The sequence below is a fragment of the Aquila chrysaetos genome, chromosome 3 (genome assembly GCF_900496995.4).
Source record: "Aquila chrysaetos chrysaetos chromosome 3, bAquChr1.4, whole genome shotgun sequence".
NCBI lineage: Eukaryota > Metazoa > Chordata > Aves > Accipitriformes > Accipitridae > Aquila > Aquila chrysaetos.
In genome coordinates, this window is record NC_044006.1 from 61,954,674 (window position 1) to 62,086,048 (window position 131,375).

The 131,375-nt window shown below is 46.7% G+C and overlaps 1 protein-coding gene across 14 annotated transcripts; it reads left to right on the forward strand.

Moving 5' to 3' along the window:
* The first annotated feature begins 48,547 nt into the window (after positions 1 to 48,547).
* On the forward strand, positions 48,548 to 112,102 carry JCAD (junctional cadherin 5 associated). 14 transcript variants are annotated; one of them, XM_041122435.1, is made up of 6 exons: positions 48,548 to 48,683; positions 89,005 to 89,245; positions 95,010 to 95,049; positions 95,147 to 95,368; positions 102,061 to 105,713; positions 109,735 to 112,102. In XM_041122435.1, exons 2-6 carry the CDS (start codon positions 89,119 to 89,121, stop codon positions 109,767 to 109,769), a joined length of 4,077 nt encoding a protein of 1,358 aa, XP_040978369.1. In that variant the 5' UTR covers positions 48,548 to 48,683; positions 89,005 to 89,118; the 3' UTR covers positions 109,770 to 112,102. The 14 variants fall into 14 exon arrangements, with proteins under 14 accessions (XP_040978369.1, XP_040978374.1, XP_029865330.1 ...); XM_041122434.1 differs by lacking the exon at positions 48,548 to 48,683 and adding an exon at positions 82,194 to 82,273; XM_041122439.1 differs by lacking the exons at positions 48,548 to 48,683; positions 89,005 to 89,245 and adding exons at positions 89,909 to 89,972; positions 91,094 to 91,288.
* The last annotated feature ends 19,273 nt before the right edge of the window (positions 112,103 to 131,375 follow it).

Below are 131,375 nucleotides of genomic sequence, written 5' to 3' on the forward strand. Positions count from 1 at the left end.
AAGTTCTGGAGACACAGCGTCTCCAGGACTTTGTTGCTTCCACACCTGCACTAGTGTGGAACAGGTCTCTGCTGCCCAGCAGAGCCTGTCAGCTTGGATTTGGCACGTTGCTGGTGCACTGTTACTTCTGGGTCTAGAGCAGCTGGGCTCTCAACTGCAACGTAGCTGCACTCCATGCTCGTGCTGGGTCTGTGGTGATTGAGGAAACCTGTTCTTACAACAGCACGTCTTCGTTCTTGCAAATTTATTTCTAAGTTCAATTTCATTTATACTCTCTGGGGGGTACGGGCTATGTTTTTACTTGATGCAATTTTGTACCTTTGGAAAAAGGAAAGATAGACAAAGAACCTTTGTTTAAATAATTTTCCCAACAAACTAGTTAAAGGTCCATGCCAAGTTCAACTGAAGCAAGTTTAGGATTTCCAGCCTAGGCTGCTCTGGAGATCTGATGAATCAACAATTAGGAAGTTTTTCAAAGTGAAATCATCCTCTTCACTGGAAAGCTCTCTCTTCCAAATGCTTTGTCTTGCTTATCGCAAAATTACGACAAGGTTCTCTTCTAGTACAAAATTTTTCTAAACATCATGGGTAATTTGGGGTCAGTTTCTTTAAAACAAGGGTTAGAATTTATACAAGGCTAACCTGTGCCTGGAGATAAAATCTCTTCTTCCATAAATCCTCTTAGTTGAAAGTCTTGATCCACTGCTTTTGCAGACCTGTTTCTTGTACTTTCTTTAAGTAGAGGGTTGGTTTGCTTTCTTTTTCAGGACATTCTTGCTTCTTTTCCCCGTCACCATTGTCTTTTCATCATATCTCATCTAATCTGATCTGATCTGTAAAAAATAGTATTTCATTTGGTCCATAGTATTTTGTGGAGCAACAGTGAATACAGCTGCATTCAAGAAATGGGTAGTTTTTAAAACGTGGCTCTCACATTGCAATGTAACTTTTTTCGACTGCTTAATTTCTTGTGTAGATTGAGTCTCCATACTGCATTTTCTGTGGCTCATAGAGGGATCAATTAGCTGGACTTGACGGGCCTCACCTATACTGAGCATGTATTTTTAGGAGGTCTGTTCATTTAAGAGACTCGTTTAACACAGTCTGCAGTATTAGAAAGCAGAAGTTCTCTTCAAATTTTTTGAGAGACACTTTACCCTTCAGAATTATTTCTGATTTCCCCTGTTGTTAGGGGGAATGTTCAATTTGTTTCACAGGAAGACTTCAGAGATAGGTTTTTGTTCCCATGCTGAGCTCTCTTGGGCATACAGATTTGTAGTCAATGTAAACAGTGCAGCTCCATACAGGAATCTTGCATGGAACAACTCCCAGAATATGTCTTCTAAGTGTTATCCTCGCAGCCTGACGGGGGAGGTAAAAGCCCCACGAATTACTAAGGCATAGCCTCCCATTTGTGTTGCTGACTCCATGGGATGGAAGAATTCCCATAATTCTGTATTGCTTTTTCTCATGTTGGACACAGGCAAAACGCTGCTTTCCTGCAGAGGAAAGGTACATATGTTAGAAGGTAGATTGTTAGGTTGAAAAGCAGTATTATTTAAATTCTCTTTGAATATTTACATCTTACGTTTCATTTTCTAACGTCCTTCTCTAGGAGCTATTGCTAGAGATTTTCAGGATGGGAGAAGAACTGGGAGAATACATAAAGGCTTCATATTTCAAGTAATTAGATAAGTGTTAATTACTATTAGATTAATTATCAAAAATAATTATATAGTGGAAAGTAATACATGTAACAATCCTGCAATAACAAGGAACACTGCCTTGTCTCTTTGAACCAATTTTCCTCCCTTAATTTTCTGTAGTCCTCCCAGTGGTGCACTACTTTTATAAAGGATGGGATTTGGGAGAGAATACTGAATGGAAATTACGATATCCAATACATGAGAGGGTGAGTATTTAGCCACTGCAGTAAATAAAAAAGAAGCATTACTGACTCCATTGTGAAATGAGATTCAGAGATTTTATGACTCCAAAAATACAATATAGAGAATTGTTCTGTGGATCTTTAGGTGATTCATACTTCTTCCTTTTGAAAATTATCTTTGGACACCTTTCAAAAGAGGGTTTGCTATAATTGCTTGATATCTGAGCTTGCAAAGTAAGGTCTTCTTTGAAATGACCATGATCTGTCTTGCTGAGACACTAAAGACCTTAGCTATTACAGTTCTGCACTAAAATCCATGTTTAAAAGGGTTTGCATTGCAGTTGGCTTAGGAATGTGGAATATTATAATTTTCAGTTATCCTAAAAATGCTAATGCTTACAGATAGCAACAGACTTTCACACTTCTCCCACTTAGGCTGTATGATTTTAGTTCCCCTTTTTACTGTACACAATATTTTCAATCATTGAAATGTTTTGCAGCGATTAATTTTATATTTCTTCTAGGAGATAAAGTGAAAGATCTCTGTATTTGTTCGGTAAGTTGCTGTTCCATTGTGCTGTTGAAGTCTTTGATGAGATAAAGAATAAAATACCTGGCACTTTCCTTCCTCAGGTGCGGGCAGAGGTTTGTTGCATACTGAAATGAGGATGCGTTTCATTCAGCAATGGTTTTGAACTGTTGATCTCTGAACCCCTCAGTGTCCAGGGAACTATGTCTAAAGAGCTCACCAAAAAAAAGCAAGAAAACAAAACCCTGAGAAAGCCAACCTGATTGTCAGCCAGCTTCAACTCACCCAGCAGAGGTTTTTAACTTTGGGGATTTTCCAAACAAAACAAAGGTCAAACCAAGTGCCGTTGAGTCATGGTTGGAGATGTAGCATTTCTTGCATTCCAACATCACTTTATGATTAATAATTTGTTTAAGTAAATGGTGGTCTGTGAAGAGTATGTCTCTGTCGCTTACAAAATATGGCTTCTAATGAAGAGAGCAGAAATAATATTTTGGATGTCTGACAAACTCTGAAAGATATCTCTTAATGGGGAGAGAAGGAATTTTTTCTAGCAGGATATGTGAAGTTCCTGAACCCTGCCCTGGCAAAAAACTTGCCTTTTATCCTTATAAATTATAAAGGGAGAATATGGGTGTCTCAGTTTGTCTTAATTAAATTTTATCCCACATGTATAGGGTTACAAGTATGTGGCAGTTAGTTAGGCATAAGTGATAGGATTTTATGCTCCAAATGCTGGTGAGAGAGAAGCTTCAGATCACATAGGTTAATGTAGACTTGATTCAAAGACACCTAGTCCAAATTTCCTACACTTTTTTAGACCCCACCCACCATTGCAGGAGAAGACTATAAATATTAACTACCACCAGCTGCTCACTCCCAGTAGGGATGCCTTCCCTTGGAGTTAATCTTTCTGATTCAGTGGGGACCTTTCATTGCCAAGCCGACCCAGGGACTTGTGAAGCCTGAGAAACCAAAGAACGGTTTGTCATCCCCATGCCCCATTCCTGGCACGTTTTTTTTCTCCTGACTCCAATAACAACAGGACACAACACTAAAATTCTTCTCAGATACAGAAAGAGCGGACAATGATGTTATAGCATGGCCATTTCTATTCCTCAGATTTGTGCAATTTATGTTGTTGGCAGGGGATGACACATTTTTATCTAGCATCTTTATTCTGTTTTTTAAAAAAGATTGATGAATCGATTTTTTTTTCTTCCCTGGAGTTTAATAAGCTAGAGCTTTCAGAGTTGTGCTTCACTTGCTCCCATGTTTGTCCTGGCAAAGAGCAAAATTTAAAGCTAAGCCTTTTTCTGCTGGGTGTTTTTCTTTTCTGTGATAAACACAAAATATGCAGTTGGTGTCATGAGAGCAGTAGGTGCGGGATTCAACTGACACTTCCCAGCAGAAAACTCTCCATCTTGCCAGGCCATTGAGGAGATGCGACAATGATTCATTTCGGTGATAACGCAGCAGGAGCACAAGCCCAGTTGTTTGCTATGTAGGTCAGAATGGGGTATGTTGGCATCTCTGTTTGCAGACTTTACAAAGAAGTCTGGGAATGGGAAGCATGACAGGAAAAACCCTATTCTGATACTACTTAAATTGTTCCCCTGGCAGAGGTAAGCTATAAACAGTTTGCTGTCAAATACTTGCTGTCTAGCTGGCATAGCTGGACACTGTCTGTATATGAGGAGGTTTAATTTTTCAGATTAAACAGCTCATTTACTCTTTACCCAAGCTCTGTGATTAAAGTCTGGGTCTGAGTCAAGGAGAAAGCCCTTAGAAATACTTAGTCATGCTGTTCCAGCATGAGTTCCTGACAGCAGTTTATGTTCATGTAGACATTTCGTGTACTTAAGAGTCAGGGGAAATTGGCAGGTAACTTGGTTAGCTCAAGACTTTTCTTTCAGCCCTGTGCCTTGTAATGTCTGTAATAGTCCTGCAGAGACCTGTTCACCTGTCAGTTTGGGGTTTACCTTTTCAGTAAATACAGGCTTTGCAAATTGGCAGGAGATGAAGTTGTTTGGGACATAATTTTGTGTAATGCATTACAATGTTTTATTGGACACCCCATTGTACATCATGATGACATGTCTTCTTGTGGGAGTCTACCAGCTCTCCCCTGATGCCTCTTCTTTCAAGGAAAGCCTCTGGTTATTAAAGGTGAAGAACCAAGCTTTTATCTCTTTCCCTCTGCGAGTGTTCCAAAGGAGGGACCTGGGACTGCTTTTGTTTGGTAGGTTTGGATGGTATCATGCACCCTTTGGAGCATGGCGTGTCTCTGCATGTGCCCATGCAAGCACCTCAGGCTCTAGTTTCCAGGTTTGTCCCTCTGGTCCTCTGTCACCATTACCTACGCAAACAGCAGCAGTACAGCTAATACTGCTCTATAGCTAGGAGAAGCTGAGGCACATATTGTGCCTTCCTGCTTTGGGGAGAATAACTCTTTCCCAAACGATGCATCTCCTTGAAACTGTCAGCTTCTTCTCAAACCAGTCGGAGAAATGTGCAATGCCTTACAGCATCGATAGAATATCTGTTGTGGCAAACATTACAGCCAAACCCAGTGCTTTTTTAGGTTCCACACCACACACGTTCAAGGAAAAAAATTACTCTCTTTGTCCCATATCTTGAGAGCTGAATAGACTTTTGAAGCAGTTGGAGGCAGTGTTCCAAGACCAGATCGTCTACCCTTTTTGTTCCCTCTGGAAGGAAAGAAATAAATCCTGATGGCTGGACATGATGTTGTCTAATGATCATACTTTTTCTTGGCATGTTTATTAGCACAGTGTGGACTTTTATGAGACTGTTCTCCTCCTTCTATCAGTCCTAACCATTTATAGCGATTCTTTTCTCCAGCGTTCAGTTAACTAGCTTATGCAAATCTGTCTCATACAGGAAAGATACCAAGTCAGGTGATAATAAATTTGAAATAACAATATGTGCAATCAAAGATTTTAAGTTGCAACACAATTCAGAAGGGAAGTGGGTGGAAACTGATATTTTTATTTCAGCTTCATCATGAGAATTCAATTTAATCTACTTTTTTATTGCTGGTGAGGCTTAATTTAAAAAAAAGCCAGGGAAATTCTGTCTACCTGCCTAAAGGTCAGATTTCTCGTAGGGCTGAAGCCCTAGCCAGTGTTTGTGTAAGTATCTGTAGCTCAATGGCTTTCAACAGAGGTCACTAGCTGAGGATCTTGATTGTTCTTGATTATGAATAAAAGCATAAAGAATAATAACGGAAGGGCATTTCATTTACTGCGCTCTTACATGAAATGCATGCAAACACAGAGCAGGACACCATGTTCTGACACAGAGAAGCATGTAAACGCAACCTGGATTTTCAAAGGGCTCCAGTGTCGAGTCCCAAATCTTTTTGGCATCTTTGAAAAATCACTGAAAAATCAATTACACAGCAGTTTATGCTGGGAAGAAGAAACAGAGCATGTCTTCTGTTGAAGCATCACGCTGTGATGAATGGCCAGTATGTCTGGTGAGCCAGTCATCCATTCCAGTCTGGTCTTTGTTTCTGTAAATGAGCCAGTGTATATCTGGAAGGATGGGAAGTCATCTGGAAACCTGATCCAACAAGTAGTTCGGTGCTCTGATAAAAGCATGGCTGACTATGTCAAATGTTCAATAATGGTAATGTTTTTAATTAAACAAGATATTATAATCTTGTTTAACACTGCCACTACTGTTTGCTGCTGAAAGTAGAAAAAAAGGAGTATAGGTCATGAGCAACACTCTAATCTTCCCATTCAAATATCTGTAATACCAGAATAAAGAGTAGCATGATAGGATGAAGAAACATCTTTTGATAAGGCTTTACCACGTACACTTTGACTGTCAGGCTTAAAGATTGTATTTAGATTTGGATGGTGTAATAATTACTAACATATTAGGCTATTTTTATATGCATCTATTTAATGCACTAATTTAAATAAATCTACTTTTTAAAAGTGTTGGGTTTGGTCTGATTCCTATAAAAATTAAAAGAAATGAGGTCCCCCTTGATTTTCTCCATTGGCACTAAGGATGCAGCTGAGAAGATGCTCAAAACCCCCTGAAGTTCAAGGCTGGATTTCTCAGTTATTCATGAAAGTTTTCTTGTTCCTCTTTCACAGTTCTAAGGCATTTTACACACATCTATGTGAAAGATTCTTGTTGGGATATAACAGCCTATCCTACTGGTACCATTTCCAGAAACAAGCTCCTCTTTATAATGAGGAAAATGCATTGAGGTCTGCAAAACCACTCTGTTACAACTCAGGGGGACTGTAGTGTTTTCCTCCTTAGCGAGGTCAGATGTTGAATCGAGAGCAAGCTCAAGGCTGTTAAACTATTAATGTGGATCAGCTGTGACAATAGTTCTGTAAGTTGACCAAAAGCCTTTTTTTAGTGTGTTTACCTAGCTGATAGAAGGCAAATTCAATCTCACTTTTTGGGCATGGATAATCAATGGAGATAGAGTAGGGAAATTTACGCATAATCAGTGAAATTAAAAATATTTGTATTAAATTCTGCTGTAGCCTAACCCCATGCAATTCTAGCGATACCAGGGAGTTACTGTGGCTACACCACTTCATCCTTTAGTGAAAACTGTCAACAGCAAAATACGTATGTGCTCCAGTGGCTCAGCACAGGCTAAGACAAGAAAACATTGGAGACCGTTAGATTTCCCCATGCCTCTGGAAAGAAACTTGTGCAGCGCTTTGCTGAGCGAGTTCTGGCTGTAGCTGCTGGAAGGCCTCAGCTTTGCACACCCTTTCAGCTGCGATTTGCAGACCCTTTAGCTGAGTTCTGTACCCCCTTTTGCTGAGTTTTGCAGGCCCTTTCAGCTGAGCTTGGCACTGCCTTTCAGCCGCGGCTGCCAGGGAGGGAGCTGCCCCCCCTTGTTCCTGCTCCTGCATTGCCCTCTCGCGCAGGCACACGCATTTGGGCAGCCACGCAGTGATCACCCCTGGAAGAGGGACCATGAAAGTGACCCAGACAAAGCCCGCAGTTCCCCTGCGCCTCTGTCTGTTTAATGAGCCAGGAAGCTACAAGCTTGGTTTCTTCTGCTTTTATGAGCTCTTGCAGCCTGTCAGCAATAAATAACAGACCAGTTTCTAATAACTTATGTTTTCTTTATGTTTCAATCCGAAAAAGACTGACGTGGGCTTTATTCCCAAGGCAACCGCCCCCACCGTCGCTGTACCATGCCTCATGCCCACACAGCATCCCGTGACGCAGAGAGCTTCTCTCAGGGTTGGGCTAAGCAGGCTGCACTCCTCGTTGGGAAATCCCCCTGCGTAAGCGAGTCCTTCTTGTGCAATAGCATGGACCTTGCAGCTTTCACTCTTCTAGCTGTAGAAAAGGTAATGTGGAAAGCTCTGTCCTCATGCAACGTGACATCGGAGCTGGGAGCAATTATGCTTCAATGCTCGAACAAGCTGCAGCTCCGGTTGGGGAATTTTAAAATGTCTTTTGCTCTATCAGGAAGTTTTAGGGTACATGCCGTGTCTCACAGAGACCTTCCCAGCATCCTCCCCCGCTGCCTCTCCCCAGGGGACCCCCTGGGCAGAGGCATTCCCCAAATCATCCCAAGTCCCTAGGGATGGGAGAGCTGGCTGCTCTGCTTTCTGTTGGCAGAGAAAATCACCCCCAACTTTCCAGTAAGGGAGAGAGGAAACTCTGATTGCTGTGGCGCTCCTGGGTTTTGCTCCAATTCCAAAACCCTGGGCAAAGTGCTCCCTTTCTCCCTGGAAATGGAAATTCTGGCCCAGGGAAGTGAATAAATCTCTTAACATGGAAAGGGTCTGATTCCCTCCTTTGCCCATCTCCTCTGCAAAGTCCATGAGAGTGTTTCTGTGCTGCTCAACCCTGTTAGGGATACAACGCACAGCACGTTTTCTCTGGGTATAACACTGGAGGGAGAAGTCCCTTCATACACAGACAGCATGAAAAGTGTGCTAATTCTGTTTTCTTCCTTTTATGGCATTTATGCAGCCTGAAGAAATTTCACTTGTATTTCAAAACCAGTGAGCAAAGGCAGGCGGATGGTTGCTGTCAGCACGTGAGTGACTCCATACTGCACCAAGCCTAAGAGAGCCATATGTCTGAAAGCAGGCATGGCTGATGGACTCGGGTTGAGGAGCAACAGGCTATGAGCACATGGATTTCAAAACAGGTTGCAGTAATTTAACTTCCTCATCATCCACCTCAGTTCAAAACAAGAGAAATTTTTCCATCATGGAAGATGGTTGCTTCGTGAATGTGCCGTGGGACAGCCCACAATAGAAACCCCCTCTGCCTTTCAGACAGGCTCTTTTTTTGATCCGGTGAGACTTGAAGGGGCGGCTTGTGAGACTGCAGTCCGTAAATGCGAAGCTTAATCTTTGTAAGTAATTAGCTTCGCACTGGATAAACACAGGCCATTTATCCATCACCTATCTGAAACACCAGTGCTCTACAAGCTGGAGCCCCACTCCCCTCTGGGCTGAGGTCCTCAGGGTCCTCGGTGGTTCACCCCTTCTCCGTACCATTGCTGCTCTGCCCTGTGTGCACGTACTGGTGCTGTGCTCTTTCACGCAGTTGCCTCGCCTGTACCCTGTCCGTGGTGTGTGCCCGAGCGAGTGCCCCCGCTGGCGTGTCGGCTGCCCCCTCTGCCCCTCGCCATCCAGGCTCTGCTGGCAGCACCACCGCAAGCCCCCACCGCCCCGTACATACCCACCCACTCATTTTACAGGAGCCCGGCAGGGAGGTAGGGGTACGCCGAACCGACGGGTGCAGCCGTGGCTTCCTCTGCGGTCGCGGGCTCTGAGCTGCTCTGCACAAGGTGCCTCCCTGGAACGCGGGTGCCGGGCAGCAGCCCAGGGCAGGCACTGCCCTGCAAACCCCTCCATGCTTCTCTGCCTTTTGCATCACACTTTTCATGATGCTAAAAGCACACAAATGAGGGTCTGGGCTGTGTGCTGTCCCTGCCTCCTCTGGCCTGCTCACACCTACCTCTGAACCTTACTCTTCTCTCTCCCTTGTGCTGGGAAAAGCCCTGGGTATGTTCTTTATTGAGGCAAATAATTCCTGGGCTCTGTCTACTTTCTCACTCACCTGCCAGCTTATTCAGTGCTGGACTGCTGCTTCCCTTACACCTTTCTGGTGTTAAGTCCATGTGCTGCACAAATGTTGTCCCCCTTCTGCACGTTCAACAGCAGGGAGAAGGGCAGATACTGACAGTCAGAAGACAGCAAAACACCACCTCCTGTCTTGATTTTGAGTTTCTTCCCAGCATTAATAGAAAAAAACCTTTTATCTGCATGGAGTTTAGCCATACACAGTCCTTGATAATGGCAAAGGTAACGTGTTAGAATGCTCTCCGTCCCCTAGTGCGTAGGGACGACAGCCTGCGATACACTGAGATACAGATTGGGTGGTCTGCTCCCAGGAGTAGCAACTCAGTGGGTGCGGAGATGCTGTAGATCGTAATTTTGGATGACTTCAGAGCAGCACAGAAGACTAAACTTCACACTGCTGTTCCTTGTCAAAAAACATTTACTGCTTAGCTGAACCACAGCCGAGCCTGCTCATCGCTGCTCCATGAAGTTACACTTGGCACCACGGGATGCAGGTGGTCCTGCTGTCGGGGTACACAGCAGTGCACCAGCTGAGGTGCAAGCGAGTGATGAAGCCGAGCACATCTCCCTGCCAGGGCGTGCGCTCCCAGCCAAGCAACGACTGCGTTGATGGGTTTTACTGGAGGGTGTTTAGAAACGTTCCACCACAGTGGTTGGAAAACTTTGAAAAGCAAAGAAGGTGTCTGGCTCTGCCAGCAAAAACATCTCCTAAAAGGAGAAGATAAATTAGTTTTTCTGTGTGGTAGGCTCACTTTCCAGAAAGACAAATTCCACCAACAGTGGTGGGAGGGATAACAGAGGCAGCTCGTGTAAGGAGGTGATTTCTTTGAGCATGAAATTATGCATCTGTTCTGCCTGCCACAGACCTCGTGGCACCAGCCCTCCCTCCCTCAGCTCAGCTTCTTTCTCTCAGTGTGAGGCTGTGAGCTGCTGTGCAAAAAAATACATATTTTTAACATGGAATAGCTGCTTCTGCAGGAGCACACGTCAGAGGCACCAGAGCTCTGAAACAGCCTGCCTGGCCTTCTCTCCCAGGGCTGGAGCATGAGGCCATTGATTAGAAAGGGCTTTGCTGAAGTCCCAGGCGAGCTGGGAAACCTTTCCCATCCCTTCACAGATCTCTCTAAAACTGAATTTGAAAAAGAGTCTTCCCAGAAGGTTTGTTCTTACTTTTGTAAGCATGAACCAGAATAATGATATCATTTGTTCTGTGTCATTTTCCTACAAAATTCTCATTATTCCAGGGTAATTCCTTCAAGCCCTGTTAGGTACATGTAGTAGCTGCATTGTTTAATCCCTGTGAAGATCTATAGACTTTTCTGTTTTGACTGAGAGCTGATAAAGTCCGGTATTTCAGATGTTTCTTACCAACAAAAAGCTCATCTGTCATTCACTAAAAAAGTCCTTCTATCAACAGTCGAATGAAGAGATAAAAGTCTTAACAATTTGAAGCTGGGTGACATTGGAACCACAGACTGATAAGGCTGGATAAGGTTGGCAGGGACTTCTGGAGATCATCCAGTCCAACCTCCTGCTCAAAGCAGGGTCAACTAGAGCAGGTTGCCCAGGACCGTGTCCAGTTGATGTTGAATGTCTCCAAGGATGGAGACTTCACTACCTCTCTGGGCAACCGGCTCCAGTGTTTAACCATCCTCACAGTAAAGCAGTTTTTTCTTGTGTTTATACAGAATTTCTTGCATTTCAGCTTGTGCCCATTGCCTCTTGTCCTGTCACTGGGAACCACTGTAAAGAGCTTGGCTCCATCTTCCTTAAATCCTCCCATCAGATATTTATACATAATGGTGAGATCCTCCCTGAGCCTTCTCTTCTCCAGGCTGAATAGTCCCAGCTCTCTCAGCTTTCCCTTCTTTAAGAGATGCTCCAGTCCCTTAATCATCTTCATGGCCCTTCATTGTACTCTCTCCAGTATGTCCATGTCTCTTTTGCACTGGGGAGCCCAGAACTGGACACAGCACTCCAGGTCTGGCCTCACCAGTGCTGAGTAGAGGGGAAGGATCACCTCCCTCAACCTCCTGGCAATACTTTGTCTAATGCAGCCCAGGATACTGTTGGTCGTCTTTGCCAAAGTTCCCCAAATCTTTTTGCTGCCCTTCCTGAGGAAGGAGGAACATTTGCTTTCTTCCAGTCTTCAGGAATCTCTCCTGATTGCCATGACCTTTCAAAGAGTATAGAGAGTAGCCTCACAATGACATTGGCCAGCCCCTCAGCACTTGTGGGTGCATCCCATGAGGTCCCACAGGCCTGTGTATGTCCAATTTGTTTAAATGTTCCCTAACCTGACCACTTCCACTGAGGGTAAGTCTTTCTTGCTCCAGATTTTCTTCCTGGTCTCAGAGGAATCTATAGCATCCTATAGCAAGGATGCAATTTTCTGTTAATTCTCTGCAGTGCTTACAACATACTGTTTTTTTCCCCATCCAGTTCTACAGTATTCTCCAGAAAAAAATTACCTCAACAGCAATATTTCCATGTAATTATAACCTCTATATACCTACCTTCCTTCCCTCCCTTTTCCTCCCACTCACCTCCAGCACCTTATTTCTAAATCCTCCCCCTTCCTCAGCGCCTACAGGAGGAGATGGGCTTTGTGGCATGTCTGTGGACTCACATTTCCTGCTCTGAGGGGCACAAGGGTTGCACACTTAAACCCCTGTGGTGTATACTTGAAAATTTCAGCTTCATTTTGCAGAGGAAAAGAGGTCTGGTGAAGGTTTTCCATTAACGTCATCCTAGCCCCAGCGCTGACATCATCAAATCCCCAGCAAGGGGTACCATTGCTGCCTCTTCACAGTGAAAAGGTGAGATGATTCTGTTTAAACATACAAATTTAACTTGCTACCCAGGGTGTGCTTTAGAATACTGCAAATTTTTCCTAAAAGATTAATGATGTTAAAAAGTGCTAACAGCAGGCGAGAGCAGCTTTTAGCTGTAGGGCCGTCAGAGGTGGCACAGGCTGCCGAGCTGCTCCCCCGTGCTGCTCCTTGCTGGGGCTGGGGACCCTCGCCCCCGCTGCCCCATGCTTGGGGTGGCACAGCATGGCATCAGAGCCCACCTGCCCCTCCATGGCGAGCCCAGCATGAGTTGATCATGCTCCCAACAAGCCTTGGGCAGGCTCAGGGAAGAGTTCCCGTCAGTTGCTGTCAAGCGTGCCGGTCCTCACGCTTCCGCGGAGCAGGCGTACTCTGAAATGACAGGGTTTTTTTCCAAAGTGCTCGTCTGCCTTTTATGTTTGCCTCCTCAAGCAGAAGAACACTCTCTGCATTAATACACCACTGCAGCTTTTTCGCAAATATCGGCCTGTCCTTCGCCTGTCCATCTGCAGAGCCCCTCAGCCAGCTGGTGGAAAGGATGAGCCCCCCCTCCCTGTTTCTCTCTGCATGTGCCCACATCACCCCAGCAACCCGCCTCGGCCCCAGACCGCTCCCCATCTTCCCGTCTGGTGTGGGTGCCAAAAGCTGCCTTTCTGCCCCATGCTGACACTTTTTTCCTTCTCAGCTCTTTCATTGAGACCGGATCCTTCCATCGTTTCAGCCATGGTTTGACAGTTGGATTTTGGACACTGCTAGCTGGAAAGATTTTCTATCCAAGAAAACATTACCCACTGCTCCAGGACAAAAAAAAGGAGAAAAAATTTAGCAACTTATACCACCCTGGGAGATGTGTTGACAGCAAGCATGGAGAGCCAGACTTCATCTCTAGCTTGTTCCTACACACCCAGACCATGTTTGCGAGCTCAGAGCAGGTTGCATTTGGCATAAACCAGATGTCTAAAGCCAAGTACACAGTCAACACCATGGGCACACTGAATCCCCTAAACAGGCAGAAGTGCAGGTCTCTGATTTCAAGCCCATGCCCCTGCCAGTTTGAGATTCTTCTTAAAAGATTTCAATTAAATTCCATGTTTTGGAGCATATAGTTTTAACTTGCAGAGAGAGAAGGTCCTACCTATAGGTAGGCTAGACCTATAGGCTTGGCTAGAAAATGGAATGCATCCCATAAGGTATTTTTTTTTCTGCATGTAACAGAAAATTAATTACATGGTGTCAGTCTATTAATCTGCATATGACTAAAGAGTGATTTCTACAGAACCCAGTGGGTTAATCCCATTGCCAAGGCCTGCCCTACTATACGGACTGCCCAGTGGGGCACCAAAAACTGTTGTGGAGGACACTGGTAGGGCAGAAACCAAGCCGACTATGCAAGTGCCTGCTCCTGGAAGAGCTGTAGGCAGGAAAGCCCCACCATGGTGAGCCAGGCTGCTCGGCAGCGCTGCTTCCAGAGGAACTGGCCAGATCCACACACAGCCTCTGTTTTGCCTCTGATGTGATGAAGGAGAAGAATCACAGCAATCACTTGTGCTCTGAGGTTGATCACGTCTGACTTTCTGCAACCACACTCAATGGCTAGAGATGATTAGAGTAAATTCCAGTGCTCTTTGGCTCTCCCCGGTGCTGGGATGCTGATAAGCAGTGACAGTGGCACAACTGCTGTCCTTTTCCGTGGTGGATATTGGAGAGGTAAGGGCAGAGACGTGGCAGTACATGCCGCTTCTTGCAACCTGGTTCTGGGAGGCTTTTGGCCCTGAACATCCTCCCTGCCATATAAGAGAAATAAGAATCGCATTGAAAGGTGCCTGGAAAAGCAGAACATTTGTGTGGATCCATAGACACAGATATCAGTATTTTTATCTGTATTTCTCCAAGGAGATGTGACAGATTGGCTGTCTGCTTTGGGGAGGTGGAGGAAAGGTCAGAGTGGACACCTTACTTGGCTGCACTTGGATCTTTGATGCACTGTCTCTTCAGACCCATGTCACCCTCCAAACACCACCAGAGCCAAACCGCCCCATGGTAACTCACATCCCCCCAGCTCTGCCCTCCCAGATCTTCCATCCATGCAATCCCTTCACTTACCTAATGATACAGCACAAATCATGATCACACACCATTCTTCTGGAGCCCAGTGGGAAATAATCACAAACCATTCAGAAATGCAATGAAAGCATAGAAGCCTGCAAACAGTTGCAAAATCAAAGAGTCTGCACATGTTTGAACGGTTTGCGAAGGATGCTGTGGGCACGCTGGCGTGCCTGCGCCTGTGCCTGCTGTCAGAGTGCTGGCTGGAGACCTGGCACGTGCTGCTGCAAGGTGAATGAAGGTGTCCCAGCGGTGCTGTCAGCACAGTGGTATTCGGACTGAGGTAACCCACCGCAGGTGATGTACATGCTGGCAGCAGAAAGGCAGCTTCCTGACGTCTTTGGGTTTTGTTTACAAAGCCTTAGTCTCAGACCATGGCCAGCGGGAAGGTGGTTGTATTCCAGGCTTTAAAAAAAAAAAAGATGCCATTTTCCTGTCTTCAAAGACACTGAGCTGTACAGGCACTGTGTTTGCAGGAGATGCTCTCTCTGTTTAGGGGGAAAGAGAGCTTTCAGTGAAATGGCTTCTCATCTAGCATCAGTGCCATATGGGACACTGAGCAGCAAAAGGACAGTGGGAAACCAAAGTGAAGGACAGCACATTTTGCTTTGAAGCTTCAGTAGCTGGTTATGGAGAGAAAACAGTTCTAATATAAGGTCCAGCACACCCACATTTGGCAGTGGAAACTGCCCAGTAGAGTTTTAGCTGTTTTACATATTTAAGAACAGATGTGAAGCTGAAGTTCTGTTATTGCTGGGCATTTCTCAGCTATTCTTTGCCATGACACATTTCATATGTTTTATACCCCAATGCACTTCCCCTCCCATTGCTATAGTGCTGAAACATTTAAATTAAAGCTTCATTTTGTAAAAGTGGAATAAGAAAATGTATTATTTGTATCCCATCACCCTCTACTCTCTCTCCTATCTGCCTCTCACACACAAAGTTATTATCCCAAAGGCTGTTCTGGGCTCTCTCTTGGTCTGTCATGCATGAGATGGAAGTTTGGTGCCAAATTTTTTCTGACAGCAGAGACTGTGGTAATTTCTACTGTCTACTTCAGTTGTGCCAATGAAACTGCTTTTTTGGGCTGTAGCATAAACTATGTCAGTGAAATGATTTGGATTAAGAAATAGCAAGCAAAGGGGGAAAGCTGCATCTGCTTAATATATGTTCAAGCAGAGCAAATAGTTTACTTTTCTTACCCATTTTACCGAAGTGAAGTAACTGCCTGCTGGCAAGCGAGGCGAGACACTGGGCTAGCTGTGGCTGGCAGGTGTGCAGCCCCTGGGCATGGGGGCTTCATGCTGGAGGCCGCTGGGACCCCTGGGCAGGTCTTGGGACAGGAACTGGTTGTGCTGACATGGTAGGTTACCCCTTTGCTCCAAATGCATAATGAGCTGGTGTCCCGGGAGATGCTGGAACCCACGTGCCGGCTAACAAGGATGGGTTTCAAGGTCACCAGCACCAGGAAACCTACCAGCAACACAGTGTTGTGAAATGTGTCACCACCAGTGTGGCAAAATACAGAATGAAGTCATGAAAATAAATACTCCAAAGGAGCAGGGACATCATGGGGTTTCACAGTTCCTTCCAACATGCTCCATTTACAGCCTGGGACCCTGTGCTATATCCTCCACTCAGCTTCTTTCTCATGTGTCACCAAGGGGTGCTGTGCCTGACCATGCCATCAGCCACTGTCACAGCAGTGCCTTTATGTTGCCTCTTTCTTTCTCCTGCTCTAAGCTTCTCTTCCAACATTATCAGCTACATGATCCCACTGTCACGAAAAAACAAAAAATATTATAATTTCCAGCAGCCAGAAAGCTGGCATATTTCTAGTTATAAAAAAAAAGTGGCCGTAGCCTGATTTGTACAGATGACTTCCTTCAGTTAGGCCAAAAAATGTGACTATTTCAAAGCTGATTTATATTTCTAACTGAAGTCCAGAATCTTAATCTCTCCTATCATTTCCCCTCTCTGAACTATGCTTGGCTGTGTGCAGAGTGAGGAATTAGGGTCAGAGGTGGAAGTCAGAAGGAAGAAGGATCAATTGTTCCTATTGTAAAAGTAAACAGCAGTAAGTGCTTAATTGTTTCTGTATTTTTTAATCAAGTGGATTTTTCAGACTGCTCCAAAGAGCCATCAGTGTGTGTGAGCAGCACAGACTGAAACCAAATCAATCCATGTCCTCCTCCTCTCTTCAGGTGAGGACAAGTTGTTTCTCTTGTCATCGGTCCAAGGTGTGGACAAGCAAATCCAGTGCTCTGGGCCTCTGTGCAGGACAGGACTGCAAGATACCCGCTTCTCAGTGGATCAAAAGGGTGGTATCCAGCCCCAAACTGGGTCAGGTCTGGAGAAATGTCGCAAAGTCCTTCTGGGTCACCTTCTGAGTGCAGCAGGGCAATGCAACTGCATGATCAGCCCAGAAAGCCTAGTCCTGCCTTTGTGGCTGTTGGCAACTTCGAGGGACCACGGCACAGGGCTCTGACCCCCTGACAGCCCTTGGAGGCTGCAGGAGGAAAATAAACTCATGCAAAAACAAGCTCTTTGGTGAACACAGGAGCTACTGATGCCTCATTTCCAGTGAGTTTGTGTTTTGTGCTTGCCCTGGGGAGGTGTGGTCTCCTATGCTATACTTCCCAAAGCAGGTGGGCTTCACCCAAAGCAAAGAAAAAAGAGGGTTTCCCAAGAGCCTCGCTCCATTTTCAACATCAGCCATGCTCCATATGCCCTTGTCCTGATGCCCGCCAGGCTGCACAGGGGTGTCTGTATGGAGGAAAAGCACACAGTTTGCACCACAAACCAGTGCCTGTTGCTCTTGCCATCTGCAGCAGCTGAGCACCATGGAAAGCATCACCCATTTTGGAAAAAGCCCTCATCAGAAATAAAGCCACAGGTTGGGCTCCTGGCTGCCCACACATTTACATGTCTTCCTTGTCACCCCCAGGCTGCCCAGGAATTTCCCCTCCTGTGGGATTTTTAACTGCTCCCTGCTTGCGCTCCTGGAAATGTGCTGTTTATTTTAGCCCTAGCACATGTCCTTCAGGAACATGTCTTCAAGTAACTGAGGGCCAAACTGGGCTCTGCTTCAATTTGATTTCTAGCAGACTGGCTGCGTTCAGCAGGAAGGAATCCCTGCTGCCCCAGCCAGCCCTCTCCTTCAGCCCTTCCCAAAGACACTGAAAGGTGCGGTTCCCCACAAAGACAAGGACGTTTGATGCTCTGGGACTGAACTGGGCTGTCATGGTGATGAATGATATTCCTGTGCTTGAAATGGCCTTGTGGATCATGAGATTGGGAAGGACTGGATGAGTTTCCAGAGGCTGGCTGTCTTTTATATCCTACAGATGATTCCCCCCCCCCCCCTTCATATTTTTTCCCAAGGTTTCATGTGTTTTGACAAACAAATGTCACCAGGATGCTGAGGGATTAACCAGGATCAGAAAGACTTTCATGACTGTTGGTGATTTTGGCTGTTATATTTCTTTTGCATTTCCCAGAGTCACTGGAAGGCTGCAGTGTTCCTGGATGGGACATAATGGGTATTATATAAACCCAGACTGCTACACTGCAGGTTAACTGTGAGCAGAGATGAATAAAAGAGTTTAGCTTGGGCAAGAGGCACACCCTCTATTTTGGCAAGAAGCAGTTCAAATTCTTACTCTGATTTACGCTAGTTTATAGAAAAGGCTGTACCGAGCTCTTGAAGCATGTGGTAGTATTTAACTGTATAGAACTTGGATCCAGCTTCAAGTACTGCATGTGGGGAGATCAAAGCTAATAAACTATATATTTTATATAGGGAATATCTGTGACGAAGAAACAAATTCATCTCAGCAATAGCCAACAGGGACAACCTCATTCAAAAACAAAGGCTGGCACGGTGATGTTCCTCTGTTTGCTTGTTTTGCAGGGAGTGTTTATTAGAGCCACCATTTTAATATAAACTCTGCAAAGTCTTGTGTACTTTGCACGAAGGCGCTTGTGCTCTCGGGGCCGAGGCCGAGGCGCGTGGCAGCAGACGGAGCTGGGCTCTCCGGACGCATGGCGCCGGGAGCGGCAGCTCTGCTTCCCCCGCCAGGGAAAGGATGGGGGCTGCACCTTTCTTCCCAGGCAGCAACATGGAAAATACTTTTCTCCTGGTGTAGTCCTGCTGATATAACTGCCTCTGGCCATGTTTTTTCCAAAAGGGGAAGAGGGAGAAGAAAAACTTTGCTTGGCTGGTTTCTGGCACAGCTAATGACCAGTTGCCTCATCCCAGCTCAATAGGAAGCAAAGGTGACCTGCGATGCCTGTCCTAGGGAAGCCTGAGGAAGGCCACGGTCCTCCTGCACCCCTCAGCACTGCTGCTGACCTTCCAGCCATCGCCACGGAGGGTCCTTCACCGCAGAGGATGGCAGCCGTTCCCTCCACCACCCTCTTCTAAGACCTCCCCTCTCCCCCTCCCCGCTCACTCTCCGTCACCTTTTGCAGTTCAGCTTTCATGTCCTGGTTATTTATGTGAAGCCGGCTCTCCAGGGCTGCCCCGCGTGGCTATTTTAGTCATTTCCTCCAGCAAGTTCCTGCGATTGTTGGGCTGGCATTGTGTGAGTCACCCGCCACACTTCCTCCCACGCTCCCTCCCAGCTGGGAAAAGCCTCCTCTTGCTAATTTTCCTTTGTTAACCGAAGCATCCTGAAGTAATCCCACCTTTAACACCACAACGGCCACTTTGGTGATGGCAGCCCTGTGCTCTGCAGGTGCCTGCACCATTGACAGGGGCAGAGGGTGCCACTGAGCTGCGTGGCAAAGCACGCAGGAGAAACCAGCTGGGCTGACCTGCCCCTTCATCTTCTGCCTGCAGCTCCATGTGGTCGCCCTGTGCCTGGGGCTCTTGGCTGGCAGTAAAGCCAAATTTTAATCAGAGAGGGACCCAGAACCGCAGCCTTGCTTCTGCTCTTTGTGTGCAGCCCCAAGCCTGCTTGGGAACGCTTGCCCCCCTGCAGTGACCTTCCTCATGGCCTGTCCTGCCCGGAGGACACCTGCATGTTGCAGCCAGCATCTGCCAGCCCCGGCGCGGGCAGCGGTGTGTTTCTAAAACCAGCCAAGACTGTCTGCTTTAGTAGACACGAGGCACAACCAACTACGCCGCCCAAAGCCACAAGTCTCTGTGAGCAGAGCCCGTTTGGTGACAGGGATGCTCGGTGCTGGCTCTCACTGCTCTGTGATGGACAGCAGGGCTGGCAGGAGCCGCCTCAGCATGCCACGTGTGTGCAGGGTGGCGAGAGGCTTCACAGTGCATCTGGGCACCACACGGCCCTGGGAAACCACGGCACACACCTGGCCAGGCGCGCTGGCTTGGCTCCCCTGCAAATGAGCTGCTAGCGTGTGAGCACTGAAAGCATCCAAAATATACACAGGGCAGGTATCTAAACATATGTGATGGGCAAGTGTTAAAAATCTGAAAGAAACAGCCAAGCATGGTTCTTTACAGTCTATCATGTTTCTTTTCATCTGTTTGTTTTGCTTTGGGCTTTCTGATGTTGTCATCCAAAATAAAAATTCATTTCCCCCCCCCTAAGCACCAGACTGGTATGCAGCTAACATTTCTGCCCCCATAAGAGTGGAAAACGTCAGCAAGCTTGAGTCTAGCAACTCCATCCTTTTATTTGATGGAGACATTATGTTTTTTACCTTTGTGCTGTGCTGGATAGACTAATTCTCAGGGATGTTCCTTGCACACCAGCCTTGCCCCCATTCAAAGAAGTCTAGCAATGGGCTTGTAGGAACGTTACCTCTGGCCACTGGTCCCCACTGGAGGTTCCCAAGGGCACCTTCCACCCCAGTGTTGCTGCCTTGCACTGAGTGGGGGTGAGATGCAGCAACACGGACTCCTTTGGAGTATGCGTATGTACGTGTTCGATGGGTGGGTGCTGAACAGGCAGCCCCACAGCAGCCAGGCAGGGGAAGGCATGGACCATGAGCATGCTTTTTTTATGGTGGATGCTTTTGTGAAGCTGTCCTTGAAGGACTAGGGACCATACATGGGCTTTATACAGCTCCTCCTTTATACAGGAGGAAAACTGGCATTTCTCCCCCATTAACAGTCGAGGACACTGGCTTGTCTGATGTTATTTCTGATGCTTGTTAGGTTTGCTCTTCAGTAACCAGTGGCATGTTTCCCACTGGGAAGGTACTAAAATCATCACCCAGCTGCAGGGGATAATTATCATTTCTGCTGGAGCGCCCCTGATGTTTCTTATTAGCACCAGCGGTATGTGTAGAAACCTGTACGTCGGAGGGAGCAGATGGCAAAGGGGTCCCCTGAGAGTGCTGGGAAAGGAGGAAGACTGGACTGCCACCATTAGAAGCATCTGCCAGCTCTGTGCCTGGGTAACATCACCCCAGGCACCGCCAATCTGAGGCTTTTCTAGCACATGGAGATATGGCAAAAGGTGGGAAGAAAAGGAAAGGAAAGGAGTTGAGAAGGAAAGCTCAAAAAAAGGGGCCTCTGAACAAAATCTTATGACTTCTCTTCATGGCTTCACTCCAGATGCATTGATCCAGTAGCGATGCAGGAGGAAGGGCCAAGTCAGTGTCCACAGGTTGGGCTTGGTCTGTCCTTCAGCATCTCACAGGACAGGGACATGAAGAACAACTGGTTTAGGTCTGAGGGAAGGTGCATGGTCTAATCTTACTGGGTTCTTTTCAGTGCACATGCAAGTTTCATCTCCTAAACACTGTGTCCTTACCCCATAAGGAACACAGGGACACCCTGTACATAGAAAAGGCAGGTAGCACATCCAAATTATTTCATTTGTGTCTGGAGACATCAATTCTCCCTCCACCAGATGGCTGCAAGGAAGCTGTTGGCCCTGAGCTTGGTGCAACAGTGCAGCAACACAAAGGTAATATACCCAGACCTTTCCTTCCCTGTCATTTCTCAGATTATCTGGGATCTTATTTCCTAAAAAAACAAAACAAAATCTGAAAATCACCTGAAGCTCATCAAAATCAGGAGACTGGGAGAGCTGAAAGTGTCTCCTCACAGCTGTTTGGGGTTGTGCTACAGCTGGGGGCTCTCCTGCTTTTGAATTTTTTCTCTAAAGCCTGTTGGAATGGTCATTGTTGGAATAGGCTGCTGTGGGGTCTCAGAAACACCCTCCTGAATTTTGGTGCCACACAGGTCCAGCTGATCCTTGCTGAATTTCTATCTGCTGCCTTTCAGTAGGGCTACTAGGCTGTCACAACAGCAAGAGCATTAAGGAGTTTACTTCCTTCTGAATTTAATAGGCTTAGGAAACCCTGAAAACCCTGGGGTTTGAGGTGAAGTAGCTGGTGAGCTGGAAAATGTTTGTTTTACTGCTTCCTCCGACACTTGAAACAGCAGGAGAGACAGTGAAGGATTCATTCCCTTTGTATTCCCTATGCCCACAACCTCATATCCTTGTCTTCTCCAGGGCTACAGAGAACAGGATGCCTGAAGGTTTTTTTCCAAAGATGAGCTTTTCCAGTGCAGCCAATGGTTACCATGAGTTAAAGACCAAAAGATACAAGAATTTGAGAAGTCATATCCCAGGCCTGCCTCACACAAAGCTCTAGTTTTGTGGTGATCTGCATCTACTACCTAGGTCAGTAGAGGAGGTATCTTAACTACTCAGGTAGTTATATTAACTGTAAGACTGGAGCATCTCGCAATGCTGAAAGTGGTTCTCACGTGAGGTCCCTTCTACAGATAAGAGTGGAAAAATCATAAGGGGAAGTGACTTGCCAAGGTCAAACAAATGTTTGCAGCAAAATGGGGTCTCCTGAGTTCCTGATTGCCACCAAAGACACTGCAAGACCTCAGCAGAACTGCATGTTAGAACTGGGATGCTCAGGGGTGACTTAGAGCCCTTACAACCTCTGTGCATTTTGAAATGTGTATGCCTGCTCTGCTTTAAAGCCAGCCCTTTAAGCTTTAAGATTTTCTGGCACTGGCGCAGGGATGCTCCAACTGACCTAATTTTACTGATCTTTCTCATCTATAACCTCTGTGGTTCATTGACTACAGGGATTGCTGGGTTTCTCATTAGCGGCTAGAAAGTATTTTTATGCTCTTGTTCACTCAGCACAGAACATACATAGAGCAAAATCTTCCAGAAGGTTATCCTTCTGCGCAGGTCAGGGCTGCAGTCCGTGGAGGAGCAGGTTCCTGCTTCACCACTTTTCCCTAAGAAAGATGCAGCCAAGAAAACTGGAATCAGACCTACAATATTCACACAGAATATTCTCCCTGTGTTGACATCTTATTTTTTATGTAATCTGCTCAAACTCAGGATTTCTTTAGTAAGGCTGGTTCTCTAAGAGCATAGCCCTGAACTACTATTTCATCTCTCGTTGCACTTTTGCGCAGTGGAGCTGCCTCTCTCAGGTTATCAGTGGAGGTCTTACTGATGCATGTGATAGCACAGGGGCTCTGAGCTGTTTTTCTGTCACCCCACCCTCACTATCGATGGTGATGGTGGTGCTTTCCAGGCTCCTTCACACCAGCTCGGGTGAGGCTGTGCAGCTGTGGAGGGAGCGGGCAGCGTTTCCTCCAGCCGCCGTGCAGAGCCCTTCTCCCCAGCCATCCCAAACAAGCCATCTCAGTCTTTCCAGGCTTACGTGGGGAGGAGAAGCAGCGTGGGGATCCTGCTATCTCTCTGCAAGGGAGTGAACGCCCTAGCGTCAGCGAGATAAGAAATGAGGCTGAGGTTACCATGAAACTCCCTCTCCCAGCAGCTAGCAGGCAGTGGAGGTTGTATCCCGTCTCCGGGACAGCGCTATTCCCAGCACGTCTACATCTGTGCTCTTCTTTCCAGACTAAGACTGAACACTGTTGCTTCTTTTTAGTTGATTTTTCAGTTTCCTTGCTGCCCCTTTTGATGTCCCATGGCCACCCACAGGCAGGGGCTCTGCTGAGGACCCTCACCCACTGGGTGCCAGAGTTGCACCAGGCACCGGGTCGCAGAGCCCACAAGGGGATGGCAAACAGCAACACTGCAACACCTCATGTACGCTGAAGATACCCTGCAGGATATTTTCCATTCTTCATACGCCATGGTGCTTCCCTTTTCTTGTTTCCTCTTAAGCACCAACTTGCTGTTTCTTGGAGGGGGGCGGGAGGAGAAAGGGGGAAAAAAAAAGGGCAACCCTTAATTAAGCCTAGGATTTCACAAATACCTTCTCGGAGGCTTTTGGTGAAGATCAAGTGTAGTACAACATTAAATATTTAGTGTGTCCTCTCAAAAGGGATTTGATCTTTACATATGAAAAAGGAATGAGACTTAAAGATTAAACAGATCTTTTTAATATCCAGCTTCAGTGACTCAAAATAACAATGCAAGCAACAGTGACTGAAGAATTTGCATGTGGGGGATTAGGCACAGTGATTAGACATCAGGGACAGAGCACAGGTCTGGGGATGCTGTGTCATACTGAGGCTGTCACTGGGGGAGAAATGGAGATGCCTGGGAGGAGGTGACACAAGGCTGGACAAACACTGACAGCCAAAAGGTGAGGGACGGGAAAAAAGTGACCACACACATGAGGAAGGGTTGTGTAGCATTCTGGTGTGGTGGCCCAATACTTTCCCAGTTGGCCATCGAGCGAACAACCCATCCTATTACGCTACTGTAGTACCTCTCTGTACACAATGAAGCCTAGGAGTCTTCCCAAAGGACTCTGAGGAGTCCCTGCTGCTGGACACTGGATCAAAACCACAGCTCCTGCCCCAGGTAGTGTATCCAAACAGAAGACTTTATGCCATAGGTACATGTATTTGTGTACACACATGCATGCAACTTACTTAAAAAAGAGGCTTTGTGAAATGGGTTTCTCAAGCAGACCAAAAAAATATTTCAAAAGACAGAAGAAAGGGAAAATCACAACAAAAATCTTTCATGCATGGTTTGTTAAAATTAAGGGTTAAACAGAGGGATGCCTCTGCTGCCACAAACCCTTCTCTTTTTCTGCTTTTAAGCAAGAAAACTGTGAGATGAAGACAGCTCATGTTAGAGCTGGCAGTTTGTTTCTTTAAACCTCTCCAGGAGGGCTTAACTAACGTGATGTGGCAGCGGCACAAGGTACAACACAGAGCCCTGCCTTGGCAGAGACCAGCCAAACATGGCCCTGGCTCAAGCACCTTTTTCATTTCAGTCTTTCCTAACCAACGCACCTGTAGTGTTTGGCCTGGAAAAAAATGCTTGTCTGACCTTCTGTGAAGTTGATTTCAGCCTTTTTCCCAGTCCAGCTCTGTGCCATTCTTGTGTCTGAATGAGCAGTAACTACCTACATGGGAAAAAGGTGGTGGCAGCTCAGTCAAGAAAATAAGCATTCCCCAGCCCTTCCACAACATCCCAGTTTCAATTGTGTCCCGTTTTATTCTGTGGAGCAAAACCCTGAATGATTTCAGTCATTTCCCTTTCAAAATAAATGCTTTCCTGAAGCAGCCTTGGACAGCCCAGGCAAAGAAATATTTTTCTTTCTAGCAGCTCCAGTGAAGGAGTGGCAGATACTGCAAATGAAGCTGTGGTGAGCTCAGCATTACTAATGCCTATCAGATCTAGTTTTCATCACTGTAGTGTGGCAACTTGCAAACCTTAAAAAAAAAATGTACTAAAGCTGGTGAAACCTGTCCTCGGTTTGCCATTTAGATTTGCCAAATACAGAATCAGAAGATACTGTTATAAACATTTACTCTGACTTCCCAGGCAGCTCAGGCCAGAGCTTCCCTGAATTAGTTCGCCTTTGAACCAGAGTATTTCTGTTTAAAAATGCATTATAGGAAAATTTCTGGGTTTTGAAAATCCACCCCAGCCTATGCTAAACCATTCCCTTATTTGGTTAATGTCATTCCTAAAACACCTTCCTTTTGATCTAAAACCCCTGTGCTCTGACATCCAACTCCAGATTTTGCTGCATTTTGTGTTCCAGATTGATGAACTCCCTGATCACATTTTTATTCTCTTTAGCATTTCTTAGAGTGGGGTTCACCTTGCCTTCCTTTGGATAGCTGCAGTGGGGATGTCTCCAGCAGAGCAAGTCACCACAGGCTCTTTATACTCAGTTGAGGGAACAGGTACTTTGAGGATACAATCTTTGTCACCTGTTTTAGACCTCTCCTTCAGCAGAAGGAGAATTGCACCCCTAAAGTGCTTATTTCTCTGCATTGACTTCAAAGGGAGTCTAAAGAATAAGCTTAAATATATCTGTGCTTAGTCAGATGAGACCCACCCAAGCAAGCGGTGATCCCAGCCCTCTGAACTCATCTCCGACAAACTCCAAAACCACACTGAGAGTCTCAAACACTGTTTAACAAAGCAGAGTTATCACTCCTTCCAGTTACGCCCATTGTCCTTCCTCAAGCCTTTACAGTTTCCCAAATCCTTCCTGCAGTGGTTGCTACTATGATTCACAAGATCTCACCACATCCCACTAGCCCAGCAGCCCAAGCTAGGGAGTAAGCTCCCTACCCATGACAAGGGTGCGGCATCATCGTCATTCTTTTGGGGTTTATTTTTACTGCCTTGCCTGTGTCCGTGGAGAGCTCCAGGGTCCATTTAGCAGCTCCATGTTTGCAATGAGGCTGCCACCTAAATAAGCACGACCTGCTCCCAGGGCATGGCACGTCTCCTCTTCCTTTGCAAGACAGCTCTGCTATGCCACCCCAACCGCCTTGTCCAAAACACTGTGATGCACCAAAGACATGAAATAGAAAGGGAGACGTTGTTGACTCAAGGCTGGAATGGAGTTTCCTCAGCTCTCAGAGAGAATAGTCACTAAAGGAAAAGCTTCTCGGTTTGGCGGGGTGAGCCCTGAGCAGAGATTAACCGGTGTGAAAGACAGTTTCTGCAGGAAAACGTCATCTTCCTGCCGGCAGAGCCGGTGCACATCTGGCTTCCTCCGTGCTCCACGGCAGAGGCAGGTGGCTCCGCAGCTGCAGCAACACCAGCGCCAGCTCCGGCCGTGCTGCTCCTGCCCCGGGGACAGGCACTGGAGCTGCTGGGCAGCGGTGGTGCATCCCTCCCTCCCTGCTTCCCCTGGATTGCCATTTCCCCTCTCCGCTCTATTCCAGGTCTTCCTTTTGGAGAGGCTTTTTCCTGGACGCCCTTCATCTGCACCATTTATGTGTACTTTCAGCTCATACGAAAATGCCTGTTCTGTCCCAAGCGTTTCTCCAGGACACTGCGGACAAGAAGCAATCTAACAGACCGACTGAGGCCAAAACAAGAGGGTCCCATTTTCCTTCCCCTCATCAGCTCTTGGGACATTTTGCTGCTTCTGCAAATTCAGAGCAATCCTTGCTTGCTGTGGGGCTGTGTCTGGGTCTCTGCTTGGTCCCCAGAGCGCCTGGTGTTCCCCTGGCAGCCAAAGGGAAGAAGAGAAGTTTTCCTCTTCTTTCCCAAGCAGGACTACCTGCCTACACCTTAGCCCAGCCCGCATGCAAACATACAGTCCCTAAATGAGGGACTGGAATTGCCACCACTGCAAAGCAGCTGAGCAAGATGCAGAGCAGGAGGGAGCACAAGACAGACAATAAATGCTCTGTAAGTAGATGGTTTGCATACTTGGAAGATCACCTGAAGAGATTCCTGACACCCCAGCTCTCCAGTCGGCTTCAGGTGCTTCAGAGCAAACAGCACAGATCTAGCTGAGATAGCTACCTTCCTGGAAAGCCAGTCCTGTTGCTGCCAGTCCTGTCCCCTCCAGCCCTGTCCCTTCCAGACCTGTACCATCAGCCCTGTCCCCTCGAGCCCTGTCCCCTCCAGACCTAACCTCCACCACAGCCATTACCCTTGATATTCAGAAAACCCATCTCTGATGGCTGTTAGGTTTTCCCATTTAAATACACAAAATGTGATGTACATCCACAGGTTGTCAGCTGGGCTCGTTTTAGATACCTGAGCTGGAGGTAAAGCGAGCCTGCTGAAAGATGAGGGACAAACAGTTGGGAACCAAAGTCTCCCTTTCACCTGCACGATGGGGTGACGATGGGTTGGCATTGCCGGTTTCTGCGCTATTAACTGCTGGGACTTAGCATCCACCCCTGGGGAAAGGGGGCTTGGCTGAGCCTGACCCACACCCAGCTCACGCTCTGCAGCCCAGCAGAAGACAGGCTGAGGGCACCTGCTGTACCAGGGACCTTGACTGGGCTGGCCCACCCAGCCTCCAGACCCATAGCACTGCCATGGGGATGTGGCGTGCATAGCCCTGCTGTCTTCCCTCCCATGCCTACGTGGGTGGGGAGAAACTTTGATCTGCTTGCACATTTGTATTGCTTCAAAAGTAGTAGCTGATTATATGAATATTAATATAAAAGAATATTACTGTCATAGAACTGCTGATTTTTTTTTTTCTTCCTGGCCTCTTTTTGACCGAGATCCCTATGCTTCTGTTGAACTTCTTCCCCATTAGTTTTACCACCTTTTCATCCCATACTGACTTTCCCTCAGTTGTGTCTTAGCTTTTGCTTTTACACAGTTCATCAATAGCAAAGAATTCCCTTAAGAGGAAAACAAAACCTTCATTATCTGCAGTATTTGTTGCTATTTTTTTCTGTATATTCTTCATCACTGATCCATGGGAAGGTGGGTTGTTTTGTTTTAAAAACATGTCTATTAAGTTAAAGCTAAAAGGAAATCAAACAACCTACTGGACAAAACTCTTGACAGCAATGAAGGGTTCCCAACCAGTGATGCTCCTTCCCTTGCTAAAGAAAGCTCCACGAGTGCAACAGCTGTTGAACACAAGTCTGGGGAAATGCATTCCTCCAGTCATCTTCTCATAATACAGATCTTGTAGGTTTGAGCCTTTAGTCTTTCAATCATTTCCTTGTGTGTGTAATTAAAATTGATCCTGAAATATAAAGCAGTCCTTAAGAAGGATTATAACTGCTAAGTAAATTACATTGTTATATACAAGTCTATTATGCATGCCTTTCTCAAAGATAAACCTTAAGGCTTCATGTATGTTTGTATGAAGACATCATACCTCCTCAAATAACTGTGGAGAGTATTGGTAGTGAAGCTGTTACTGCAAGACAACCTATTTAAAAAAAAAATAAATCCATTTTTGCTCTGATACATGGAGTTAGCATAAACATGCTCATTGCAGGCACTGTGACCCTGAGACAAGGCAGATGGTTTTGGTGAGGGCTGTAAACAGTGGCACAGACAGAAAAGGGTGGGTCAGGTGAATTAAGAGCAAACCTCAAGTATCAGTATGGGTAATGTTCCTTTGCAAGAAGTGTCTCTGCCTGTCTCTAAGGCAGAGCCCACAGAAGTGAAGGAAATGCTCTTTCATTTTTCCATTGAACTGCATATATTGAAGGGCCATTCAAATCCATCCCAACTGTCAATGGCATTTTCTTCTCAGATAACCCAAGCTAATACAATGCAGCAGCCTTAGGCTGAATGCAAACCCGAGAGCACAGTCAGGTCAGTTATATTACTTCAGTTTATGATTGTCCTCATAAGTCCTTCATATAATAAGATGACTGTATCTATGGTAGCTTGTAGCTGACAATACATGCTGATTCGTGAGAAAGGATTTTCATGGCCGGCTACATGGATGATCTAGAAATCCCATCAGCAGGGAGAGTGCGAGAGCACATCGTTACTCTGTCCCTGCAACGGACACCCACCTAGTGGGGCAGGTAGAGCTCATTAGACACTGGCCCTTCATTAGGGCTTGTGGCTGTTCCCTGCACACCAGCCTTTATCTTCCTCTGTCCAGAGTGGCCAACAGTGGCACATTCCCCAGGAGACCCCATGCCTGACATGACCAGCTCAAGATGGTGGTTCCCAGCTCGCAGGCAGCAGGTCCATGAGCCCTGTGGCCACATTGACAAGGAAAGCAGGATTTCTGCAGCATTGCATATGTGCAACACTGGTGCCAGGTGGCTTAGGGAAAGTAAGTCAGTAACTTTGATTTAAGGCTCTCAAGATCTGGGCTGTTCTCTAATTAATTGCCTATTTAATAATGATAATAATTAATACTGAACTCTTATCCTTTTCATTAGTAGAACTGAAATCACAATACAGAAAAGGTGATTATTCCCATTTTACATATGGTGAAAGTGAAGCAGAGATGGGTGGATTGCCTTCCCCAATGTCAGACATCAGTTTACTGGCAGATCTGGGAATAAAAGCTCAGTTTTCCAAGCCTTGGTTCATACTAAAGCTGCCAGGTCCCCTAATGGGATTTCCTGAGTGTCCATGACTGCTTCAATGCCTTTCCCATTGCAGCACTTCCAGAAACTGGAGGAAACCACTTCTGGGCCAGGGTTCACACACTTCAGTTCAAGGTAACACTAAAAATCAGCTACTAGATAAGGTTTTCCTCCAGGGGAGCTGATGAACTGTCTCTTATTGCAGTACACTGAGCAAACCCAGCTCTCTGGATGGTTCAAAGGCCTTCCGAGGAATGTTTCCTATTTTGAAATGAACTTCACTTCTTTCTCTCTCTTCCCTTTTCTCTGTGTGTGCCTTGTACCACTACCCAAACACAAACCAACGCATATATTTTTTCTTTCATGGTCCCTTGTACTGTGGTAGCATTGGTAGGCCATCCTACCTCCCCCCCGCATTTTATTTCAAGATCCACTTTCTTTCTGCAACCTCTTCACTCTTTCCCTGGCTCTTTTGTATGAATTTGTTGTGTATCTTCAGGTACATGTCTTGCAACACCTCTCCAGTTATGTTTATATTCATCCTGAGCCACAAGCGGAGGGTGGCTTTATGAGAACCTCTTCGCTCCATCCACTTGTGCAGCGTAAGCAGAGACACTTGGCAAAGGGTTGTCTGACACCTTGTACACCATTTCTGTAGCACTCAATATCGCCCTCCCTCATGTAGGTATTATGGGTTTTGTTGAGTTTGTGTAATGACGGCAAGAACTCTAGGAAGCCTGTTACCCTGCAAGGATTCAAGGATGATTAACTGTAAAGGTATATTTGCGTTTTTTTTCCAACTGAGATTTCCTGTATTTCTCAGATTTGATTAGCTGAATTCTTATTTTATAGAGAAAAAAAGGACTTTAAATTTGCTCTCCAGTGAAATACTACTTGCATCCTCTCTATCAATGAGTGAGCTCCTGCATATCTGTTTGCCAGACCCAAAATTTTTGCAAAATCTCCTTCAGGCAAGGCTGTAGTGTCCTGAAATACAACAGGTTTAAGCAATCATTTTGTAGATGGATATTCCTCAACTCCCCCTGCATATCTAACTAGAAAGGAGAGATGAAGAACAGCTTTAAAAGCTGGGAGAAAGTGGAGCATTTCTGTATTAGCTATTAGCAGGTCAAAGGCTTTCCCTAAGGAAACCTGCCCATTTAAACAGAAAACTGAGAGCACACAGGTTTTTTTCTCCTTCTTCCCTGCAGAGAGTGAAGTGAAATCTAGGCATTAGTGCTAAATTGTTTTCAGTTTTTGTAACGGCTTTACGTAAGTAGCTTTTTCTCCTCCATGTCAGTACACTTGACAGCCATTAAATACCACCCTTGTCAAAACAGTCCCTTGTCCCTTCAGTCCTTATCCTGGTGAAACTCCCAGTTCCCAGTTGAAATCATGAATCCCATGCTGCAAGTGAGCCGTTGCACTGGTCTCTGCGGTCCCTTCTCACAGGCAGGCAGTGAAGCCCCTGCGGGGCTGCCAGGGATAGCCCACCATGGCCACCCTGCCCAGCCCAGCCAGGGGCACCCTGAGGTCCCTCCTGACACATGCCCCATCTTGCTCTTGTGCTCCAGAAAGTTTATTAAAAAAAAAACCCGCCAAACTATTTCAGACTCTTTGAGTGCCTGAAGACAATTACCAAAATAACTCTCTGCTCTGTTATAGCGTCCAGTGCCTCTGACAGTGTGGTGCTGCATGCCGCATGAGAACCAAACCTTCAGCAAGCCCAGCTCCTAACTGATAGGTTCAGAAAGACATATTGAAAGTGTAAGTGATTAACAAAGTTGCTTTTACTATCTGACATCTTCTAAACACTTCACAAATGAACTTTCAATCACTGTCTGAAAGACTTAAGGACCCCTTGCATGTTGGGTCCCTCCCAGGATCTGAAGGGTCCCCAGCACATGCCAGGGCAGAGTCCTATCCAGAGGTCAACATGGGCAATCTGGGGTCAGCCCCTAAACCTTAGGGTTACACTCCAGGTTCATCTACAGCAAGGACACAAGCATTGTGAGGAAAGGAGTGGAGGCAGGTGGGTGCTCACCTGCCATGGGGTTGGCAGTACATTTTGGCTGACTGAACGTCTGGCTGCTGGGCTGCCCTCCACCAAACCCACCTTCAACCCCACCAAGCTTTGGCAGGGTCTGATGTCCACCCAAACAAGGACATGCACCAGGAGGAGATGGCTCTTTGTCCCACAGGACTGGCTTTCTGACACTGAGATCAAGCACCTCCCACCTCTCATTGGCAGGGGTTAACCATGGTGACAACCAGCTGTACCAACCTCCTCATGCCCAGGCAAAGGGCACAAATGAGCTACGAGCAGCCAGGTTACCACCATCCCTCCAATTGCTGCCAGCAGGACTTAGACCCCAGCAGAGCTGTGGCATCTCTGGACAGAGGAGCACTAAGGGCACCTGCACTCCACTGCTGTCCTTCAGCTAATGAATAATGGCGAATTAAAGCACGTTACTTTTGGGGGCGTGTCTGCCAACACGCAGATGTAGAGCCTCCTTGTGGTGGGAAGGACCCCTGTAAAGCACAGGAGACAGCTCCTCTCTGGTGTCCTGCATTTCTGGGCTTGCTGCAGTCCCTTCCACATGCTGCAGAGGAGGAGGTGACCCTGCTCCCGTGGGGACGTCCCACCTTCGTGGCATCAGCCCTAATTCCAAAACTGCCTCTCCAGGGGGTGAGATTACCAGCCTGGCTGGACAGAGCTTTTCTATCTCCAAAAGCCCTATCAAGAGCATATGTGTGTAATTTGGCCATTTCACCAACAGCAGAAAGAAAATGTTGCTTGCTTTCTGCACCATTTTCCCCTGGTGTCCTTTCTCTGTTATTTTGTTCTTTTTCCTTACTGCAGTAATTTAAACAATTTCCAGTCTCACATTGAAGTGAAGTCATTTTAAGACGGCTTCCTCCTGTTTAAATTAGGAGGAGAAAAAAAGGGAAAAGAAAATCTTTCTTGCTTTGCTGTCAGCCCTCCAATATGAGCAAATAAAAACTGTGTTTGGTGGTGGTAAGTCCCTTTGCCATTCTGGCACAAGTACCTTGCCTATAAAGGTACTGTCACACTGCAAATCTGAGATACAGGCTTGCAAGGCAGTCCCATGAATCTAACTGCCAGGCCAAAAATATTTACCTGCTCCTCTTTCAGGAAAGTTATGGTGGTGGTTATAAGCTTTCAAACACAGTATTTCCATTATATTGATATTTTCCAATCATATGTTGAAATATATTGGTAGTTAAAAAAGCTGATATTGGTAAGAGGAATTTTTCAAAACTACTACTCTCTATTAAAGATCAATAAATAAAACACTCAAGTTCGTCAGTTCGTCAATGAGGGACAATAGCCATCAAAACAGAAACAGTCACCCCACAGTACGGCTGCAGCAGCAGAAACCAGCAAGGACCCACTCCCCGAAGGGCTGGGGACCCACAGGAGGGGATGCCCCAGGGGTGCCTAACACCCTTTTGTTCATCAGCTACAGATGTGACCAGTGGGACAACTTGTTATTCTGGACCCCCCTCTTCTGGCTGATCAGCCTTGCCATGTGTCCTGGTTTCAGCTGGGATAGAGTTAATTGTCTTCCTAGTAGCTGGTACAGTGTTATGTTTTAACACTATGCCTGTTTCTAAACTGGCAAAACTTCTTGGGTCAAATTTCTGGGTTTTTTTAAACATCACTGCTAATTGACTGCTTTAGGGGATGGGGCAGTTAAAGGATTTAAATCAGTAATGCTCCAAGTATGCAGGAGAGAGTAAGGACAGCTTTATGCCCAATGCACCGGTCATTTGCTCTCCTCTCATCAGCTCCTCACCTGCAAGATGGTGAGGCCATGTTCATCAGCGTTCGGGAATTGCTCAGAGGTTGGGGTAACAAACACCACTAATGAATGGAGGCTGAAAGGGGACATAGCACTTCCCAGTTCTGGCTTTAGGGGCACTGGCTCCAGCCTTTCCTCCCCCAGAGGGCTCTGGGGAGCTCCGTGAGCACTGGGAGATGCTGGGGAGCAGTGGTGCTGCGGCTGGGTTTGAGCTGCTCGGCCAGGGAGAGGTGGGTGCAGTGAAGGCGCAGCATCCCAGTGCAGTGGAGCAGCTGTCTCCATCCACAGCTTCAAGAACTCCCACAGCAACTAATTAGTGTTGTTTATTAGTGCTGCATTCCCTAGCTGGGCACGCTGCAGTTTGCCTCCGTTATGTCCCTCTCTACTGTCCCAGGAAAAGCCCTGGAAGCAAACATGCCTTGCAGCGTGCCCTGCGGGTCAGCTAATCCTGCCCCTGTGGGACCAGAGCAGAGGGCTAAGCTTTAGACAAGGAAACCTCATGCAAAAAAGCATCTCTGCAAGGAAATGATTAAGGGTTTTCATCTTCTCTGCAGTGAGGTACTTCTTGCTGGCTGACGAGACCAGCCTCGCTGGGGGATGCTGAAGCGGTAGAAGCTGAGAGTGACGCAGTGATGTCCCCCTGCCAGCACAGCCTGAGCGGGAGCTGGTGGTGTGAAACCTCCGTGCACCCTGGCTGAGCCCCTCCCTGCGCCCAGCACAGCCTCCCCAGTGTGGCCACTAGCTCACAAGGCAGATTTGCCATCATGCCATGTGGCTGGCAGCCCACCAGGCACCGTTCAACAGAGATACCCAGCAGGGAGCCTGATGAGAAACACAAGATGCCACCAGTGCACCATAAGCACCACGCTGCTCTGAAGATGAGCACCACATTAATGGCAATATCTGCTTACACCGCATCTACTGCTGGCCCTTCTCTACAGTAACCACTGGCTGAGCATGCAGAAGCAAATGCTCCAGGGGAAAATTAAAGAGCAATTTGGTTTTGTCTGACTGAAATGGGAAGGAGAGGATCCAGCATACCTGCTCCTGTATCAGAGACTCCTCTCAAAGGCGAGAGGATGGGACTTTGGCTGCGCCTAAGGCAGGACTGGTATTCAGGAGACATCTCCACAGGGTACTCAGGCGAGTGCAACCTCGCTATCTCTCCCGGGCAGCTTGTGCTTCAGCACACTCCTGTGCCATGCCCCCCACCCTCAACAAGTGGGCTCCTGCCAAGTTCGAAGCAGTGCTCCTGCTGCACGCCTTACCCCGCATACTTCGCTCCCGGTGCAGACATCTCCCCTCGGCTCAGCCTGTGCGTGCCCCTTCCAGCACAGCCGGTCCAGCGGCGGGGTGCCAGTCTAGCCTGATGCTTACTTATGATTAATATATTGTGTTAATTGTAGTTCATGGAAGAAGTGCACGTGGCCTGTGGTTCAGAGAGCTTCCCGACAGGCAGAGGAAGATCTCACAAGTGAGAGAGCATCTCATGAGCAAGGGCAAGAAGAGGGGTGAGCTAAAAGAAATCACCCAACAGCTTTTAAATTTGCCACCTGGATTTTCATCCCCTCAGTTTCATATTTTTGAGCTTTTCTCCTCAAACAAGAGAGCTATTAACATTTTCCTTAAATAAATTTAGGCATTTTCACATAATCAGATTATTCCAGGAACTGGAGCCTTAAAGAAAAGCCAGAGCCTGTTACATGAGGTGCGAACACAGAATCCCCCAGGCATCACAGTGCTGTCACTTGGATAAATGGGAGGCACAGTTTTGCAGGGGAAGGGTTATCCTTCATTTTTAAGATTTGCATTTTGATCCAGTTATCTTCTTGAAAATTTAGCAGCCCCTCCCAAATTTTCTCAGAGCCTCAAGGGACCAGTAGTAGGAGAGCAATGCAGGAGGAGGACAACACATCACGACAGCATGAGACTGCAGCAGATGGAGAAGGGAAGCTGTGAAAAGAGCAGGGTCACTGGAAGGACAGTGTTTGGATCCTGGCTGTGGCAGGGACTCTGTTTAGTTTGATGAAACCAAGTTTCTGTGAACTTGGTTTTTGCCAGTGATTTTGGCAGGCATTGGTAAGACCACCGACATCAGACAAATCACCTGAATTATTCTGCTGTGAACTTCTGGGGTAGCAGAGTCAGATGAATCAGGCACAGGTCAAGAGTTGCTCTCTGAGTCATCAATCTGACAATGACCCACAGCGTGTCTTAAAGCCAGCAATTTAACCTCCCATGTTTCTGTTTCTTTATGTGTAAAATGGAGCAAATTAAGTATTTCACTCAAAAAGCCTGAAACTCATGTTTGTGTGACATACTGAAAAGCAGTGTTACGATTAATCTCATATCTGCAGATGCATAGGAAATGAAGATAAACAAAATACTCTGGTCTTTGATTTCCTAAATTCAGAAATCATTTTTATCTTCAGATTGATGCATGCAACACTGTGTTGCCTTTCTTTAGGAGTCATGAAGGGGCAGTAAAAAAGTAGGTTGGGACTTTGAGTATCTAATTCATGCAATTTTTTCTCTGCTGTTTTGCTTAGCAGTTGAGTCTAAATGGGAGGAGAAGGAGCAGATTTGTTTTCAGGCAGCTTGGTTTCCATGGGACTTTGAGTTATCGATCAGTTAACATCATTACCACAACAGCTGATGTGGACTTGCCTAAGTCATATTCATGGCACTGCCTGGGTTTGCTAATCCACAGATTTTTGCTATCTTAATATACTGACGCTGGCTGCGGTTCGTTGTTAAGGCTTCTCTTGGATTCATTTCCTTGTGAAAGCTACGCCAACCTCCAGTGCGTAAATAGCATGTCAATGCAGCGCATCGTGAGGACTAGATCCGGTTGGATGTTTTCCAGCTGAGTGTTTTTTCCATTTGAAAATGCCAGTTGGTCAAAATGGGAATGTTCTGCAGGAATGTGTCGATTTTGACAGATTGCAGCAGCCAGGGGAGTTAAAACCCATTAGTTTTGCCATGGGGGCTCTCGGCACAAAACCCCTCCACACCCCAGGGCCCCAGATCTCCACAGCAGCTTGCGCAGTTGCAGGGCTGCGAACAGAAGCTGATTTTGCCTAAGGGGCCCCTCCCCGTTTTCCTCTGAGCAGCCCTCCCAGGGGAGCTGGGCTTGTGCAGGCAAACCAGGCAGGCACTTCTGCTTCCTCACGGCAGAGCTTTCCTCAACTTTTTCAAATCTCATGAGTTTTCCGAGAGTGGAAGATTGTTTTTCTGCACTGCCTCAAACAAGAACCCTTAAAAAAACCCTGTTTATAGACCTTCTGTCATTCTGGAATACCAACACGCACACATGCATTGGAATAATCGCTGGTTAACTGCTTTGCCTCTGAGTATTGATAACACGTGCAACCATATCTCCTTCAAATGAAGACATAAACAAAAAGGAAAAGAAAAATTCTAATGAGATCAAGGAGACAAACCTGACCAATAATGGAAAATGCTGCGTGGGCCTGAATTTCAGCAGCACACCACCTTTCTTTCCTCTCCCCTGCAGCCCTCGGGCCCCGGCTCGCTCACATCTGGGCAGGGGAGCCGCCAAGCAGCGGTGGGGCACAGCAGCCTGGCTTTGAGCCCAGAGAGCCAGTCGTGCTCTGAGAGGAAAACGCCTGTGATATCTTACTCATCTGCTTGTGTGGCTGTGGACAGGGCGTAGTGTTTCTTTTTGCCCCATCTGCAAGCAGGGATCAGGATGCTGGCTAGCGCTGCTGCCGACCCCGCTGTGACAACGTCACATCTTCTGGAGCCTAGCCTAATTCATTTAATTTGAGCTGCCAAGTAGTTCTCAGAGGGTAAGAGCTTCAAACTGCTCCTGTCTTAAATAGATTTGAAGAGATTAGCTAAAAGCGAAAGACTCCATATCCAGGCCACTGCCTGCGTACAGCCCAGCACCGTCTGACATTGCTTTCTCGTAGAGATCTGAAAAGCATTGTAAAGGGGGTGGTAAGGAAAGACACCCACCCATTTTGTTACTTGAAGTGTAACAAAACCAGCTTCAAACTCAGGAGCATCCATAACGCATGCAACTAAGATGTTTGCACTTTGCTTTTGCTCAGGTAAATGTTCCCACTCCTGTCTTCATAAACCCTTTTATTTGGTGGGAAATTTCACTGCATCACTGTCACTGTCCAGGACTCCTCCCTGACCATGTCTTGAACGGCAATTAAGCACTGAAAACTTGCATTGCAATGGCAGCAATGGAGCAAGCACAGGAGTGAGGCTCCGTGCTGTATGAAGACGTGTTATGTAGATGCACTTGCTAATCTTTTTGGGATGCTTTCTCCGTATCAAACTGACCAGTGCCCAGAATAAGACTTGTGGCCTCCTGTAAGTTTTCTGGCTTGCTGTGAGCGGGTGGGAACTGCAGGCCATGAGACAGGGCTGACCCTGACTCCATCAGCCGCTGCTTCGTTGTAAGCTCCCCGGCAGCTAGCGCAGGTACATCCACAGCACGGTCTGCAGGGCAGGCAGAGCTGCCCTCAGAGCAGGGTTTGGCCCACAAAGTGCCAAATGCCCTGGCTTTAGAAGGAGCCACTGGCACTTACAGCCTTCGACAAGGCACTCAAGATTTCAAAAATACCGCCCTGTCAGTCCTGCAAGTTGTGTCTGTTAAGGATGGAGCTGGGAGCTCATCTGCCAGCCTCTGCGTTAGTCTCCTTAATTTTACCATGCTTTCTTGCAATTTTTGGTGGGAAAGGTTGCTGTGAGCTCTTCAGTCTTAATGCAAATCTGAGTCTGATTATCAGAACTTTGCCAAAAATATGCTTGTTTTTCTCCATCGCCTCTAAACATTTGTGCACTGTTAATCAGTGAGTGACCCACATTGACAGTGAGAGGCTTGGTTTTCTGGAATATGAACAGGTAGGAATGAGTTTTTATCTGCTAGGGGCAGCGTATAATTTGAGTACAACTACCTTTGTATCTTTGCTTGTGAGTAAGTTTCCATAGCTCAAAGGAGCAGTTCCAGCATCTGAGAAATCCTATGCTAAACACCAGTTTCAGAAAAAAATCAAGAAGAATTACTGTGGCCATAAAATTGAGAAAAGTTCCATTTGCTCTGACCTTAAGCTCAGTTTCTTTACACTTCCTGGGAAATCCTGGTGTTTTCTCCTTCTGATGCTCACTCTAGACAGAGAATGCTCATCCTTATTCATCTTCATCATTAAAAACCCGAAGAGGATTTACAATGCCTTTCCCAGAGAATGTGCCTTCTAATCCTCCAAGTGTGCGAAGTAGAAATAGGTCCTGAACACCCAGCATCTTACAAGAGAAAACAGATTAAAGTGCATCAAAGAGAAATATAACATGATGTTTTTCTTCTGTTTTTAGTGTCCTTCCTCCTGGCAGTTTGCTGCTTTAAGTTTGATTCCTGTTACCAACGGTGTATATTTGTTTAACAGGGGCAGGTGGGTGTGTGTGTCAGAGGTTTGTGCCCTGCCGTGCCAGAGAGGTTGGAACGCCTCACATGAGAGAGGTCTTACCTCCAGGAACTCATGGTTGGAACAGAAAAGCCAGACAAAGGGCTCCAAGGAAAGATGGTTTCTTTCAACATACAGATGGGAACAGAGCCAGAGAGGTGTGGGGACAGTTTCTTAAGAACTCGGGGCTGCCAAGCATGGGCACGTTTTCAGAAGAGCTGAGCTCCCATTTTGTAAGTAAAATAATGGGCTAATTCTTCCAAGGAACTCCAGGCAAGGAGAAATGAGCTCTTCTGGGGTTCTTGCCTTATATAGTCACTGTAACGACTTGGCTTTAGTGCCAAATGTATGAAAATCCATTACAAAGTGACTTGCCAAAGTGATACAGGGAGTCTGCGATATATCTGGGGATCAAATCCTGATCTCTGAGACAAAGTTCATTATTCAGGCCTCTTAATTGTCTGGAAAGCACAAGATTTGGCCTTGGCTTAGCTGTCTTGCTTTCCACAAAAAAAAAAAAAAAAAAAAAAAAGACCTGAAAGCAGATCTTGCAAATCCTTAGGAGCCTTCTGCGCATTTCCCTGGGGAGCTCTGAAGAAGGACCTGACCTCTCTGCGAGGAAATGTCCTCAGGGCTGGTATGACTGTGATGAGGTAGAGACAGCCCCACCTCGTCCTGCCTGCCTTAAGCAGTGCAAAGGGCTTCGGGGCTCAGTAGCATTTTAGAACTTCCATGCATACTTCATAATTTTTGAACAAATTCCTCCAGGGCTGCTAGGTATGATGAAGGCTTGAAGAATGCCTGAGAGCAGGTTGGTGAAGCATCTTTCCCCGAGTCTCATAATATCATATGCAGGATAACTTTTCTTGCAAAAAACAAAGGCAAAACTTAAACGCTGCTCTGCAAGCAGTGCGAGGGGTAAGCATTGGTGTGGTACCACACTTTCTGCTTTTTATTCATGACCTACCTTTTTATTCAGTAGGATCTCTAGCTCAGCATTTCCTTCAGACAGTCTTTCACACCGCAGCCTGGACAGCCACTTGGCTAATTGTAACAGGAATAATTACAGGTAAGTAGCTGAAGGCAAGGCATGGGAACAGAGGCTTTCTTAGAGATGCAGGTTGCAGTTCTGGATGCATTAAAAAGAGACTTAATCCCCTCCCAGGTGCCTGGATGCCTCCTGCCTTGCTGAAATCATCAGGAACTGTCACATGAAAACAGCAATAGCCAAGGAGCCACAGAGGCCACAGGACAGAACTCCAATTCATGTCAGACCCACCCTTACTTTCATTAGCAGCAATTACTCCTTTTCCTGGAGGAGCAGCCATCAGGGCGGACCCACTCCCTTCCCAGTGGCTGGCTCTGCATTTTGCTTTCACGGCATAGAGCGACAAGCTGCAACCACCACCAGACATCAGCAGTGTGATGGCACCTTCCACTAACGTGACTCATTTCGTGGTCTGTGATACAGGGACCTGCTAGAGGTCCCTGGACTCCTGCGATCAGAGGTGTGAGAGAAAGGAGGAACCACTGTTATTACCTAACAAGAACCATCACACGCTTTGTCTGAATATCAACATTTTCTTAAGTTCAGCAAAGAGCTCTGCTAACCCTGTTTTCCTCATTAGCCTCTATTTTCAGGACCTCTGAGGTTCCTGCTCCAAAACCCCGGTTTCCTTTCCTCTCAGCCTCCTGTTTCTCCATTTTCTCCACAATGTGCCCTGACACCTCCAGCTGAACAAGGACCTCTGTTATTTGCTCCCATCTCATTGAATGCACCCTCTAAACCAGGGACCTTATCCTGCTACCTTGCAGCTGGACAAGTTTGTGGGAAAGAAGTCTGTGGGGAGCATTGTTGTGACCATACTTTTCTTTTGAGTCACCAGAAGTGCTGCACACCGGCCTCCTGCGGCTCTTGTGCTACTTCTGCTCACATTTTTGTTATTTGAAGGACAGCTTGGCAACATCTTGCTCCAAGTCTGGATTAACAATCAGCATCCTAAATATACATGCTATCACTGTGTGCACGACGGCGCAGTCTGTGCAGCTGTGGGAGCACATACAGCCCTCGCCTGTGTGGTGGGTTGACCCTGGCTGGTTGCCAGGTGCCCACCAAAGCTGCTCTATCACTTCCCTCCTCAGCTGGACAGGGGAGAGAAAATATAACAAAGAGCTTGTGGGTCGAGATAAGGACAGGGAGAGATCATTCACCAATTATCGTCATGGGCAAAACAGGCTTGACTTGGGGAAAATTAACTTAATTTATTGCCAATCAAACCAGAGTAGGGTAATGAGAAATAAAACCAAATCTTAAAACACCTTCCCCCCACCTCTCCCTTCTTCCCAGGCACAGCTTCACTCCCGAATTCTCTACCCAGCCCCTCCCAGCGGCGCAGGGGGATGGGGAATGGGGGTTACGGTCAGTTCATCACACGTTGTCTCTGCCACTCCTCTCTCTTCAGGGGCAGGACTCCTCACTCGTCCCCTGCTCCACCGTGGGGTCCCTCCCACGGGAAACAGTCCTCCATGAACTGCTCCAACGTGGGTCCTTCCCACAGGCTGCAGTTCTTCCTGAACTGCTCCAGCGTGGGTCCCCCATGGGGTCACAAGTCCTGCCAGAAAACCTGCTCCAGCGTGGACTCCTCTCTCCATGGGTCCACAGGTCCTGCCAGGAGCCTGCTCCAGGGTGGGCTTCCCACGGGGTCACAGCCTCCTTCGGGCATCCACCTGCTCCGGCGTGGGGTCCTCCCCAGGCTGCAGGTGGATATCTGCTCCACCGTGGACCTCCCTGGGTTGCAGGGGGACAGCCTGCCTCACCATGGTCTTCCACATGGGCTGCAGGGGAATCTCTGCTCCGGCGCCTGGAGCATCTCCTCCCCCTCCTTCTTCACTGACCTGGGGGTCTGCAGGGCTATTTCTCTTACATGTTCTCACTCCTCTCTCTGGCTGCAGTTTCTGTGCCCCAGCAACTTTTTTTTTCCCTTCTTAAATCTGTTATCACAGGGGTGCTACCACTGTTGCTGATGGGCTCAGCCTTGGCCAGCGGTGGGTCTGTCTTGGAGCCAGCTGGCATTGGCTCTGTTGGACACAGGGGAAGCTGTGAGCAGCTTCTCACAGAAGCCACCCCTGTAACCCCCCCGCTACCACAACCTTGCCACGCAAACCCAATACAGCCCATATTGTGAAGGAGTTCAGAAAGGTGCACAAGAGCGGGAGAGGCCTCCAGCTGCCCCGGTTTGGCTTGGTCCTTCCTGGTTCTGGATGAGCACTGCCATGGTGGCTTCTACTGCATGTGCAGAGCAGCTCATGCTACGGAGGGTACAAGATAAGACAGGGCAGTTCAAAGAGGCATTGCTCACAAAGTAAAGCAAGAGCTGCCACTCCTAAAACTACCTGCTGTACCTGAAAACTGTTTTGTTTTGGGTATCATAATGTAACACAGTTTTAAAGATACACATACCTGCCTGCAAGAACATAAATGCTTTGTTAACACAGACGTAACCCTTCATCTCATAGATCAGAACTCAGTTGCCTTCATTTCTGATCCTGAATGTCACAATAGGTAATCTTCCTTTCCACAATAAAGATGAGTATATAAACATTGCAGGAGATGCAAAGAGGTCCTCCTGCAACAGCAGAGCTTTTTAATAACACAAGTTCTCCAAGGCAGAATTTCCAGTTTATAGCAGTCACATATCTAGCGCAAATGTTTCCTGCTGACGGATGAGCCTGCCTGTTGGGATTTAATACGCTTGAGGACCTCAGAAGGCACCTCATAACAAAGGCATATTCAGTAGTAGCAATCGCATCTGCCCATCTGGTGGGACTGGGGGAGAAGATAACATCTTCTAGAGTGGAAGGTCTCACTGGGCACTGCTACTAGCACTTCTCTATTGCTGAGCAAACCCAGCTCTTCTCTAGGAGTATTTTCAATTTTTTCCTCAGTGAAATTTAGCTGTCTATACAGCCTGGTTTCCAGCTCTCTCATCCAAAAGCTCCCATCAGGAAATGCATGTTCTTCCTTCAGAGATCTACATGGATTTTTTTGTTCTGTCTCATACCCACAGCAAGCCAGAAAAGGCTGGGAGATGGGATGTAGAAGAGGTACAGATAGATAGACAGGGTAAGAAAGCTTAAATAAGACATAATCAGGTCATAATACCTCTTTCTAACATTATAATAAAATACTTCTAACTAGACAGGAATTTTCCAATCAGATCTATTAACTGAAATCCTCCCACCAGAAGGAAGCCCTTTCTGAAGCAAATCACCTTAAGGGCAATATAATAACATTTTCTATCCAGAAAATTAGGACAAAAATCTGCTCAATACAATTGGCAGTTTGATTATGTCTTCATCAGAGCGTTAATGCCAGTGATGGTCATTAAGGGCACTGCATCAAGGGCAGCACTCCTGGGCCAGTCTGGCTTCGATGTCAGCAGTCACCCCAGAAACTGTACTAACCTTACTGCGCTGTCATACTGCTGCTCTCACCTGTGTGGGTCCCCCAAAACCCATTGCCTTGCCAGAAGGTGAGCTATTCTATGGTACCTGCCTAGTAAGTAATTTAAAAACCATCCTTCTAGGCACGCTAGGGACAGCATGCTTCCCAGTGCCTTCTAGGCATGCAGGGAGAGATGGGAAGACTACCAGCAGCTGAATGATTTCGGCTTCATCATCTTTGCAAGCAGGGTGTTCCTTTGCAAAAGCAACCCCTGAACTCAAGTCTATACCTGCACTGGGCCAGTTAGCCCAGATTTGAAGCATCACCAAATGCAGGCATTCTGGTATGAATGGGAGGAGAGTTAGGGATACACCCAATAGAGAGGCCAGCTTAGCTACCGTCATGATACACTCTTAACTGTCCATGGAGAAGAGTTAATTATCCTTATTTTCTCTAAATTTGTTAATTTAACCAAAAGAACTTGCTAAGCAACACAAATTCCCACCCTACTCTGAGCGATTACAGATACAGGCCAGGCTTACAATTCTGTTATTGGCAATTCAAATAATTGAAAGTGAGCCTCATCCTGAGGCAGCCCTGGGCACTGCCACTGAACCTTTCCTGGAACAACTGTGAGGTACCCCAGGCTTGAAGGTGACCACAGCTTTCCTTATGCATGCTGAGCACAGCAGGTCACCTCTGCTGAAGTCCCAGTAGGTCCTTGGCTCACGCCTGGTCCCTGGTGATTCAGTCATTTAATCCTTTGCAGAGTCCTGCAGTTCCTCGAGATCCACCACTGCAGGGTAAGAAGAGCCTGCACCATTATAGTTATATTATACTTCAGGTTTTGCCCAGTACTCATGTACTAACATTCAACACAACTTCAGAGGTTTCCACCTTGTGAAACGAAGTTGACTTGGGGCAGTGGTGAGCTGTGAAACTTAAACAAGTACTCGTTCCAGAAGGAGATTGATTTAAATTTGTTCATCATGCCAGAGCCATGGCAAAGCCTGCAGGGCATGGCTACGGTGCTCAGCCCACCCCAGCACGTCGCTGCTCTTGCTCAGCAGACCTGGGTCTCCTGGGGCCAGGGTGGAGGGTACCCCCCCTCCATGTCCCCTGGACCTGCCACCTCCCCGTGGGTGCCTGGGCTGCCTGCATCGAGCAGTGTCCCACATAACCCTGAACGGGGGTCAGACTCCTAATGCCATTAACTGGGAGATGCTTCTTGCTGGGTCGGGTGCAACTTCCTCACGGTATGGGCAAGACCTACTGGGTTTGGAGAGGGGAAGCAATGCCCACGTAGGGTCAATGGCTGCCACCGCCCCTCCTGTGCCAGCCAACAGGGCCTGGTTCCCCCGAACTGGGCACGCACCTGTTTTATCTTGGGCTTGTAACTGAGAGTTGCACATGCTTCATTTAAGGGGAAACTCTTTGGTGGATTTCCCTGAGTTAACTTGCAATTAACTGTAAGCTCATTCGGTTTTAGCTTGTCATGTCATTTGGTGTTTTATGTTCACCGATGGTTGCGATCAACATAATTCTAGAAATAAATAGAACAGAAACAAGCACTGCAATCCAGAAAGAAGATAACTCAAAACACATCAGCTTAAATTCTCTTTTTTTCTTGTAATTTTTTTCATTTTTGACAACTATCACAATTTTGTGTCTTATGGTACGTGATAGTGGGAGGGGTTGGTTCAAGGCATCAGTTCCTGGAGTACTTTGATTAAAGAAAACATTTGCTTTCTTTTACAACAGAAGTAAGTACCAGATGTCAAAACTGCAGAGCAGAAGTGTGAAAATGTGGTCTGCTACCCTCCCCAATGGGCTTTTTTCCCCCAAAGTTTGTGTCTTCTAAACAGTTGTGGTTTTGTGTGGATCCTAACAGAAGATTTTTTAATGGTGGGGATTGGCAATATCACTTCTAGAAGCAGTTCCCTAATCAAAAGAAATAGAAACTTTTTATCTCTAATTCTCTGTCCACTTTATAAAAAAGGGAGAAAACATGCAAAATAGATGGACAACTATTCAGGTTCCTTTAGCATGTAATTTCCCATCAACAACATCTATTATGAATTCTTCATCCCATTATCTCAGAAGGGGAGGCCACTGTGGGAGTTCTTGCTGCTGCAAAATTTTACTTCATTGAACAGTTCATTGCGCTTCACGTTTCCCTTCATTTGTTGCTCGATTCATCTAAGCACTGACTGAAATGCAAAACTGAATCCCAAAATAGTTCTAGCATGGGCCGTGTTTTACTCTGCAGACTTTAATGGAAGGCAGGTGAGCACCGCAGCTTACAGACCTCAACCCGGCATGATTAGAGTGCAGAAATATCCAGCATCGCACAGAGGGTGCTGAAAGGGAATGTTCCTCTCACAGACGGGGAATAATTTGTTGCTGTTTACACTTGGGAAACAGCCATTCCAGCTAAGATCTGTAATGTTAGGGTTGGATGAAGAGGGAAAGAGCTCTAGGAAACTATGTGGAGCCGACTTTGTTTTGGAGGCAGCGGGCACGTTTGTGGTCTGCACTGCAGCAGGAGGACACATCAGGCAGGGAGCAGGTCTGAGCTGCCTCAAGGCACGAGAGAAAAATAACAACTTCATCAATAGGCAGGTGTTCGACTTCCAAATGCTGGCTGCTGTGTCAGAGCCTAAATCTGGCAAAGGTTTCAGACAGTATGATTTTCTTTTTTTTGGATTAAAAATATGAACTTGAAAGAACTGGTTTGTGAATTAGGGTCCAATTTGTTGACTTGTCTGGGAGGAGAAAGGAAACGAACACTAAACCCATCCCTCTGTTACTACTTTTCTCCACATCCCAAAGAAACAGGAGCAATATGGAACATTGAAATGTCTTGCCTCGACATTTTAGAAAAGAAACTCCTCATTTCCTTTATGTACGTTTTTAAAGTGCTGTTTCTTTGTAAATTGAGTACAGTCTGACCTAAGAGATAAACTGGAAAAACCAAACCATGTGTTAGGATCAAATGCTTTCACTTAATTCAAAACTATTTTTGCTTTCCCCCTCCCACTTTTTTTTTTTAGTATCTCTGGAAAAATGGACTCTTTTCAGGTCAACCTGCAGAGCAACTTCTGCTGGCCTCTCTTCCTCCTGCTGTTTCCTATCAAGCCAGCTAAGCAAAAATATACCCCCCTGCAGCACACAAACTTCCTCTGTGCATGCAAAGATCCTCCATCCAGGTGGAGCAGGGAGCACAAGAAAAGGAGACAGGTTGTTTTCTTCCTAAAGTCCTCTCTGGCAGCTTGCAATGTTGGTGCACAACTTTGGTGCCTGTCATACAAGTATCCCTGCAAACTGGGAGACCTGGGCTCTTCCAGCTGGAGCTCCCCCCAGGAGGCCTGTAGCAATACCTGCCCCAAGAGCATTTCTCATGCCTGCTTTCCTTGTGGGGTCCCATGCAAGGATGAGGTAGAACCTATAGCTGGGACACATCAGTGGAGTTGATCTTATGGCAATTACAGTAATGCCAAAGAAAGCCAGCTGAGGTGGAGTGAGCTGCTTGACCGGTGAAAGGAGAAGCTGGTTGATGGGCCAGAGGCATGTTGATGGGAGGTTTGTGGACATTTTGCTTCTAGCTCAGGTGCACATCCCTGCCTGTGGCACCGATGCTTGGGATCCCAGTTGCCTACCCTGCAAAAACCCAAGCTCAGGTGAGCCAGCCTGAGCCAAGCATCGGGGGGAGCTCGGAGAGCTCAGCCTGAGCTCTAGGAAACAGGCTGGCATCCCCGGAGGTACCCCAGGCCATTCTGGGAACCTGCAGGCTGAGCCGGGCGACAGGCTCTTAACCACTGCTGGTCGTTAAAGATACCAGACGTGTACATCAGAGCGAGCTCTCCTGCAGCCAGCGGTACCCGGGTGACCCAACAAGCTAATGCCCCGTGCTCCCGGCCAGCACCCCAAGAGCAGGGCACCGGCTGCGGTGCCCCAGCCAGCTGCCAGCTCCTGCCGACAGACGGGATGCGGCCAAGCTGCCGCTGGATGCTCCGCTGCCTCCCTCCTGCCCAGAGCACGCAGCACTGCCGGCCAGCGCTATCCTCCACGCCGAGGCGGGAGGTCCGCCCGCGGTTTTCGGACAGGATGATTACATCTGCAAAGCACTCGGGAATGCTTTGGGATGAAGAGCATTATGTAAGTGTAAGATAATGTTATTTATAGAGCCAGGTTTTATTAGAAACGGAATTAAACTTGTGTTCCTGAAGCCTGTGCTGTCAGACATGAATTTGAATTTGTCCCCTTTCCTCTAGTGTTTTGCATCCGAATCATTTTTCTCAGTTCAGCCCAAGGTTTAAGAACGTGTTTTGTTTATAAATCATACTTCTCAGAAAGTTAATAGATCTCTTTTCCATCATCTGTGAGGTGGCCCTGGAAGCCTGGACTGCAGCCATGCTTTGCAACCACAGCAGCTGCAGCACCAAAGTGTCATAAACCAGGAAATGAAAGCAGAGTCTGAGCTGGATTAAACAACAAAAACCCCAAACCAGTGTCCTGGGCACAATATTTTGCCTGCATTTAACAATCTCCGTAGCGATCCATAAGCTGCAGGGAGGGTATCAAGCTTACATCCCTGTTGGAGATGGCACTTGTTCAGCAGGCTAATGTCTGTGCTCCTGCAGAACTACAGACCTCGTGGCCTTTTAAAATCTTGCCTTATTACCTTAAAGAGCTTTATTTGCTCTTTTGAAATCTTAGATTCAAATCCCTCATATCTGTACTTTTTACAAGCCATGAAAACCCAAATTGCTGGGATGCCTGCTGAAATCCATGCTAACAGGTGTTAGGAATATTGTTTTATGAGGTACAGCACCTTACATAGGTTAGTTTGCACAGTTCATCTGCTGCCCCTCACTTGTCGTAGTATCTAGCATGAAATTCCACACATGCCTTTTATTTAGGAAAGAACACAAAAGTATGTTATCTTATTCCTCTGGAATTTTCCACAGTTATTTAGAATGTTAGTTTAAGCATAATTGGTTAGTGGGCTCTTGAAATTTATATCTTAGCAGTACTTATTTACATCAGGCTTAAAGGAGTTCATTTCAGTTGAGGTGAATGTGAAGCATTAGATTGCAAACGTACCTAATCCATCTCTCCTCCCCCATGACTAGAAATCCTGTGGTTAAAATAACACAGCCTCTATTCAGAGCACAAACTTAGAGCTGCTAGCGGGAGCTGGCTTGGGATTTAGACAACTCTCAGCAGATGAGTCTGTTCAAGGGTCTTTCTCGGGTTTGTTTTTCATCCTACTTCTGATCCATGAGAAGAAACCAGACTCTCTCCTCTGGGCACGCAAGGTAAAGATTTTCTGCATTCTGTATATGGTTGCATGTGCTTGCAAAGGAGTGTATAAATGTGATTGCAAAAATGCTGTTGCAAACGCAATTGTAAAAACGTTGCTTATAGAGCAAGAAATATTTGGCAAATGGCTTCACAACCTTTAACAGTTAATCTGGTCTTGTGGCTATTTCCATATGACAGTGAAATGATGAAATTATAATCTTGCATGGAGAAGCAAGCAGCAGCAATTCTCCATCACACGGTAGAGATGCTGAGCATGTAGGCAATGTAGGAAATAACAAACCCAGGTACTACTGCGATCCAGCCAGACTAAAGCAAAACTAGCATTTTGTTGACTGTCAGGTATAGTCCCTCCTGGGTTTGTCCAGCTGCTGTAATCCCCATGTGGGAGGCTGAGGCTGTGCCGGAGGATGGCACTGAGTCTGTTTACAGAGTATATGCTAATGCTGTTCCAGCGTGACTCTTACAGTAACAGCAGAGCGGTGCTTTCAGAAATGTTTGGATGTGGCGTGCCAGATAATTAACTGCCTCTATTTGCTCTTATTGCTTTCCAAGTCACAGGGGATGTAGGAAAGCATCATCTTTTCCTTGAATCCTTATTTTATTTGAAATCCAGGAAACGAGTGTGATGTCTGTGCTAATGCCCGTGGAACTGTACTCGCAGTGCTGGAGTCTGTTAACTCTCCCAGCCCCGACACCCTTGCTTCTCCCCATGCTGTGATTCACAGGGGAACCCAAGCACCAAATCTGTCCTCCTGCCCCACAGTGTTCAAACACAGTGGGTCACGCTGCTGGATAATAGAGAAACATGATTACTCAGATTACTGCTTAATTTAAAAAAAAGCTGCCCCTCCCTGCACCGAGGCATGGGGCAGTGTGTGTGTGTTGGGGGGCACTTATCCTCTCCCTCCATCGAGGCAGCACTGCACAAACGCTGCTCTAGGTGCTACCTTGCCAGTGCCGGAGAAAGCCTTGTCTCCCACCCAGAGATGCACCCTTTCCTCTTCCCGCTCTTTCCACTCCCCTTTCCCTTCCCTGAGCCAGACAGGATAGTTTCACAGTGTTCTGCCTGCAATAACTGGCCTCCCCTAGTCCCCGCTGTCCCACAGCCCTGTCACCCCGGCAGCATGCACTCCACTCCTCTGCTCCTCCGGAGAAAAGAGGAGGACCCTGCTTGGCACACCAGCTCCCTCGCAGTGCTGCGCTGCGGGGAAGCCTCTCGGCTGGCAAAGGTGCCCTCGTCCCTTGAGCCAACAATGCTGCTTTGTCCTGGAGGAAGAAATGCAGCTTCATCACTTGGGTGCCCGGCACAGGGAGAGGCAAGCAGGGCTATAAGGAATGCAAACACACACCTTTTCATGATGCTTATGTACGGTACATTGTGGCAGAGAGGCAGCTTGGAGGAGAGAGAATATGCACAGAACAAAGAAATGCGGTCAGGCAGCAACTATAAAATTTCAATATAGAAAGTGGAGCTGATGTCATTTTAACGTCCCAAGCAGTGCCAAGAATTCTAAGCTCCGTATCAAGATTCAGTGCAAATCCCCCACATACTCACAATTTGTTCTTGTGGAAAAATGAACTTTTATGGAAAATATGCATGGGAACCTGCCAGAGGAGTGTGTTGCTTTATTTCTTTTATTAATTTTGAATACATTAGTTCAGAGAGCAATCCTATTTTAGCATCAGCTGCCTCTATCCAAGAAGCCGAAGCTCAAATGCAAATACTGGAGGCGAGGGAACTGTGTTTTTTTGTACGACCAGTTGTCAGATGGGAAGAGCTGTTCGAGTAGGAAGGGGTGTGGGAAGGCTCAGTGGGATGACTGATGTAAAGCTCTTTTACTGGTGACATATCTGAATCGTGATAAAACGCACCTGAATGGAACAGCATCATCAGCTATTATAACTTCAAATGCGTCAAAGGTGGGATGGCATGCAGTTCCTATGATTAAGGTTACTCATATGCGTCCTGCTATAAGACCGCGTTCGCAGTTGCTTATAACTGCCAGACTTGAACTGTTTAGACTGAGTTCTTCCAACTTGATTGTCTGCCTTGGGCTAAGTTCTTTTCTGGAAAATTTCAGCCAAAACTGTCCAGCCATTTCCAAGAATGAGCATAGGGAAAAAAGTATTGTTGTCCAACTGGAAAAAAAACGAAAGGAAGAAACAGGAGGGGGGAACCTGGTGATCCTTTCCTTGGACAGTTCTTATCCCTCTGTGCATTGGAGTAGAGATCTGAAATTTGGCAGCTTTGTGTTAGGACTGTGATTTTTTTTTTTTTTTTTACCTTGTAAATCTCCTCCAATTTGGCTTAGTGACAGCCTTTGAAGGGAAAAAATAGAAACTTATTAGGAACGTGCTAGGGCTGAGTAGTCAAAATCTGCTGAGATTCTTTTCCATGTGAGCAAGCTCAGCCCATCATCCTGGCAGCTCCCAGTGCTGACCCCAATGCTCCTGTGCACCCAGTCAGTGCTACCAAGTTCCTGCTGCTTCCTCACAGCTCTGCACGGACCAGGCTACCCATGTCCCCTCGCTGCAGCTAAAGAGCCATCCCTAGATCTAGGAGCAGGATGAAGTTGGGCTCTCTCTGTAATGCTGCTCAGGGCAAAGGGGTTGGACAATGGAAAAGCAGGCAGGGAAAAACACTCTTCTTTTGACACCTTCCCCGCTCAGCCAGGAGGCAGCCGGGGCCCCTGAGGATGCTGGGCTAAGGGAAGGTCTGGTACTGGGATGCTGAAGCTGAAGGATGGCATGGGACGGGGATGGGGAGTACATGGTACAAGTGAGGAGTCAGGGGTTCAGGGGGCTCGGGAGCTGGGCAGGGAGGTGTGTGTCAAGGCGTGAGCCATAGGGAGAGTCTGGGCATGCCAGAGCCTGACATGAAACCTGAGCTGCCCCATCCATGGTTCCTTTTCAGGTAAATGAGTGCTGCCTTGCAGGACTTCAGTCCTGCTCTCCCTGCAGGGTCTTTTGTGCCGGGTCTCACTGAGGCTTTCCCCAGTCTGCAGTCAGTAGCTGTGAGGTCATGCCATAAGACCCTGGTACTGAATGTCTGCTCCTGGGATGGGAGTTGACGGGAGCTCTGCTTCAAGCCTTTCCAGTGCCGCCTGATGCTGAACACTCCTGCACAGCCCCAGCCTCAGCCCCAGCTATGTCTGTTGGTCAGCCCTTGGTCTCAGCTCATGACCTTGAAGCACTGGGCTGTGGGATCCGTGAAGCCTGCAAGGGTGGATGTGGGCATGGGTCTTGTTGCAGGGAAGGCCCACTACTGTCAGGGGGCAGCTGGGATTGGCAACCAAGCCAGACCCCTGATGAACTGGTGCCCGATGCGATCAAGCTGGTTGCTTGGATGCCCATCTCTTCCCTCAGTTTCCATTTTGTTCAAGTGGCTAATGTACCACCACCCTCTGACAGAGGTACCACAGTTCAGAGACACTTGTGAAGCACCCAGATACTATAGGGAAGTGTACCACTGAAATTTTCCCAGTCTGGCGAAAATCGGTAATTTTTATTCAGAGGAGGGCTTGGGTAGCAAATAAAGCCTAGGACCACACTGAACACTAAGGAAAAAACAAAATTCTATATAACACCTTCTATGGTGAAGACAGTCCATCCTGCACCATGGGATAAAGCTGTGACCTCTGGCAAAATACTGTGTGATCATCTAATTAACAAGTGTATCATAAAACATAGCACAAGGGAGGCCTAAATCTGGCATCTCTTGCCTCATGCATTTTTCAGTCTTAACAGTATTCTTATAGCCCATTTTTTTTATGCAATACATATGCAGCATTTGCAGACAGATGGTGAAATCTCAGTGTTTCCATTTTGCCTCTTGACGTGATTTCCACATTGAAAGGTAGGGAGCTGCAGTCTGCTTGTTTCCGTTCCTGCTGGAGTGGCAGGGAGAGGTTGTTTCCTTCACTTCTTTTATGACTATGGGTTACAGAGCATCATGTACAGCCTCTCCTTCCACAAAGCCAAGCAGTGAAGTTTCATCATCTTCATCAGTTCCTGGGAGCTCCACAGACACACCAGGACTCAGCTGTGTGAGACGGTGTAGAAACAAAGACCAAAAGAACAGGAGATGACAATGTGAGAAGAACAGGGCTGCCTACAGACAGCTACTGAGAGATGAAGGGGTTCTAAGAAGCTGTGAGACGGTGTTGGCCAGCATGGCAGGCAGTGCTTGCTGCAAACAGACAGCCTAACCTTTGTCAAGGATGTCACAAGAAGGAGTTTTAAGGAGGTATTTGCAGGAGAACTGAAACAGAAAAGGAAAAGGAGTAGTCGACGCTTACGGGCTTCTGATCCAAGTGTCATGGAAGAAAACAAGAAAGTGCTTGTCGGGACATTGTGGAAAACAGTGCCCTAAACTTTGATGCTGGATGAGAGCAGATGGGTGGAGTGGAGACTAGCAGTCAAAGGACCGGAGATGCTTATTGGGGATGTCCCTGTAGAAGTTGTCACAAAAGAAATAAATCTGGGAAGCTGTTGCTGTTACAACTTTGATGTGATGATTACAAGTGGGGAGCAACATCATGAATGAAGCAGACAGGTCTGTGCATAAGGTTTCTTGCACAGCTCTGGAAGAGCTGCCACCTCCTAATCTGCAACCTTGTCCGGTCCAGCCAGCTCCTTTCAGTGCACACCGCCCAGGGAAAGAGTGAGGTCACCTCATCGGTTCTAACCCAAAACCTTTCTTGATGAATTGCTTGACCTACTTGAGACAGACCCTGCTCCTATGCCACCTCTATTCCAAGCTAGCTACTGCCTATATCCCATCATGCTCTTCCTACAGTTTTGGTCTGAATTAAACCAGTATGTGTGACATGACTAGTTCAACAATCACAACACCGTGCCTTGGGACTTAGCCTTTGCTGGAAACTAAACTACATGCAATTAATTCTGCGGTTCCTCAATGAACAAAATGGGGCCTTTGTGTAATTCCTATTTCTCATTTGTTTCCAAATAGTCGTGAATCATGAACTATTTTGTCTCAGATATTAATGCTTTTTTTTTCCAAATGATCTGCTCTGACCTACTCTTCAGACCCCAGTGTCTCCACGTATTGTGTGGGCCAGGCCTTCTGTCCTGAGCCATGGCAGGGTCTTGGGTTTCTGAAGTGGCTGTACAGTAACATTGAGGTCCCTAGAACCCGTGGCTGGAGATAACCATATTGATCCCAGCCTTGAGAGAAGCCTGCTACCTTCCTGCAGTTGCATCCCAGACACAAATTTGTCTTCATGTTATTCTGCTGTCTAGTGACATGGGATAGGGTGAAACATCAAAGACGTTTGTTCGTGAATGGGTGCACAGATTTTGTCTGCTACCAAGATACAGCCCTGGCTGAGTACTCTTGTAGCAACCATCTTGATAATCCAAAGAGTGTTCTCCCATATAAAACATGTCCTACTTCATACAGGGGATCTGCCATGTCTTCACATGCATCCATGAAATATGTGTCAGCTGGGCTGCGTGACCTTTACAGAATTCTCCAATTTCAGGGACACTTTGGAAAAATGATTTATTTGGTGCTCTACTGGCTTGTGACTTAAATTCAGAAGGGGAGTGAATACACAGTTATATCAGAAAAGAAAAACTAATTTCTGATAAGGCAAAGGCCTTGCCTTTTTCAAAAGGAGACTAGCACAAGGTGAGGAAGATGAGCATTTTAGCATTATGCACTGGTGAAGACAATTTGGGAAACCCCTACCCAGACATAAATTCAGGTTTCCCACCCTGTGGCAAGTGTCATGGGTTCCCCTAAGTCCTTTTCTATCAATTCATTTATAACACCCTTGTGAATCCCATAGTCCAAATCTATGTATGAGACTTATGACATACACGGGTTCCTAATAACCCCAAACTCACTGAGGGTTTTTTAACTGCTTACAGCCTTGTAGCATATTTTCACTTTTATTTAGAGGTCCTGTCCCTCAACAGTGAATTTCTCTTGTTTTCTCTTCTTTTCTACTACTACCGGTTGATGTCTATGCCCTTGGCATTTTCTACCTGCAGGGCAGAAAGCACCTCCTTGTATCAAGCCTCTGACAGTGCACGGCGTTGAGCTTTGGCTGTGCCAAGCTCACCGCACAAGGTCACTCCAGCTCTGTAGCCACCGAGCACAAGAAACTCTCAGTCGAGTTGCCATCCCTGACCCCCAAACAAATCAAGCAGGATTTTAAAGTGAACCTGTGTTGCAATATGCAGCCCTCTAGTATCAAGGCTGTGACTGTGTGTCTGTCAAAGACCGGCCAACACACGTGATGGGTCGTGCATGATCAGCCATACCCACCTTTGCCCCCTTGTCCTCGGGCACACAGTCCTGCTGCTGCATGTTGGGTCTCTAGCCGCCAGGCAGGGTACCACCTGCGGAGCTAAACTCTGCACTTACTTCTGTCCCTAGCCATCTCAATGGACAAAATGCCAACAGGGCTTGCAGAATGGCTTTCCTGCACAGCGCATCCACTGCTGGGACTGCCAGGATTTGTACCCCTGCTGCACTTCAGCACTAGGCAGAAATAGTGTTGTCAATAACCTATCTCAGAGAAACAGAATCAAATGAATTTGCTGTCTCCTCCTCTGCCACCTTTGTTCATAATGGTTTGCTTTGGCCTTTTGCATATATGTAATCAAACGCTGCTGCTTTCCACATGCTACAGCTCACTGTGTTTAAATTAAGAGGAATCTTCCTTAAATATTTATTTAAACAATAACATCCCTTGAGCTCTTTATAAATTGCTGTACAAGATTGCCTTTCATAAAAGACCCCAAACTTTTTTTTTTAATATATTTGAACTGCTTTCCTTCTCCACCGCCATGCTGTGGGCCAGCACCTCCTTCTGCCAGGGTTGCAGACCCGCAGCTCAGAAAGATGGTGCCTGTTCCACAGGACTTACAAACCCAGCCCTCAAATCATGCCAGCAGCTCCCAGTGTCGCAGGGCAGAGTTTCAGCAGTCATATTGTTTCTGTCCCAGGAACTCAACAAGTCTGTAACTTCCAGGAATAGGCTCCTTTCAGATGCAGGAAAGCTGCTCCAAGAGCCATCTCTTCCTACTGGTACCCACACGGAATGGCTGAGGCTGGAAACACAAGGATGCCAACCCTCTGCGGCTCTCGACAGCCAGAGGGGGGAAGCTGAGGCTGCTGATGCCTTTCAACAGTATTTAAATTATAACCTCAGAACCTGCAGTTCCGGGCATTTTCTGAGCAAAAGACCTTCAAGACACATAAAACACACTCTGTACTATTCAGTTGGAGTCTGCAAATCTAAGAAGGACCCACCATCCAAAATAAAAAGATTTTTATATTGTACATAAAAGAGAGGATTCAAACTCTTCACTTAGCAGGCCATTTGTTTGTATTTAATTTTAGCTAAAGGTGGACTTTTGCCAAAGTATTGGTTGTACTAATGTTATCTGTTAAAAAGTTTACCCGAAATTATCAGTGTTTAAGTGGTGGAGAGCTACAGTCCTTCTTCTGCATTTCTAATTCCACATTCTTCCAGCATCTTGATGAATCAGATATTGGCAAAATCTCCATAGTCAACATGGGTTTGGGTAGAAATTGGATTACTCACCAGCTAAAGTGCATGCAAAGGAGGTAATTCATTATGCTGTTCCTTAGCTATAATTGAGACTCAACTCCCCGATCTAGGCCCTGTGTGGGTTTAATCACGGGAGCTAAACAGGGGAGAAGTACCATAGCTTCTCTGAATCATTTTTACTCTTGTCCCAGTTCTTTATCATTAATTACATCACGGCAAATTTCCATGGAGACCAAGAGTGGTGCCATCAGCCTGCTGTCCCTCAGGTCCCCCTGAAACCTTCACTTGCTTTGCTAAGTGCAGCGTATCTCCGGAGGGTCCCTTGGGAGGAAGAGGCAGGCTGTGTTTTGCTCAAGATCCTTCTTGTTCTGAGTGCAAACTTCAACGGACTAAATTAAAAGAGATATCCTTTCTAGAGCGAATGCTATTGGTGAAGCTGGGGGATCAATTAGCCTTTTCTGGTGGCTGAGGATGATTGCAGAAACAGTTTTGAACATCAGGAGGGCCTTGAGTATTACTTTCCTCCCATGGTGAATGCAATATGTGGAAAGTCTGCCTCAGACATCCTTTTCCTTTTTCCAGTCTGAACTAGAAAGGCCTCCTTGTACTTTTCTCTCCATCAGACAACGCCATCATCAGCAACATGGATGTAGTATCACAGTTCAATAACTTCAAATCAATACTTCATTACTTTGCTTTGTTCAGAGGAAGCACATTTTTCTCTGCATGGGTATGTGGAGCCTTTATCTAGCTCACATCCACCCAGCCACCTTGTGTCAGTGTTAGGGTCAATTCCCTCCTTTTAATTTCCTCCCGTTCTTTATTCACAGCATCTGGCGTAGACCTTTGACGGTGAATGTGTCTGAAAGAGTATTTCCAGAATGAAATTCTTAAATCTCTTGGTTTTTTTAATTTCTTGCCTGTACTAGTCAATCTGAACAGCTGCTTGGTAGCAAGAAAGGGCTTTTTCTTCCTCTCCTTCCAAGCTTTTTCCTTTCAGCAGTAGCTGTGGCATAGCTCCTGCACTGCACATGGCTGCAATGGGCCCAGCACTTCCATTTCATGGGAACTTCTGAGAGACATACCCTTGTCTTTGTGCACAATCAGGTCAGAAAGTCAAACTGAAGAAAATTTGAGGGAGCTGCATGGTCCTGGAAATGTTGTTTCAGACATGTCCAGGTCACGTAATTCCAGATACAAAACATTTTGACGGTTCAGAACTGAAACACCTTGTTTCCAGTTTGAACTGAACCAAAATCTCTGACTTCTTCTCAGTCTGACATTAGTCCATGCCCTCTCTTTTCTGCTCTGGTGTCTCATGGGGGCTTGTTCTTATCTACAGTAGCTACAGCTCACCAGCTGGTCTGCATGCACCCAAGACACACAGCAATGACACTCCTGTGTCACACCACTGGAGGTGGGAACACCTTTTCCACCAAGGAATAGCCTTTTCTTGTGATTCTGCACACCTGTGATGGAAGTTATTTTCCCAGAAAAAGGACTTTGCTGATGTGACCCAAAGCACTGCAGCAGAAATCCCATCTCCTCCTGGAAGCCCCTGGAGACCTGAGGTAAGGCACTGAAAAATGCAAGACTGAGGAAACCCACCCATGTACCATGACCTGAAGCTGTGCCAGAAGAAGCAAACCCATCCATGTACCATGACCTGAAGCTGTACCAGAAGAAGCAAACCCACTCATTTCACTGTACTCTTGCAGGGGCTGGAGCTGCCTCCTGGAAATGGTGAGACTCACTTCCCAACCTCCACCCTCCTAGATTTGGAGAAGGCACTTGAAGTGTGATGCCCCACATCTGCAATGGCTGTCCTACCCACAGCACCAGCTGTTTCCTTCTGCCCAGTAAGTGCTGGAGGACTGTGGACAGCATAGGCAAGAGCAGAGCTGGTCACTGTGACTGCTGTACTGGGCACCCCTGCAGAGGTCCCCGATGCTTGCGTGGCCAAGGTCTGCTGAAACATGGCCTTAATTTGCCCATGTTTGTGTGGCTTTATGAGGACAGAAACAGCAAGAGTCCAAATGATTAACTGTTGTTATTTATTAGGTATAATACTGCCCAGTCCTGGGGCTAAACTTTCCAAACTGAAGCCCAGTGTATACAATCAGTTTTGCCTCTCTCCAAACAGCACTCAGCATCCATCATGGCACTGTAAATTGTTTACACAAAACTGCAGACATCATAACTTATTAAATAACTCTCTTGTCAGTCAGATAAGTAAATATTTCGAAGGACTGTGGACACCATGGCAAGCTCCAACTGCCCAGACCAGCTCCAAATGGATCCAAGTTAACAGGGTACCAGATTTCCTTGCCTTTGATGTCCCTGCTCCAAATTGGGTTGAGACAGGATCTGAAAACAAGCATCTCTAAGGGAGGCTACTGCAGTTTTAAAAATTCTCAACTTTCTGTAGATAACAGGAGGAAGAAAACCGTGGAAAGTGTTTGCAGAGAAACTATCTTCCTGAAGCTGTAAATTTGAGCTTTTGGGAGTCAGACCCTCCCCCTCCTTCTCCACGTCCTCCTCGCTTAACCCAGACAAATGAGGTGGATGCCAGCAAACCTCTGCTGCAGAAAGGATGGAGCATTCACTCCTTGGGCCATAGCTAGAGACGGCAGTGGTGGGTCTCATGCTGTTGGAGAAATGGATGGTGATAGCACCTTTACACAACCACCTCGCAGTGCAGGCAGCAGTCCCACGGGCTTTGCATGTGAGGAAGGGAAAAGCGTTGGCATCGACTCCCACACCTCCATTGCCTGCCTGTGGTAAGTCACCGTGCTTTTGAAACACACCATTTCACAGCTAACTGCTTCTGAAACATTCAGCGCTCTGTTTGGTTTAGGATGTTGTTTTATGAGATATTTCTTTCCAATCATTTCCAACAATTATTTGGGAACTTTTTCCTTTTGAGTTCACTGAGTTGTACCAGTTCACCTCCTTTTTAAAAGGGATCGTGTTACAGGCAGGAATGCAGAGTTGAAAGGGCCTGAGCCTTCGCAGCAGGAATTTGTTTTGGAAGCAAGCGAGTCGGAAGGAGAGGAAATGGGCAGCCCACCAAGGGCTTCAGCAGGATTATCCCACCCTTTCAGCAAGCCATAGCTGGGGCAGCCCATGGGCTGGGGCTGAGCCCGCTTCCAGGGGAAGCAGGGACAGACAGACCACTCTTACCAGCAGTTTTGTACAGCACGGGCTCTGGTCCTGTTGTTTGAAACCTCATCTGAAAAATCACCTTGGGCACAGACCTCGCTACTGTGGTAGCCGCGATGAGTGTTGGAAACCTTTGCGTGGGTGCAGCTGGCTGCACGCTGCTGGCGTTGGGTCGCTGGGGTGCTGAGGAGGGCTGTCCTCCACGGAGAGCCCCGTTGAAGGCCATGCACAAAGTTCGTTATCAGCTGGAAACTCATTGACTTGAGGCTAACCTGATGCTGAGTCATTGGCTCAACTTCTTGTTTGGCATTTACACATTTGGTACTTGACTGGGACCTCCTCTAATGCAATTCCTTTAACAAGATTTAATTCTTTGTCTTTTGAGTTACTCTGATACTTCCTGTTGCTGGTGCATCTGGGTTGTTTTCTTAAAATATATGTTTCCATGCATGGTGTTTATTACTTATTTAATGTCAGAGGCATGTGTGAGGCTGTCCATGTTTGCAAGAAGGCAGGGTTTTCATCCCAGGACTAAATCAAATGCTGCCAAGGCAGCACAGCACAGACATAAATAAAACATAGGTTGTAGAGGCAAACTGTCAGTGGTTCTCATCTCCTTAAATACGTTTGTGTTTGTGCACAACCGTACTTACTGGCACTCCTGCCTCAATGTACTCAGTATAAACTGACGATTGATTAAGAAAACAAGTTTTTTAAAAAAAAAAGAGTAATTTCTTACTGTGGTTGCACAAGTGGGTAGATGCAGAGGGGAGATGGAAAAAGGGTGCAGAAGTAACATTGACCCAGTGGCACACACGCCAATGTGAAATGCAGTCAATACAGTCAATATGTTCATGTCCCACAGGTGCAGAGAGGTTTCACACATTGGAGTAAATGTTTCCTAATTCCTAGACACATGTGATAGACAAGCACAGCGCACAGAAGGAAACATATTCAGGGAACCTGCCGGAAAGAAGGGTGCTATTTTTTAAGAGAGCTTGGAAGGACTCCAGTTCTGGATCCAGATCCAGCTCTAGCCTCTGGCCACGGATACTAACCCACATGAATGCGGGCACTACCTAAGTGCCACCACTCTTATGGGCTACATACCTGTACTGCATTGCCTATGTGACTGTCAGTGAATGGGGTGTCCCAGTGTGCCCCAAAGCTCCGGGACTCCCATACTGCGCAGGACCCTGCAGCTCACTTATAGCCCATCACAGTCATGTCCCCTCTCCCATGCTGGGGGAAGGGTTGTTCCATCTTTTCCATCAACCACTGCCTGCCCCTGCATGCATACCCTGCTGGCTTCTTTCTGAGTAGGTGATATGTTAGTAACTATGCTACTTGAGGCTTTTTTGTAAGCTAAAGGTATTCTGCAGCCATCTCTGTGTTAGTGTTCCTATTGACTAGCACCTACAATGGGAAGTTTCCAGTGGGGGTAGATTTGCCCTTAACTAAGTGCATTTCTTTTCTTATCTTCATTGCAACATGTTACTGATTTTTCATCCATTAGTGATTTTTTTCCCCGTCTTAACATTGTCTCTGATTTCTGTGTTGTGAGGGGGAGTATTGTCAGATCGCATTCTCATGATGGGAGAGGCAGAAAATCCGTTCTCTATATCATGTGCCCTTGGCTCACAACACCACAAAGGATTTCTTCAAGCCCTGCTCATTATCTTGTTTTATACTTTAAAAGAAAAGCTAAAATGCTGGTGACAAATGGCCTCGTTTATCACATTTAATTGACTGACTGTTCTTTTAAGCCTCTGAAATGCACACTTTGGGCCAAAGCACTGGAAAAAGAACATGCCATTTACCCTGGTCTGCTGCCAGGTCACATTAAAAAATGTTCAGGAGGTGTTTGCTAGACCAGTACATGGAGCGTGCTTTCTCCAGCAGTGTGTCTCCAGCTGTATGATGTGTTGCTCTTTGAAAAGGAGATTGAGCAATTGCATCAGAGGTACTTTTTATCCTTTTCTAATTATGCTAAAACAACTTTACTAGAAAATTGTGCATGTGCAGCACAAGGCCTGCGTCCTCTGCGGAGGGTAGGACTTGGCAAAAGGTGCAAGGGTCCGTAAAGTAGAAACAGCCATTCTGGAGGTGGCCACCCATATGCACAGCTCTTACCACTGTGAGGTTGCAAATATTTATTACAGTAGCAGAACTGAGTTGCATGCATGGAAAGGGCAGCACCTTGCTCCTAACCCGTGCTTCCCAGCCCCTCACACATTTTGCCCTGCTGCCGCAGAGCCCCTGCCCCGTTTGACGCCCTGTCTGTGCCAGCCCGTGTGTGGCCTTGTGGGACCCCAAGATTGGGGTCTACAAAGCTTTCCCACAGCAGGGTCCATGCTCCAAGTGGCTTCTCCCCGCTGTGCCTGCTCGATGTGGTGCGGTGCAGCTCAGCCTGCAGCTCCCACGGCCCCCACCCTGCGGGTGCTACCTGCCGTGCCACCCCAGGCTTTGCCTGCAGTGTACGTGGGTGCATTCTCACCCCAGCACCCTTTCCTCCTGGTTTCTGCCAACCCTGACAGTGTCATCCCTTTTATGAGCAAGCAGCAGAAATGGGGTTGGAGTGAAACTGTTGCGGGAAGGGTGAAGCTGTTACAAAGCTGCGTGTGGAAGGTGTCAATACTTCCCTGTTGACTAGGGGAGTGCCTTGAATGGGACCCTGGCGGTCTCTCTTTGTCCCAGAATTGACCAACACTTTCACTGACAGCCTGGGCAATGCAAAAATAGAGCAATGCACTTGTTGCAGCTATGGCAGGTGTTGCACTGGCTGTAGGTTGCAAGAATGACAAACTGGAGAGAGGGATTGAATGCACACCTCTCCCCAGTGTCCCCGAGCCAGGCTGGGGCTGACTGCCTGGGCTGCTGGTCGACTCCGAGGACCTGCAGGTGGTGAAGGGTCACAGGCTGACTGAGTACCTATAATGTCATACTGTTGCAAAAAAACCCCCAAACTCCATCGTGAAGTACATAAATAGAAACACAGCATGCAAGACATCTCCCCTCCCTCTGTTCAGCAACCCCTGTTAGTGTGAGACTTCACCTAGACATTTTTTCATGGATTGGGATGCTGTTCCTCAAGAAAGGTGTATACAGGTATGTGCAGGAAGGTAGGCTATAGAAACTGGGTTTGACTAAAGAGCAGATATCTGAAGGGAGAAATAATGGCTTTCAGGCACATGAGGGGCTGAGCAAAAAGAAATTAAATAAACTGCTCTCTGTCCCTGCCACATGCTAAAATTTCAATGAGGGTGTGTGCTGGGTCTGGCTGGGAGTGAGTTAAGAAAGGTTTAAGACAGATTTAAGAAATGATCCTAATAGTAAGTGTAGTAAAACACTGAAATACTTTGTCTCAGGAGACTGTGGAGGTTCTGTTATTAGATGTTTTTAAGAACAGGTTATCCAGACATCTGTAAGGAATGACCTAGGCATGGGGTAAAGGGATGGACTAGAGCCAGCCCGATTCCCTGAAGACACTTCTGCATGACATTTTCAACATATTAATGTGAACTCATAAGACTCTTCTTATAAAGTACTAAAAAAATCACCCTGGTTTCTAAACAACCCCCAGAAAAGGTTTCAGTCTCGACTGAGCCCATTTCCCATTTGAAGATGGAAACCTTTTGACTCCTTTCCCCATCCCACCCTCGGACAAACCTGCTGCAAAGGGGCCACCGAACCCCAAAGTCACAGAAATCTTGTCCCCGCTCCTGTCCTCTGCTGTCCTGGGAGCCCCAAGCTGGAAAGGGCAGTGGCAGGACCCTTGCCCCGAGATGCACTGAGGTCCTGTGCCCTGGGAGAGCCGGTCCCACATTCCTGCTCCTCCCCACGGCAGCAGCCACAGGGCACCCTGGAGCAGATGCAGGGCACCCCAAAGCCCAGCACCACCCCCCACAGCTGCTCGCTCCCGGGGAGACCCGGTCCCTTCGCAGCCCCAGCCACCCCACACTGACCACAGGAGGACTCAGCAGCGCATCCTAACTAAAAGATTGACGCAAATCCCACTGTCCTGATTAGCAGCCTGTCTAATCCCCGTGATGTCAGCAGGGTTTTGCGTGGCAGGATTTGGCCCACTGCCTTTGTACGGGCACTCCCAAAGAGCTTTGGGTTTTATTCCTCTCCCTTCTGGCCGGTGGCAGGCAGGAGGAGGCTGCAGGTGTGAGACTGCACGAGGAGCCTGCACTGGGGTTTTAGCCACCCAGCAAAATTCACTACCAAGTTTTGTTTATCTTGGTGGGAAAATGGGACAGAAAGGTGTTTCCTGAAGAATGCAGAAAAATCCCACCATGCAGTTCCTCTTTAACTGCACAGTATATATATATATGCGTTTGCTTATATCTGTGTGTGTAAATATATATATTGCAATTATACTGTTTTCATGCTTCCTACAAGCACAATTTCTGGGGCTAAGACAATGTACACGTGCGGTGGGGGGAGGAAAGGGAGAGATGGAAGGAGAGGAAACTGCCGCCGGACACAGCAGCTCTCCTCTAACCCCCATTTTTTACACTGATGGAATGCACCCGGTGACTGTTTCTACTATTTAAGGAAAAAGGTTCCTATACAAAATCCTGTGGTTTTGAAGTGATCCTTTTATAGGCATAAAGAGATTTTTCCACATCCCTCTATTTGATTTCTTTTTTTACTCAGACCTGGCTACTCAAATAGATATTTGCAGAATATCATGCACTGGAATCAGACACTTCGTTCCTATTCTTGGTACTGGAGATCAAATATCCCACCAGTTTACCACATAAAGCCACAGGGATGCAAACTGAAGTCAGTGTAGCTGCAGGGCATTGCAAGACAGTTGAATTTGGTCCCGTACCCATCCCAAGGGATTTTGAGCTGGCAATGCCCCACCACAGAATTGAACATGCTGTATGTTCTGCGGCGGGTTCACCATGGTCACAGTCCTCTCTAATGAGTTGTTTACTCTCATGCTTCTCAACAGTGGTGAGTATTAATGGCATTCGTAACCTCAATTTGGAAAAAGATTAACTATATGTTAACCTTGAGTTAATAACACAGGTTTTTAGGGTGTGTATCCTAAACAACAGCTGGATGCAGTGCACAACCTGCACCTGGAGCAGGGACCTGAACACTCACGTCTCCTGTCCCAGAAGTGGGAGATGTGGCATTCACATCTGTTCGGGCCCAGAAAACAGTGAGCGCATCCCACATCCTGGACAGCGAGCTGCCTGCATCCTGGACAGCAGCGACGTGGGACAGGGAAGTGACGTGGGGTGCCTGGGCTGTGATTGTGGGTGCTTGTCTGGTAAGACTCAGCCAGGCAGCATGCGTCATGGGCGGGTTCTCAGGTGGGAGACATCCAGCCCGAGGGCAGATGCTGAGCTGCTTGGCCTGGCCAAAATGCTGGGATGTGAGGAAGCGAAGCAAACCTTAGGGATTTACAAGCAAGCCCACAGACACCTGAGAGCTCCCTGAGTCCCTCTTCAGGCACCAACGTCCTTGGGGGCATCCGGGCACAAGTGCTAAGCTGGGGACCCAAAAGCAGCGTTACGTAGCTCACTGCTTTGTAAGGACCAAGCTTATTACTCCAGACTATACAGTCATATACTGTGCTAGAGGTAGCATTTCTGCACAAAACTACAAAACAAGGGATTTACGGAGCCCCAGTAGCCGCTCAGTGCCAGATGTCTATTATCTCATCACATACATATGCTGCGCTATGATGCCGGCGCTAATACTTGCCTTCACTACCGCGGAGACATGCCTGGCACCACCAGTTTGCACAGACATAAATAACAACCTGTCCAAGCGTCTCCCCTACAAGTGCTGGGGGAAGGGGGAAGGCCATATGTTCCAGATGGAAATACAACTGGGGCTTTGAGTTATATAATTTTATCTCAATGTGACCTGAGTGTGAGTGATTCCTCCACACACTGCATTGTATTTGGCTGCTTATGCACTTACTTTTTTATGAAAGTAGGGGGGGCTGGTAATAATAGAAATAACAACAAAACTACTGCAAAGCAGCTGAGACACCCAGTATATCGTAAAAAACGTTAACCTGCTACCTGGCCCCCCTTGACAGATGAGGCATGTTTGCTTATTCCCGCTTTAAAGTGATGTAAATCTCTGACTTCAGAAGAATAAATCCTGATTTACTCCTACACTGAATGAGTGGAAAATGCTGAAGTTGGATTTTGGATCAGTGGTACAGGCCTCAACTCTCCAGGCTTTGAGGACTCTCAACTTGAAATCATCTTTTAACTGCATATGAAGCCACCACGGAAAATTATATGATCCAGATATACTCATCTAGAAGGAATGATTAAGGCCAGGCTGAAGATATATTGACACAATGGGGATGGAAAACTAAGTGATGCCTGCCCACAGAGGGACAAACCCATAGCGCTCTCCCAAATTGTGGGTGGTCTATTGTGCATTGCTCTAGTCAATGAGAACATTACATTCATACATGCAAACCTAATTTGAAAAACCATTATTTAAACTGAACAATGAACGTATTGTAACCTCATCATTCGCACACACTGAGCCTCAGCCCTCCGTTCTTCTCCAGTGCATAGTAGCCTCTTCAAAATTCTGCAATTTGATTTAAAAAAAAGAATGCTGTGGGCGTAAAGTTAGCACAGAAGTACACAGACCACTGATGACTCTGTTTTCATCTGCACAGAGCATAAGGCAACCAGATGATTTATTTTTATTGGCACTGCAGGCAAATAAGCTTCCACTATTATGAAGGAGAGAAGCGCGGGTTAGCCCGGGCTGTCAGTCAGAGCGCGCCCAGCAGAAAGACTACAAAACCCAATTCAGTAATTACATCCTCCTCAAGGACGTATTGCGGAGGAAGGCCAGGATCCCTGCTTCTCCCATTGCACTTGGAAATAACCAGGAGTGCTCCTAGTCAACAAAGGACTTGGACTGGTTTTGCTTTTTGTAAATGTTGTGGCATGTCATGGGACATCATGGCTACGCTGCAACTGAATCAAAAATGTCCAACTTTTATTATAAGAACTAAACACTGAGACTGAAAAACAGAAATCCTCTATAAAGGTACTGAGACCTGGTGCTGCAAACCCCCTTTCCAGCCTTCGGCGGGGTGAAGGCAAGGGCAAGGTGGAGCATCTCCCCTTGGAGAGCAGCAGCCTGGGGAGGCTCACCAGCTCCCGGGGAGGCTCTCCAGCTTCTCCCCCTCTCCCAGGGAGGCTCAGTTCCACATGGTCCCTCCCCACCCCAACCCCGTGTGCTTGTCAAACCTGTTAGCAATCCCCCACAACCTCCCTTGACTGCCTTATTGCTGTGCTTCACCTCCTGCCTGCCACGGGCAGGGAGGGCAGCCTGCGATTATTCTCAATTTTCCCCTGTGATCACTTGAGCAGGGCTTTCCAGTGTACAGATCTCACCATAACTCATCTTTCCCCTTTGGCTGTTGCTCTCCTGGCTTCTACAAAACAAACATTTTGTGATCACCTGGACTCTGGAATTAAGCAGACAAACTTTTGATGGATATTCCCACTCTTGCCGGGTTGTGGCTAATTTATCCAGATCCTACACTTTCCTTGAAGGAGACCTTGATTATCATGCAAATTACGTTTTTACCCTGTTCCTCTGAGATCTCAAGTGGGAAATGAATTTTTTTTGGATTAAAGACTGCTAGAGAATTCTAGCAAGTAAGAAGACCATGAATACAAATGGATGATTGGGGATGAACATCAAACAATATTAACAGCCCTGCAGAATTGCTCCATAGCTTTAAATTTCAGTGTAGCGGGTCTGTGTGCCTCCACAGTTGTACTAGCACTTCTTGGTGGTAGCATTATACTTCGTATCCCCTTCTGCTGAGGGGGAAACAAGGCAGCTCTCCTGCAGCTTAAAGGCCAACAACGAATACATCTCAAAGAAGAGCAAATCACAGCTCCATGTACACCTGCACATGCTTTGGGCATGTCTGACAGCATCCACAGCGGGAAGCAGAGCTACTCAGACTTCTGTGACTTTAAAATTTCTTCCCAAAATAAAGGGTTCTGTCATTGCTTTTTTAATTCACTTGTTGCAGGAAAATGTTGCTTTTGAACAAGTTTTTTCCAGTGGATTTAAAAATTTAAGTTTCCAATTTAAAAAAAAAAAAAAAAGCCTTGAGAAATTTGAATTTCATTTGTCCATCTCTGGTACCAGGTACCTAACAACTTGAAAAGTATCAAAGAGAGTTCTTTCTATTTGTTTTTTTCCCCTTATTTGTCCCTCTTTCTTTTACCCCCAAAGCCTCTGCAGCTGCTCAGGTGCCTCCTGCCTTTCCCACATTCCTTGCCAAATCTGTTCACCTGAGTGACACCAGGACCTCACCACCAATGGCCCTCTGGCACAGCCTGCATTTTGGAGAGGGGTGAGCATCCCCCCTGTGCGAGCCGTGCAGCGGAGGAGCTGCACCCTGGGTCACCCACGGGCACAGATGGGACACCCCAGGTCAGACCCCTGGTCAGGTGCTGTGTCCAGGGGCTGCTCCTGTGCTCCTTCTCCTCCCTGTTTTGCAGCCAGGGCTTAGCAAAGGTCTGAGTTTCCTTTAGCCAGCAGCTGGGCGTTCTCGGTGCTTTCTGCTGCTGGCATTGAAGTTCAGACCTCAGAGGGCAATGTGCTTTCCACAATGAAATCTGGTTGGAAACAGTAAAGATCTGAGGGCTCCCTCAGCTGGAAAATCAGATTCGGTTTACCCAAATGTCAGGTCATCTGGGCTGGAGTTAATAAACAGCTCAGGATGGACAGGGACAAACGGTGATGGAGTTGCTCGTAGGAGCCTCTGAGGTTGGTTTCCTGCAGGGTCTGGCTCTCCACTCTGCCTCGGCCGCTGCCTTACCCTCCCGCTGCCCTCCTCAGTGGCCAGCGCTTGCCTGGGCAGAGGGCAGCTGGTGCTGGGGACGGACCCAGCTCATCGCATGTCACAGATCCATGGGGACTTCACGGCCTTGAAACGCCTCCCCCATCAGGACTGGGTGAAAGTGGCTGGCAGAGCCACACGCTGCCAGGAGCAGAGGGACAGACAACACAACCTCACAGGCCTCCTCTTGGTGGGAAATGCAGCAAAAACATCTAACCAGTCATTTGTACCTGTCACCCAGCAGGCCAGGTCCTGCTGCTGCTGGGCTGCCAGGTACTGGGGACAGCAGAATGGACTGTCTTGTGTTCCCAGGGTCATCCTACCTGCATCCCTAACCACATAGCCAAAGTCCTTGTTCCCCCACTGCCGAAATGTATGTAGAGGTGGAAAAAGGTGGATTCTGCAAGGAAACCTTGGTATATGGTAGCTCTGAATATGCCGAACTGCTCAAAGAGAGAATTCCCCACTTGGGCTGTACGCCCACCTCCCCAGAGAATCCCACACATCCTCTTTCCCTGGGCATTTCCCTGGGCCCAGTACGGGGTCTGAGCACCTCGACGCTGAGCTCAGAGTTTCCTTCCAACATGGGAGAAGGCGGCAGACCCCTACACGCACCGTGGGTTGGTTGTGGGACTGCCTGCACAGGCAGGGCTGTGCCCATGCTGTCAGGAAGCAGCACGGTGAGATACCTCGCTTTGGAAGAGGGGACGGGGACAAAGGTGAAAAATGCAGAAAACGCGCTGAAAATGTGACTCCCGGTTGCCATGGCTGTAATCCTCCTCGTAACCCTGCACCGCCGCAGGAGAAAGAAAAAGAGAGGGTGGTTCAAGGCAGCCGGGGGCTCTGCCACGGAGGTGCCGTGGCCTTCAGAGGACACGGGGGACGGCAGGTGTTGTGAGGCGCTCCTCCTGGCAGGTACCAGTTACGGCAGTGCTCCTTCCCACAGATGTTCTGGGGCCCCAACGTGCCTGTATTTGGATCCCTTCTGCTGCCAAGGCATGAGTGCCCCCAAAGCAGGGACCCCACCACTGCACCCTCCACCCCTCTCCTTTTGGGCGTCACACCATGAAATGGGTGCAGTGGGAAGGGATCTCCGGAGGTTAGCTTGGAACTCAGGTCACCAGCCCTTACTCTGTTTGCCCATCTACTTCTGGTCAAAGATGAGATTATACCCTTCAGCTGCCAGCAGCTGAAAAAAATATGACTCAGATCTGCTTTTGTACCACTGCAGTTAGATTTTCTGTCCTATGCAGGGGAAACAATGAAAGGTGAAATCCCTGTAGGGAAGGATTTGCGAAATTCTGCGGGAAATTGGTATTACAGATAATTGTTTCCTGCTGAGGGGATCTAACAGAACTTTGCAGAAAATCTGCCCTTTCCAGCAATATCCACTGCAGTATACCTAGCCACAAAAGTCTGTCTCTAGCATAAATATGCTCCGTTGCACATTTTCCTGCTGCACCTGAAATCTAATATTGGTTAATTCCACCGGGATTTCCTTTAAAAGAGACACCATAGTGTAAATGATAAACCTGTTAAATTGCAAATGAGGTGAAATGGTGGGTGCTTTGGCCTCTGGAGCATGAAGACTTTGATTCTGAATAGTAGCTGTTGAGACTTACCTATTGAAAACATGTAGGGAAAATTTATTGACTATCAGAACAAAATCTCCCCTCCTAAGCAGGCTTATACTGCCAGAAGGCACCAACTTTGTTTCACAATGTTTAGCTGAGCATAAAAAAGACACTTATGAGCAGCTTCTTTTTTGTATCTGGTTCCCAGTATTTTGAAAATATGTCCTTTATTTCTCCAAGTTGAAGATACCCCATTAAAATAAGCCAGCATTAATAGAATAACAAATATGACAATTGATGTAATACTAGCTTTTACCTTTGTATACAGTCATGGATATGCTGGTATACATAAAAAAAAAATCCTTTTTTTTTTCTCTAAGCCAAGACGCCTTTGGTAAGGTACTCTGAACTGCAATAGTGTTAACAGTGGATACAATAGTGTTAACAGTGGATGGGAGAGTGGGTCCTCAGGCAAGCTCTCCTCTTCACTCTTCCACTGAACTTACCAAAGCAGACTGATGGCACTTGCTGGATCAGATACTGCTGTCCATTGAATGAAGCTGTCTTGCTCAGCTGCCTCTGACAGTTCTAAACTTGAAGCAACAGAGACTTTGACCTAGACAGAAGAACACTTCTGCTTATAATTATCACAATCAGAACAAAACCAAGAGCACTGTGACTGTTTTATTAATAGTGTGCTTTGCTGCTCCCAAACTTTTCAAAATTTCTGTATCTGGCTCTCCAAGAATATTACTACTTGGACCTATTTCATATGGATTGTGAAGGATAAAGACATTCCTGAATGCTCACTTGCCAGCTCTGCTGCTCTGCCAGCACCAGTAATTTGAGAAGGAATCATGGTCCCTTTGAAATACAGATCGCAGCATGGCTGGAGAACGGGGCCCAGCCAGATACACATGCATGGACAGATCTACAGAAGATTCATTTTCTGTCCCACAGTAGCCTTCATCCTCCCTCTTCTGCTGCTCTGCAGTTTTTCTGCTGAGGACACATGTAGGCAGAGAAGCCACCAAATCTCACCCTTGAAATCCTTTCAGAAACATGCCTCCACATCGGGCTCTGGTCCTGATTGTAGGAAGAGGAGCCAGTGGCAGAAGGCTGGAGCAGGAAGGAGCTCAGATTTCATGTTTTCCTTACATGTCTCAGTAATATCTTTATGAAGAATTAGAGCATTTTTGCAGGACTGAAGGGTGCTGATGGCATCTGGTTTAACATGATAAACCTTGCTTGTCATCCCAAATTTACTGGCTATCAGACCAGCTCATCTGTTAGATTGGTATAGCGGCTCCCTGACATCACCAGGAGTGAATGTGTTACATCAATTAAGCCTTTTACAGTCCAGCATGGATTTAGGTAAACTGCAGTAACTGAAGGGCTTAATGAGAAAAACAGCTTGCGCATGTAGAGCCCTACCTGAGACATATATTTGAAAAGTGCAAGTGTCTGTTACACGGACCCCTAACTGCTTTATCAGGCAAGAGGAGAAACCTGGCAAAGCTTAATGATCTCATGGCGAGACACGTGGAAGATGGCTGTCAGATCACCCAAACAGATGCTCAGGCTGTGGGAAGAAGTGCTGCCAACCCAACTAACGAGTTCCCAGCACGCATGCCTCAGCTCATCATCCACCCCAGGAGCTTCCTGGGAGGCAATTGGCTTTTTCAGGAGCAGGGTGAATAAGCTGTAATAGAAGAGCAACAACGGTCTCTCTTGCTCCCTGTAAGTCACTGGAGTTCAATAACCAGATTTCTGTAACTATTTTGAGCTCTATCTTGAGGAAAGAGGCACATGGACAGAAATATTCTGCAATGTCGTAGAAGAGTTGGTTAATGAAGGTATTTTATACTATGGTAGGAATGACTTTAAGCTGTTCTTGTACAGCTGTATTGACAGGTGGCAGTATGAGTGGCTTTGAGCCTGGTGTCCCATGACCCATCCAGCTTCCACCCCTGCAGCAGCTGCCAGGCTGCAGAGTCAACCTGGCTCCACGGTTCCCTGTCAGTCCATCAGTAGCAAGGGCAGCGGAAGAGGGAACATCTGTTTTCTGCAATGGGTATGTTCATCGCTTCTATCCTGGAGCCCTCTTAGGGAGTGGGAGAAAGGGAAAGCTACATGGGGGAAAATGCACTCAAGCCAGGCTAGTGGCAGCCTCTTCCCTCATCAGCATAAAGTCACCCTTGTGCCATGCTCATCATGACGGTCTGGCTGCAAAGAGCCAGCCAGCACCACCACCACCACCACCACCACCCCCCCGCCATGGTGGCTATGCCAATGGGGAAGAGCGGCACCGGCCACAGATTGAGCAAGAGCAGCTGTGGTTGCTGAATTCAGAGCTCAGGGCACAGCCACAGAACATCTGAGTGACCCAAACACGGCCACCTCGTCTGCGGGGCTGGATGGCAGAGAGGCAGGAGGCAGGGTCCAGTGGCCAAGCCCAGCTAAGATGGCAGCACCTAGAGTCACCCCATGGCAGAAGTCCAGGTTTTTAAAGAGGTTCTGGGAAGGGGCATACAAAAGGGGGAACCTAAGCCCTTAGGCAGCTGTGAATGGCTGTCTTGGATTTAGGCACCTAAGTGCTTTTTTGGACCTCATCCCAAACACCTCATTGAATGAGTGTTGCATTAACAACAGCCCAGTCAGAGGATAAGCAGCAACAGAAATGCTCCAAGCTGCTCTTTTAATGCATCCTAGGATGTGAACAAATGATCACTGCAGAGACAGCTGTACTGGGTTATGGTGTCATTGCCCCAGGCTGTTTCCTTCATCACTTCTACAAGGAAACACCCCTCAGCAGAGCTTTCCTCACTGGCTTCGCTGCAAAACCATCAGCCTACTGCACGCCAGAAACTTAGCCAGGCTACTACCACTGACTTGGCGTTGAAATGGATTTGCAGCTCCCACTATCCATGCATCTGACACTGTTAGAGAGGAAGGTGACTCCTGGCAGGTAGCGGAGGACAGCATCTTAAAGTAGCACTGTTATTTCTGTAGTGATTGTTTGCCTCTTCCCTTAAATATGGAGCGGCCACTTGTAAGGACCTGAGCTATGCACTGAGTTTCGCAACTCGCTCTTCAGCTTCCCTTCTGAGATGTGTCAAGTACCTACATGGTTTGTGGTGCTGCTCACGACCACGAGGTTCATGTTGAACAGAAGGAGAACGGAGGCTCTTCTAGAAATGATGGGAATTAAGAGGTAAGGCTGCATATGCCATTTTTCACTTTAAGCAAGTGTTCTCTGACTTTGGAGGATACACGGTCGCAGGTGCACACTGCCTGCAGGGCACAACAAAAGGCAGAGCTGAAGTAAGAAGACTCATTTCTATTTTAACTTTCTCCTTGGAGTCGATGCAGCTTGGCTTCTCTGATGTTGCCCGCCTGACTATAAGTTGCACGTGCAGGGGAGGGTTTAATCTCCTTTCAAACAGCAGTTCATTCGGAGGCTGGCTGGCTGCTTTTCTCACAGAGCCTTCCTGAGGACAGACAAAGCACTCCAAAACAGCTTGAAGGAAGGATCCCCTCCTAGGTTCAAGTCTTTGTGAGGTGAAGGGAGGTCTTGTGAGGTCCCACCCCATCTGGGCAGGGGGATGTGGGACCCCCAGAGTAGGGACTTGCCTGTGGGGATGACTGGATTTGGGCGGGGTGGTGATGCGATTTAAGAGTGTGCGTGGTATAAATGTTCCGTAGCACCCTGGTCTTTAAACAGCCTGCCTCCTAAGGACAGCCTGCATGACACTTCTGTATCCAGTACTGCAATAAGCCCAAATATCAGGGGTGAAGCTTGAGCCAGTGAAAGAAAGGATGTGATAAATTAAGGCTTCCATGTGGCTGTTTCTGATCCGAAGCACAGAAAATATGGTGAGGTAGAGGTGTGATTTCCACTGGTGAGTCTGGAAGCCCTCTAGTGAATTGGAGGCTGCATAAATTGTTCAGAAGGTGGCCTCAGAAAAGAATAACTTAGTAAAATGCACATGGATGCCTTCTGATTAATGTGGATGAGGCTTTGCCTAATAAAAGTCTTCTGTTATTTTGGTGCTTGGTTCCATTTTCCCTCTGGTCCTGGAGAGAAGGAGGGAAATGGAAGAATTCAGCTTGACAAGAAAAGCATTTTGGTATGAGAGCTTGGATTGCTCTACCTTCCAAGCAAGATTTCTTTGCAATATCAGCATCAACTTGTACAAGAAAATTAATAGATTTCAATGACTTTCAAGCCCAAATACAGTCCCTACAGACCTGCAAACCTTTATGGTGCAGGCTGACATTCTGGTGTTGGTACTGCAATCCTTTGCACAGTTGCTGTAACTTAAAAGGTTATTGAGCAAAACCATGTTTCCGTAATGCTGCTCAGATAAGTTCCTGGCAAAAGTACTTTTCCAAAAAAGTGTCTCCTCTGCAGTCCCTCCAAAAGCAATGCCAGTGGAGAGCCGGTAAGAAATGGGCATGACAGCAGTATCTGCAGAAGTGCGTACCCTGCTGTAAAATAATATGAGAGCAAATAAGAGTTAAATTCAAGACTAAAATATACACGCCTGAGGCAAGTTTATTAATGTGGGTCTAACGACACATCCCCACTCGCTCCTCTAAACCTGTCCACCAGCGGGTGTGAGGGGGAAGGAAAGCAGCTTGGCGAGCATGACTCTGTGCAACGGGGATGCTCCACACAGCTATATTTTTCTTTTTTCGGATTCCTGCTTGAAGCAGAGGTGGGTCTGTACCACCCCCACAGATACCAGCACACTCCCTGTGTGATTTCATAGCTTTAAGTCAGGCATTTGGAAAAGATTTTTCTATGAAGAATGGATTTGAGCCATAATCCTTTGACCCCCTGGCCCGTTTGAGACGGCCGTGACATGTCATTGCTCTCTGATAATGATTCTCCACACTGCCTCTGCCTGCTCCCGTGGCGGTGAGCTGCTCCGGGCGGATGCACGTCCCTGGCCTCACTCCAGAGCTCTGGGATCTGTGTAATCTCCAGTGTCAAGATGTGTTTGGATATGGAAAGCCGTGACACTCTGGTATATATCAGCTAGATAACAGGAGCATCCCCTCGCCCAAGGAGACAGATGCCTGGTGCTGGGTGTTGAGCCGCTGAGGGCCCGTCCCTCTGCAGGCTTTCTGCCTGCTCTTTAACCCTGGATGACAGTCACATCTTCAAGGGGCTGTTCTTTGGAAGATAAACATAGCTTTCCTGGTTTGAAACTTACAAGCCATTCTCACATTTTTTTCTCTTTAATGGAGAAGGACTGTAATTTCAGCTTTTTGGGTGAGGCTTTTTGTGGGAATGCACTGGCATGAAGGGGTCTTGCAAACTCTTGTTGAACTTTTCGAGTGCCCCCATTACAGAAAAGCCTTTCTTCATGCTCTGCCCTTGCTACTGTGCTCAACTTCTCTTAGGAAAAAAACCCAAACAACCTTCTATAGATAGTTTTCTCCCCTTGATCTCACAAAACCAGCTCATGTAGCTCTACAGGAGGGAGGCAGTATTTCAGAAAGGACAGTGCTGCCTTTCGAAACATAAGATTTAAAAATTAATGTCACCACAGCTAAAAGCTGAAATTGGTGAGTTAAATAGCTATTACTTAAGTCCTTATGGAACTAATAGGAACTATGCTACAGAGCATTTGTTAAAAGAGCCTTTTTATTGTGTGCTGTGGTTTTGTATTAAAGTGCGCCATTTCAGCGATGCTCCCCTCTCCTCAGTGTGAACCTGCGCTCCCCGGGGAAGGGCTTGCTGCAGAGGCTCCGAGCGAGCAGTACCCAAAGCCACGCTGCTCAAAGCACAGCAAGTGCTGTGGAAGGGTGGTCTCTCAGTTGTGAAGCTGCGTTTACCTCCTGCCTTTAAGAGGCAAGCAGGAAGACTATCATGCCAATAGCTGGCCCAGAGCCTAGAGCTGCCTGTCTGACTCGCCATCCCACTGCATGCCCCTGCCTGGCTGTGCACCGGTCCCTCAGCACCTCCATGCCTTTCTAAATGGCAATGACCGGGGCTGGGGGAAGGGGGTAACATGCTCCGGGGCAGGTTTCCTTTATTTTCCCTATAATTCCAGTCTGGCCAAAGCTTTGAAGAGTGTAACCCCTCCAGACTTTACTTCTTGATATTTACTGCTGTAGCTATAGGCTGTTTAGCCATCGGTATATATTTTTGTTGTTCCTTATAAACCTCAGGGCTTCAGCTGTATCTTACAGCAGTGATTTTCACAGCCTAGCTATGTCAGTGGAAATAAATAAGAATCCTTTTATCAGTACTGTATTTGCCATCTTCCAGCTAATTGTTTATACATATATGTTCAGGAAAGGGAGGAAGCATTCCCAAACCACGTTTCCTGTTTCTACATTACTTCACATGCTTTTATCACCCTGCCCCTTGTGCATCTCCTCCCACAGGTGCCCCGCTATTTCAGACTATTCTCCCAGATAAAGAGCTGCTCAGCACACACTATGTGTTTGCAAGTTAAATTATCTATATTGCTAAGAAGATGTTTGCAGCTCTTTTGAAGTTGTAGTTGCCTTTTTTTCTTTTTTCAAAGTAGATTTGCAATTAGTTTCATGAAAAAGGCAAAGAATTTTTAGCTCACGCCTGTGGACAACCTGAGTTTGCTCTCATCCTTCACTGTAACTCCAACAGGTCAGTATCTGAACTTGCCACAGTAAATCCGGAGTCACAGCTGGACAGTGCTGAGGTGTAGCTAGGAATTTGGTGGGAGGACAGGGTGGATCCTACTGTTTGACTAGACCTACGCTGGATATCAGGCACTACCCGATGGGCTGCTGAGTGTTGGCTGGGATCTGCTGAGCACTCACAAGTGATGGTAAAGTGGGCATTTCCCTGGAGATCATCAACATCTTGTAATAACACATGAGATCTGACCAGGGCCTGCTCTTCTTTTACCTTATCTGAAGCGTGTTTTCTACCAGCACCAGTCCACACAGCGATGTTCTTGTTGATTAGAGAAATCAAGCTAAAACCTTGCCTGTGCTTCAAAAAAAAACCACTTCCCGGCTGCACCCCTCTCAGCCATGACCTCACTTCCCAGTGTCCGTGAGATTTCACTCCTTAACAAGTGAAGCTCACATCACTACTAGGAATGACGATGTAGCAGTCACAGCTCAGCCTCCACACGTACCTTCATGGAGATCAATGGAGCTGCGATAACATCTGTATTGTACCGTTCGTGTACCCTCGTACATAATGTATCAAATCTATATTACTTTATTAAGCGAATGCATGGATTAGCCTTCTCTAAAGTAGTAAGCATCTAAATTAAAACTAGGAAAAATAGGATAGATCCAACACCAATATGCTTTGCTACTGCATAGCTATTCCCCTTTCATCTTCCCCTGCCTTTGGGGACCACTCTCTCCCTCCCCAATCTCGACACCTTGCTGGAGGCCAGCTGGAGCTCCTAACCCTTCTCGAGAGCTTTTCAGCTGAATGACTGTACAAATATTTTGGTCAGGAAACTCTCCTGAAAAATGAGGCCTAACTGTTCTGTTCCTCAGCTGGGCGACGGGGGTAATTACTGTGATAACTTCCCATCTCTCCTGGGTGTTACAATGAGAAACTCATTAATATTTGCTGAGTACCCTGAGCCAAGTCCTTGAATGAAAGAGCTGTAAGGATTATTTTAACAATATTTAGCACTTCAAAAGTTTTGGAAGCACTGCCTAATTTTCCCAAATGTAAACCAGCTAAATTCTGAAGGGTAATTTGTGTGCCACACCTCTTGGCCTTTTCGGCAGTCTTCACAATGTTCAGAAACACACACAGTATGGGTGTACATTTCCTCTGTGTTAACTAGTCTTTTTTTTTTTTTTAGCTTTTTTCCCCCCATTTTTTCCTCCCTCCAGCACATATTCCTGTGTCATACTTTAGGACTCTGAGGTATATCTAACAGACATGATAGCTGAGTCCTTACATCTATAGGAAAATATTCTCCATCAGTGCACTATTACTCCTCCCCAGCAGCCTGTGGCCCAACACCTTGCACAGACACCGACTGCTGTGTGTTAAACCGTCCTTGCAGAATGGTCACCACCCAGCATGGTGAACTATTTCACTCTATTCAACACACACCCATCTCATCTGCTTCTTTGGGATGCTTAGGAAGTGATAAAGTAGTTCAAGAACTGAATCCCCGAATACCAGGTCGAAATACAACTAAAGAAGCACCAGAGAACTGGCAAATAAAAACATCCCCTCTCCATGGCAATGCTTAGTGTTTCCCTTGATGTAGCAATAAAATATCTGAAGCTCCTCTGTTCCAAACTGAAAAGAGGTGCCAATTCTATAAACAGGTGATTACTGGCGGGACGGGTAATGTGACATGTTTTCTTGCAAAAGGGTAATAGCTGTTTTGTTTATGGCTAGCATCTGTTCTCAAAAAGTTTAATATATCATGGCTGTAATATGCCATATAGGACAGACAAGAGGAAAAAATAAGCACGGGTTTAAAAGCACATCTGTGGCTAGTTAGTTATGGTAAACTTCAGGTATGTGGTGATTTCAGAGTATGTTCCTAAACACATTCCCGGCAACTGGATCTAAGACAAAAACTGTAACAGTCTTTCAGGGAATAATTAATGCACCTAGTCACTTCAAACCACACCAAATTATAAAGAAATCTGCTTGATTTCAATGTAAAAACCACTAATGCAGGATCACCTCCAGAAATGAGGGTCCAAGCCTGCAACAAGCTCAGTAGGAATGGCAGGAAAGCTCTGGCCCTGAGCAGCAATGCTGATGATGGGACATAAAACATAAACAGAGGACTCCCGATCAGGGAGGTTTTGAGGCCAGAGAGAATTATAAAGGCATAAAGCAGCAATAACTTGCACCGAGCAGAGCAGGACTTCCCATTCACTCATCACAGCAATGGCACGCAGCAGTGCTGTTGCTGAAGAGCTGGCTGATGTGCAGCATGCCTGTGTGTTTTTCCTTTTCCCTTCGCTGTGCATTAATTCATCTGTATTTCCCCCATCTGGCCTGTCTCTCTCATGTTTGTGTGTTTCTGTTTTCTACGATTTCTGTCCATAATGGCCACTCACTCAGACTTGCAGGCGCTGCTCTTCGTCTCACGAGGAGCCAAGCCCTGGCGTTCCCTGCTTGCCCAGGCACGCGGACCTGCTCTACTGTGTCCCACGGGATGCTGAGCTGAACCCGACCGCTGCGACACAGGGGACGGCTTTACCACTTGCTGGGTTCGTGCAGCCCCTCCATGCTCCTGTCCAGACACCTGCCTTTGCTGCACACAGCCACCGTCAGCTTCTGATTCATGGTTGCTTTGCCCTTCTCCTTTCCCCCTGCAAGTCATGCAAAGCAGAGGGGCAATAACAGCTCTCTTCTCTGTTGACACACTGTGTCACCCTGCCTCATCACACTGATTTCCACCCGTTTCAGGAGTCCTCCATGGCAGGGCAGACGCTTTAGCCCTCTTTTCTCTTCTGCAAACCCCATTTGTACGCTTCTCTCGCAGGCATATTTAGTTCTTCCAGTCTTTTTGAGGCTGAAGCTCTAAACTGAAGAATGTCCAGTCGGTCCCCTTCTCCGGAAAAAGCCAGGAGAGGCACATCTCCCCAGGTGGCCACAGGACCGTGGGCTTTGCAGGGGAGCAGTGCTCCATCAGTTGTGCACATTTACTCTGACCATCAAAAAGCAGAATTGCTTTCCTGTCTCCTCTGCTTTTCTTCATCTTTGCCCTTCTCCTGGCAGTCACAGTCTGCATTGCAGCAGCCGCCTGAGACCACAACCCCATCGATCGGGGCACTGAGCTAAGGCAAAGCCAGAAGCAACATCTGCCCTAAGAGTTTGCTCTCTAAAAGGCACAGGGCAAGATGCAGCAGGAGCAAAGGGAGTCCCTGAAAGCTGTGCTGCCACTGAGGAGCACAGCACTCAGACTTCCCAAACCGCAGGCTAATTAATGGCTTCATGCGTTACACCAGCACTCTGGGCAATCCCGCTTGGACACGACTTGGGGCTGCCAGCCATCATCGATTGTTTGTTGTGAATCTAGCCTGAGAGATACCTCAGATGATTGTCTTAAAAATCATGCAGTGTGCTTTCTGGTGTCTGACCATGGAGCTATGTTCAGGTCAGGTTTTCAGGCTTTTCTCTGTAACAGGAGAGCTAGAAGCATGGGCGGCTGTTTTCTTTTTTTAGGAGGAAAGCTCTGTTTCTCAGCTCGAGGCCCTTTGACTTCACTCAGGGGAAATCTTCAGTGACTGCAGGACTCCAAACAAACCTGCAGAAGTGCCTCCTTCCAAGGGCTGTGCCTCCCTTTGCAGCCCATGAAGTGTTCTCAGAAGAGGTGTAACAAAATATACCCCCAGGTGCAGAGAGGCAGCTCTGAGGTGTGCTGTCCTCTGCGCTTTTACCATACTCTCTGCAGGGTGTGACCTCCTGAAGACGAAAAGATGTCCCTTTTCTTCACCTTGACATTGTTCAGTGAATGATCCAGATTTCCTTCACTGGAGTGGCAGCTCCAGCCTGTGCCCCCCCTCTTCCCACCCCCTAAAGCCAGTGCTGCAGCAGCTTTCCCAATGGAGAGCCGAGAGCTCCAGCAGCAAGGACCTGCCCTGTGCAGTGCATTGTAACTACCCAACAGGGAGCAAAAGCTTTTTGGCTCGGGAAAAGGGATGTAAACAGGACTGTCTCCTACAACCAAGGAGAGCAAACAGCTCAGAGCTGCAGCCATGCAGATGAGCAAATCATCCCAGAATTTTTGTCATACAAGACAGTAGAGACTGGTATTTAAAAAAACCCACAACTCCCAATTTGCCTGTCAGAGTCAAGATATTTAAATAATAAACCGTAACCTGTGCCAGCACGGCTTCCTTGATGGAAACCCATACTGTCGTCACACCCACAAGAAGCTGCTCCATGACAAAACCTAAACATCCCACTGATTGACTGTGTCAGCTACAAGGCTTTACCATGGGAAAATACAGGGGTTTCCCAACCAGCAAAGCCACGGAGAACTCCACAGGTACCCTGCAGGCACGGGATGTAAGGTGCCTGCGCAGGGTCCTGCTGGAGGTCCCCCTGCCACTGGTGGCATCACCCTTGGTGGATGCTTCATGTGTCAGGGGCTGCAGGCTCAGAGCCTCACTGCTGGAAGACAAAAGGAGATGTCTGCAGAAAAGCAGGTCAATGACAATTACTCCAAGCGCCCTACGAAACCAGGGCACCGGGAAACCTGTACTCAGTTCTGGGCTCTCCTGCAGAGTTCTCCCCTGACCTTGGACTCATCGTGTAACTTCACTGCCCTTGTTTTCTCGCTATTAACTAGAGCACATATTGAATAGGACTCAATTTATGAACATGTGTAAAGCACTTCGACAGCCTAGGGTAAAAGTCAATTAAGACATGGCAAGCAGTTGATGGGCCCAAGCAATTGCTGAGTAAATGATTCACAAACATAGCCTTTCAAGAGTGTCATTAAACCAAAACAGATTTGCAAATTATTCACCTGTTTCTAGAGGTTGAATAAATGATGGGGAGGGGAGAGGTGGGGAAGCAGGCGACCAGCAATGCTTCAAAAACGCTTGCGGATGTCACAGTGAAAACCGTGGTGAGGACAAGCCCTTTGGGTGCACGGCCGGCTGCCGGCAGGCACAGCTAGCTTTGAAAGGGGTCTCCTCTCCATCCTTGACAGACCCCGGTTTTCCCTTCTGCAGATTTTCCTTGGGCTGAGAAAGTTGATGTCTTTCTTCTCAGCTGAGCCATGGGCCGAGCTCAGCAGCAGAGGGGGCAGGAGGTGCCTGTTCAACTTTTCAGAGAAAACAACCTGCCCCATGTAAAAGCATGTTCCCGGCAGGGCTGCCGCTGCCGGGCAGGCTCCTGGGTCAGGTTTTCTCTCTGGAAGGACGCACCGCTGTTGGACACGTCCCCGACCCGGCTTCACAGCTAAGCGCCCACGGAGCAGGCCTGTGACAGAGACAGGCTTTGGTGCTTGAAGCTAACCAGACCCTCCAGGGCTCGGCTTTTTGTTTTTGTTTTTTTGTTTTTTTTTTTTTTTTAGCTTCCAAGCGCCTCACACGCGTTTCCCCACCGGTGCGGGACATCGGCTCCCCGATGCACAAGGCGACGCGTTTACAGGGATGGATTAAAGGGAGGATCGCTGGATCCCCAGCTGGAAAACCGGCGTGTAACGCTCGCAAGGGCCGGTGCCTGCTGCTTGCTGCGGGCAAAGCGATGTTCCCCCGGGCCCTAAGCGTGGCTCCGCAGATTGGGGGGGGGGGGGGGCGGGACGGGGCGGGGGGGGGGCGGGCGGGGCGGTACCGCCCCGCCCGCCCCCCCCCCCGCCCCGTCCCGCCCCCCCCCGTCCCGGGCTCGGCGCCTCCCGGCTGCCGCGGCCGCTGAACGCGGCGGCCCCAGCCGCCAGCCCGGGGTCTTGCGGCGGTCGCCCGGAGAGGTGAGTCCCGACAGGTCGTGGAGAGGGGGGAGCGGGGAGGGCGAAGGACCGGGGTGGGGTGGCGGGGGAGTTCGGAGGTGTCCCAGGGCGGGAGGCGATGCGCGGCGTCGGGGGGTGCATCCCCGGGTTCGCCCATCGCTGCTCCGGCCGCTTTGCACCTGCTCGTTCTTCTTTCCCCCCCCGCCATCGCCCCCCCGTCTCTCCAGGGGGGTCTCTGCCGACATCCCGAGCCCTGCATAGGGCCCGGCTCCCCCCCGGGAAGTTAGCCGGTGCCGCTGGCTGGAGCCGCTCACCTTTATTTAGCGCCTGTCGCTGCGGTCCCCTGCGCCCGGGACCTGGGCACCGGCTGGGACTCGGTGCCGGCTCCCATTGACACCGGCCAGGACGTGGCATCAGGGTCTGAAACATCAACTGCCGCCCCTCTTGGTGTTTATTCTTATTCCGATATTTACACGGCAGTCAAATGGTTCTTTTGGGTCACTTCCCTTTTGGTGGTCGTTTTAAACCGTGGACTGTTGCAAAGGAGACAAAAAAAAGCAGTTATGTCAGAAGGGGATCTGTGCTGTTATGTCATTTCATAATTGCCTCGGAATTACAAATTATGGCCTTAGTCTGCCGCTGGATCTGTGCCAAAGGACTCTTGCATCTATTAAGGCTTTTTTTTTTTTTTTTGGTCAAGAGTTGAGAATAATGGCTTTTTTGTGGCATGGACCCTACATGTTAAGTTACTCCAGCCCATGTCTTCAAGTGAAAATACGATGTAACTGTTTTGAGTAGTCAGTCTGATCCACACAGTCAAGACATTAAATCTTGGCTAGTGACAATGAGAATTGTGTCCTGCCGAAAAGTATTCAGCTATGCTGCTTTGCATGAGCTGAAGCGTTTGCTCTTTGTTACTTAAGAAGTTCCAATTCTGCCCAGAAACGCCGTTGCTGTCTGTGGGTAACAGACACGTGGAAAATAGCAACCTTCCAGCTTCAAACTAAAGAATATCAGGTTAATGACAGAGAAGGGCTCTGCAGTTCAGAGATGCAGCCACTGCAAGAGCCTCAATTTGTGCCAGCGCTTAGTTTGTAATCATAGAGGCTAGATCTGCCCTACCCTACTATGTTCTTGCAGTTCTACTACTCACCATGGTACCACTTGGAGGAAAAAAGTGTGGTCCTGCCAGCTATTCCCTTTGCCAAGGATGCTGAGGGCCGCAGGAGTCCGGAGGAAGTCAAGGAAGGTTGCTGCCGTAGGGTAGAGAAGCTGGGCAGGGCTGTCCCCCTCGAGGCGGGATGCTCTCCTAAGCTGTGCCACTGGGGCATGTTATAGTACCGACTAAAATACCAGTTCAGTCTGTTGTTTTGAAGGCTGGGCCCTCCCTTCCTATGGTGATGTTCAGGATTTCTCCATGCTGCAACATGTATTTGCCAGCTCTTGGAAAAAGCGGATCTTTCAGAGTCTGCCGGGCTGTGTGTGTCAAGTGGCATATTACAGTAGTATATTGTTCTTTAGATGCATAATTTCACTGGCCTCTTATGACCTAAAAAGCACACAGAAAATAAACAAGGGCATATTGTTCGGCGGGAAGGATGCAGAAAATTCTTCTGCCTTAGCCGTTAGTTAGGGAAAGATTACTTTTAAGTGTTTCTCCTGATTGTCAGAGAAATGACATGGCACATGTGAGCTTGTTTTTTGCCAAGCAGGCTTTATTTGGAAGGTGAGGCATTTCTGAACTTCTCGGCCACCTTGGAACTAGTTCCGAGTGCATAGCAAAGTCCTGCCTAAATCTTCTCTTCTAATTAATTTGGCCGGAGGCCATCCTAATTAACCTTGAGGGAGTTCAGGGGTGGGAGAGCTTGGTATGAAACAATTGTTCTCTTGTAATTTGCTGTTCACAATGTGTTGACCAAGCCACGAGCTGCATCTCTAAAATCCTCTGGGTCTCTTGCTGAAGCCATTACACCGGTTTATTTGTTTTTTAACAGATGTTGTTTTCCACTTCTTGAGTGGAAAGGGTTATCTCGCTTTCTGCAACCTTGTTATTGTGCTTTGTTTCAAGAGCCGGTGGATTTGGGCTTGCTGGGGAAGCTTACTCACCAGTTCCAGCTATGAAGGAAGGGGTTGGTCAGCCTTTCAGCAGTCTGAATGATGCTATCGTTAAGGACTCCATGTGAACTGATGGCATCTTTTCACATCTACCCAGAGATAACCCTCAGTTCTTCTGGTACTGGCAGTGCCCACAGAGAACAAAAATCAGCAGCAGCCTCTTCATCGCCCAAGTGTATTACAGTTAGGATATTAATAGAATTTGTCAGCCATAACTTGGACCATTTCAAATGGTGGGGCAAGGGAAGGGGTTTTGAAATCTGAGCTAGTAAAAAAAAAAAAAAAAAGTTAAAGGCTGAGTTCTGCTTTTTGGAAGTGCAGAGGGCACCCTGCAAGTCATCAAGTGCGTGACGAAGGGGGAAAAACAGCCATTTCTGAAATTTTAGGATGGTCCCTCTTCCCCCCTTGTGACATTGGATGCTCACCTTGTTGGTCCAGGGGGCTCATCCGTGCTCAGGAGTTGGGCCACCCTTCACCAGCCTGGGTTTACCTTACTGGTAGGCAGCCCTGCCCAGCACACGCAGTGCCTCAGCAGCACAGCGGCACTTGCATATAGGCTTCTCAAGCGCCTGTCTTATTTTTCTCTACACTAATGCATACAAATGCTACTTTGGCATTTATTTGCTGGTAGAGCAAGGGGTCGGGGGGAAATCCTGCTGAGACTACAAGGCAGGACACGCAGATGCAAAAAAGAAAGATCAAAGGCGTCTATAATACAGGAAGAAGCAGAGGGTCAATCCAGAAGAAAGGGCATTTGATTATACATACAAGGGTAATATAAAAGGGATAACAACACAGGAGAGGATGGTAATGTCTAAAAATGAGTAAACAAACAGATGTGTAAGACTATGCTGAGAATTTATTTACTCCAGCAGACACAATCCTTATCTCTTTGAAAGAGGAGAAGACCACACCAACCTTGGAACGCCTCTGCTCCCAGCCACGTTTGTGAGCGGGAGAAAATGTTTGTTTACGGATCTCTCCTCCGTGAGTCCTGGCCTGATGGGCCGGCCTGTCCTGCTGTGATTAGTAGGATGCTAATGTGTGTAATCCTTTTGATCACAGAGCCCAGGGTCTATAAGTCATGTCACTGTCACCTCAAAGAAGTTCAACTATGTGATAGATCCCTTATTAAAAATTTGTACTTTGAAAGTTTTAACACAGTTATTGAGATTCCCCCCTTTTTTTTTTTTTGGTTTGTATGGATGGACAGCTTTTCTGCTAAAAAAAAATACAAACAATAATAATGACCCATGTAGTCCTAGTGTGGGAGTAGCTTATTAGCACTTTGCCCATAGGTATTTTAGGTGGGGTGATTAGCCCTTAACATCTTGATTTTAAGATGTGAGCAACAAATGTGATTCCATGTGATTTGTTCCACCAGAGTGGATTGCTCTGTACAAAAGTGTCATAAACAGCATGGAAACATTTGTCCAAATCCTAAAAAATATCCTCTTCTGCAGTTCCTTTTTGGGAGGGAAAGAGTTGCCTAATTACACTTTGTTTAATAAATGTACTATTTTGTTCTCCTGTTGTGACAAACAAAAGCTGTCATTTGAGGAAATACACCATATGCTGCCAGTTGGTCTAAGGACTGGTTATATCTGGAGCACAGAGTAGCAGTGAGTGCTCTTTAACAATTGCTCCTTCTCTGAAAAAAATCTGGACCGGTTTCAGTGGACTAATGTGCTGCTCTGTCATCGGTGGAAGCAAGCTGTTGACATTTTGAAAACCAGCTAATATGAACAGCAGTATCTGTGCATGCTTGGATGTTTCCTCTCTCCCTTTTATGCGTCTACTTCTATTTGGATGCTTACAAGCCTCAGCGAATCAGTGCTCAGCTGGGGCTGGATTGGTCCATGGAAAATTTAAAAAACAACCTTATTTCAGATACAAACTCCCATCCATGCACCGTCAGACATGTATTTCAGCATTGTGTGAACCCAGTACTCAAACACCCACATTACTTAAAAAAAATAATCTAGCTCTCTACCATTTTTTATTGGCAAATCTGAAAAGGCAAACTTTGAAATATGACCTGAAACCTCCTAACAAATGGGGCTGGCAACCCCTGGAGAGCAGCTGTCACTCGTCAAGGTCTCCCCCAGGAGACGCTCTGTGCTCTCTCTCATGCCACAGTGGGTTTGCTGATGCATCTGCACCAGTGAGACACAAGACAGGAATAACTACCTTCTGAGAGTTAAATAAACTCTTTAAGACTCGCTCCTCTTCTCCTCACCACTTCCTAATTTTATTGGAGACACGTCGTATCATTAATTTATTCTCTGGCACAGTTCCTCGGTGATTTCAGTGAGGACTTTTTGCTCAAAGAATGCAAAGAGGATGTGAGCTGTAATTTTCACTGTCTGTGAATCTCTGTTAGAGAAAAAATGTGAACTCTCCTGCCCACAGGTAATGAGGGTTAAACACAAAAATTCACAGATTTCTTTTAAATTTCTGTGAGATGACTGGGAGAGACTTGCCTGGGAAGACATGCAGAGCCAACATAAAGTTGGCTTATCTTCCAGCAATGACTTTGGCACATCTTCTTCCCATGTAGTCAGCAGAGATGATTATGCATTTAGCACTAGCGGCTTTGAAGCCCTCAGTGTGGTGTTGGCTGCAATGGGAACTTTCTTGAAGCTTTGCCCGGTGCATGTCCGTGATCTGATATGAATCCTTTGGTCAGGACCCCATTCTTGTGCCTCCACTCAGCTCCTCTACTGCCTCTTCTCTGCTCAGGATCGTTCAACACGTAGTGTGTCTCTTGTGTCTCAGTCTCCCTATCTCTCCCACCCCTGGAGGAGAGGCAAAGTTTCTGTTCCTACTAAGTGGTGCTTGCAACCTTGCCAGGCCTGCCTGCCTCCTGGATGTCAGGAAAGGGGGGTGCAAGGTAGGTCATTGGTGGCATTTTGTGATAAAGTGGCCGTTCTACTTTTTGGACAGTTGTAGCAGGCGGGAAAGTCACATTGTAATTCAGGTGAGGTGGCTATTTATAAGACTGGGAGTCTTGTACAGAAGAGTATTGATTTTCTTGGTAATGTGTGGGGCATGCCAACAAAACAGTACCTTTTTTGGGGAGGAATGTCAAAATATTTAGTTGCCATCCCAAATCCCTTTGTTTTGAGGCAGGATCTGCTTCACCTCTTCCTCATAGATCTTCATTTAGTCTACTCTTGAAAACCTGTATCGATGGAGATTCACAACTTCCCAGCATAACCAGTGGTTAACTATCATCATGGCTAGACAGCTCCTCCTGATACCTAACCTAAATCTCCCTTGCTGCATGCTAAGCCAGTCCCTTCTGTTTTCCACATTCACAGGGAGCAGGACAAGATTATCACTGCCTTTTAGCAGTCTGACATATTTAAAAGTTGTTACCATCGCTTATTCTCTCACCTTCATTTCTCCTCCCTTTTCTTTCAACTAAACACGCCCATTTCTTGTACAGTCTTCTCCAGGGGTCACACTTCCTAAACTTTTTATCATTCTTATGAGCAAGTGGCAGGGAGCAGCATCTTGCTTGAGGTAGGGCTCAAAACTGGATGTAGGGCTGAGAGGAGTAAAGAGCCTAACGTGCGATGCTCCTCTTAGTATATCTCCAAGCATATTTGCCTGTGTGTACCAAGCCCTGAACTACTCTTGATGTCTTCTCTCTTTGTGGCTCTAGCCCCAGAGACTTTTTTGCCATACCGCTCCATTTTGCAATTTTGCATTGCGACCTTCTTCTTCAACAGGGTACTTTACACCTGCCTGTATTGAATCTCAGTCATTCATTTCAGACTGTGTCTCTAATTTATTAAGATTTTATTCTAATTGTAGTCCCTGAAAATGCTCACAGCACTCCCTACAGATTTGTAATTGTAATCTTTATTCTAATTTACAAGTCATTAATGGAAATATCGAATAGAGCAAGACCCCAGGCACAGCCTTTATGTGTCTCTTTCAGGTTGACATTGAATTTACTAACTATTCCTTGAGTACAGATTCGAAACATTTGTATACCCACCTAGAGTAAATTATACCTAAATTGTATTCATCTGGTTTGCATATAAGGCTATCACATGCATCCATCAAAAGCTTTCCTCGTTCCAATGTGCGACTTCTACTGTTTTCTCCTCCCTAGTCACTATGCTCCCAACTCCCTCAAAGAAGAAAATTAAATTGATTAGACTTAATTTGTCCTTGACAAGTCTGTGTTTTCTGTTTTCTCATGACTTTATCATGTGGGAGTGGATGCAGCTGCAGTGCAGGGTGGGAAGCAGGGAGCTGGAAATGCCGCTGCTCCTCCTGGATCGCATGCTCGCTCCCTCCCGCTCCGCGATAAATCAACACCTGTTATAAGTATTTACAAGTGGGTTGAATAATAATTTGTCTGAGTTGATATCAAAGCCAGGCTGTTTGGTCTATGATACCTCAGATCTGTCTCCTTCCCCCTTTTGTTTGAAGTTAGATAATATGTTGCCCTTCGCCCATCCTTTGAGAATTTCTAGGAGGTATTTACTCATGGCTTGGAGGCTGCCCTGGCTAGTTCCCTACTCCTTCCTTACTCCTAGCCTATGCTTAATTAAGCCCTGCTGAGTTGAATACATCCAACTTACATTAATATTCTCTAATCTCTTTTTCTTGTGTTCTAGATTATCTTTGCGTTAAATATCTAATATTTGATCATAGTGAACATTATTGTTGAAGGCTCTTCAAGCACATGAATTTTATCTTTCCTGATGGAGTGTGTGTCTGCAAGCCGGTGAATGTGGTGGTGGTTGTTTCTGCAGCAGAGGGCAGGGGCACAGCATGCCAGCGTGGCTGCACGCACAGCAGCCCGGCATTTACAGTCCTATCTGACTTCATTGTCCCAAAAAAGATTAAATGATCAAGGTAAAAGCCTCATTTAATGTGTTTATTTTTGATAAGCTGTCTCATATGCACACATGCAAAATCAGAGTGAGAAAACAGGAGCAATTACAATGGCCAAAGACTTAGATATTCTCCTGGGATGTAGCTCAGGGTTATATTTAGACTGAGCAAGTGGTACCATCTAGTATTAAAACTTCTACTACAAGAACCTGTTTTCCATTCCTGTAGTCTGTCAGGCTTTTATCACTTGATCTGAGACTTTCAGGTTGTGTCTCTGTCTCAGGCTAAATTTATTTTAATATTGTCAGCTAAACCAATTCAACCATTTCCAAGAAAAACTAGGGGGGAATAGGGAGGAGAGAAGGAATGTTGTTTTGCCCACATTAAAAAGGGGAAAGAAAAGAAATCCTCCAGCTGTTTGATTTGAGAGCTGTGGTGCCATCATGTTCAGGAACAGGATCTATGGTGACAAGGCTTGGAGACGTCTGCGCATGTTCTCAGCAGATTTGCCTCTGTTTCTAGCTGCTCCACTTTCCAAAGATTTTTCCCTCCCATCCATCAGCACCCCCCAGCCTCTGGTGCTGAGCAGCCCACTCGTGCCCCAGCCCTGGGCTCATGCCTGAACCGCTCCAACAGATGAGCGAGCAGAGCGTGCCCGCGCAGCCCCGGTGCGGTGCCCCTGCCCAGGGCTGCAGCGGTGGAGCTGGATTGTCCCCGTAATGACGGCTCGTGCTTTTTCTAGGTACAGGTGAGATGGGGTCTCGGACATGGGAGCGGAGAGCAGGCACAGAGGTGCTTTTGCTGGAAATGGAGATGGGACAGAAGCTGGTCATCAGGAGGGGAAGGAGGGGGTTGTGGTGGTGGACATGATCTGAGGACTGGTCAGGAGAAGCTGTAAGGGGTGCAGGAGGACAGGGTGGGCTGGCTAGCATGGTGGTGGGCTCTGTGGGAAGAGTGGCCGGACTGGTGGGACCAGGAGACAGGAAGGCAGGGAAGTGATGCTGGGGGGTGGCAAGAAGGACAGGTGGGTGTGGGAAGGGTGTACATGTGGTGAGGTGGGAGGGATATGTGGCTGCCTGGACAAAAGTGTTGGTGCTGGATTAGATGGGCAGAGGGATGGAGGAGAGCGTGGTAGTCAAATTACTGCAACCAATTTTGTGGCTCAGCCCATGTCTTCATTGTGTGGACAGCTGACTTGCCACACTTGGGTTGATACACAGAGGCACCAGGTTCTTGCAGCAGTTGCTTTGAACGTACGTAGTTCACTTTTAAGGCTACGTGCTTTAAAAAATCAGGCTGTAGGTGCTTCAGACTGGGCACCTGGAATGGAGAGGGTAGTTTTCACTTTAGTCTGTCTGCATAAATACTTCTGTCTGGCATACATCTGATATGAAATGGGAATAATGTCACCCAGATGTGAGTGAAGATAAGCTAGTTTAATGTGTGACCCATCTAGATAATACGCTTTGTAATTCAGATGCCTGTTAGTACTCTGTCTTCAGAACAGTATTTGGATAGCTGGTTTAGATAAAGCCCAGGAAGATTAGCATCACCTAGCCTGCACGTCAACCCAGGCAGGAGTCCTGCAGAATTCAGTAGCCTGAAGTCATGTAATTACAGGCTGCAATAACTCATGCGTCCATGCAGGGTGCCTTGATTTTGGCAATTCATGATGTTTATATGCTTCATTTTGCAATATGAATCATGTTCCTTCAATGTTTTCTTTTCTGTAAAGTTGTACAGAATTGCTTACAAAAATGTTATAAATGGTTCTCCAGAGGTGGGCAGGGTGAATCATGCACAAGAAGGGCTTCAGTGGTCGTATTCAAACAGTTAAAGGGTTGCAACCTTCCACTTTTTTTCAAGTAGCAGAGGGCGGCAGAGACATAACAGGGGGCAGCCAAGGCCAAATTCTCTGTCACTTCTGGTCTCCCACCCAATATGTGGGTGCTGTGCCAGGGTGCTCTCTGGAACCAGGGCTAAAGGAAGGAGCATGCTGATGGGCTGCTCGAAACACCGTGCAGGGAGGATTCAACGGCATGCAAGCCATTTCAGAGCATGGAGGTAAGAGCTGCTTCTGCCACTGCTGCAACTGTTGGCATTCATTGTCGCCGGTACTGGTCATCATACAGGTGGTGGTGGTACCCCCCTCAAAATAATAAGGCTTGGGAACCCCTGCCACTGAAAAAACCTGCAGATAAAGGCAGACCATCAACAGAAACCAGTGCATTTCCCCCACTGAGAATGGGCTCCAGAAGTAGCTCGGAGGAAACTCTAGCACCAGATTTCTTCAGGGCGTGTTTCAGGAGTGCTGTGGGCTTTTCTCAGGCCCAGCGATGAGATCCCCACTCTTGGACAGAGCACCCTGAGACGAGGTGCTCTGATGACATTTCCATCTGGTGGTCCCATTGTGTCCCCTCGCCGAGGTTGCGGGTCCCCATTGTGTCCATGTACACGGGGGCTGATGCCGATTTCCACCACTTAGCCAGCGCTTGTTTCTTTGCATCTGAGAATGCTGCTGAGAAGTTTCCAGAGAAAAGCTTGGCCCCTGTTTCCAGTGTAATGCAGAGTTGTACCGGCTGACGGGGACAAGTCGGAAACGCTGGCAAGATAGCAGGCATCCTCAGGAAGCAAAGCCTATCAGAAAGCACTGATGTCATCGGCAAACAAAACAAATGAGCACTGGAAAAACAAACTGTTTTCCAATGTTGTTGATCTTCCCTCAAATTAGAAGCTCTGCACAGCCTTTACTCTTTGGCCCAGTCTGACAGATTATTTACAAGACAGCGCTGCAGCAACAGTTTTGTTACTCCTTCCAATCCAATTCCTTTGATTTTATTTTTTGGATTTATTTATCTAAGGGAGGGTGGGAAGAGCATCCCAGCACCGCAGCTAGGTTTGGAAAGCTGGCCAGCGTCCTTGCGGACATTGGGTGCTGACACGGTTGATGTCCTGTGGGCTTTCCTGGGGCAGGACCTCCGGCTCCCCTGCCTCTGGCCAGGTCCGATGCTGGGGGACAGCACCTCCCCATGACTTCTGTGCAGCCCTTCGAGGCATGTGTCCTGACAGTGTCCAGGCTAGCGGCCACCCGCCACCACTGCTACCGGCTCCTGGGAGCTTGTGCCATGGGCATGGAGCATTTCTCCATGTGGTGGGTCTGCGGAGAGCTCGTCGGGGGGGTTGGTGCCGAGGGCACCACGGCAGGCAGAGGGGTGCAGGCTCCTCTGCCTTGTTTGTTCCCGTTGCAGAGCTGTGATGAGCACAGCGATAGCATCCCGCTCCTAGCTGGGCATTCCCACCACCCGTAGCACCACAGGGTTTTTCCCTTCCACACGTGGTAGGTTTGCAGAGCAGGAGGAGACAGTTGCACCGGTTCCTCATGGTGCAGTTCCAACCCATTGCTCCTCCCCACTGGTGCCACAAGGAGGATCAGAGTAAACCCCACGGGCTGGAGGTTTCTTGCCCACTTGCCTTTGCCTCTCTGATGGCACCATGGCTGCCGCGGGCGGCAGAGAGGGAGTTAAGCTGTGCTCCAAGCCAGCCTGACAATAATAGGAGGAAAAGCACACTTCTTCCTTGCACCTGCGAGCACTCCGATGGGCTTTCTGCTGTTTATGGTAGTCACATTGGATCTTTCTTTTGTGAGAAGCTGAACAGCTCTAGCAGCCAGCTGTTCCCCTTGCTCTGCTCGTACCTGGCTCCTTGCACAGTCCAGGGCAGCAGGTGGATGGAAAATCAGCCTTTTAGGTCAGCATTCAAAAATAACCCACAAAGCCTTCCCTTCCTTCCAAGAGGAGAGGGTCCCGCTCCTCCCTGCTTTCTGCCTGCTTGTACTTACTGCTGGCTCACTTACTCAGAGTACTTACTGGGAATTTGGAGTCCTGTTCTAGCAAGGGATACTCCTAAAATATCTTCAGCACAGAGCTTTATTTCGCTGTTTTTAAAGGGTGTGTAGCCTTACATGTGTGAAAAGGGAAGAGATTCATTAAGCTCTAGAGACAAACCGGTTTAAGCACTCAGCAGGCTCTCAGGCTGAAAAGCCACTTCTGCAGCATTCCAGGTTACTAGTTAAACTGTGGCTCTGCATAAAAATTGTGCATGTTTTTCCACACTGTGGGCTGTCCTCGGGCGAGCGCCGTGGCTGCTGTGGGCAGTGCACGGCAGAGGCGGCTGGAGGGTCCCTGTGTGCCCGGGAGCCGCAGACCAGGCTGGCCCGGAGCGGCCGGCCAGACCGGCTCCGCAGTCTGCAGAGCATCCAGGAGACGGGGCGGGAGCAGAAAACGGATGGGGTGCTGGGTGGGCAAAAAGTGGCCATAATAAATGGAGTGCTGCACCACAGAAACTAGTTTGTATTCTAAGCCAACCCATCAACTTCTGTGTATACCTAGCCTGAGAGATTTGGTACTAATAAACTCACAGCAGCCATCTCAGTAGTTGCTCCATCTTAAGTAAATTATTGTACACAGGAGTGAAGAGAGTTCTCCCTTTCTTCTTGCCCAAGAAGAGCATTAGAAACCAGTGTATAAAATGCACTTGCTTGTCATGATATTTGCAGAGACAATCTCCTTTTGAGTAGCTGCCAATGCTGGGCTCCTGTCCCTCAGATAGACCTGCTACTACTAAGGGGACACAGTACTCACCAGGCATGTTAAATGAACTCTTCATGCAGGGAAAATGGTCTTGAGTGTTTTATGTTTTACATAATGAATCTATTTCTGTGTGTTTCACTTCTTTATCCACCTTTTTTTAATTTCTTTCTTCTGGTAGCACAGTTCAAGCAAGGAGGAATGTATCGGAATGGGTCTGTTGTTGTGCACAACCTACAGAATAGACCATTACCTTCCACTCATTTTAAAACTCTGGAAGAATGGGTATTCTGTAATTGCCATAATAAGCTGTGAGAGTGGTATAGACAATAGAGATTGTTTCTGGCCAACTAATTCAGTTTGCTGGATCTTTGCTCTAGTCAGTGCAGAATTGAGGGCTGTCACTGGGAAGAAAAATCTTGACAGTCCCATGTCTTGGAAATCACTGAGACACAATAGACACGGGCATCTCAGGTTGTTTCCAGTCATTTTACGTGGTGGAAGTATACTGTAAAAATAAAGCGTACTTGAAATCTTAGGTTTTGTATTATTCTCATTGAGGATTACTGATTTCCAGCAGGCCAACGCAGGCCAAAAAGAAAGTAAGCTGTAAAAAGGACTGTTTAGCTGAGGTATTGCATGATATTACCTGGGTTTCTCATGTGGTTGCATAATTCATTTTGTTCTCATGCATATTTTGTCCTTGTTCATGTGAACAGTTTTTCTTAATTGGAATATGCAGAGCTGTGGGGAGAGGCATGTTGCCCTGTAATCCACCCCCTCTTCCTGCAGCAACTTAAAATGTAATACAGAGCACACCTCTCCATGACTGGAGAAAAGATGTTTTTTAAGGAAATGCCTGACTCAAATTGTGGGCTTACCTCTGGTGCAAAGATTTTTTTGAGATCACTTAGTGAAATCCAAAAGCTGCAATCACCGGTGAATTCTTCAGTGAAACGGACTGAGTCAGCAGCAGCGCGGCATCTGCTGCTTGGCTGAGTGCATGGAGGTGTATTGTCTGGGGAAGGTCAGCACGTGATTCATCAGCATCTGCATGCATGTTGCTTCATCTATTTTATTATAAGGGTAGGAGACTTAGGCCAGGGGATGAGACTTTATCTTCAGCAGCCTACCAGCTGATCAAAGATATCTTTCCTTGTTTAAGCAGCCTTCTGCTTGTTTTTGGTTTTGTTTTCCAGTGATGGGTCCTGCTGGAAAGAGCTTTCTGATGGCACAGCTGTGAGTGAAACCAGCACAACATGTTCAGTGTTGAGGACCTCCTGATTTCTCATGGATACAAATTGTCAAAAAATCCCCCTGTTTCATATGAGAACAGGTATGATGGATACCGGCATGAAATCACGGGGAACAGATCTGCTCAGAGAACGCTGAATGGGTTTGAGGCAGAATCGAGAGCTGGGGCTTACAGCAAGAAACCTCTGGTGAAAACCAACTCGAGCAGCACTGAGAGCAGCCATGGGAGCCAAGGGAGGCAAGCTGGTCCTGGTTATCACCATGACCTTCAGGGTTTGTCCACTTTTCATACTTCAGAAGGGGGGTAAGTTTCAGCATCATGCCATGGCTTTGCTTTCTCTTCCTTTTGGCCCTGACAGATAACTAAGCATGACCCTAACCCTTGACAGCATCTTCCTGTGATCCTTTCCTGCTCCCATATTAGTGACCATTTCCATGCACTGCAAGTGCACATGAAGCAGTGGCACGTCCGTTCACCTTCTGCTAGACTGAGGCCTTTGAGAACACTGGGGTGACGGGAAGTGTCCGAGTGTGGGAAAATTTCATTTACTACTGTGGTCTCTATCACAAAGGCCTTTCTGATGGGCTTAGAAAAGCTCAGTCCAAGTACAGTAAAAAAAGGGGGCAAAAGCTCTTCCTTTTCTTCATTTTAAAAAAACTGAACACAGCTTCATCTGCCACATACACATCCTGGTTTTTGCTGTAGATTCAGCCGTGTGCAGCTCTTGGTAGGTGTTCCTACATGCACCAAGGACTTTCTTGGTTTTTTAAGGCCGCTCTCATGGAGCAAACATGAGAAGGTGCCTGTGCGTTTCTTTTTAAAACATCTCCAAGCTCTTGTCGTCACTCCATAAAACGTGCTTGTACAACTGTGGCTTGCTTAAAACGGAGTACGTGCGCGCTGGGGCTGGGGCAGGCTGGGCAGGAAGAGCTGTGTGTACACGCTGCCGCTCGGCCATTGTTCTGCAGCTATTTGAGTGCTGCAGATGAACAAAGGAAAGGGGCTAGAGCAGGACTGGAAGCCAGCCCAAGTGTGACGATGGTTTACAAGGAAAAGCCCCTTCCTCCTGCCCAGTGGGCTTGAAACTGAAAGCAGGGCAAAACGCTGTCACCTTGGGAGCTTGTCCTCTTATGAAGACCTTCAGTAACACGTGGCAAAGGCACATGTCCCCTGACTGCTGGGCTCGTCTGCTCTTTCCCTTCGTATCTCTTCCCCTTGCAAGTCTGCCTGGAGCAGGAATGGCTCCTGGCTGCCAGCTAGGATAATGGAGATGTGAGCTCTGTAAAGCAATCCTAGGGCAGCAAGTCCCAGCTGTGGTGAAGGTGGAACCATCCCTTCTGGAGAAGGAAGGAGAGGACACAGGCTTAAAGGTAATAAGGAGGATCCTTCGTGGTGTGCTTTGGGTGAAGTAAACTGGGCGGCAATAAAGTGAGGAAAGATACTGAAAAAGAATGAAAGGGAAAAAGGTTTTGAAGCAGGGGAAGAGAGTGTGCAGGGGTGCCAAGGAAGGTGGTGGCGCTTGGCCTTGGAGCTGAGTTTACAGTGTGGAGAAAAGCTGGCGTGAAGAAGATACGGCTGTGCAAGGCTGGAAGCTGCCGCAGCGCTGCTGCTCCCACGCCCTGTAAGGCAGAGCCTGCGTGGGTGCACGGCGGTGTGGGAGGACTGCTGCCTCCCTGCCTCCCGCTTCTCCGGGTGCATCTGCGGGGGCTCGCACGTCTGCCCCACGTCTCAGGCGTGGTAGAGGTATCTGTAACTGCTGGTGTTGGCTAAACACAAAATAATGCTCTCTGACAGTTTAAATGTCTCTTACTAATATCTCAAAATGCAAGGGGTGGAATCTGTCAGTCTACAGCGTAGTTAAATATTATATCCTGATTTTAAAAACTGGCTTTTCCACATGAAAAAGGGAACACAGCCCTGGAAATGGCTTTGTCACACTTTCATAAAAATAGAAATCTTTTCTTACTATTATGGTCACAGCAAACTCTTGATTCCCAGTGAGCCTATCGGTAACTCTTGCAAGGCAGTAGCAGCTATGAACAAGGGAAAACCTTTGTATGACCCATCACTTTCTTGCCATCCCTGGGTGTGCAGGGTACCTCTGGTGCAGAGCGCGAGACTGCCGCTGCCCTGCTGGTACAGGAAGGGAGGAGCGAGCTCCCTGGGCCAGATCCAGGCAAGCTGTCTGCAGCTTCAGTGCTGCAGCACCTGTGTTTCAGTTGCTGAGCTCCAGGGTGACAGTCCCCCTCCAGACCCGCTCCCCTGCCCTGGGGAAGCATCTGAGGCATAGGGCTGCCATGGAAGTGCGAGCTGTTTTAAAACTGAAGAGGAGATTTTTGTGATGGCCCACCTTGGAGTGTTTTGGCCTGTCACAGGTGGGCCACAGGAACTCCACTGGGGATTTTAATCTCACTGTCTGGTTTCTGGACCGTCGTGGGAAATAGGGTCCTAGTTCTAAGCCTGGGAAAGAACTGCACACTACAGAGACTTGGGGACCATTTGGGCTAGAAGAGAGGACAACCAGCCAGCAAGGTCCAGCACAAAGTCACTGCTCTTTGGGCATCGCAGGCTTCCTGCAGCCATCTCCTGACACTGCCTTCCCAGTGCAGCACAGTAGCAGGAGAGGGCCAGAAGAAGCCGTGTGTGTCCCAACTACCTTCACAGACGTTGACCAGCCCTACGGCAATTTGGAGGATGGCTCAGGCTCCTCAGCCAGGGAATTATCTACACCACATTCTTGCTCAGACCACTGCTGTAGAAGATCACCTTCCAAACACCATAGTAGTGAGTGGTGTTGCCCACCTCGTTGCTGCCTTCGCAGACAGGTTTGCAGGGCTCAGGGTGTTTCATGATGGCAGGGGATGATGGTATTGTCTCCACTCATTAGGGTTGTTCTGCTGATCAAACCTTGCTGAGGAGAAGGAGAGAGGCTTCATAGCAACTGCATGTGGGCACATCTCACCGCCCGCTGCTGCTGCTTGCAAGGGGGGAGTGATGCACCGGGGAAGTGATGTTTTGCTCCATCCTGCTATTCTTCAGGCAAAGCATGAAGGAGCAGATGGTGGGAGGGCTGTCCTGGCTGCCCTTGCTTAACTGAACATTAGGAGGCCACACAGTAAAGGTTTGGAAGAGGAGACGAGGCAAAGAAATTGGGAAAGCTGACCCTATGGGTAGAGATGAGAGGGTTCACAGAAGGAGAACTCCCTCCTGCTTCTCTTCTGAGTGGAAAGAAGAGGCACTTTGCTTAGCTATTTGTGTGGGAGGAACTGTGTTGGTAGCCAGCAAATTTAGAGATAAATAGATAACATCATTAATGAGATCACCTGCTGGAAAAATTAGAAAAACGTACTGGTGTTTCCCAATGTTGGGGCTCGGAAGAGCGTCTATGAGGATAGGATCTCAAAATAGAACAGAAGCTGCCAGTGTCCAGAACAGCCCTCTGAAAACTTTTCCCCCTTGCTGCCAAATCCTGGAAATTTCTTAACAGCACCTCCTTGTTGGGCACAGTCTGCCCCAGTGCCCGCAGCTCACATACCCTGAGCTACTGGGTGCCTAACGCCTACCGCTTGCACGCTGGCAGCCAGAAACAGGGACAGAAACTCCCTAAATAGCCCTGCAGTGGCCTCATTCTGCAGGGTTTTGACTTCGAAGCCTGTGCCACACTCCTTCACTTCTGGCCCCATTATGTGCATCACGCGAGGTCCTGCTGGTCCAGCATCACCCTAGGGGAAGTGAGCAGCTTCAACCCATTGCTCTGAGAGCGGCAGCTCAATGAAATGCGGTCATGCAGCCAGTGCAGGGTGGACTGATGGCCTCATTTCTTGCAAAGGCCTAAAATTCATATAAAGCTAGCAATAGTTTGGGGGTATTTTAAATAGTTTTCATTAGGTTAATTTTATATAGAATCAATTCAAAGCACTTTATGACAGCAAATGTGATATTCAGTAGATGCAGGCCTGTTTGTTAGAAAAGAGTTCATAATGTTAAAATCTACCTCCTTAGTCCCATGGGACTGCTCTGTCCCTGGCACTTAAATCTTCCCAGTTGGTCCCATGGGACCACTCCATCCTTGGCACCTCTCCCAGCTGTGAAGCACTTGCAAGCTGCTGTGTGCATTTCTTTGTGCGTCAGTACCAGTGCATCATGGAGTGAGACAGAATTGCGTAGTGGCACAGAGACCAGCTGCTGCTAAGAGGGACTGTGCGGTCTCTTAATTGATAATATGTCATGGATGCAAAGACTGCAGCATGACTGGCATTCGCCATTTAGAGATGTAGCATTGCTGAGGCTGTAGTGAAGCATTTTGAACTTGCGGTGGCTCTTGGATGCTTCCCCTTCCCACCACTTCATTGACTGCAAGACCCAAAAGTGTCATATATCCTGGAAGGAGGCACTCTCTGCTGCAGTTGAGGCCACAAGCAGTGTGGTTGTGCTGTGCTGCCCCACTGCCTGCCTGCCTGCCATACCTGCTGTGTGCAGGTGTGCAGGAGCTGCTCGCTATCCTTGGGGGCAGAGGAGTCTTCAGGCTGGAGCTAAGCTGCAGGGTCCTTGGGGAGACTGTGGAGCATCTCTTTCCCACTGTGCAGTGCAGTGCCATCCTCTCCAGAGATTTACGGGGCCCACAACACAGGCTGTCTGTGTAACCACCTCTAGCACCTGAGCCAGGAGCTAGAGAGACTGATACTGTCCGTCTTGTGAACAGATCGTAGGAAAGATCAGGTTTAAAATCCTCTAAATACCTCCTTTTAAATGTCTTTTCTACACTTGCATTGCAATGATGACATAGTACAGATTACATGGTGGTTTGTATCATGTTCCGAAGTTCATTACTGGAGCCTAGTTATTAATCTTTTAATCTTTAAAAATATATTTAATCTTTTAAACAGCTTTTAATAAATGGAGGAACATCCTTGCTGTAACTGGAGCTGTCCTAGCTTAGGGCTAATTTACTTTAATGAATGTCTGAGCTTGGGGTTTGTTTGTTTTTAAAAAAGCAAACTAACCAAAACTCTTCTGTTATAGTGGTTTCCTAGGAAAGAGTTGAGTAATGCTTCCTTCCCTATTCCTGATTTCCTATTAAATCCTTTAAACAGCCAGTCCATTCCATTCCCATGCTGTTAGTTGCAACTGTTGCAACAGTATTATTGTCTACCATACCTCCTTGCCCCAATATTTTATCTCTGGAAATTTAAAGATCAAGATTTTTAGATGCTTTTCTAAAAGACATGCTACCACTGAAGCAGGAAGCATTTCAGGGAAGTCTGATGGCCTGCATTGAGCAAGATGTCAAACTAAATAATTGTAACAGTCTCTTCTGATCTTGGAATCTATGACTCTGTACCTCCTGCAATTTCTGTAGACCCTTTTACAATGATGGATAAAATCAAACAGAAAGAGCAATCTGTCCATTCCCTCCTTACTATTGCCAGACCCTGTTTCTCACCTTGTTTTGTAAACGCAGATACCAATAGTGCAATAGCCACATGGGGATGAGGTGAAAAGGTAGATTTGATAATCTCAGAAGAAGGCAGCATATGTTCAGCTGCACGTTTCCACATGCAGTGAGACATGGAAGTGTTTGTTGTTACTGCAATCAACTTTCCAATATAGGAGGTGTCCTGTTATATCTCACTGATTACTGAAGATGTCTGTTACCTTCTGGGGTTCAGTAATCAAACTGTACTTTGTGCTTCAGAGGCAGAACATTTTGTTCAGATGTTAAGTCTTAATCCAGTTGAATTAATATGAACAAGATGCTCCATATCCCAGTTTGGTTTTTAAACTTTTATAGTCATAGGATGAAGTTAATATACATAAAAGAAAATTGCTGTGGATCTGGATTGCTTAATTTTCATTCCGAATTTTGAATTGTATTATGTTTTCACAAACTACTGTTTAAATAGTTTTTAGTAAAAAAGAGCTAGATGACACTGTTTATATACCTTGGGGTGGAGGGAAGAAGGGAAGAGAAAGAGATTCTTGGGTTCTATCTATCTACATACTTGTCCTATTTCTGTCAATTTTGATTTTTCTTTCCAGTCTTATGCTGGTGGCTGCCACACAGTGTAAAGGCAGTTATATTGTTGGACACCTTAGGTACAAGAATAGCAGAACACAGTTCAAGTAGAAGATTAATTATTTATATAGAAGGGTAGCAATTTTGTTCCGCAGTAATACATAAACCAGTTTACACAATGTTCAGAACACACAAAGAACCTATTCTGTTCATGTAAATCTGTGTTCTGAATTTCTAATCCGCAATCAAATGTCTAATGTCTTTCCTATTTCAGTAATAGATTGCCGGAGTTAATCCCTCTTTTATTTAAGAATTTTATACTTCTTTTGAGGTATTTTAGATTTTAAATATTGGTTCCATCTTAATCAGAACTGTGCAGATACATTACCGTTGTTGTGGCATATGTCATTTCATCCAAAGCACTTTGAAGAAATTTGTTCCCTTGGAAAGATGAACAAGAATCGACGCTGGAAATTACATGTTTAATTTCGGCTTTTATACTAGGATGCAAATTATGTTTCTCATGGAATATATTTTATGAAATAGCCCTCTACCTGTTCTCCCTACCTCTGCTTTTTGAATTCCTATTAAACTTGCGTACCACAGTAGTCCCCTTGACATGTATACATTCTGATGTAGCAGAGCGCAGAAATAAGTTCAACACAATAATTTCTGGTTTTCTGGTGTCCATTGAGAAGTGCTGTGCATGTTTACACAGCATGTAACTGTGTGCATTTGTTTCTCTTTCTAACAGCTTTGCATAGCTAACAACATGCCAGCAGAGCATCGGTCCCTTCCTTTACTCATGTTAATGACTGACTTTTAAATCCTCTCATTAAAATCATAAAGTCATCTGGTTGCAAATAGATTACACAAACCCCATTGGCATAACTCAACATTTGACCTCCTAATGGCGTTACCATAAGAGAAAGAAAGGGCATCTGTGCAAACTGCCTGTGACACTGCGTTTCTTTTTCAGGGTTTATGACAGGCCTCAATTAGCATGGTCTTCCCAGCCCAAGACTGATAAAGATCTTGCCTACTGGAGAAGACGAGGACAGGACTTCAGTGTGCTCCTAGGCTATTCCCAGAAAGCCGGTGTGGAAATGAAAGGCCTGGCTGCAGCCCCGGGGGCAGCCCGGCACCCCAAGGAGAGTCAGCTGAAGGTGGGGACAGGCGCAGGGTACAGCAGAAGAAGCGGCTTGCAGGAGAGCTGCAAAGTGCCCAGCGACTGCACATGGCAAAGTCTGGGAATGGAAAGCTGGAACCAGCCAAAAAAGGTGGGGAGGCAAATGTCTGAGGGTGACAGGGAGAAGCTGCTTCAAGAGCTGTATTCACTGACCCTGGGAGACAGCGTACTGAGCACCCACAACAAAGGGAAATCGCAGTCGTTGCCGAGGGTCCTTTCACCCGAGAGCATGAGGTGCGTGGAAATGCCCTCCCTGACCAACAGTAACAACTCGCTCAGCGTAACTAAAACCCCCTCCTATCCCCCAAACAGACTGAGTGTGGAACCAGCCAAGCACCACGAAACGGGAGGCCATTTCCTTCCCCTGGTGAAACCCAAGTATGGGAGACCTCTCAAGCCTCCATCCTACGAACTGCAGCGGCAGACCAGGGCACCTGCGGAAACCACAGGTTTCCAGGACCACTACCACAAAGATGAACCCATCTCCTGCTTAGCCAAAGTTAATGAGCCAAGGCAAGATGCTTGCATTCAAGACTCTGGTTTGGAGCCCCCGGTCTATGTACCTCCTCCTTCTTACAAATCCCCACCTCACCAAAACGTGACCCCACATCCCCTCAGTGAAGTGCCTAACACCGACATGTACGCCAGCAGCGATCAGCAGAGTCCTGCAGAGCGGGTTGTCCCCTGCCAACGACCAGCCGTGAACACTTTTGAAGCGGGGGGTGACCCTTGCAAAGACAACCATCTTCCTCACAGGAAGCAAAGCCATGCAAGGCGCCCTGCTGACTACCTGCGTTCTGTTCAGTATATTCCCTTTGATGATCCTCGGATACGACATATTAAAATTGCACCACCAGAAGGTCTGCAGGACAGCGCTAAATACACTGAAAATGCATGTAGTCCCAGTTCTGGTGCTTTGCAAGAGAGAGATCTTGAAGTACAGTACAACAGTGCCTTTTTGGATGCATCAAACTTGTCCAAATCTGCAAAGGGAGAAAGAACTTCCGACAGCTCCACCCATAGCAACAGATGGTTGGCACCATCCATCCGAGATCAGGAAAACTGTGCCTTGCTGGACCAAAGAGACAGTTGTAGCACAACTAATCACAGCCCCCGTAACGAAGCCAGCGCGGAGTACACAAAAGGCAAACTTTCTGTAAGAAATTCACATATGGACAGCACCTGTGAGACTGTTACAAAAGTGAAAAAGATTGAACCTGGAACTGGGATGCAGAGCAAAAAGAGTTCAAAGAAAAAAATGAATGAAACTATATTTTGTTTGGTCTCTATCCCAGTTAAATCAGAATCCAATCTGCCAGATACAGATAGGAACAACAACATAACCCAGAGCCCTGATAAGAATGGGTTTGATAACAATGGAGCTTTGCAAGAACAAAGTCTCTTAAGTATGTCTTCAACGGACTTGGAGTTACAAGCACTTACAGGAAGCATGACCAATAAAAATGAGTTACAAAAACAAGAGCTGTGGAGACCAGAGGAGTTCAAACAAATGAATGACCTCAGATTTATTCAGCCTACAAAACACAGAGAGCTCAAATACTCTGGCTCCTGGCCAGGTGATCAGTACAAAGACCAACAGACACAGACCAGTTTCGCCGAAGAACCTAAAAGCCCACAATTTTTACATGGTACAAAGCCTGGGCAGCCCAACAGTAACAAACTGCTGTCTCCAAAGCTTCTAGGATGTACAGCATCCATGACAGGGTCAAAACAGACAGCGTTACCTTCTGATGAGAGAAGCTGCAGACAGAGCGCTTACGGTATGAAGGGTCAGATGTACCTCAGCCAGTCTAGCAACAGTGCGTTTTCCAGGACTGCCACCTCAGTCCTTCAGGCCCCCTCCCTAAAAGCCCACCAGAGCCAGCCCATGCCCCTCCAGGAGAGGGAAACTGGCCTTCTTTCCAAGGTGGATGTAGTTAAGGGAGAAGCAGGTGTTGCCTGCAACAGTAAAGAGCTGTTTGGGCAGTTCCTGTTGAAGCCTGTAAGTCGCCGTCCCTGGGACGCAATAAGTGAGCTGGAAAGTTTTAACAAGGAGCTGCAAGGGCAGGAGGAGAGCACAAGCAGTGAAGAAGATTTGGAAAGTGCTGCGGCTTCTCCGCAGGCAGGTGCCCTTATGCAGAGGAGGGTGTCCAGAAATGAGAAGTCAAACCAGGAGCCAAAACATGGTGGGAAATCGGCAACGGTTGTGCCAGAGGTGCCTGTATTTAAGTCAGGAAGAGTTAAAAGTAAGTCTGAAAGTTGGAGTGTGGGGACGGAGCATGGTGGTGAGCCAGGCTGCACTGGCTCTCAAGGCTCCTCGCAGCCAGGAGGGAGCAGTGAAGGAGTCGGGCCAGCAGATGGAAGTCTGATAACAGAAATGAGGACAGGGGAAGCCAAGAGCAGAACAAGCAAACAGCCAGTTCCTGTGGGCCCTCTCAACAGAGTTTTGTCCAGTAGCCCAAGCAGTTCATGTCACAGTAATCCTTTCAATAACCCTGTCTTGCAGGAGATGAGTGAAGACCAAAATTACCTAGACTTTGTTAAACTGAGCAAAGGTGCAACTCCCACAAATGATACGGTATTAGAGAAAAGCTCGGTAGTACGCTTGTCACTAACAAAGAGGAACCAAGGGCGCTCTGAGCCGGATTTGAGGTCAGTGGGACTTGATGTAGCCCCAGGACATGGTGCTAACAGTTCTGATCACTCTTCAAATGCAAAGGCAGTGGAAATCCCTGTGAATGAGTCATTGCAGGCAAGAGCTGCAAGAATTTTAGGTATAGATATAGCAGTAGAGTCTCTCCTTCCAGCTGACCACGTTGGGCCCCAGCCAGGCACTCGCCCTGCAAACAGTGCCCAGGACTTCAAGTCATCAGTGGGGAGCACAGTAAGTGACAAAGAAGGAAAAAAAGAGGGTTCTTATGAAGGCAGACGAAAGTGTGGCTGGACAGAGAGTGCTCTCTTTGTGGGAGTGGGAGGCCAATCTTTATATCCTGATGAATGCCAGACCACTCACCAGGAAGCCAGCACTAAAACACTGGTAACTGAGCAAGTTCTTGAACAACCTGCAAGTCCCAGCCAAGGTGAGGACCAAAACTTTGTTTGCAAGTCAGCTGTGTATCAGCATTCAGAAAAGAGAATGAGAAACACCTCAAAGGTGATAGAGACACTGCAAGGCAAGCTCACTTCTCCACCTAGCCGGACTGCCATGGATCGCTTAGTGCGAATGAAAGAAGTTGACTCTGTGTCCCGAATGAGACGTCTGAGCATTAAGAGCGCAGACTCGGGAGAGGAGGTGGATGAGGAGAAGCTGTTGAGGGTACAGGAGGAGAGAGGAAGCAAACTGGCAAGCTCAGGGGCTGTTTCCAAGCGTGTTATCTCTCTCAGTGAAAATGGATATTTAGGTGGAATGGACAAGAAGAAGATCGACAGAGATTTTTCTTTAGGTAAGACCCTATTATGGGGGATCCAAATGAGTACTGCTTCCTTATGTAATGGCCATGATCGGTTTGCATATGCCCACATAATGCTGCTCAAATAGTAACAGGCTGTGGGTGGTACTACCTCCGTCTGGTTGCCACTCCCTTTGCTCTCCTTGTGGAAGAGATAGCGTGAGTGTTCTCTGATCCCATTTTAGGAAAAGTTACTGTAAAACTCACTTGTGATACTGAAACTCATTCACAGAGACTGAAGCGCTCCCTGAGGTCTTATCTCTATCTAATTGTTTCAGGGAATGGCCAGCTTCAAACAGCAGAGTTCAAAGATAGTCACTCTAGTGCCAGTGTTTGGGAACATGTGATTTAATTACAGCCTCTCCTTGAATACCCATTTTTTTCCCTCTCTAATACTTAAGTAGACACATACTATATCAGAGTTAAGAAGAAACTAAAAATAAAAATCTGATGTTCTTCTGCAAAACCTCTGGGAAATGGCTGCATTAAGGGGCCTGGAAAATTCTCTCTCTCTCTCATGAATATTTTCCAGATCAGATGTTGAGAATAACTGTTATCCCCAGGTCAAATGGAAAGTTGACTTTTTCAGTGAACACCTTTTTTTTTTTTTTTTTTGGTGTTCCTCATCTTTCAGAAACATATAAACTTGTGTAGTCCATATGCATCCCCAAAGTAACATGAGCTGTTCTCTCTCTGAAACAGTTTTCATATGGCATTGTGTTGAACAACTGAAAATCAGTTGTTGCCATAGATTTGTGTAAAGGGATAAATCTCCCAGGCCACCTGTCTAGTCCATTAAATTAATTGGAGTGAGCAAATGTATGGTGTGAAAGTTGTTAAATTAATACTAATCTCCTCCTTCCTTTTTCCATCCTCTCTGTAACAGCTGACACTCTACCTTGAAGTCTTTACAGGTTGTTCATTAAACCTCATCGATATAAATCTGTTCACAGTTTTCCAGTACAGAGGGAGTGAAATGAAATGGACCATACTTTAAAGTGGATTTATGTATTTCCATCCAAAGAGAAATATTTGTTTGAGTTCTAAGTATTGACTTCTGCAGTCTTGCAGCCTTTCCCTTCATGTCTTTTTCTGTATCCCACAGCTCTGTGTCTTTTGCTGCTCTGAACTGTATTTCTCTAGACCAGATTTTCCAAACAGGCTAATTCAGCTTTCTTGTACCCATCAGGTCTAGTACACCCCACATGCATTTCATATGCTTTCCTCCCTTGGGGTTTCTGCTGGAGTGAAGAAAATAACTGTTGTGGTGACATGACTTCAGGGATGTATCAAAAGAGATTGTGTGTGTTTCATTGGAGAGTTATTCTGCAGTAAATTAGGTCTAAATTTATCCCTCTTGCTGACAATGCCAGGCTTGTATTCTGCAGTGTGTTCCCATTGCAGCAGTTCCCTCGCAGATGTAACAGCCCTCCCCACGACTGGATAGCGTGGATGTCCCTTCCTGCTGTGTACATCCAGTACTGCAGGGTAACACGCACTCACACAGGGCGGGAAGGCATCTCCTCCACTGGCTTCTTCCCATCCAAAAAACTCCTGATTTGTGGATGGCCACAAGATCTTCACCTTACCTTAATGGAGCAGGACTGAAGATTCATGTTTGTAGAAAGGCCCAATGTTGTGTCTTCCTCTGTTAACTCACTCCAACTTCCAGACTAGGTCACTGGTACCATTGAAAGCCAAAACGAGAATCCTGGAAAACCATTGTATTTGTTGCTTTTAAAATGTAAATATTGCTAAAGGTCATTCTATTTGGAGCGAGGTAGGGTGATGTTAATCTTATAATTGCAGACTGAGCCTGTCGTAGAGGCTAGAGGCCTTAGCAGAAGCAGGTTTTCACATGTCTAATGCAGCTTGGCAGATGAACAGTCATCTCTCAGAGTGAGAGCTCTGCCGAAACTCAGTGCAAGAAGCTGATCTTACTATGCAAATACTGCCATTAGAAGAACATCGCCAAATGTTCCCAAATGCACTGGATGTCTTTTCTCCTTTGCTGTTTGAAGACTGCTTCCATGAGGCTGCTGATCTGGCTTTGTTTCCGTAGAGAACAATTCAAATGAGCTTAACCAAATGTTGAATAAACATTTCTGTATCAGTGCTAGAACTCCAAAGTTTGTCCCCCCAGCACTGTTATGTAGCCTAGCAGTCTGCCCTTTTGTGTCCTCGGTTTAGGTGCTGAGGGTGTGGGTAAGCTTTCAAGGAATAAACTGAGCCATGCAGAGGCTCCATGTCTTGTGGCCTGATTTTCTCCCCCCTGCCACTCCCTGAAACAGTGAGTACCTGCAATTTTGTGGGGAGTTCTGTTAGTGTGAATGTGTCTGGTCTTAGGAAAATCAGGCTTCTGAAATGTGAATCCATTTTTATTCTTAGGTAGACCTCACACAGAAGAGTTCAGAATTTTTGTACGTTCTAGCAGTTTAGATGGCAAATTATTTACAATTGAAAAAATGTTACTGCTTTACAGGCATCTTCCCACACCATCAGTGCATTAAGCTTAGAAAGATGCAGCGTTATCCTGGAGTGCACTAGCCCTCAAAAACTTTTTATCTCTTGATTTTTTTGCATTCGTGTGGTGTCTGTTCTTGAAGTTTGGAAATATCAGAAGAGGTTGAATAGTGATGAGCAGTTCTGAAAACATAGGTGTTGCTGGCACAGACTCCTTTCTTGGCTGGCCTAGCAATTTGAGGAGAGTGGGCAAGAGAAGCGATAAAGGATCCTGCACCAGGAATCCACCCACTGGGCCCAAATGCAGAAGTTCTTTCTTAGCCAGTCCCCCCTTGATGTGAGTCTGGATGCTGCAGATGGACACTTGCACACAGGAGTAAAAATTTCCCTCTGAGGATTTTTATGCTTGTTTGAATGAAGACATTCACTCACATCAACATAAAAGTCCTGAGGGTGAACGTTTTACTCCAAAGTGTGATATTTATGTGTGCAACTATTTTCATGCTCAACTGTTTAAATGTGATGCTGTGGGAGTACAGCCTACAGGAGGGACGTTTAAGGTTAGCACAAATACCCAGGTTGCATAAGAGCAGCAAGTAGCACATGATAGCACGGGCTGCAGTGCCGGTTTGTCCAGGCCCCTGTGTGCCTACAGACGCCTCTGTAGATAGCCCTGGTTCCTCCATGCCATGACCATGCATCCCAAGGAGCCTAGGGTAAGTCAGACATGTGCATGATGGTACAGGGCAGGCAGATCTCACAAGGCAAAGCCCTTTCATTGCAGTCCTATCCCAGAGTCACAAGGGTGAAGGAAAAGGCTCTTATCTGCTCACTTCATGGCCAATGCTGGGGTAAATCCAATTAAAAAATCTGATAGAAGAGTGTCCTTGGGGATTCTGGAAAAGAAAAAGTGTGGCCTGTTCTGTGAACTGACAAGAGGTAGGCTGAAAATGAAGACCAATGTTAGTAAGGCAGTCCAGTGCTTTAGTGAATAATGTTCAAAATGTGAGCTGCAGTTTTGCTGACTGAAGCGAGACAGTCTGACCATAAGTGATGCAACACAGCTGTGCTTTCCTGCATTCTGTTGAATTAATCTGAAACCAAGGATGTGCAATGAAATGAAAAGATCCTAATGACTGGATGGCATCATCACTTCTTCAGCCAGCCTTAAACACCCTGCTAGGATGCTTAAAGCATTTACTTGTACTTAGTGTTCAGTACAAGGGGGAGCAAATCTTACATCTTTCTCTCCCTGTCAAAGCATCTGAAAACCAGAAGTAATCACTTAGCATTCAGTGCGCTTGTTCCTACCTACCCAAGGCTTCCCAAATTCTATCTCCATGCATTTGATCCAAGTTGCTCCCAAATTACACTGGTGTAAATAGAGAATTTGGGTCAGGACTGTAGTATGTGTCTTTAAGGCTGTAAGTCCAGTATTAGCTTCTTTTTTTAATAAAAACTAGGGAAAAGATGTCTCATTTCTGCAGCTAGCAATGATGTTGAATAGATTTCACAATACATTATTAATAGTGTTTTCTTGGTTTTTTTTCAGATACGTATGACCCCACCAAAGTTGAAAAGGTGTGAGATGAACGAAGAGAATAGAGAGATTTCAGCTCTACTAAGAATGTTTCACTGATTTTTTTTCTAGGTGCTTTTTTTTGGTTTTTTGTTCTTTGATGCTTGGAAATTGCCTCCATTTGTGGTGTTCATGGTGTACTGATAATGCCTTTACCACTGCCACTAGGAATTAGCTATTTGTATCTGGAACTGTTGCGGAGACCACAGAAAAATCTGACTTCTACATTGGAACCATCTGGCTTTGTAGCGTTAAGACTTAATACCTACCGTTGGCAAAGAGTTTTTATCTGAACACTATTTCAGTCTTCAGCGGGGATGATGAAATGCATGAAGTGAGGCTTTTGAGCTTTCTCTTTGGTGTAAATGTGAACGTGGGAGATTAGTGAAATGATTTTTAAAAGAATGTGAATTTATAAGCTAAACTTCTAACTATCTACAGTCTAAACTTTGTTTAACTTAAGGGATTTTTGGCCATACGTACAAAGTGCTGCTGCACTACATGGGGGAAGGAATGTGAGAGAATGGTAGTGAAGACTGATTGTGAAATTATTTCTGACTTCCAGAGTCTGAATTTTCTCGGATTAAATACTTACTTGCCACCTAGAGAGAAGAAAAGCAAAAACCCCAAAGCTTCTAAAAGATGGAAGACTTTTGTAGTACAGTGTACAGAACGTGTAATTATTATAGTAGCTGGCAACTAGTGTTTCAAACCAATGCAAAGTATACCACTGGCTGTTTTGCACTCAGTATTACCTATTTTTGTTTTGTTGTTTAGAAATTCTTTATATGAAAGAATAGTAGCTGGTTTAAAATAGCCCATTTTAACAAAGTAACTATATTTCTTGTTACAGAATACTATCTATTTTTCTACGATGTAAACAATTGCTAACAAGTGGCAAGTATAAAGAAGTGTTATTATTATTATTATTATTATTATTATTATTATATTTTAAGAAGACTTATCCCTTTGAGTGAAGGTGCCCCAAGCAGATTTCACTTGTATATCTTAATGCACACTCCATATTGCCACATACTCAGTAGTGCCACCTTATTTTGTTCTGAAAAGAGCCATGTATGTATGTATGTATGTATGTACTACAGGGTGAATTTCTATTTTTCGCCACTCAACCCTTGGATTGTTCTTCTTGGAGCCACTTTCTGAAACACAGCTGAGAACAGTCCAGGCTGGTGTTGCTGCCATTATACTCCAGTGACCGTGATTACCAAAAAGTGGGTTTGGATCTTTGTCCCGGTGTGTCTGAACGGCTCAGATAAAATACCTGGTTTCCTTCTTTTACTTTGTCCCCTTTTACGGATTATGGGTTTGGATTAGGCCAGTGTATAAAAATAAACAAAACTAGGTTTAATTCTTCCCTGAAGTCAACTGATGTTGCTGGGGAGGAGTTCAGGTGTCTTCTTGATGGCATTTAAATACATGGCTTTAAGTATATTTTACCTGCACACACAAATGCATGAATTACAGAGTTCATAATAAAGCCTGTGCATTCTGCTCTTTGCTACTGAATTAGCCTGCATAGTATCTGTGTCTTTAAAGCCTTTATGTCCACTCCTGTGTGTTTTTTTATAAGTACCTGTGTACTAACATTCTTCTGATGACTTTTTCATGTACTTCACTGGTCTATTCTACTGACCTTTTCTGGGTTTTAGCATAATTTTATTTTTTAAAATCTTCTAATTTCTTGAAATATTTTTTCCTAAGTCTGTAATTTGGAAAGAACGATGGGGAAAAACACTCATCCTGTGTTTTGGCAGCAAGAATTTCTTGTCTGTAACACATGATTCTGTTACATATGGACTATTTAAAGCTTGTTTGAAAAGAAAATGTGTTGTATAATTTATTTTGTTAACTCTCGTGCATGTTGTGTAGCAATACTTGTTGACAAACTGTTCCCACTACTCTTACTATATCCACCTTTCTTCATCACCATCTAGGACATCTGGGGGCTAGTAAACAGCTACAAAACATGTTTCACCCCTTCCCCCCACCCCAATTCTGCCCATAAAAAACCAGTTCTTAAAAAGAACTGCTTCAGCTCTCATCATCCCACTTACTAGAAAAGCTGAAATGCCTAGCAATAGCTTGAAAGTTTTAGTTTGTCCTTGATTTCTGGAGAACTGTAAATTATCCCATATAACCAGTCCTGCTACCTTCAGTTCATGCTTCTGTGGAACAAGAGTTTTCTGTGCATTTTATTTTCTTGGGGGGGGGGGGGCATTAATTGATTCTGCAACATGTCTGTTTCATCAGTCATGTCAAGTAATTACTTTTCCAAAGCACATAAACAGCCAAGATCTTAAAAAAAAGAAAGAAAGAAAGAAATAGGAAGCAGCAATATTGCAGGGAAGGTTTTATTGGCTAAGAATGAGAAATGAAAACCTAGAAAATTAGTAAGCTTTGTTTTCCAGTAGTATGTGACTGACCAGTGGATAAAAGACTGGAGTTACTACAGTTAGTACTGCTTTAAAAATGGTGTATTCCTCTAACAACACTGGTTGTTCCATTTGATACTATGATACAGACAACTAAGAAAAACATGGAGTACAGTTTTATGAATGATTGTGCCTCTGTGTTTCTACAGTACCCATGCCATAATTAAAATGTCAGCTATCAGATTGGGCTGGATGGTACCATAGCTGAACACTTTTCCAGAAGCCTTTTGCCAGTTGCAAACAGCAGTCAACAGCAAGCTCCTTTTACACCAGATGTAGTTAAAAAACAGTAAATGGTGACTTTCAGTGCCTGTGTCAATGGGTGCATTAAACTGTCATGGCAACAACTGTCACTGTAATGGCAAGGGCAGGAGCTCAGGGCTGAGCAGATGCAGAGGAGGAGGTTGTGGCAGTCTGTTTCCAGTGCCTCCTGCAATGCAGTTGTGTGACTGCAGAGCAGCAGTGAAGAACTGTGCATTTATCTTTATTCTCAGGAGGAAGAGCAGAGCTAGAACCTCAGAAATCACGTCGTTCCAAGCTGTCGTGTATCCAGCTTGTGCTGTTGCTGTACTACTGCAGCTAGGGAAGCTGAGGTTGGATGTCGGGTTATCAAAGTGCTTGGTTGGGAAGATACTGGTTTCATGAGCATTCTCAGAAATTCATGCAAAAACCCCATGCCTGGTTTATGCATTTCAAAAAAGTTTAATGGGGAGACTCCTCAGGAGATGCATAGCTAAATAGGACCTGCCATCTCCTTCCATTTAGCCTGCTGAAATCCAGAATGGAGAGTCAGCCTAAGGGGTTAGTGACAGTAACAGCAGTTGGTGGCAGTGCTAAGGTGCCAGGAAGGTACACAGCGAACCCAGAGTTTCAGGCTCTTATCTTCTGTCTGAGAAAGAAGAGTCACCCGTGAGCTTCGGGGCTTCTGAATCGTCCGAGTCCAGCTGTACTCGCCCATGCCGACAAAGAAAGGCAAGTCCCGCCGGCGCAGCAGCGGAGGGCTGCGGAGGGAGGAGGTGTTCGGGGCCAGGTTTTGAAGGTGAAAGCGCTCCCTCGTGCGGTTCCCCTGAGCACGAACTGGAAGTTTGTTTCCACGAAGAATCGCTGCTTTCGGACGCCACTCCAGTCTCCTTGCGAGAGGCATTTTGAACTAGACAGAAGCGTGGTCTGAGAAGAGCTCTTAAGTCTGTGTTTCAAATCCCACTGCCATCACAGCTAAACTGGGTGGGATGGGGGAGGCAAAGGAGGGAAATCCCTCTGAATGACTCGAGATCACTGGTAATTGAAATGCCCGGCAATATGCCTGGCTAAGCATCGCTTGTCAGCTACTAACTCAAGAAACCTTCCCTAGGCATAAGAAGGACTGTTGTATTTCATACCACAGGTTTTACAGCAGGTTAGTTGTTACTGCAAACAACTGTATCACATATTGAAACCATCCGAGTTTCCTTGACTCAGCTCCTGATGTTGGGAGCAAATGGTCTATATACTGAAACATCCAATAACTCTTGAAAAGCGTGAATGACAGCATATGCTTCAAGTGGTCAAGTAACAGAATTGATCTGTCACCCTTCGAAAATAACCAGTCCCATCAAGCTTACTTACATATAAATATTATAATTTGGCAAAATATTTCTGTTTAATATCATAAATCAATATTAATATCTAGGGTCAACATTCTGTTGCCTTTGCCACATGGACAGCCAGCTGAATGTTAGTTTTATAGTGCTCGACCTTCTCTTTGGGTTAAAATGTTGGCATTTTCTTCACTGCCCCTTTTCAAAGGAAAAAATAGTGGAGTGATTGGGAGAAAAGTAGAAGTTAAATGTTCTTGCATTTTAAATGGCAGAAGTTCTTGCGATTGCAAAGTGGGCACTTTTGTTCAGGTTCAAGATCTGATAGAGGCAAGTATATGTGAGAAGTGAATCTTTACTTGGCAGGAGCCATCAGCTCAAAGAAGAGAGACAAAACGGTATTAAAAGGAATGGAAAGGATTGACAGCTTGTCAGCCTTTTGAATGTTTTCTGTAGAGCTGTCCTTTTGGTCAACATTGGTATTTTCTTGGTTGATGATCAAACGATCCCCTAATTTCCCTCCACTGGCAATAAGCCACGATGCTGCAGTCCTAATTTACTGGAGTGAGATTTAATTACAAGTGGAGTCTACAAAGTTTAAGCTTCTATTCTTCTGCATAATCCCAATAAAGGATCAAGCTGAAGATTTCATGAGATGATGACTATATCATTGAATTCATTAGAAAAGTTGGGAAATTGTGATTTAATTCTCTTATTCAAACTTGCACAAAAATGTTCACTGCACCTCTCCCTGGGGACTAAACGAAAGCTGTTTACCATCAACTCTATTTTTGAAGAAAAAAATGTTTCAAACAAAGAAAAAGGGAAATCCTGATATCAATAGCAAAGCCCCAAACCACAATGCTACCTCCCACCCATGCTGAAAAATATGTTTGCAATATGGCTTGCAGAGCTGCACAGCAGGGAGAGGGTGAAGGGAACTCAAGTCAGAATTGACAGACACATGGCTGAGATTAGAAATAAAAATGAAATTTCCCAGCCAAGAGAAACCACAATAACATGCAGATTATAAAATGAAGGAGGAACCTTCTACCCTCAACAGCAGCAATCTCAGCCTTCTCCCAAGCTCTGGACAAGCAGAGAAAATAATCAGAACCATTCCAAAAGCCATTCCTAACCTGGAAGGAAAACAAGAAGATATATGTGCTAGACAGTATATCAGTATCCTTGTGTCTTTGTCCTTACACAATGCAGATAATTCTCCACACTGACTTTCAAGATACTGTGGCCTATCTCCAAAACTAATACTATGTCATTGCCATGGTTTTCTGCTCTAACTAGCCCAAGGGCATATTTAGAGGGATAACAAGAGAGGAAATAGGGGTAAGCAATTACAATACAATTTATATTATATCGGAAGATGAGTGTGATTTAAGAATTTTCTTTGTATTTTTTCTGCACAACGCAAATACTGTGTTTCTGGGCTTGCTTACATGTAAACCGCAGGAGTGCTGTTAGTAAAAAGGAGACATTCTCCAAATAAAGATTTTGCATGGATATGCTCCTCTGTGATGTTGTTATCAGAAAGATAAATGTATTGGTGAAGTGTTAAAAGGCTGCAGTATTCTCCAGGGGATTGCTACTTCAAAACCTGATATTGTGACTGGCCTGTTACACTATCAGGTACAGAAACTGTGTTTACTTGAAAAAATTACTTTCCACATCCACAATTTCTCAAATAGGCACAAACTGTAGGTTACTCATTTCCACGTTGTGTTCTGTTTGTTTGCTACCTTTAGAGTATGTTCTGCCTCTGTGCAAGAGTCCATTCCTCCTTTACTGCCTGGCAACCAGCCATTTGCACTGGGTAAACCTATGGTGTCAGAGCATTTTCCACTCCATGTGAGTATTTTCCACTCCCTTTGCACAGGTTGATATGGCACTGGGACAGTTTACTTTGGCTACATTGCAGTAAAGAATGGCATGCTCTGTATCTGTGCTGATAGGACTTCAAGAGAGCTAAGTTATCAAGTTAATATTAAAAAAAAAAATCTTTTTTTTTCAGGCAAAAGTGTAGGCTGCTGCTCATGGCTAGAATGTGCAGCTCTGTCTTTTGTCACTAGCTCACAAGCAGGTTAGACCTTACTGTCATGCTCACATACATTGCTGTGTAGAAGCAATGGATTCACCCTGGTACTCCTCACCTGTCAAACAACAACAAACCTGTGGAACAAAAGACCCAACAGATCTCAGGAGGCTGAAGATGGAAATCATTGTGGCAGTTCTGCTCTCCTTTTCTTTTCATCATGCAGCCAATCTGATCTCACTATACCCTCTCCTTCCCCACCTGCTTGAAGTATAAAAATCTCTAATCCAGCATAATCCCATCTTCCACTCAATTTGAGTCTAGAAAACAATTTTCCTACTTTTTTCTGCTGGTAGGAGAAGGCAGGCATTCAGTTCTTTCCAATTGCTGATGGGTGGGGTTTTTTTGTTTCTGCTCTTCACCTTAGTTTTGGTCCCTACATCAATTCACACATATTGTTCATTACTTTTTCCAGAAGTAGCCATACACATAACAGAATTGGCCCATTTGCTATCAGCCTCAAAAGGAGGAAGTCCCCAGGGTGCCTAGGACAAATTGTCCTGTTACTCCTAGACCTGATGCTTCAAAGCAAGGGGCTGGACATGTGTTGGGGAACCTACACACACAGCCCAGTAGGAAAGGTGAAGGCATGAGGGCAGAGACCTTTCTGCAAGTGCTCCCACCCACCCACACCCACCCTCTCTGCAAAGAGGTAGGCAGCTGTACCAAGGCTGATGCTGGCCCTTGGGATACACCAGCAGGGAGCCATCTCTCGCTTTTGCTCTTGGATGTTACCTGGCCAGCACTCCCATGACGTACTTCAGGCAGGCAGATGTTCTGCTGTCTGCCACCAGACAGGGACAGGGGCTGGCCGACATAGTCTATGCTCCCTCCAGGCAAATCTGTAAGTGCTCAGGCCCACCCTGGCCTGCAAAGCAAGTCAGTGGGAACACGTAGGAGCGGCTAAGGGTGAGCGGATGCTGCTCAGCCCTCACTCAGAAGGTTTATGTGAAGTTAACCAAAACCCCTCCCAGCTGCAGGGCTTTCCTTCACCACCTCTCCAGCACTAGTTGGAGAGCCACCAGCTCCCTCACCCTTTGCCACACTAGCCCACACATGCCTGACCCTTGGCTAATTGAGTAAGACCCTTAGCTCTTATCTTACTCTACACACACCTCATCTTCTTTATCTCTCCCACTGACCTCTTACAGCCCTAGAGCATGTTTGACCTTTTCTGGGTAACAATGGTATGCATGCCCCAGTTCCGCTAAAGCTCTATAAGCTCTCCCTGTTCTGCTTGGAATCTTCCCTTTCTCGAGGGAGAGAAAAACAGCCCCTGGGAACCCCTTTGCACCATTTATGCAGTGAGGTGCTAACGCCAGCCTGCAGAAGTGTCTTACCTCAGGGGGGTGATGCAGAAAGAAAGGAAGCCAACTCCCTCCTTTTACCCCTTAAAATAAGAACACTTCTTGTAACGATAACCAAGATCACGGCAAATGTTTGCAAAAAACAATAGGAAAAAAAACCCTTAAATGTGTTTGGGGTGCTATACTGCTGCTCTGTAGCAGTGTACTTCAAAGGCTAGCTGTAGCTGCCTTTGCCGTTGATTTAACAGACAGTCCTTGGGAAGGGCTGGGTGGACAGATGTTGCCCTAACCCTGGAGCTTCAGCTTCTCCTCTTACACCTTCCCTCCTCCATTTAGTCTGCAGAGCATTTAGACTCTCTTTCCATGTACTGCCCCAGGTACAGCCTTTAGCCTCAGTTTGGCTACAGCAGCAACAGCAGCCAGTAACCTGAAACCCGCTGAGCAAACAGCATGGTGACCTAGCCAGCTCATGCCATTTGAAGTGGCAGGGTTACGACATTTTGTGGGCAGGAAGGCTTGTCATTTGTCCCAGTTTCTCATTATTATTGTAGCATAATGTTTAGAGTATAAAGGAAGTCCTCTGCTCTCCCAGTGGTGGGTCACACTATAAATACCCCAGATGGCACAGGACAAGGAGGGCTGTAAAACTCAGGATGTGGGTCACAGGATGGCTGTCTGCTTTCTGTCTGGGAGAACACGATAATAAACTCTCGCAAAGAACTCTGATAACACCACATGAAAGGAGTGCAAACACTGTGGAGGAGATCTTCGGCTGCTGTAAAATGTCACTGCTCTCTTCGCTTCATGATATGCTGCTTTTCTTACTTCCTTCCCTTCTCAGCCTCCTCTTGAGTGCCCAAGGCTGAAAAATACCCACAAAACTTTTTATTCTTTCTGCATTACTTTTCAGCTCGTTCTCCCTCTCAGTGCAGACACATGTCCATGTTCCTGTAACACCCTTCTTACCCTAAGCAGCTCTCATATAATTTGGTCACTTCAGCCAAAGGTCCCCTGAAGGATATCAGCACCATGCCAAAAATACAGGGCCCTTTCCCCTGCCCCCAAGAATCACATTCACTGTGGGGAGGTGAGTCAGGACAGTCAAACAGAGGCCACCAAGCTCCTGGGCCAGATTTTAAACAGGAACATTCCTTATGTAAAAATAATCCTTTATTCCCCTGGAGAAGTGAAAAACAAAATTCATGAATGCTGTCAACTCTTGTAATAAGGGGATGTTCATGGAGAACATTGTGCCTTTTATTGCTGCATACTTTGCATTTTTATTATTGCAAATGATTATTGGCTATGGTGTTGGTGTTTTAATAACCCCTGGATAATGTTTTTGGTAACAGATTTAGAAAGAGGATTTGGGGGGAGTGGGAATAATGAAACAATTGTGGATACATTTCAAACCTCCTGAAATGCTCTTTGAAAACCCCCTTCCTCCCCCCCAAAAGTAATTTTATTATTTTTTTGATCTGATCACCTCCATATTCCCCCCACCCCCAATCTTTCATACCACAACAACCAAAGCCTGGTGTGCACACAGCTCTGCAGAGCAGAGTATTTATTCCAGCTGAAGTTATAATTCAGTGGTTGGCAAATGTTGGTGACTACATACATATCTGTACAGCTTTGTTTACTGCTTAGAAATTACACTTCCGTAGCTATGTGAGTGAAGCAGTAGAGTTTTGTAATATAGGTCCACATTTCACCCAGGCAGGGTTGAAAGGTGTAACTCATGCTTCCTAAAGCAAAGGAGATTTATTTCCCTTTTATTCTCCTTCCCCCTGAGATAGGAACTACCCTCTACTGCTGAATCAGCAGGATATGCCCTGTGACACAGACTTCAGCTGGCTGAAATGCTGTTAATGGGTCTGAAAACTGTATCCTACCCCAGCCTCCCTCCACGCAGCATGCGCGGGAGGGGCAGGGAGCTGAGCAAGCAGCATGGGAGAGGGAAGTGAAGACCCCTGCTACACACAGCTGTTATCTGTGATAAGCTGCATCCTGTGCCATGCTCCACCTTGCTGCAGCAGGGAAGGCGTTTGAACTCCAAGACCCTTTCTCAGTTCAATCCCTATCTGACAAACACACAGCAGGCAGCTGGAAGAAAAAAGCAAAGTTCAACCCATCCCTAATGACTCAGTTTCTAAGACTTCTGACCAATTTCCTAAAACTCTGCCTTAAGGATTTTTTTAGGCAGCATAGGTACATTTGAACCATATAAATAGCTCAAGGAATTCATAATAGCTGTGGAGCAGTGAAGCGAAGAGATCGAGCTGAGAAGGGAAACAAAAAACTCAATTACGTGCAGGCAGGGCAGTAAAAAAGCCAAGCTCCTTTCAGGAGAGTAACTTGTTTAAAATGGTGGCAGCTGACCTCTGATCTCCTGTCAGCCCACAAACCTCACTGGAGTGTGGTTGTTAGTTTGCGTGTCCCCTTTACAGGTGGTTTGTAACCACTGCTCTTGCTCTGACAGTTGGGTTTGACTGTGCTTTTCGGTGGAAACGCCTGGGAATGCAGCGGCAGACCTCTTTCCCCTACGTCCTTCTCAAGGACTCTTCACCCTCAAGGGTGAACACATTAGCAGAGACAAAGATCAGGGCTGCGAAGTGTGTCTCCCTTAACTTTGGCTCACCTTTGTCAAGCACTTGTTTCCCCCTTTCGGTGTCCACCCTGTTTTACACAGCAGGGCATGACAACCGTTCACCGGCCTCAGCGGCCCATCAGGGAGTCGGCCCTTTCCCCTCCCGTTTGGCCAGCCCGCAGCACCCCTTCAGCAGGACTCAGATCTCGCTTCCCCATCTCTCCCTCACGCAGAGCAGCCAAGCGGAGACAACGAGGCGCTGCCGCCCCTTCCTCACAAATCCTCTTAGAGGCACAGCCGCTGGGCCACGGCCCCAGCGCCACTGCAACCCCGCACAGCTGGCAGCCATCGCTGCCCCACACAGGGCTGCCCTGATCCCTCTCGAGACGAACCCCAACCCTAAGCCAAAATCTGTGAGGAGACACCAGGGTTTCCCACACCCGGAGCCGCGGCACCACTGCCGGGGAGGGTGCCATTTTGTGTCAACACTGTGTCCAGGGGGCTGCAGGTCTCTCATGTGGGGTAAGGCTGCCCTCGGGCCTGCCACCATGGTTGGTCGGTTGTTTTCCGCAGAAGGAAGTCTGTCAGTGAAAAATTACTCTGCTCTTTGTTTTTGTTTTATTGGTGTTCTTTATGTAAGGGAAAACGTGACGAGAAGAGGCCACAGTTTGCCAAGTCTTTGAGAATACTGCCCATCTCGTGGCACCCTGGCTCTGCACAGCCTCCTCAGGGATACCCCAGCGTCCCTCGGGATCGCGAGGCTTTGTCAGAAAGGGGGAAACGCAGGTAAATTCAAGCCTTCCTCGCAGCCTTGCGAAAAACCGCGCTGCAGTCCCGGCGGGCAGAGCCGCTGACCCCGCCGTCCCCGCTGCCGCCGGCCGCGCTTCCCCGAGCAGGCGGCGGGCCAGCGGACCTCGCCGCTCTCCCTCGCCGGCTCTCCGGAGCCGTGCCCCGCCGCGGGGACCGACCCTCCCGCCGCGCCGGCGGCGGCAGCCTTTGCAACAGCGCCACCTGCGGGGCGCGCCGCGGGCGGGCCGGGCCGGGCCGGGCCGGGCCGGGAGCGGGGGCGCGGGACGCGGCCGCCCTCGCCCGCGCCGCGGCGGCGGCGGCGGTGAGGGCGCTGCCGGGGGCGGCTCAGCGCCTGAGGGGCTGCCGCGGGCCGGGGCTCATGGGCAGGGCCAAGGAGAGGGCCCCGGCCCCGCGAGGTGCCGGCAGGCGCGAAGCGAGGGTCTTGGGACACGCGGGGACACCGTGGTCGGGGTGCTGGGGATCACCCCCCCGCCTCGCCCCAGGCACACCGGAGAGCTGAGGCAGGGGGTGCAGGAGGAGTGGTAGTCCGGAGGGTCCCTGGGGAGCTCACCTAGTTCCAGGCGGAGGAGAGACCTCGGCCCTGCGGCAGAGCGGGGTGGTCCTTGAAAAGCTGCTGCCGGGCCCGTCATGACCAGCCCACCCAAGCGGCTCAGCCCCGACAGGCCGAGCTGGCAGGGAGGCCATTCGCCACCCTGACCCTGCTCACCGTCATCCTGGCCTTGGGGTTACTGAGCAGTGTGGGGGACGGGGAAGAGTGCAGCGGGGAGGGGGTTGTGTGCTGGCCAGGCACCTTTTACCAAAGATTAAAGGGGGTTGTGAGCCAGCTGAAAAGCAAACAGGCTGTGATGGGGCGATAGGATTTGGCAGGAGCATTCAGAGATAGGTTGAGGTTGGGTGGGAGACAGATGGGATAGGTGGGAGCTGGTGGGCTGCAAGTCCTGTTAAACTGGAGCCTGGACAGGGGGCAGAAAGAGCCAGTGGCAGATGAGGGTGGGGAGGCCAGGTAGATTCGGTGTGGTGGCTTGCTGCTCTAGCTGGTCCTGTGACACACTGTTAGAAGCATCGTTTGGCAGACCGGGAAAGAGACAAAAAATTCCAAAAAACCTTCCACTGGAGCTCACGCGTCCTTGGATTTACCTATGAGGCATGTATCGATACACGTCTGTCCTGAAACCAGTTTCACTGTGACTTTCCTTACGATAGTCCTACCTGGGAGCATTTACCTGACCTCAGCAGCTCCCTTCAGGTCTGTAGAGGCACCGATACAGCACCTGGCCTAGCGTTGCTCTTCTCTGTGGCCAGTCCGTCTACTACCATCAACCAGTTTGCCCTTCTAGCATCCCTGAGACACGTGGGTGCGTGGGGACCAACAGCTATACTGTGAGAGGATTTCCCAGGACTAGGAAGCGATCAACAAAACATACGTGAAATTACTCAACAGTGTCACCACATTCACCGGCTACCACTGACCTTTTAAAACATCTGTCTCCACTGTCATCTGCTCTTGGTTCTGAACATAACACCTCTAGTTCCGCTTTGGCCAAAACATCATCAACATTTGACCCTTCAGTAAACCCCTTCAGAGCATCCTGTTTTCCTCCTGTAGCCATCCTTCCTCCCTGCCCTTGGTGTCATGCCTGGCTTGTTCTCATTTATACCTTGCACTCTGGCCAAACCCCTCTGTTTTTAATTACTTCCTCTTTCTAAACTGGGATGCCAGTAATTAGTAATCAGTTTACTCTAACTAATGGCCTATATAGACAACGTTTCTCCCACTCTTACTGAATATCAAATTATTTATACAAAATAGGATTCTTTTAGAAGGAGAGACTGAAACATAACCCAGAATCTCAAAAAAGAATAAAAGCCAATGCATGGCAGCCAGACTCTCTGCTCTGCCTGGTACATACCCAGATTATGAGGTTGGATTTACATACTCCAGGCTGTTTCTGGCAAGGGAGAATCTTTTATTTTTAATGAATATTTCAAAAGACCTGGCATTTATTCCAGTGATGGTTCTCATGGAGGCAAAGCAAGAAGAGGCTGTTTTCAAAATTGGATTAACCACAGTTTCTTCCCACTTGCCAAACCCTAGCAGCCAGAGCTCCATAGCTCTTTTCATGCCAGCCATCCTATACCCTGGTCCCAAATATGTAACCCATAATCCCATCTGACTTTGATACCACAACTGAATTGTCTGATCCCAGTCCTGTGGTTTCAGACCCAGTGTAGGCAAATTTGACATTTCACACTTGTGTGGAAAATAGCTTGAAGGCAGTGAGTAAAATGAAAGTCTGTGGAGGTTGGCTTTGTTTTTCATTGTTGATTGTGTTGAGATGGCTAAAGAATAGCTGGGAAGGGATTAGGCATGTTAGCTTGATGCTGGAGGAGGAAAGCTGTGTCTTGGCATTTCTTTCATGGGGAGCTGGGTCCCAGGATGACTGGGAACACCCAGTGAACTGAACAATTAATTGTCTGGCTCCTCTGTAAACTCACCCATCACTTACACATTTTTCTCAAAGTTTGAAAGAGATGTTGCCAAATTAACCCCATTTTTCCTGAAACCCATCTCCATCCCAAATTTACCTTAGTTTTCCTCCAACCTTTGAACTCAGTGAACCTCTGTTGTGGGGAAGGGGACATTTATATTGAAACATGTCACAAGATGAGCTGGGAGGAAGAAAGAGGAACATTTCAAGAGTGCAGTAGCATGAAGGTAATTTTTCACCATCGATTCTAATGTAAACAGGTTTGATGAACTTTGCAATGGGCTTTGTGTGCTTTCCATCTCATAAAATGGTGAAGTATTTTGAGATCTGAAGGTAGGAAAAGGTTGTACTAGCACTACATCTTTATGAGTGTGTTTTCCATTCTTTCTCATCTGTTTTTCTTAAAATGTTTGTTTTTCCAGCTCTCTACACATATTGTCTTTCCTGTCTTAGCTGGGAGGTGGGCAGATGCCTCTGTCCATCTCCTCCTCTGCAGTGACACAAAAGGCAGACAGTGCCATCACATTACCTGTGCTGTGTCAGCCTCGGCTCGTTACACACTCATTGGAATTGCCAGCCCTTTGCAAGTCACCCAACAGAGCATAATGTTTTTTACCTATACTGATCCCTTTGGTTTTACAGACCATAGGAGGGAGATGAAGGCCAAGCACTTCAGATGTGCCTGGGTGGGAAGAAACACGTGGGAATTGCACTCCTTTTGTCTCCCCTTACCTTCTAATACTGCCTATGATAAGGCAGGATATTCATATAAAAGACACTGAAGAGGGAGAAAATCCATAGTCATGACAGTAGGACAAAAAAAAAAAAAAGATAAATAAACAGAAAAGGTTTCAAGTCCTGCAAATAGAAACTCCTCTTGTTTCAAATGAGTAATAAATCAGACTCTCCTCTGCAGCTCTCCAGAAGCATTTACCTGACTTCTTTCTGAGCTGACCAAAGTCAGAACACAGGCTGCCCTACAGGGAAATACCTGCAAGCCATCACCTCTGAACAAACATTTCTCAAATTAAGCTTTACTTCACAAGAAAAGACAAACGCAACATCCAGCCTGATAGATATCTGCATTTGACTGATAGATGCAAAGAGCCAAGGAGCTCCCTTCAAGCACTTGGAGCCAGGAGGGGGTGAACGTCTCTCCAGGGACAGCTACCAGAAGAGCCCCGCTTCCTCAAGCACGTCCTCCTGCTCCTGCTGTGGCAAAGGCCAGGTTTGAGTCTGGCAGCTGAGAATCTCACCCTCTGGCCGGTTCCCAGCACCTGCAGGCTGCTTCCTGTGCGAGCCAGGCCAGCTGCTTTCCCTGGTGTCTAAAGGGCACGGATTTCTCTTACACTGTTTTTCTGCACAGATTTATTTGCATAAAATGAACGTTCTTTAAACCCAGGTTCTTATTTTTTCAAGATCAAAAGCCTAGTACCCTTCACTGCAGCTGTGTCTGTCTTTTAATGTGTAAGCCAGTATTATTTTAAAGATCTACAAAAACCGTCTTCAGGGAGCTCTTCTTTCCTGCAGTGCAAGAGGCTTTAGGGAAAACATGTATCAGTGAAAACTAAATCCAAAAGAATACAGATGAGTGTAAAGCAAAGAACCTGAAACAGAATATGGGATGATAAAAATTCAAGCATATCTAACATTAGATAACTAAATCAGAACTTTTTTGAGTCACTGTTTCAGTTCCCACATTTTAGCCCTCAGAAAAACAGGTAAAGAGAGACAATGCTCACACAGACAGTCAGTGTCAAACTAATGCTTTTCCATCCTCTTCTGACCAGGGCTTTCTGCAAATGAACAGTAGCATTTTTGAAGAAGCCATCTGCAGGAAGAAAGAAGCTGATTTGTATGAATATTTTTTGTCACCTTGATTTAATAAGTGATCAATAATAGTCCGTGAATTAGTCCTACAGGTTGTTAGTGTAGAACAGAGATCTAGTGTTTCAATCTGAAGAGACTGGCTACTCACATTAACCAAGAGACGCTATCACTTTTTGGCTGCGGATTTAGTTCAGTACAACTCTTGGTGTCAGTCTAATCTCAGTGAACGTCTACAGGAAAATGTAGAGGATTCTCTGTGATCCTTCTAGGTCTTTATAAAACACCAGTCCTTAGCTTATTAGCTTTGAACCCTATGTGGAGAAACTCTTATAGATTCTTATATCAAGTGCTATTTTGAAGAGATCTAGCAGCTCTACTTATTATTTGGGTGGAACAGTTTTCCCTGTTGTAAGACCCTGGTTCTTCCTTGCTTCTGATTTTGCCAAACTTTTAAAAATGTTTGGGCAGGAGGTTTTCCATGCCAGACATCCAGCTTGAGCTACTTCCAAGATCCAAGTTAAGGATGGAAAATGCTTTTTTCCTCATGGTCTGAAATTCTTGAGTGCCCTTTTTTGGGGGCGTGGGCAGGGTAGCATGAGTGACAGTTCTTTCACTCTCCGGAAAGGACTCACAATGTTGCAAAAGAACTGACTATAGCACAGAGCGTGGAGCAAAAGAACAGCCTTTGAAACACCAGAGCAGTCTTCAAGATACATTTACAGACTGTGATTTTAGTACCTCCCAGAGTCCATCCTCTCTGAGCACAAATGCAAGGGGAGCGCACATTGCGGCAAGGAAGCACAGGGACAGGAAGGACAGTATGAACCCAGAAAGCTGGATTGTCCCTGTCTTTCTCTCCCTGGGTGACATGGGGCACATCATTCAAATAGTCTTTGAAGAAATAGGTAGTGCCATTGCAAGCCAGTGGGAGCTCTGCTTTGGGCAGATGAGGTGCCATGCTTAAAAACCTTGAAAAATCAGGTGAGAGACACTTCAAACAGAGCAGTCAATTTTCTGGCAAGCTCTGGCTGTCATGATTTATATGGGTGAGTATAGATGGGATATTCACTCATGGAAATGCTAATCTCACAGACTGTCTTGAAAATAATAATTGTTTTCTGTGGAGGACAGACACGACAGTGATGACTGCCACAGAAGGATAACATGGCTGTGTCATTCAAAGTGCTAAAACAGAGCATAATGACCTTATTTCTGGTATTGCCTAGCTTTTGAATACTCATCTTGGCAACCTTTGTATTGTTTATCTAACAGAAGTTTTATGTGCAATAATATGACTCTGACAGGCTGGAATGCCAATTATTAGACAGGCTTGTTAATCTGTTTCTAACTTTACAGTTCCAACATGGAAAAAGCCCATCCCTGAAATTGGGTTGTCAAATATGATTGATCTAAAACTATGGTTTTCAGCCATCATCTATGCATCCCTGGAACAACTCCTGCGGGGTTTGTCCAAGTTAACTGCTTGTTGTCAGCCAGCTTGCATTTGAAATGCAGGATCTTCCCCTCCACTACATGGTTCTTTAGAGGTTTGCAAATGAAAAACATGGATTTGAAGCATCAAGGCTGATTTTCCTGGTGTCCTATTGCTGATGGCTTGCCAGTGAGGTGTGACTGGGTACATATACCTGACTGTTGCCATGTGATTAGAACAGAATAAACTTTTTGGAATAAAGATTGTATTTGGATGAGTTCTCTTTTTTTTCCTTTTGTGAATTGGCCACAAGCAGATTATGACCATTTAGAACATTTTTGCTGAATAACTTCCTTGTCAAAAGCAATTTGGGAGCAGCCTGTATCTAGTATGCAGTATTTGGACAGTGACTGAATTGACTGAATTCCTGACTCATAAGGATGATTTTGCTCCCTGTTCTCCCATTGGGCAAGTGAAACTTAGCTTCAGGTTTTGTGCATGACCATTCCCGTTGTACAAATCCAAAACTGCTCTTTTCTGTGAACATTTCCAAATGTTGCTTAAAAATCTACTGCTTGGCACAAAAAATAGACCCTGTCAAATCCACTGTGCACTCGAACACCTGCAGGGCCCCTGGAAACTAGCTCCTGATTGCTGGAGAAACATGAACAACTTAAATTAAAGGCAGTAAATGCTTCACCTCACACTTCCTTTTTATTAAAAATCCTACAAACTTTTTTGGCCTTTATAATATCCCTATAGTAAGTGAATCACTTGTAAAGATGTGACTGAATGTTTCCAGCAAATAGTTTGCATGCACAAGATCTGGCCAGGGAAATTGCTTGGCTGCATACAGGACACCCTCTGGAAGAGCTGTGTGTCACTTGTAGGTCACTATAGCATATCAGGTATTGCAAGAGCAAAATAATTATAACATAGCATCATAAATCAAAACATACAGCAATTTCCCTTGTTGACTACTATAGGTCTGTTAACTCCTGGCTGTTGTGGATTTTGAGCAGCTCCGAAGGGGCTGATACTAAGCTGTGCGTTACTCATTAGGTTTGTTAATTACGTGATAGCCTTTTTTGGATTTTGAGAGACAAGACCCATAACAATTAGAAGCTTCCACGGTTTTTTGATAAAATAATTTAGCTGCTTTTTTAGTAACAGAAACCTAAAGGGTTCAGTAACAAAACAGGATAATTTACTCAATTGTTTTACACTCTAGACATAAAGGCTAATTGGCATAAACTCTTTTAAGGGGAGGGGGAAGGGGACTAGAAGAGTTTTGGTCTGTCCTCAGGATTTCCCTATCTGGATCCAGGCGTTGTATTGCTCCTGCCTTGTAGATAGCACTGTACATAGCCATGCTGTTTGTATTCTGCCACATAGGCAACCGGGTTTTGAACATTGCAATTAGGCTTAAATCAGGACCTGTGGAGGGACTTCATCTTGACTGGGGCCAGTCACCCTGGCTCCCTTTGTAGTCAATGGAAAGAGGGGGGCAATTGGGGAGCATGGGTTTTTAGGCATCCATTTTAGGATGAGACATGACATGCCCAAGACTCCACTACTCATATTGCCTAGGTCTCTATTTGCTAAACATTATTTATTACGCCATACCCAGATGCCTAGCACATCTCTGGCACTATAGCTCCCATAGTCACTTGCACTATAGCTGCAGCTCCCCCTGCTAACCATGCTGGGCTGTACTTGCAAGTCTGCTTGGAAAGCCACCCTAAGTGTAGAAGACATCTACAGGGTCTCAGCACTGAGCTGAGCAGTTCTCCAAGACAGGACAGGCTACACTTAGGAGGCAGTGAGCAGTGGGAGCTGGGCCCCCTGCACCTTGCAACCTCTACCCTGGAGCTGCCGGAGCACACAGGACAGTAGCAGGAGCAGAGTGGTGTACAGAACACCACAACAACCCCAGTGCGGTTGCGTCTTGCTGTGACATCTCCTGGGACACCAGCAGATAGGAGGAGATTGAATTCCTTCTCCCCCAGATCCGCATCTCGTTTCCATACTAAACTGCTCTCACTCCAAGAACCTTGCTCGTATGCACTTCTCCCCATAATTCAGGGGTTTTTTTTTCCTCTGTAAATCACAAGCATAATGCACTGTAGAGCCCCATTTATGAAAACAAGATCTATAACAAAACCCTCTTAACACCAGTAAATCTTCTTTTAATGAATTGGGCCTGTAGCTTCAATTATGGAGCTGGGCTGTGATGGCTGCTGAGCAAGCCATGCCAACAACAACACTGAGGCAGATCACTGTCATAAGGGTATTAGGAGAGTCTCGGGAAAGGCTTGGACGCGCCCTCTTTCCCTTCAAGCACTTTCACATCTGCACTGCATTATATCCCCGTCCAGATGACTTCGCTGGGATCTCCAGTGTTCTTGGGAATATTTACATTATCAGAAAAGAAACCACTAATTTATTTGTTCGGTCTTCCACATAAATATGCCCATAGCCCAGTGTGAAACAGCTCACATTTATCTGGTTTGCTTTGTTTTCAAATGGACCTACCCTGGATTTTCAGTTTTACAGTGTGTATAAAGAATTAAACTCTTTAATTAGATTGTAAACCCTCTGGATCATATTTTTACCCTGGTTTTGTATGCTACCTACCGTCAGAGACTACACTCCTTCAGCATTATTAGAAATAGACCACTTCCAGGTACCCTGTAGGAGCTGGACGGGGCACTTACAGGGAGGGGCAGATCTAGTGGCTCCCACATGGACAGCTGATGTGGGAAGGCTGAAGAAGCTCGTTCTGTCCTCTCCCTTGGATGGTACATTTGGGCCACCCATGAGACAGTATTGCGGAGCCCAAATTTCCCTTCTCTGGCAGTGAGAAATTGCCAGTGGACACTGAGATAGGAGATGCTCGTATCCTTCTGGCCTTGGGCACAGAGAAAGGGGCAAAGCACAAAGCAAACATCTGCCCTCAAACCTTCCTGCTTTCCTCTGTGACCAGTGTGATGATAAAGGCACTGAGCTGGAGGGACCCTATTACCTGCTCCTGCTCTGTGCAGGACCTCAGATTTCTATCTTTAACGTGGAAACCAGGATGATTTTCACCCTTTCTTGTCATATTGACACCAATTACAAGCTTTTCTTGCTATCTGCTTCTTCTGTTGACCTCACAGAGTAGCTCTCTTGTGTCATCTTGGTGCTGTAGTAAAAGTCAATATTGCAGAGGAGACTTCTTTGGCTCCATTTTATTTTTGGATGGCCTGTGCTTGTCCTGTTTTCTGTCTTCTTGCAGCAGGCTGAGTCATGTTGATTTAGTGATGGAAGATCCCTTGATGGAGAAATGGGAGAAAGGAATATTAAAACAATAAATTTCACTTACTGGAATGCTTGGCCTAGAAACACCTGGTTCTGTGGACTTTCATCACTTAAAAGTGGATGCTGGTCTAGGCAGAGCTAGTGCAGCACATAGGCAGTCTTGTGGACTGCAAGGTGGGGTGATGTCTGAATTGATGACAAAACCAGACACCTAGCTTGCTAAAGAGAGATCGCAGAGCACTGAAGACAACGACTAAGGTTTTTGTGTGTTGTAGTATCTCCTTCCCCTAAGTTAATGTGGTTTATTAGAACTGGTAAAGAAGAAAAAGATACTGAAAATATGAACATTTCCAACACAATCAGCTGAAACTGGGTTTCTACACAATGTTAATGATCCAGCTTTGTTACTGCTTTTGTTTCTGTGAAAATGCCTGGCTTGGACAGGAGTTTCAGTCTGGGGAAAATTTGGGGAACATTTCTCTGCAGATTTTGAGGTTTTCTTCAAAAAAAAGAAAGGATTTTTTTTTTTTTTTTTTTAAGGATCACATTCAAAAATTCAAAATTTCAAATTGGGTTACTGCAAAGATGTATTTCTACGCATTCCCTTACTTTAATTCTATCTTCAAAAAAATTCTGATGAAAACAGGTACATTTTGCAGAAAAATGTCGCTTCTGCTTAGCTCTACCCCAATCCCAAATTAAAGCATAGTCCTGCATAGCATTGCTTGACTGGGGAGGGGTGGCTGTGCCTGGCGGTACATGCAGGTGCTTGCTGGCTGCCTTCTCCGGGTGCTCACACTGCTGGAAGAAAGCCAAGAGCTGCCACCTATGTCTGTACCTATGCGAGTGGTAGAGAGGCTGCAGATGTTTAAGCTCCTGAAGGGCCACAGCAGTTTGGGGTACAGCAGAAGAGAGGTGCGTGGGTGTGCATTTGGCATGGCCTTCTGGTGACATCCACATGACACCTATGGTGCTTGGGAATTTGAGGATGAATATTTCCCCTGATTGATAGCTCAGTTTCTGAAAACCAGCTGTGGGCACATCAGTGAGGTCAGGCATTGCTCATGAGTCAAAAATGAGACAGTACTAAAGCTCACTCTTTATCTATATATCAAACCCTAAATGTTCTGCTCTGGAAAATCATTTTGCTGGTTTAGACTAGCTATTAAAGGCCCCGGACTTGGGGTCAGCTGCATGACCCAGGAGGGGATTTAAGGGAAGGGTGTGACTCAGAAAGCAAGAGAAAAGCCCCTAGGACTGCGGCCAGTTTTAGTCAGAAGAACTGCTTTGTTATTGTATTACAGCTGCATGGTGTTTTTAACTATAAACCATGCTTCGGACTCAGGCTGAAGCGGGCTCGGGTGCCGCAGTGATTCATACAGCAAAACAATTTACAAATCCCACATGAAGCAGTGTTTGAAAGTCTTTTGAAAGCATTGTTTGGCCAGCAGCAGGGCTCTTTTCAAGCTCTACTCTGGTTGCAACTCTTATTTCTAAAGGTACAGCTATACAAACAAGTGACTGTGGGGATGTGCATTTACATCACATCATGTTTTCCACAGCAAGGTCCCATTCACAGCCTGTGGTAAGTGAAAAGTTGCCTAACCATAAAGGGAAACTTGCTCCAAGAGAAGAGGCTGCCTCTGAGAAGTTACCACTAGCGGCTACACTGACACTGTAAATCCACACCTCCACTTCATTCAGAGCAATCTGTTTGCGTAG

Bases quoted from the DNA above. Each gene is read 5' to 3' on its own strand.
- JCAD (XM_041122435.1), top strand. From the start codon at position 89,119: ATGTGGTGGTGGTTGTTTCTGCAGCAGAGGGCAGGGGCACAGCATGCC. The intron at 89,246-95,009 runs GTAAAAGCCTCA...TTTGTTTTCCAG, and splicing joins AAAAAGATTAAATGATCAAG to TGATGGGTCCTGCTGGAAAG. The intron at 105,714-109,734 runs GTAAGACCCTAT...GTTTTTTTTCAG, and splicing joins CGACAGAGATTTTTCTTTAG to ATACGTATGACCCCACCAAA.